At 43.4% G+C, this 141,639-nt stretch overlaps 2 protein-coding genes across 8 annotated transcripts; both read right to left on the bottom strand.

The window, feature by feature from the left end:
• Window positions 1-23,959: 23,959 nt before the first annotated feature.
• Window positions 23,960-26,040, bottom strand: LOC147905431 (EPIDERMAL PATTERNING FACTOR-like protein 1). 6 transcript variants are annotated; one of them, XM_087381516.1, is made up of 5 exons: window positions 25,385-26,040; window positions 25,097-25,226; window positions 24,785-24,963; window positions 24,624-24,661; window positions 23,960-24,508 (listed from the first exon to the last, which is right to left on the bottom strand). In XM_087381516.1, exons 3-5 carry the CDS (start codon window positions 24,864-24,866, stop codon window positions 24,236-24,238), a joined length of 393 nt encoding a protein of 130 aa, XP_087237642.1. In that variant the 5' UTR covers window positions 24,867-24,963; window positions 25,097-25,226; window positions 25,385-26,040; the 3' UTR covers window positions 23,960-24,235. The 6 variants fall into 6 exon arrangements, with proteins under 6 accessions (XP_087237642.1, XP_087237649.1, XP_087237634.1 ...); XM_087381523.1 differs by having other exon boundaries at window positions 25,097-25,468; window positions 25,656-26,040; XM_087381508.1 differs by having other exon boundaries at window positions 25,097-26,040.
• Window positions 26,041-62,980: 36,940 nt separating this feature from the next.
• Window positions 62,981-123,789, bottom strand: OVA1 (methionyl-tRNA synthetase / methionine-tRNA ligase / MetRS (cpMetRS)). Of its 2 annotated transcripts, XR_015540762.1 has the most exons (13): window positions 122,920-123,789; window positions 122,617-122,760; window positions 122,342-122,491; window positions 116,183-116,350; window positions 115,650-115,774; window positions 113,494-113,587; window positions 113,248-113,346; window positions 105,160-105,340; window positions 101,543-101,658; window positions 83,127-83,282; window positions 77,472-77,600; window positions 63,601-64,202; window positions 62,981-63,442 (listed from the first exon to the last, which is right to left on the bottom strand). XR_015540762.1 is itself a non-coding variant. In XM_087372498.1 (12 exons), exons 1-12 carry the CDS (start codon window positions 123,259-123,261, stop codon window positions 64,029-64,031), a joined length of 1,878 nt encoding a protein of 625 aa, XP_087228624.1. In that variant the 5' UTR covers window positions 123,262-123,789; the 3' UTR covers window positions 63,459-64,028. The 2 variants fall into 2 exon arrangements, 1 of the variants encoding a protein (XP_087228624.1); XM_087372498.1 differs by lacking the exon at window positions 62,981-63,442 and having other exon boundaries at window positions 63,459-64,202.
• Window positions 123,790-141,639: the final 17,850 nt, after the last annotated feature.

Genomic DNA, 141,639 nt, shown 5'->3' with positions numbered 1-141,639 from the left:
TCCCATATGCACCTCCCCCAAACAAACCTACAAGTCATTCAAGAGGTGGTGGGCCCTTCTAGGCAAAATTTCCCCCCCTCTCAGCTTGTTATAGGCCTGCCCCCTCCTCTTCTCTGGTCTAGCTCCATTCTCCCTCCATTTTTCAAATGTGGGAATGCATTTGGCATCTTCTCTGCCCCCTCCTGCTCTGGTCCACTATGTTTCTCCCTCTTCAGCACCTCCTGTAGCAGTTGCTCATTCTCTCTCCACTCCTAGCTATAGCACCTCCTACAGTAGCAGCTGCTCATCCCCCTTTACTCTTTCTTCCTCCATTCCTAGCTATAGTACCTCCTGTAGTTCCTGCTCATCCCCCTCTACACTTTCTCCCTCTATTCCTAGCTACAACACCTCCTGGAGCAGCTGCTCATCCCCCTCTACTCTTTCTCCCTCCATTCCTAGCTACAGCACCTCTTGGAGCTTCTCTCAAGCTTCAGTTGCACCCTCTATACCTTCTCCCTCTCTCTCTCCCTCTATTAGAGCTGCTCTCTCCCTCCAAGCTACACTTTCTAGTCCACTATTGCTGTTGTGACCTCTGTACAAGCATGGTGAGGAGACCATACAGGTACTATGTGTCCCACAGGAGCAAAAACGCATTGGGTGAATGGGTGCCTTGCACCTATAGCTTGAATGATTGGATAGTCATGAGAGGATCTGCCAAGGGTCCACATAAGCTTCCCAAGAGCAAAAGAGGTGATCTTTTGCATGAATGGAAGGGCCGCATCATGAAGTTCAAGCTTGGGAAGAAAGGATTGCTTGCAAAGGTGCAACACATCTACATGGGGAAGGACATGTGCCTTCCTCCGTCAAGCAATCAATCGACAATACCATCACATTGTAAGTCTGCATTTTCTGTAAGATTTTGAAGTGTAATGAGTCAGCTTGAAATTGTATTTTGAAATAGAACTAGTGTAATGAGTCAGTTTGAAATTGTATTTTGAAATAGCACTTGTGCATAGCAGATGTATTTCCTTCAGACTTTGAGGAGTGGGAACCAGTCAAGTGCTTCTTAGGTAAGTTTACTGCCATTCATGAGGATTTAGTTACTTTAGTTTCAAAGTTTCACTATCATAGCCATAGTTCTCCTAGCCACCAAACTACCATGGATTTTGCTAGGTCTGCCTTCCACGATTTCATCTCCCCTACTCCATTAATTGATAGAGAGGAGGAGTTATTTCTAGTCTTTGATAAGAGCATAGATGTCCTAGGCACCTACTTGGGAGCCTGAGATGATTTTGAAGACCTCATCAAGTACATGCAAGACTACATTGCGAGTTTTGCATATCAACTTGATGAGTCTACAAAAAGATGGGTCCCAATTGATTATTTGTAGTACTTGTTCAATCAAGAACCTAGGTTTGTGAAGCGTTTAGATCGCTTTCGAGCCTAGCTCACACCCTTAGGGTTTAGGGAGGTGGACACTGATGACCTCCTAGCATATGGAGTCATCGGAAACACATGAAATAGGTTCCTATCCTAGGAAATGACCTTTATTTTCCTTCTCCAGAAGGGACAAATGGAAGAGGAGGCCTCGACCTCAAGCCCTGCTGACCCTGGCCCTGCCCTTTCCGTTCCTCTTATTTGTGTAGATGAGCCCAACATCTATAATGAAGAGCCCATAGATGAAGAAGCCGAGGAGCGGAAAGCTGCATTGGCCCTGGAAGTGCTCCAGCGACCTCCTGAACCCCATTCTACTTCTCAAATTCCATCCACCTTGGGCACCACCTCTGTTGACCCCGCAACAATGATATGGTTTCTTGCTCCCCTTCTTGTCGATGGAGAACAATACCTCTTTCTCCATGACATAGAGTTTATAATTGGTCTCCGGGAGGATGAAGCTCTTGGTATCTTGTGTGGATACGAGGTGGACACGACTATGCAAGAACCTGAGTTTTTGGGAGCAGATGATTCAATAGAAGAGGTTCTTGCTTTAACACTGGACCAAATCAAAGATGCAAAGACATCAATATACTCCGACCTACCTGATGTTCCAGAAGAAGCCTCCACATCTCACTCCAGATAGCAGGAGGCCTCTAGATCCATCCTCATTGACAAAGAGGAAGGGATTGAGCATGATGACTCCATAGTGGTAAGAAACTATGAGCTTTGAATTTCTCCTCTCTTGGTATACTTTTGCTTTAATGTAATTCTAATGTAATGTTGGACTGTTGCAGGAGGCATTTGAGGTCGACCTATTCTCATCTCGGCAACGCCTTGTTCGCAGTAGCTTCGACCGAGATCACTCTCACTGGCACATTACCTTGGCCAAGCAAAAGGGCGCTTTGTGGTTATCCACAAAAGTTTTCTACACATGGCACTGATGACCTCCTGAAGTGCAAGGCCTTGTCAAGAGTGATTGGTCATGCTGACATCAATCGCAATGCTGACAAGGTCATTTTGGTGAACCGCATGGCTTTCCTCAATGCCTTTGGAACCAATTTTCAAGGTATGGCATTGACGGTAGCAACCATGTCCGTGGCCAGCAACGACAATAGCAATGACTCTCTATTGACTAGGTTTAGAGCTAGGAGTGTATTTGGGAATTCAAAGCCCAATGTTCTTAGTGTTTTAGAGAAGAGAGAAAGGCTCTGAAGCCTTTTGTATAGAAATTTTATTTTATATGAATATAGCTATACTTTTTATACAGTGCCCCATTTTGTGTTCTTTTGCAAAATTTATTTTATACTATCATTGTATTTTGTAACTCTAATTGTTGTTGGCATTAATATTTTCATTCACTATTTTGTTCAAAAGCATGCGATCAGATAAATATTTGCGCTATAATGGTCATTTCTGAGCAATCCAGTAAGAATCTCACTGCGCGGCAGAAGGGAAATGTGTTCGGCATCGCGCGGGGAGCCCAAAAATGGCAAAACCCGCTATGGTGCATATGGGGCCATTTTTGGGCTCATCGCGCGTCAAACAGGCCCCATATGCGACATAGCAGGTTTTGCCATTTTTGGGCTCCCCGCACGATGCCGAACACATTTGCCTTCTGTCGTGTGGTGAAAAAACATCATTTGACCACTCAAATTCACACTGAACTTGCATAAACTGATGGAAAGCATCACATAACATGTATAATAACATGGGAACAGTAATAGAACTGGCCTCAAAGGGCAGAGATTTACAAAATGATTCATGTTACACCAAATGAACCTAAACAACATCTAGGGCCTAAGGGAGGGATCAGAGCGGATGCGCTTGGCGAGTGCAAGGTCCTTGTCCATCACTGTTACTCTTTTGGCATGGATAGCACATAAGTTCGCATCTTCAAAAAGACCTAGTGTCATCTTCTCTGTTGCCTCCTGAATTGCTCCCATAGCGCCTGAAGTGAAACACACATCACTCTTGTAATGCTATGCTATTTCATGTACAACACGCTAGAAGGGTGCATGGGGAATGAGATCGTCCACAATGGTTTGGAACTTGCAGATCTCTTGAAGTGCCTTCACTCCTGATTTTTTGCGCCTCTTAATCTGTGGGGACCCTGCACTGGCCTTTGGACATGGCTCCATGGCCGCTTGTTTGCTTTGAACTTCTTTCGCCTCTCCTCCCTTACAACCACCTCTTCAGACTCCTCTTCCTGTGTCTGCTGGGTTATTCGAGGTGGCCTCTCATGCCTAGGGGTCTGCTTTGTCCTTGGTCTCTTTTCCTTTTCACGAGGCTGTGAGACAGCAAGCTGAGGCTCTTGCTCAGCTCATACTAGAGGCTCCTCATATCTGATCATCTCGAGGCACAGAGGGTTGATGGTGCTCTTCCGTGCGGTCTGCTTGGTTGGAGGATTGGGGCCAAGGTTCAAGATATCTACGAGCTCGCCAAATACTTCCTCTTCTTGTGGCCCTTGTAATCTCTCCATCTCCTCTCTTTGCCTTTCTTTCTCCCCTTGTTGGTCTAGATGCTCCACGCCAGGACCCCACGGAGGAGGGAGGGGCAGTTGATCAGGATTGAGTGGACTATTTTGCCCCTCTCGGGAGACCTCTCTACTTCCACCATTAGTTGTGTGGAAGGACTGAGAGGACCCCTCATCGTGCTTGGATCCTTCATCGTGTTGGGATTCCTCATGGTGCTGAGATCCCCCCATGAGAGTCGGATGGTGGGGACTCGCATTGCTTGGACTCATGATGAGGAGAATCGCCTTCAGATCCTTGGTGATCATTGCCCTCTTGGCCACTAGGGCTTGCAGTATGTTCGGAGGCCATGGCGTTGTGAGGAGGACAACGGATAGCGTCTAAACGACGTCCAGTGGGTCTAGCAATTTGTTTAACTCGTGCCATAGAAATGAGGGATTTTAGGGTTTTGAAGTGCTTTATATAGTCTTTTTTAAAGCACTTTAGGGTGTTTCTTTTAAATTAGGGTTTTTTGAGTGCACCTCCTCCCCCCCTAGTCTTTTGTCGCCAATTCAGTAATACTTAATCTTCACCACCCTCCCTCCCAACCCACTCACCCCTCTGCCCTGCCATGTCGCACATGCAATTTTGGAATTTCCAAACAAATTTGTGAATTTTGGAATCTATAATTGACTCAAAATAGTGTTAACTTTATTCATCAAACATTTTACATTTGGGGCTCTCTTAGGACCCAACGCCTCCCCTGTCTGACTCTACATTGCAACCAAAGCACAACCCCTCCCTTGGCTCCCTATTGAGGACTTCCAAGCAGCACATCTCCTTGTCTTCTTGACATGTTGAACTGCATTTGCAAGACTTGAGACCTCTACCTTATCGCGCTTGAGAGTCCTGGCCTCTAGACATCTATAAAACCAATCGAACATTTTGTGTAGTGCATTGCTTCATGCGATATCACCCCCATGCCTTGTATTCTTGAAGTATGCTGCCTTTGCTCCTTGAGTATTCCAAATGGATAGAGGGCCCCATTGCTCCACAAACCATGGTGCATGTGCGTAAAGAATATGTTGTAAAGAAAAACATTGTATTAGAAACATAAACTGACTCAAGTTTAAAGCACAAAATTAGTGAGAGTAGTTCTTCAGCTTTTGCAATGCATTGTGCAGATACTTGATGTGGCCTCAAATTCCAAGCATAAACTAGATGGAGATAGAGTAACTTATCAAGTATACGCAGTTCAGCATACAAAGTACACACGTGTACCTGCGCCAATGGAATTGGTAGAATGGTGTCCCACTTAGGATCCTTTTTGTGACGATCAGGGGCTGCACTTTGGTTGCAAGAAAGGATGCCATTTTCCCACTGTAGGCTTCCCTTTTGCATCTTCTGAGAGTGGGTGCAATACAAGCATGTCCATTTTGCATCTGCACCTATATCATAACCATACAAGCACTTGAGGGTCTTCAAATCACCTGCTAGATGCCATTCAACTTGAAGCGTTCCATGTCCATCCACAATTAATGTTTGCCTTGCCTCTTGTCTTCAAATAATCGACGGGATGCTGGTTCTCTCCAAAACCCACTTTAATGTCTCATGGCACTCCTTTGGGGTCTCAAAGGCTGCAAGCCACCATATGTCTTCCTCAGATTGGACTGAGAAACCCTGCTCAACTTCCTCATCCCCTTGAGCAAAACGCAAGGCGTCATTCATAATACAAATGCTCACCCTCTCTAGCTTATGCTCTTTTTCCAACTGAGCTTCATCCATTTTTATAACAAATACTAGCTTGCCATCTGTACAATAAAAGAGAAATTCAGTAAGGATATAGAAATCAAAAGAAATAAAGTTGAATGTGAAGAGGGAATTTCTCTTACCTTCTTGTCTCATCCCATAGAATTTGACCATGGCTCTCTGCAAATTCTCTACATCCACGTAACATTATTGAAAGCATTCATCTCAAACATTTGGATGCCAGATTTCTTTTTACTCTTCCAAGTCATTGTGCCACTTACACAATGGTATCCTCCAAGCTTTTCTCTAGCACATTGGTTTGTTTCTTGATGTGTGCAAGCCTTATAGACCACGGTATTGGCAATGGCATTGTAGATATCTTATACTTTTCCTCCATAGTAGACTTGAAAATTTTAAAATCAGAGTTGTAAGCTTCACGACTTACACCAGTAGCATCACAAGCTCCAAGCACCTCCTTTGCTTGGACGGGGCCCTTGAAATCCTTCATTACCTCTCTAGCAACTTGTTTACATAGCCCTTTTTGTCTAGGGTCCTTCAACACTTCCATGACATCACTTGGCTTTATTAAACTTCTTAGAACATATGAAGGATCACTATCATCCATTTCCATTGTTCCCATCACATCCTCCATGAAATTCCTAAAGTAGAGTACAAATGAGTCTTAGTGGAAAGAATGCAACACCACAAATATTTTGGGGTAAGAAATTTCATTGAAAATTTGGGGAACTAACCTTGTAGCCCGTATTCTCCTCTTTCGGGCACCACTATTGGTTGACAATGCATCCATAGATTGCAATTGTCTTTTCCTCTCCTTCAGTCCCAAAGGTGTTCCCTTCAACTTTTGTACTCGTTCTATCAACTTCTCTCGTTCCTTCTCCATAGCACGTTGAACTTGGCCATAGATAGACCTTTCCAAATCTTGTTTGCTTTCAGCAAGCTTCTGGATTGATTCTTCCAATTCATGTCGCTCCAAGTCTAGTGCATGTGCTTTGTCACTGAGTTCTTTGTTTTGCAATTGGAGATCCTGCATACTATTATGCATTGCCACAATAGTGATATTTCCCAAATGTGCAAGTTCTTCTACTTGGGCTCTCTGCACCTCGCTTGCTTGCATAGCCAATGTCTGAGAATGGTTCAATCGATTGTAATAATCGAGTAATCCAACATGTCCTTTGCCAACAAACCGAACAACATTATGCACTGTATGAAAAGGAGGACTCTTTTGTGTGGCAGGGTCTAAAGGATACAAGTTTCCATCCACCCAAAGGTCAAGATGCTTCTTCCCTTGCAATCGAAGACTGTGGAGCACACTTTGAGGAGTTCCACTATATCCAAAAGAGCGTGTGCTTGCATATTCTGCCTCCAGTTGTAGGTTCACATGGTACTTGTTGGATATGTCCTTGAATGGTGCCATGAGTACTCAAAGAGAGGTATCAGTGATGCAGGCTAAAATGTAGGGGAGAGCTGGTAAAGATGGAGCAATGAAAGGGAGAGAGAGTAGCAAGGAAGAGGGAGGAGGAGAAGCAGATGAGGGCAAGAGGAAGAGGAGGAGAAGAGTAGGGCAACAGGTGTAGAAGGGAGGGAAGGAGCTACTGTTAGAAGCGAGGAGGAGGGGAGAGATGCTACAGGAGGGAGGAGGAGGGGAGAGATTCTACAGGAGAGAGGAGCAGAGGAGAGGGATCCTGGGCAACTAGAGAAGGAGGGGAGAGGAAGGAGGGAGGAGGAGCCAGAAGGAGGAGGAGGGGAGAGGGAGGAGGGAGGAGGAGGAGCAAGATGGAGGAGGGGAGAGGAGGAGGGAGGGGGAGGGAGGGAGAGGGAGAGGGAGAGGGAGGAGGAGGAGGGAGGGAGGTAGGGAGGGAGGGAGAGAGAGGGAGGGAGGGAGAGAGAGAGAGAGAGGGAGGGAGGGAGGGAGGGAGATTCAAAAAATTCAAATTTCAAAAAGTGGCCCCCTCCCCTCATTGATGGGGGGAGAGGTGGGCTCAAATGTGGGCTTAACCCACCTAGGTTGGGCTGGTTAGGCCTCTTTGGGACCCTCCAAGCCCCTTGCATTAGCCCACTACGCATTCCCTAATCCATTCCTTATGAGGCCCTTTTGAGACCCCAATTCTCCCCTAATGGTGCTGGGCACAAACTCTCCTCCTCCGCATCACAGCTGTCATAGTACTCATTCAGGTCGACCATCATGGGTGTGGAGCTGGACATGGCATCGTCATCGAGCTTGGACTGCGAGGAGGGACGAGGTGATAGGAGGGAAACTTTCCCTCCACCTTTGCATGAACGTCATCTTCAAGCTTGGACTGGCAAGGAGGGAGGCGAGGAATGGAGACAGGGTGATGGGAGGGAAGCTTTCCCTCCACCTTTGCATGAACGTCGTCCTCGAGCTTGGACTGGCGAGGAGGGAGGTGAGGAATGGAGACGAGGTGGCAGGAGGGAAGCCTTCCCTCCACCTTTGCATTCATGCATGGCAAGGAGCTTGTGGCTCTCGTTGCCATGCAATGAAGCCCATTGACGAGCAGAAGGCGGCGATGGTCACCATGCATCTGGAGTCTCCTGATAGCGCGATAGCGACAACTTGTTGCCACATTGACACTGTCTTTGAATGGGAGGTCTGGGGGTACTCCTACCCACCCCCTACCCCATCGTCATTGGCTGGTGCATCTACCCTATCGACAACGCATGGGGACCACCCACGCTAATGTAGATGGTGCATGGGGATGGCCTCTTAGTGCACGCGGTGCTGAAAATGCACAGATGATGGTGCTCACATAGAAATCGAGATGAACTTGAAGCACCTCTGGTATTCAAATTTTTTGAGCGTCCCGTTTCTCGCACCAGAGCAAGATTTCCTCATCAGCTAATAAAAAGAAGCTGCCTGGCACTGCATTGCTTTGAAATGCCTGCAATGCTCCCAAATTAGTACATACATTGATACGCGAACTGATGAAAGTCACACACGCAATGTACTCCAGTGTTGGTTAAATACCCAAACCAGCAGGCTGAGTGATTAAATAATGTGAACAAAATGATGACCATCTCACAACTGCGCATTTGGTGCTCATGCGCACGAAGCCTTAGTGCTCCCTGTACTATTCCCTTGTGTGCTTGCATTTATCATTCTCTTGCTTACAATTCTACGCCTTTGGTTTGGTTGAATGGAGTACTTGGTTGGCGTGGTGTGATAACGTGCTAGCAGGGCTTACGAACTTCCTGGCCTTGGGTCTTGATTTTCATATGAATTCATTGCCATGGTCCTGTATCACTCAGGCTCATTGCAATCCATTCTTACTGCACTAGTAACAAAGGCATGAAGATTGACCATTGTTCCTATCACTTGTGCAGGTATATGAGTATGTGCTGGGTTCATGGGTGGTCGACTCCTTCCTATTTTCTCTTCATGCTGGTCTATGTGATTGCTGGCTAACGCGGCCATCTAGGTTGCATCTACGTTGCTGTGATAGCTTGATTTTCATCATAGCCTTCTTTGCTAGTCATGAACTTACCGTGATGCCTCCTCACCCCTTGCTACGATGATATGGTCATCCAGTTTGAGGATGATGAGATGAAGTCTCTTGATGCTTCCCCTTCTACTTCTCATACTTCAGATGGCTTGCCACATGTTGAGGATGGCTCTCCCTTAAATGTTTCAGATTTGCAGCCAATTAATGAGAATAGATAGCCTCATGTTTGGAGGCATTATCAATGTCATGAGGCCACTAAAGATGTTGATGCAGCTCCGAGTGATACAACAGAGAAATCTATTCCACGTTGGGCAAGGTTGACCATTAAAGATGCTAAGGATCAGCCTACTTTGGGGAAAACCAGAGCCAAAGGGGTGCCATCATATGGTGGCAAGTCTGCACTAGCAGGCTGCATGCACTCATTCTCAGCAAAGAGAACATCTCTGCTGATTATTACCTTCCTGGTAGCGGGATTATAAAGCCTAAATCCCTTGCCTTTAGTGCTATATCCCACGAAAATGCATTTGACACTCTTGTCATCAAGCTTTATTCGATGTGCATCTGGAACCAAAGCATATGCCACTGAGCCAAAAACTCTGAAATGACTAACCTTTGGCTTAAATCCATACAAAGCCTCAAATGGAGTCACATTAACCAAAGCTTTGGTAGGACATTTGTTCTGAATGTAAGTGGCTGTGCACAACTGCTTCTCCCCAAAAAGCCTTTGAGACTCTCTTGAATTTCTGCATGCATCTCGTCATCTCCATGAGAGTACAATTCTTCCTCTTAGAGAGTGGATTATGCTATGGTGTGTAAGGGCATGTCAAGTGATGTTTAATCCCATGTTGCTTGGAATGCATGTGACAAGTACTCTCCCCCTCTATCTGAGTTGAGTGTTCTAATTCTAGAATTGGTTTGGTTCTCAACCATAGCTTTGAACTCTTGAAACCAATAGAACACCTCAGATTTTTCCTTCATGAGAAAAAGCCATGTGAACCTGGAGAAGTCATCTATAAAGGTCACAAAGTACCTTGCTCCTCTATGCACGGGTATAGTCATGGGGCCACATACATCACTGTGTACTATCAATAACACTTTGTTGAGGCATGACGCAGGGTCTGTTAGGACCCGATGCTCCCTGCAAATGTCAGGGGTGGTGATTTTTTATTGACTTGGCCATATTGTTTGTCCATCTTGGGAGTTGAAGCCCAACAAATACATGAATAAGGCAACTCACAAGAGCTCATAACTGATCCTCATTGTAATATTGTCACATGGACTAGAATCATATGAATAAAGCGTCCATATCTTTCAATCTTGCATCTAGCTTGGATGTCCTTGGTCCCTCACATCGAAAACATGCATCAAAAGAGAGGAATGTTGTAAGAATTCAGATTGAAAAGAAGCAATTTTGAATGGACCATTAATTCAAAATATTTGTATGATAATATATAATATATAATATATAATTATTATAACCACACATAGTGTGGGCGGGGAGGCAGCGCGCTTCCTTCCCCAAAGAGTTATAATCCGAGGGAATGGGCCCTTCATCGTGCGTCGAGAATATAAGTACCAATAATATAAATGCCGACCCTGGAACCTCTTCTAAACTTTGGAACCTCTCTCTAAATCCTGGAACCTCCTTCAAAACCTTGGAACCTCCTTCTAACCCTAGAACCTCTTCTAAACTCTGGGACCTCTCTCTAAACCCTGGAACCTCCTTCTAAACCCTGGAACTTCCTTCTAACCTTGGAACCTCCTTCTAACCCTTAAAGTCCTTCTAAACCCTGCAACCCCCAATGAAGGCAAAAGCCTTCATTACCTCAATCATGATGATACACGTTCCTTTTACACATGCATGCACTTTGTTTACTTACCACACTTAAGCCTACGTCTCTCACCGGAACACGATTCGAGGTCCTAAGCTACACGTATACTACAAACGACAACCCCAATATATCTGTAGGTGACAAAAAGCCCCGGAACCCTGCATACTAAGATGACCCTACTCTTCCTGCGGAAGCCGTGGGAAAGAGCCAACACATTGTCAACTGGCCATTGTTGTAGTGGCACTATGGGTGGATTCACAATGTTCTTGTTTAGATGCCACATATGAGTCACATCGTCAAGACAAAACCACATGAATTGCATTGTCTCACCCTCCACTATAATCCCACCTTCCAAAGAATCCTGGGGCCTTAATGTTCTCCATTACCTTACCCAAGGTGACAGCCTTCCCAATTTTTTTCTTGCCACTGCTTATGCCCATGCATATGACTTTACTACCACTAGGAATGTACCTAATTTCCTAAAATGTTTTGTGAATCTTATTTTTCACCATAGACTATACCAACTAGACATGATTCCTTGGCATTGCAGATCTCCGAGTATGCCAATGTCCAATTCTAGTGTCCTTTTCATGTTTACATACTCAAAGTCTGGTTTGTGTGACATGTTTGGAGAAGCCTTAAGGCAATCTTTCATTGGTCCTTTTCTCCCTATTGTGATTTCATCCTCATCCAAGTCCTTTTGTTTTGGCACCGAAGAAAGCTTTGTCAACAACATCATGAACAATATTTACAAAATTGATCTTTGTTCTATAATTGCTTTAGGTTTTTTAGAGACAACTCACCTTACAAGTTTTTGCAAGCTTAGTCCCATCCCAATATGCCTACCCTTTATGTAAGATGCATAATGGGAACTTTGTAGAATTGAACCAATGATCTCACCAACACAAGCTTTGTATAGTGCTATCTAAGCATGGTTTGACACAATAGCCAACCAACTCCCATGTTTGGATTCAGACATGTTTATAGTAGGCATGTTTGCATGCTCTTCTTCTCCCAGGGCCTATAAGCAAAAATAAATTCCCATGTTTGGTCAAAGAAAAATTTGCATGGTAACTAATTTCAAACCCAGCTAAGCTTCAATATGTGTAGTGCTTGAGTTGATACTGATAGCATTCAAGTATAATCCCTAATGAGAATATCTCACATGCCACCATGATAGCCAGCTATCCAAGGTAGGCAATTGTTGGGGGTATGCGCCACCACTTTGCCAGAAGGATTTGATAATATTATATTTTGCATTTGCATCTTTTTCATGTTCTTCATTTCTCCATGCTTTGGTGCAATTGCCAACATGCATTAAAAGACTCTACTGCTCCAATTTTATCCCCCCTTCCAGAAACATAGTTCTATATGCCTATCTTTGTATACATTGTTTGGTATGCTTTATCAAAGTACCTTTTTAAAATGAAACAAGCAGCTTATTTCCCTACCCACCAGTGGTGGAGATTGATCTTTTCCATTAACTTGCCATATTGCATTCCAATTTGCCATGGCCTCATCTTCCATGAAGCCATGGAACTAAACATCCATCACACACTGATTGCTTATCACAAGATTTAATGTCTCCTAAAAATTTTGTTTATACTATTGCATTCCTACTTTCATTTCACAAATGGCTACTATTTGTACACTTTGAATAATGTAGCAATAAGAAGTAAATAGTTAATATTCAAATGAAAGAAGGGTGTTTTTGTATACCTTGGGTCATACACATGTGCTGCCATTGTAGAAGACCAACCATGCACCCTTCACACATGATCAAAGCACACCCATGAATGTTGCAAATCCCCTTCTTTTTGCATCCTCCTCACCAAATTTACACCCAAAGACATTTTAAAAATACATCTCTCATTGGCAATATCCATTAGCTGCCCAAGAAATAGGGAAGCATGGAAGTATCCATATTGACACTTTTCTTTTAGCTTCAAAATAGAGTCAGCTAGATTTGAAGAATGTCTCTATCCATGTCTGAAATCTACATGTCAAAGAAAATTGCTATCAAGATAATGAAATGTTGCAAGGAGATGAAAGACCCACATACCTACTTTGATTATTCAAGGGCTCCAAATGTGATAGCCATTGTCCATCAACTTTGTGGCATTGTCACCCACAGATATTATGCTATTGAATATTATATCCCTAGCCACCTCTTTCTCAACCCTTTTTTCTCTTGCTCCAAGGACTTGCATCGTATTTGTTGCATATTGTGCATGACATTACTCTAGAGATGTAACATGTCTATGTTTCATTTCATTTTATGTCTTACTTGTAGAGACATGCTATTTTGGAATTAGATTTTGGAGTGCATAGCACTCATTTATGGGATTTCATTAATTAGCTTCACACTAGTAGCAAGTCACTGAATATATGGATTAGGTTGGCTAAGTTAGGGCTTTTGTTTTTTTCTCTAGTATAAAATTTAGATGATCTTATGGCATTGTTTTTTGGGATACATCATTGTGTTATGGTTCATCGAGATGCCAATAATTGGATTTCCTGGGAGAAAATTTATGCTCTTAGCTATTCATTTGAAATAGGTTTTTGCAATTTGGTGAGATGATTGCATGGGAAGTAGATATTTGTTTTGGGATTGCATGTTACACATAGATAGCCACTAGCTATGTTGATTGTGGTTGTATTTTGTTGAAAAACTCATGAAACTCGTGAAACTCGTAGAAAATAAACTCACAAAATGTCAAAACCCCCCAAGGGTTAAGGTTTACAAAATGGGATAGACCCCCCCCCCCAAATGGTTATTTCCCTTGCATGTACAAGGATTAATCTTAGGCCTTTGTGTGGACCTAGTTTCTCATGTTTGCAAGAGGTACCATGGAGGCAAACACATATCACATGGCCTACATCATATGGTGACCAAAGGTGATTTACAAAAGACAAAACACATAACGTCTTTTTTGGAGTACTACTCTAGGTAGAGAACCTCAAATTGCTACATGACCAAGTGATGATAAAAGCTCAAAAGATTAAGTCTTTATTTTCTTCTACCACAAAGTTTGTGACTTTTTTTGCTGATTTCTTCTATGCATACTCATACTTGAAGCCTCGAGGAGTGCACTACTTAGAAACCCTATATATCACGTGTGTTCAAGGGGTATTTTAAAAACCCCTTAACTAAAAAACTTCCCCCAATAAAAACACCCCTCTTTACTTATGAACTAAGTGATTTTTGAATTAAAGAACCCCTCCTATTATTGTAAACCTGCTAAATTTTCCAAAAAGTTAAATTAAAATACCCCTCCTTTTGAATGCACGTGGTACACTAAAATTTTATGAGGTAAAGCCCCCGAGCTTGAAGCTTAATGGTACACTAAAATTTTATGAGGTAAAGCCCCCGAGCTTGAAGCTTAAGTCCTTCATCCTTGCCTTAGATTGAGTGTTGTATTGCTTGTAGAATACCAATGATTGATAGTGCTTTACTTTTATCCATGGTTTCTTGGCAAAATGTGAAGTGAAATCCATCTTGGTATGATCTTCTTGTTGGTCCTTACACACTTCTTTCACATGACTTGATGCATCCATTAGAGTAGGTCTTACCATTGGTATGTGGCAATGTATATACTCTTACAACTAGTATCTCTCAACACAAATCACCAATCTAAAAAATAATGACTATCCCTTCACAAATGGCACTCACACATAGACAATGTAAACATCATCACCATAAATGACAAGTACCATGACACTTATGGAGTCTATTTTGGAGTCACTACTTAGTCAAATAGAGATCTATTAGTGCAGCCAACTAAAACAAGTATAGAACAAAATTTTTGACTGGTCAAACTTTGACAAGATTTTGACTATTTCACCCAAATCAAAAAATCAGAAGGTGGAGGCTGAAATTTGAGTTGAAGGAAGTAGTTCCAAGAGGTTTTTCTTTACAAAAATGAAGCTTGTATACCAGAGAGCATCCCCACAAAAGGAATTGCAAAATGTCATGTTGTGTTGCCATGGAGCAATGCGCCTACTTTGACTATATTTTTGCTAATTGCTCCTCAGATATTGATCAATTCAAGCTCAAAATACATCAATAGATAGGTCTTAGCATTGCCTAGCTTGGTCTATGAGAGATTTGGGAATGGTTAAGCACATGACCCAAATTTTGAAGCGGCATGCTAGGAAGAAAAATGGCGAATGTGTACTTGGAACAATTTCATCAATCCCTCCAATGAGGACACGTGCCTTGGAGTGGGGAAGAGGCTTGAGAAATGGTGAAGCGGATGGTGTGAATTGTATCCTCTAAGAATCAGCTCAAAAGAGGGCAAAGTGGAAAGATGAGAAATAGGTGAGAAGAAGATGAAAGAATCTTGGAATGTAGGTTGCTAGGGGATAGGCTAGGCTCATGGAGGGTGAACTTGCTTTGATACCACATGTTGGGGAGTGAGAGAGAAGGAGGACATCATGGAAGAGAGTGTAGGAACCAAAGGGGAAAATGCTCCATTAGATTGAGAGGAAATCCTCTCTTTTATAGAGTGGGAGAGAAGCTAATAGGCACCTCTCCTACATCATAGGACTCCTAAATCTAAGGCATCTCCCCAAGTGGGGGCCTTTGCATTACATCATCACTTATGTCATGGTCTAGACACATCATAGCACTTAGTCACACACACACACACACATGATCATAAAGCAAGCCCTTGATCACACAACTCCCAACAAATGGACAATGGGTGGATGGCTAGGTCATCGCAGCCCCAGAAGGGATCAAAGAAAACTTGACGATGAGGACGGCATTCGATGGAGAAAGGATAGGGTCTTGCATAGGGCTCATAATTTGGAAGAGGATGGAGACTAGATGTGGAAGAAGAAGAATGAGGGGGTGGGGAGGACTTTTATAAGAATGGAGGTGGGAGGGGTTTAAGGTTAAAGTTAAACCCTACAACTTTCCCATGCCCATAACTTTCCATGGTCATCTCAAATCGCTTTTCTATAAAAAGGAGAAACGTTCAAACTTTTGAGCTCTACACATTGGTCTCTATTAGATTGTTTGATTTTTTCTTTTAGTGGTGTTGCTTAAGAGATATAAAATTTATTAAGCTAGTAGCCAAAGCTTTTTGCTTGGGATTCTTAATTTTGGCAAGAGTTGGAAATTTGTTTTACTTTCCTAACCCTTGAGTGATATCTCCATGATTGTTCGTGGTGGTTTGTTTTTCAAACATACTTGCTAATGTCTACTTTTTACTAAAGATGCTAGTCTCCTCGGCAACAGCATGAAATGTAAGCTCTATCCCACATCTTTCATAGGATGAACAGGGTGTGCTGGGTTGCCAGGCTTTTTGTCACCTAATATATCGGTGTCATTATTTTTAGTATAAGTATAGCTTAGGACCTCGGGTTGTATTCTGGTGAGAGACGTAGGATACAATGTGGGAAGCAAACACTTTTCATGCTTGTGTGAAAGAAACACTCATCAACATGAATGGGGTAATGAAGACTTTCACCTCCATTGTGGGTTTTAAGGTTTAGGAAGAGTTTTAGGGTTCAAAAGGAGGTTCCAAGGCTTACAAGGGGTTTCAAGGTTCAAAAGGAGGCTCCATGGTTTAGAAGGGGCTTGAGGGTTTAAAATGAGGTTCAAGGTTAGAAGGGGGATCTAGGGTTCAGAGTAGAGTACATGGTGGAGAGCTCATTGCCCTCATAGGTCTTGGAGGTCAAGGGTTGTGGAACTAAGGTAAAACTACTCTAAGAGGGTACACTCTTAGGGGAAGCATAGGTAAGAGCATGGAGGTGGAGGAGAGAGAGGACAAGGGAGGAGAAGAGTGAGGGGTGGAGCTGTAAGGTTTTAGGAGAGGGGAGAAGGAGGCAAGGTTAGGGACATGCTTTTTGGATGTGGAGTGCAAGGGAGCACAAACACTTGGAGACAATTGCATAGAACAGCAAAATAGAACTCAACACAATGCCCCAAAGAGTGTGGGCTTCATTCCATCATGGGATATTTATAGAAGTTAGAGAAGCTCTCTCTGCATGTAGGAATTGTAGGACTTTCTCTCTCTACATGTAAAACTTTCATCTAGGATGTGCATGCAGAATTTGCATGTAGGAGTTGCATGTAGGAATTGAATCTAGAAACTAAACATAGAACATGCATGTAGGAGTTGCATGTAGAAACTTCATTTAGAACACGCATGTAGGAATTAGATATAGAAACTGCATGTATAACATGCATGTACGAACTGCATGTAGAACATGCACGTAGGAATTGCATTGGTAGGACTTGCATGTAGGAATCATATATAGAACTTGCATGTAGAAGATGCATGTAGGAGTTCCATGTAGGAATTGCATGTAGAACATGCATGCTGGATTCCTAAGAGAGGTTATTCCTAGCCTTATGCAAGTAAAAGCGAATTTATATAAACATGAAGCTTTGTTGCTACTCCACACACACATTTCGTGCTACCTGAGTCCATGTCGACACAAAGTTAACAATCTCCCAATGTAAACCTACCTACAGGACTTTTCAATTATCCCTAAAAGTGTCCACCACATGGGCTCAAGTGAGCTTCTTGCAAAACTATAGCTCACTCATGTGGTAGAACCCACTACTGTACACACATTTCATGCTACCTGAGTCCATGTCGACACAAAGTTAACAATCTCCCAATGTAAACCTACCTATAGGACTTGTCAATTATCCCTGAAAGCATCCACCACATGGGCTCAAGTGAGCTTTGTGCAAAACTATAGCTCATCATGTGGTAGAACCCACTACTGTAGAATGCAATCTCCACATTGGAAGTAGACATGTCCACTAATTAAAGTAGATTTCCATGACTTCAAGGCTAATTGCCTATGCTTGTCTCACTGCATACTATTAGGAAATGTGTTATTAGATAAATAGCCCATCAACTCGGCATACTCATGCTCCTAATAATCAATAGCAAAGAGCTTGTCATTTGGAAGCTCAATAATGACCCCTACATTCAATCCTTTGGCAAGAGCTACAAAGGGCAGCAGTAGGGTGGAAAGTGCACATCCTTTTGATTTAGCAGCATATGTTCTCAGCATTATACATTAGACGAAAACACCACCTCCTCCCGGGGAGACACTCGGAGATGTGGTCCCCTGTAGTAGGACAGAGTGGAGGGGTCTACATCTCGGTCTCACAGACAGTGGCTCCAAAGGTTTATGATAAAGGCAAGCTTATCCCAGGATGGGCAATTTGGATGGGAGTTAGGATCGGAGAGTCTAGGATTGGGATCCTAAATGTGTATGCCCCAGCGTGCAGATAGCGCCATCCGACTTTTTAGAGGAGGCTGACAGAGTGTCTTCCGAATGTAGACTCCTGGATTGTTGGAGAGGACTTCAACAACCTGGAGTTTGGGGAGGACAAGATGGGCGGTGCCTCCTTCTCTAAGATTCTAGCAGGTAGAGCGGAGCACTTGGGAGCAGTTCATCTCCATGATCACTGGTGGTGGCAGAGACCTGTGGTGGCAAGAGCCAGAGTTTAGCAGAATACCTGGCAGCCTCCTCTTCTCTTTCGAATGGAGGAGACATGATGGACTGCTTAAGAGGCTAGACCGCTTCTACGTTGGGGACTGAACAGAGGTGGCTCTACTGGGATTCTAGAAGGCACCACAGTGTCATACCACTCTCTAGTAGTACTCCACTTAGAGTAGCCCCACTGAGGTCTTTCCCAAAAGGGGGACCGCATCCACAAGACCTCCTACAGGACGGGGAGGTTCAATAAGTCATGACAGAGATTTGGCAACAGTTAGAGACGGCACCTTGCAAGGTCTAGGATTTGTGGGTGGCCAATGCAATCTAGAGGAGCAGTGAGGAGTTGTAGGCTCATGACCTTAGACAGAGGAGGGCCCTTCAGGACCATGAGTGAGCACTATAAAGAGACCTCACCTCCATAGAGAGGCTCAGGGAGCAGGACCTAGGATCCCAGTGGCTTAGTGGCAGGCTTGAGAGCGCACGCCTTAAGCTTTAGGACAAGAAGATTCGATAGGCTCAGTTCTCCTATCACTCCTCTTGAGCTTCGTGGGTACAGCAAGGGGACAGGATGACGAAGTAGTTCTTTCAGACCACTAGGCCTCGATCGACAGGCACACAATTGTTGCAGCATTCACGGGATCTGTAGGGTACCAAATCCGTAGGAGATTTTAGACCTGACCACAAGTTTTTACAACTAGCTCTTTCAAACAAAGAGGATGACTCCAACTTATCTTGTGACTCGTGAGTTAGTTTGGGATCACGTTCCGATGGTAGTCTCGCAAGATTTGTGAAGGAGTCTAGAGGATCCTTTCACAGATGAGGAGCTTTGGAAAGCCCTCAAGGATCTCCTGACCCAGAAGTGTCCTACTGAGGATGGATTAACTCCAGCCTTCTTCCAGAACTTGTGGGAGATCATCTCCACCCCGTGAGGCATAGCCTGCTAGGAGATCTTCGACATGAACTCCCTTTCTCTGTCCCTGAGCAAGGGGTGGATTTGTTTGATCCCAAAAGGGGGAGATAGGTCATACATCCGGTAGTGTGGATCGATCACTTTGCTTGATACTACATACAATATCCTCTCCAAGGTCTTGAGTTTGCGGTTACAGCCCCATCTTACTAACATCATCCATGACACACAAACAAGGTTCGTGCTGGAGCGCAGCATCCTAGACATCATCTTCACATTTTGTGAGGCATTGGATTGGTCTAGGGAGGAGTCACAGCCATTAGATTTTTTTATCTTGGATTTTGAGAAGGCTTACGACAAGGTGGAGTGGTCTTTCTTGGAGGGTACTATGCTGAGATTGGGATTCTCAGACAGATGGATCAGAGGAGTTGTTGTGCTTTATGTGAGGAGCTCTAGTCAGATGCTTATTAGTGGACATAGAGGCAAGGCCCTCACTCTCGCTTGGTCTGCTAGGGCTACCCCCTTGATCCCTTCCTCTTCTTGTTTGTGGCAGAGGCTTTGGGCTACTACTTGAGATCATTGGTGGTGGGCCTCACAGGGTTGAGGCTCCCAATCAGACAGGAGGAGGAGCTGCTAGACTTTAATGTAGATGACATGTCCTTATATGTAGAGGGCACCACCACGAGCTTGGAGAGAGTCAAGGGAGCCCTGGCTATCTATTGTGAGTCCTTGGGTGTGTGGATCAACTAGACAAAATCCATAGGTTTCTTCACAAGATTTGAGGAGACACGGGAGATTCAAGAGTGGGGGAGTGACTTTGGCTTCCGCTAGATACTGCAGGGCCAAACAGCGAGATACCTCGGATGCTAGGTGGGTATCGATATTACGGCAGAGCAACACATCACCCCGGTCCTCGAGAGTGTTTGGTGCAAGCTTCTCTACTAGAGCTCAGCCAAACTCTCCCTAGCGGGCCATGCCTTAGTGGCAAACCAGGTCCTTCTTGCCACGGTCTGGTATATCGCCTCTTGCTAGTGTTTTCACAGAGGGTGCATTGGGCAGCTCTGACGGTTGATTGGTTCAAAACTTCCTTTGGGTAGGAACAGATGGCACGAGGAATACTAGAGCCCGGGTCGCTTAGCAGACGATGATCATGCCACATACATTGGGAGGTTTGGGTATCATTGATCCGGAGATGTAGACAAGAGCCCTCTTGAGCAAGTTGGTTGTCTGTAGTCTCACCCTAGGTGTAGAGCCTTGGAAGCTCCTCTTACAGCAACGAGGGTTTCTCAGGAACACTACACGCACTGGGGGCAGTGGTAGCATTCACACAAATGGATCATCTCATAGGCCTCCCTTAAGGGAAAGGGTTTCCCCTTGATGAGGATCCTCCATAGGGTTAGGTAGATATTAGCAAGGGGCCTCATTCATGCTCAAACTGTAGAGAGGAGTTCAAGCATCAAGCCCTTATTTGGCACTCGAAGATCAGGGATTAGGATGGGCGTATGCTCGGGCAGCAGAATCACATTGGTTGGGCACAGTTGGAAATTGGACCGGCCGGATCCTTTGGCAGATGGAGAAGATTACCCATGGAGGTAGAGGCAAGGCTTGGCACCTTAGCACATTTGCAAGGGGCAGGGTAGCAAATGAGAGAGATTGGCCTAGCCATCCCTGAGTCCTAGTGGGAGGGACTTCGCGTGTGGATGGGCAACAAATGGTTGACTTAGTTTTCTCGGACTGGTGTCCCCTTGAGGATAGTGATGCAGTGAGGCAGCACGCGGCCTAGTTTTTTCGATGTAGGACTTGGAGGCCTACTCCAGGCACTCACTGCGAGAGACCCAGAGATGGATGGGATTCATTGGTAGATAATCAGAGTGGTGGGACGTTTGTGGAAGTAGTGGCACATTGATCCTCCCAGTATCCTAGAGTAGGATGCCCCAAGATGGTGCCTCTGGCTTTGGGGGTCCCTTGAGGGAGGTCCAGTGGGATCGGAGAGAGTGGTTCTGGCCTTCCAGGGGCGGCCTTGCTGAGTAGGTGGACAAGGTGCCCTTCTTCTCCTACACCACACACATTGGCAGGAGGCTATAGATGGACTCTTTGACTTGGACCCCTCTGAGGGAGAGGCATTGGGTGGCCCAGAGATCGCCCCAAGAGGTCCGTTCTAGGTTTTGGATGTGGTTATCATCATCGAGCTACATGGAGGACTGCGTTACGCTCCCTCTGCTGCTAAAGAAGATATCCTACTTCTTTTGGCTGGCCGCCCATGTAGGCTTGCCCATTAGCCTATGGCTGGAGTAGATGCAGGTGGAGGGGCAGTGTCATTGTTGCTCTGCAGGTTTTTTGGAGATGATCCCTCACTACCTCTAGAGCTGTCATAGCACAACGAGGATTTGGATGGGAGCCCTCAGGATTATGACCCGTATGCAAAGCCTTCAGAGGGACTACATGGTGGCCTTGTTGACTAAGGGAGGACACACGTTCTGGATTGATGAGGTCTCCCTAGCTTACCGGTGGATACAGGGTAAGAGCATTCAGAGGATAGAGTTCCATGAGGCGGTCCCTCCTGATAGCCTCATTCCTCATTCTCCTCCGGAGGACAATGTATGGGAGGTAGTAGCCAGTATCACAGTGTGGAACATTTGGGTTGCTTGCTACAGCCTGGTAATGGGTGAGCATTTGGCTCCACTCTCGATTACCTTGGTTGCCATCGAACAGGATATCATCTACATCCTCCACTCCACCTAAAAGCGTGAGACCCCATGCTCTAGGGAATTTGTCGCAAGCATGCTCGATTCTGCAAGGCTTAGACTACAGGAGAGTTTTACATATTCACTTCGTGAGGGATTTGCTAGGTGTATAGTCCCCCCACTTGGCCGTTAGCCCTCGTACTAAAGATAGTGAGCTAAGTTTGTCTGGAATAGGCTGGTTTTTTCTTTCAGACTTTTTCCAGTTCTTTCCATACTCAGCACCTTCGGGGCTGCTGTTTTGTGTGGTCTTTCAAGCATTAATAGAAGGTTCTTTTCTTTGCCAAAAAAAAAAAGTACACTGGATAATCCAACCAACCATCTGGTTGAGCTAATATAGTGCCAAATGCATATTTAGAAGCATCAACATGCACATGGAAAATGACATCCCATCTAGGCTGCCATGAAATGGGTGTAGTTGTAGCTCAGCTTTCAAGTCATGGAAGACAATAGATAACTAAGAATTCCATACAAACTTGGCATTCGTTCTAGTTCATTCAGATAATGGAGCTACAATCTTGGAAAAATCCTTGATAAAACGCCTGTAAAAACTGATAAAGCCCACAAAAGAACACAATTGAGTTAGATTCTTAGGATCTAGCATTTGTAAATAGCATGAATTTTTCTTGTCTCAGTGCGAACCATCTTGTGCAATGACAACTCAGACACAGAATACACTCTTGGCGAGGTTTAGGAAAATGCATGCTTGCCTACATCTCTGAAAGACTTTTTTGAGAAAGTCAAGATGATTAGTGTGTGTAGAATACACACAAAAATCATCCAAATAAATGGCTATGAGCAGGGTAGAAAAGTTGCCCTCTTTCTCGTACATGACTTGCATCGACCGTCATCTTTAGCTAGAGATAGCTGAGAGGTTGCTGCTTCGGCACTCAGAGAGCGCTACTAGGTCGAGCAAGAGGTTCCTCAAGAGGTCATCTCTCGGTTCTGGCCTCGTCTTTGGTCTAGCATGAGACCACGGAAGATCTCCTATTTCTTTTGGTTGTTGGCCCATGGGGGACTGCCTATCAGCCCTCGGTTCGAGCAGATGCATGTACATGGTAGATGCTTTTGCTGCAGAGAGGAAGTCTTCTCCATTGCCTATGAGGATGTCCTATACCTCAAAGGATTTGGTTGGCGGCCTTTCACACGCACGGAAACAACAAGACTTTACTTGGGGGATGGTCTCATGGTTCACGGAGGGAGGGCGTGCCTTCTCGATTGACTTAGTCTTGCCAGTATACATGGTCCATGGCCAGCAAATCTTCTGGATAGAGACTGATGATGCATTGCCACCTCTCCATGTACGGGGCCCGCCCAATGCCCTCACCAGACGATAGTTTTGGGAGACAATATCCAGCCTCATTGCCTGGAACATATGGGTCACAGGGTGTAGTTAGGTGATGAGAGGTCAACAGATCACCCTTGTTGCCATCTAGTAGGACATTATCTTTACCTTGCGTGCCATTTGGGAGTGCGGTACCCAAGATCAAGAGTGAATGTCAAAAGATGGGAGCGATTATGCAAGCTTGGCCTAGAGGGGTATATCTTCTACACCGTGTGTGGGGTATATCTGGTGGATATATAGAAGACCATCTTGGTTGTTAGTCCAAAGTTCCGAAGATTCCCTAGTGGGTTCTTCGTGAGACAAGCTGAGTTCTGTATATGCGAGTTGTTTCTCTTGTACTTACCTTTGGAAGCTTTTTCAAGCATTAATAGGGGGGGAAATTTTGTCTTTCTGTTCTCTCTCCATAGATACATAGATACAGATCGTTCTCTCTCTCTCTCACCGCGGGAGCGATTCATTCGCGTGGTGAATTTCCACGGGCTTGCAATTATTACTGTAGAACGAAATACATGCAGCTGGCATCGAGGAGCTGACAAGTTATGCACGGATACGAAGAGAGTCAATCGATGAGTAGAGATAAATATATACTGCGCAACAAAGCGTCGATTAAAATTGTCCTGCCTTCGAATCGCAACCCACATATTACGTGACTAAGTGGTGAACGTATCAGTAACGTCAGCCGGAGTTTATTTCACATGACTTTGCACCTCCCAATATATATATTCTCTGTGTTATGCTTATATACAGCGAGCATGCTGCACAGCGCATCGATTGTCATCTTTGCGGGTCGTAGAACCTATTCCTTGCTCTGGTAGTTTCTGCCAATCTTACCGCCGCGGCTGATCAGGGATTATAATACTTGCCCTTGCACTGGCATCTCCAGGCTAAACTCTTGTAAGGCGCATCATTCAGTGAGCTTCTGGTCGTGCGACTGCTGTCTGGAGATGAGACGACTTTCACCTTTCCTTTTCCTGGTGGCACAGTAATTTCAATAGGTTTGCAAGGAATGCAACCTTCACATCTACTGTGACAAGCAGGTGGTTTCGATCCAATCTTCGACGCCTCGAGCGCTCTGAAGCCTCCTTGTGCACTGACTCTATATTCGTAAGCTTTAAACTGAAAGACATGTTGATACGCTAGGCAGGCTTAGCACAGCACTACTGGGACATACAGAAAACAGGCGTCATCCTATTATCAATCGCTACATTGAGCAGAAAGTTATGAGACTTACGTTGATCGGCGCAAAAGAGATGTCGGGAGGACCATCTTCTGTATGAATGAAATCCACAACTAAGTGAACAATTACCTTCCATATAACTAAAATTCGCATGAAAGCGTGTAAAATGATCGCCAGGGATTGAAGTTTGAGGGCAATATAAGGTCGGCGCTTACCTGAAGGTGAAAACGCGATGATACCATTTACTTTAGCAGCTACTCCCCACAATAACAGAAGGACACAGAATCGTATTCCCATCCTAAACTGCAGAGTCCGAATTTTCCAAAAAATATGTATTGCTGCGATCCGAATTTGAAGGGACCGCTTCACGTAGAATGTGATGAAAAATTTGCACCTACAAAACCCGCAAGGCTTATTAGCACAACATGGTTCTACCGCGCATTTAGGAAACTCGGGCTGTAACATTAAGTCCCGCGCATTTAGTCATTGAAGACTTGTATGGCAGGAATTTGATGAAGTTTATATACCCCAAGATGCGCAGACAGTAGCACGAGACCCCCAGCGCAGTTTCACCGATTCGTACATATAGAATAGCTTGGCAAATCTAATCCTCGCTCTTCCGGATGGAGGCGACGCATGCATTAATATGGATGAAGGCTGGAAAACGAATGTAAATTGTGATCGATGCTGACAATTTGTCTAGTTTCTAGGAGCGCGTGGCCTACAATGAGTAGAGGATACATAATTCTGCACTAGATTGCTACCAACTAGCGATGCAGTTCGAAGATCGACACAATGATGTTTTGAATGCTTACGAAGATACTATTCAGCGACAGTCGATATAGGTCAGGTCCCAGTTCACATTGCTTTCCATTACATCACATATCAAGCAGAAGCGCCTTAGTTGAAGTGGAAACAGGAACTGCGATCGTCAGGACTAAAGTTTTGTGAATGTGCATCAAATTCAGAACAAACAGAAGGAGCAATTCCCTAGAACTTGTATAGAGCTCGATAGTGCTGGGAGCCTGGATTCTGGAGGAATCTAACTGCCTTATGGAGAGTTTTCTGGTTCCTCTAATTGTGTACCTGTATGGAACAGGAATGCAGCCTAGGAGTTTGAGTGGCTAGTGATGCGAAGCTTCTTGGGTTCCTCTCAATGTATGTGTATATAGGTGAACACTGAGATTCTGGGAAATGAGGTGGAAAAATCAACAATGCAATATAAAATGTTTGGAGGAGGGGTCCGAGGGGAAACTAAAGTCCGGGGAATGGAAGCTGTGGAAAGGGGTTCTTGTAAACACAAGTGCAGAATCAAGAGACGAAGGGTATAAGAATGGTAAAGTCTGAACTCGGGGACCATTCCTGGCGGTGTGTGCGTGCATATCAGCTGTGAGTATAGTCATAACTCCGAGGGTACAATGTTGGGAGAAGGGCCAAGTAGATTCGAGGGGTGCCTTTCAAATGCTTCTGGGTTTTCAGCAGTGCAATGTAGGATTGCCTCTCGGAACGGTGTTGGGGATGGGCCAAATAAAACTCTGGGCACGAGTTTAACCATTCATTTTTTGTCAACTGAAGTACATACTAATTAGTCATGCCATTATTGAGCCATATTTATCCAAACTTACCGACTGCCGTACACTGTACTGGGCCAATTATCAGAAAGATCTAGAAAGAGGGTTTAACCATCCACCGTTGAAGTGAAATCTAATTCCATTCTCAGCTTTGACAACGCCATGTATGGAAGTCTTGATCAGGCGAGGGTTTAAACAATCCACAGTTGATGTCAAAGTGATGTATAATTCAATTCCAAGCTCCTAATCTTGACTAAGCCATTCATAGGGGATAACAATAAGTAGTGCACTGTTACTCGGTATTTAAATTGAGTAAAAGCCATGCAGATGTTGATGCTCTCTCTTAAATCCTCCATTCATTGAGTAGGGGCACATAATGGGACAGTCGATGGGATGGTTGATCTCTCTTTGTTTTTCTTTTTGCGGGAACTCAACAAAATTGGTACTAGGAGAAAAAGATAAGAGCCTCCTTAAAGGTAGGCAGATTCAGCAAAAAGACCAAACGCAAGAACATCATAGTCCAAATGGACTGGTCTTCACAATAGCTGTGTAGAGTTCAACGACAGCTAAGTTCTCAGACTGATCTATCTTTGTCGAGTAAGGGCACATAATGGGACAGTAGGTTGTCTAACACTGAATTGTGCCTTACATACATGCATGATCAATTATTGGCAACTTTGAGGGAGGGGGCAGGATAGAGGCATGACTAATTATTGGCGATAAAGGATAGAGACATGACCAATTATTCCATGAGATGTATGGTATGTACTGTTTGTGCCTATACCGGCTATCAAAACGAAACGAAACAAATCATTAGAGACTTTTGATGGGGAGAGTATAACACTTAAGAAATCTGATTAGCAAAGTGAAAAAACATGTCAGGAGGGCAGTGCCTGCCATGAGCATTTTAGTCAAGCCAGGGGACTGCGATGTCAGATGATTGCAATGCTGTCTAGTAGACTACTGGGCAAACATGAGCATGGACAATGAAGCAAAAGCTTGTTGAGCTGCCCCAGCGGTCGGATTTGAGACTGGCAAAGCTCTCATCACAGCACAATTGCAAACTATTTCTATGATTCTATGAGCTCTCATCCTGACAAAGCTTGACAACCTAACCCTTCCTTTTCCATTGTCCCCTTCCGATGCAGCTTCGTCGTTATCATCATCCCCCATTTTCTTCCGTCTCTCAGGCTTTCAAAGAAAAGCAATTGCTCGCGTGCTTCTACTTCCACGCAACCCCTATAGATCATCTCTCATCCAACGACCTCTCACTCGCCCGCCCCATATTTTTTTCTCTTCCCATCGTCGTCGTCATTATCACAATGGCTCCCTCAGTGACATGGATTAGTGGAGACCGAAACGTGGTTCGGTGCATGCAGCAGTGCTCACCGCTCAGAGCACCTTTTCTCTCTGCTTTTCACCTTCACCAACTTCCACCATCGCTATCGCTGATCATTATCACAGCAGCGAAAAGGATGAACAAAATCTGTACAAGTGATCGCCCAAAACATCATCCGTTCTGCAAAAGTCTCTCTTTTTCTGCTGAGTCTGGCGTCTCTCTGTTCGTGTTTCGCTTCTTCCTTTTCTTTCTCTCTCTCTCTCCCAAGTTTTTATCGCGAAAACTCTCATAAAAGTCACTACTGCCCAAACGCGAGTAAAAGCTGTCAATGGCATTGCTGATAGTTACCTCTACGTTAAGATTCGTCTTCTTTGGCTGATAGCAGAGTTTTGCAGTCCCTTTTAATTATTTTCGCGTGGAGGTGTGGAAACAAGCTAGTATGCTGGAGTGCAGTGCAAAGATGCGTCACGTCGACCTTTGTTTCCTTGTAAGGTGGTAACGTTTAGAGTACTGTGTACAATTTCAAGGCTGCCGGTCGTGTTCCCCATAGAGCTTACAAGGGAGGGAGGGCACTCACGTGGGCCGTTTACTGTGGAAGTGTTAGATTCACTGCGATCTGTTGTCCTGCCGTGATGGAGAAGCCCACTAGTCCAGTGACCAGTCCTGGTAGGAGTGCTCAGTGGGGTTTGGGCTCATCGCCAAAAACCGTCATCATGCAAACGCAGAGATGCATGAACTTTGAGGCTCACCAAAATCCATCCACGTTATACGACATCTTAGGGAACCCCCCCTTCCTTCCCTCCTGACTCGCCCCGAGTCACTTTGGGACCAGTCACTTTAGGGAATCCGCTTGGGGACGTGTTTTCAAGGGAGGAAACTTGAAGCTGGGAGCTTGGAGCTGATTTCACTAGTTTTTGACCTGTGAACACCGATCGCTGCTGATTTTTGACCACCGATGGCAAGGGGAGACATGGCAAAAATCGGATGGCGACGGAATGCCATGTGTTCAATGTCGATGGGTTATGTGGCGACGTGTAGGTGCATGGGAGGTTGGCGGCATCGTTGAGGCGTTAGATCTATGGAAGATCTAACGGCCTACAAACAGCGATGTTCGTGGGCCGTTAGATCTTCTTTAAATCTAATGGCAACGGTTCGTGCATTTAATGTGGGGTGTCCCATTGTAATGTGGGGTATCTCGATGGGAAAGAAATCAATAGCTAAGATTAAGTGTATCGCGATGGATTTGTAGAGTGCTTGGAATTGAGCCGTTCAAAGACCGAAGCATGTTTTCTATTATGAAAGCTACCCGAGATCGACAGCTAGGAAAAAGGATCCGTCAAACCCCACTGTTGATGGGACTCAGAATCTCCACCTCTCAATAGCCAAATCTCTCTTGAGCTCTCACTCATTCTTGGAAATGGCAATGGGGTTGCCCATCACACAAGAACGGCTCGAGCAAGTATAACCCGCGCATTACTGTGGAATGTGAACGACATTTGTATGTAAAAGAAATTACCTTATTATTAAAGCCCATATTCTATTATTTTTTAAAAATACGATACTTTATAATAGGCAACTCATGCATTGTTGTAGCAAAACATGATACATGATACATGTGTTGTTGCTCACAATTTTTGCTCACGATTGATACTTCTAGAGTTGCGTTGATGTATGTTTTTGCCTCAAACATCGATCCCCCTAATGAAATTGGAACTTGAAGGTCTCCTTTGCCCACATCTCTACTACCATATGTGTATTGAGCCTCTTAGAGTGGATATGTTTGTGGAAAAAGCTAGACGTTTTGCTCAAACATTCTAGAGCATTCTTTAAAATCAAACATTCTCTAGCATTCTTTAAAGATGTAAAATGCCCCCCCTCTCTAGCCTTGGGCATTTGCACTCTTAAAGCCACCATAACATTCTCTAGCATTCTCTAAAGATGTGATAATGTCCCCCATGTGTACCCTTGGGCATGTGCACTCTTAAGGCCACCATAACATCATTTAAAAAATTTCACCTTTCATGAACAAAGTATCAAACCTTTATATTGGGCTTTGCCTCTAGTGTACCAAGTAGGTTTTGCGAGGATCCTTGCGTAAAACACACTACCTACTATTCGAAGTTCGAACTTGAAGGTCTGAACCTAAATCCGGCACATATCATGCCCTTCTAACTCCAAAGAGCATTGATCTTTCTACCCATATGCTTGCCACCGATCTGAATCCACCATGACCCCTTCGATCTCCCTTCGATTTGGAAGCCAACGCTCTGCAGCAACTCGACTACAATTTAGAACCAACACAAAGAAGGCTGAGCCGGCACCTCGACCTCTCCATCGGTTTTGCATTCTATGAATCATGATACATCACTTGTTGCATCGCTCTATCAGTGGCAAAGGTTCAATGTCTCCTCAAGCACACAAATCAGATTGTTTGACTTTTTTGCGGTTGGGCTACGGCAATCCTATGTTTGTGGCAGGATGCAAGATGGTGATTTGGCAAGGTTGGGGTGCAAAATTCATGGGACTGTTGCAAAAAAGAAGTTTAGTAAGTGGCTTCATTTTGCAGAGACTCGTGATTTTAAGGCTGTGACAGAGTCTCAAGATCGGCCAGAAATTGATTGTTTCAAAGTATCACGCAAGTTATATTGCCATGACTAGAATCTGCAATTAGCTTTGATTGTTTTAGCAATAACATCTCCATTGTAGTGCATAGTAGACAACTTCCCAACAATCCGGATCCAAATGCATAGCTTGCAATTCATGAAAGCGTCACACATCCAGACCTTGCTCACTTGCTTGGATGGTTTCGAGTTTGAAACATGCAAGTCCACAAATGAAGTTTTCAAACTTGCAATACATGATACTTTCTTAGTAAAAGCGGAACGGATTTGAACACGGGATTCGAACAAACATTCTATTCTAACTTCAGGATTAAATGGGATGGGGCTGACCACCGTGGTGGAGTTGGCTTGCGACTCTCTTTCGTTTGCCTCCCTTCTTCCTCCTCCCATTTTCTCTCTGTCCGCATTTGGAACAGGTGTGTAGCATAATCAATCTCTTAGGCTCTTGTATAAACATTGCTAAGTATAGCTTGTAGATCCATTGATTGAATCGATCGTTCAATTTAATTTAAATGATAGACTCCTCAATCTTGACTCAGGCCCTTGCAATAAATTGATTGCTGATGATCTCTTGTAAACCGAACTGATCAAGTAGATCGTAGCAGGTGCAATGCTTCCTATCTGCCTTTGGAGCTCTCAAACGCTTCATCTTTCATGACGTCGCGAGTGCTCCACGAGTGATGGTAGCAATGGTGGTTTGATTTTCCTTCAATTTCCAAATCGTGATAGAGTGTATTATGGTTTGGAGAGCAAGGTCCTAATGAATACATGATACTTGAGAAACAACCCACACTCTTGGGAAAATTAAAGACGGAGGAGTTCAAGCCAAAGAGGCTCTTGGGCAAGGAAAAGATAGATGCAGAATGGGAAAGATTTCAGGTTTCTACCATTCGGGGTGGGGAGGAGGAGTTGTGTGTGCTCTTTCTCCGATTGCTGGCTATGGGTTCCCTTTTTGTCCAATAGTAGCAACTTCGTTCGTCTTTCCTTCTCATGGTTTAGTGCCTCTTTCCTTCTCATGGTTTAGTGCCTATACATCCCAAGTACTTTGCTAAAATGTTGTTGGTGATGGGAGGTTGGTGTAGTTGCTTCCGGGTAGAGCAAATTGGATGCAATGGAGAATGCAGGGCAGTTTACACTAGTGATCACAAGCCACTCCACAGTCGTTTGCAACCCCATACTCTTAAGGCAATACTTTCCTAGCTATTTTTTGCATGTGAACGACCAATCATTCCATTTCTACGCTACTTCCTCTATTGATCTCAAAACCTACACCCAACCCGCACCTATGTTCATCAACTCGTCGTCCTCAAACCCACCGTAGAATCTCAGCTAGGTTTTCCATCCTCCTCAACCCCTCGACTTCAATCTTTTCAAACTCATCTCCTCTAAATCTAGTTCCTCCAAACAATGGAACTCTCTAGCTCGAGTAGCCTATGAATGCATACCTACACCTACTTGAGAAATTCAAGCCCCTCGAGCCCGTATAGATTTGAAACATTTCAAAAATCATTTTGAAAGGTCTCTCGTCTTTAAACTATCTCGGGCGAACCTTTACTTAACACGTGGCTATTTCCTTGTCCTCCAAGATGGCATGTGAAAACCTTGTGTCCATGATTAATATGTAGTAAAGTAGAAGCTTAAAATTAGTGTGTTATTTGAACCTCTATTGCCCCCTCATGACTTTGATGCAACCCCAACTTTAAAAGAAAGAAACTAAAAAAAGAAAGAAGGATGAGGAACAAACTCAAATCACAATTGCCCTTGCAAATATAGTGGGCTAAGCATTCAATTTATTATACGGTGTTGGATGCCAAGTTTTGGTTGTGTTGAACTCGAGAAATAATCTAATACGATGGATAACTGCCACACTAAAAACTTAGAAATTTCAATTAACAATCTAAGCTTCCAATTCCAAAGGCATGTCCTACCAAAGACAAACATTGCTACCATATAGTCCTTTTTTACAGTAATATACGATGCTTATTTTATGGTAATGATGGGCATTGATATAAGCGTTACCAAAGCTTAAGAAGAAAGCATCGATATAGTTGTTAATATAAGTATGAATACTTTACATATTAAAACAAGGGTGCATGTATGCACGGAAGCACTGTCTCCAGCTTGTGAGTTATGCGGGTCTCCAGATACTATTAATTGTTTAGTAAGAAATAGGAAAATAGAAATGGTTTGAGTGCTAGCAAGATTCATTATGTTCTGTAGTTTTAAGCAAATTGACTAGAGAATTTAAAAGCAAGTTTTTTGTTTCTGGGCTAGTAAAATCAATGCTTTAAAAAAAAACAAAAATGGAAATTTAAAATTTAAAAGGCAAGTGGGCACTATTTTGCTATGAACATTGGCAACCATGCTGGGAATTGGTATGCAATGTAGATGGGGTCATGATTAGTTTAGTATGCTTGCATTGTTGCAAAGAAACTACTCGTCACAGGTGCATTTGTCCAAATGTGGTCGATTTGAGAACCATAAATTATTGTAGAGGTTTTGTTCACTAATTATAGATGATTTTCTTCCATGAAATTTTGTACATGCAATTGCTTAAATTGTAGCATATTAATGTTGAAATCCCCTGGCGCAAAAGTTGGATGGATCGATGGCCTTTATTGTAGCACGTGTGCAGCTTGTTCTCAACTTGTTCGAGGAAACTTTGGAGGTTGCATGCTTCAATATAGTATATTGCAAGTATAAACAGTGCTTGCCTTGGATTCAGTCAAAAGTGCGCCATGATCATTTCAAGGCCGGTCATTGTAAATGTGAGTGTTGTCTTGCCAGTTCTAGCTCCTCTAGTTAAGAATATGTAAATTGGCTCATCTCGTCTATTTTTTTTCCACATTATGTCATCAAACACACGCCTTTGTTCTACATTTAATAGTCATCATACTTGGGAGCAACATTTGCTCTTCAGTGGAGATTAATCATGTTGATGGATGTAGGTATTGGTAATTGTCAAGTCCCTTCTCTTTTTTTGGCATGCGCTCGTATGTCTATGGAATTGTGCTGCTTGCAATGACTCGAGAAGCAATGCCAGATCACATGACATGTATTGATCTACAAAGCATGCTACCGACTCACTTGATTTACCATCAAAAATAGGAGGATCCTCCACCCAAAGTAGGGCATGATTATGCTCGCTACCACGGTTTTGAAATTCGGTCGCAAAGTAGAAATCCATGATCTTCTCGAAGAACTATGAAGCAATCTTTAAAAGATTTCTCCAGGCTTTTATGCACTAATCATACTACCATGCGTAAATGATGGGGTCATCATGGACCAGTTGGTGCATTGGAAGGTCGTTTTTATCAGTGTTGCACTCAGTAGGCCACAACTCTCTCATTTCGTCCAACAATGTTGTCCCCACTTATAAACGTCATGAAGAATGTTAGTGGGCCTAGTTGGCAAACCATTGCAAATAGCCTTTTTCAATGGCGCTACAAGTAGTACAGAGATGTTTGGATGATTTCACGTTCTTGGTAACCAATATCTGATTGCAAGAGTGCATCTAAGTTGGGTTTGTTTTTGACATCCTTAGCAGTTGTAACCCTACCATTTAGCTATGTCTTTCGCATATGAATCTATACCAAACTGGCAGCGAAGTGTATTAATATCTTTACTACTTTGAAGAAAAGGATTTGTATGTGTGTTGCAAAGTAACGGTCCTTGTGCAAGATCTCTCCCACTGAGCAAATTTTTGGTAACAGAGGATATTGAGCATATGCTCATACCTTAGCTGACCGAAAAATAGGTTGGACAGTTTAGCTCCTTCGCAATGTATGTCTTTATATATACCCATTGGATTTTGGTTTTTACTTGAAGTGATTGCTATGATGGTTGAGATTGCATCAAAAATCTAAGTTATACCCATGCACTAGTGTGTCTATGAATGGGTCCTTGCTATGATGGTTGAGATTGCATCGAAAATCTTAGTTGTATCAACATACCCATGCACTAGTGTGTCTGTGAATGGGTCAATCTCTTATTCTAGAGCCATACTTTCCTTTGTGAAGCGCCCATTTGTGGTGTTGCTATTTCATTATGCATTCATTCTAAGCTAGAAATGTGGAAGCCACAGCTGTGAGATCGAGAAACCTTCTTGCTTGTACAATGGTGTTTCAACCGTTTTAATACTTTCATCCACTATATTTGGGCAAACATATTTACCAAGGGGATGACCATTTTTCGATCGAAATCTTTTGAGCGTTCGAGCGAAGCCTGGAAAAAAAGGGCTTCCAACTATGTTCTAAGAGGGATTCGATTCATTGCTGAGAGAGAGAGAGAGAGAGAGAGAGAGAGAGAGAGAGAGAGAGAGAGAGAGAGAGATTTTCCATCCCCATTCTTCTTGTGAGAAAAAGATAGTGAGAGAAGATTATTTCTTGGGCCTCCATAGCTCTACAACTAAGCACAGGCCAGCCTTCCATTGAACAGCAACAAAGCAAGAAACGCACTGCAGAGCTGTAGCTCCAAAGCTCGACTCAGCCATCTCCTGCAACACAACCTTTGTAGACAATAGCTCCAAAGCTCAAGGTGGCTCTATAACGACTTAGTCAGCTAGCTCCAACACTCAACCTTCTATCTAAGGCTCCAAGCAAAGCCTCACGAGCTTCAGCCTTGACTCCTATGCAGTGGTAAACACCCACTCCGAGCTCTGGCCACTAGCTCATGTAACTTTGAGCCGCAACGACCTCCTACTACAAGCCTTGCAGCTACAAGTCCGAACGACCGCCTACTACATTTGACGGCACTCCAGAAAGGAAAATCGATCGATTTTTTGTACTCTATGTGCTTGTCACATCAGACACATTTCAACACATGTATCACTCACTTTTGAGCTTCGTCGGACAAATCCACTTCCTGCATGCACATCAGCCTCTACATCGACGCATCTGACCCAACACATAAAACGAAGCAAAGAAAAGAAATTATTTGTTGTAATTTCATCGATTGACGGTTGGTATAGATCTAGATCAGACTAGACTAGATTGCCATAGAGGGGATGCTTTGAATTTTCCCAAGTTGCCAATCTAAGCCATGCCCAAAATTCCCGACTAGTACCTACTCAGAGTCAATTTCTATGCTCACATACGGTTTCACATCATCACATTACCTGAAATCGGACGTTCATCAGTTTAGTGAGCAGACTTCAAAGTGTTCAGAGGCATTGCCAATTGTTCAATGGGCAGATAGCACATGATTTGATTTCACACACACATGCCATCATTGTAAAGCCTATTTGGCTATTTCATGGCATTGTGCAAATCACTTCAGCCTTGTAAACCTCTTGGCTATTCCCGACATCATTTGCCACAAGCCTTGTAATTCAGATTGGATTATATATTGTAGTTCTACCCTCACCCACTGTTCAGATTTCACTTGCCATAGTCAGTGTTTTGCAGTTGATTCAGACAGTGATTTTCACGACACTTTGAGTACATTTCTTGCACCATATCTACGACTAGCAACCTCAATATGGAGGGATCTGCTAAGCTAGACAACTCCAATTATGACACATGGAAATATCGAATGGATACCATTCTTGTACTTCAGGACAAATGGGAGTATGTCGATAGATCTACACCTAGACCATTGGATGATCCAGCCAGCAGTAGCTCTACTCCACCTGTTGTCACAGCACCAGCAGCTGGATCTATAGCAGGATCTCCAGCTACACAAACAGTTTCCACACCTATAGCAGATCTTGCCATTGGCCCAGCATAGGCAGAATGGGATAAGAAAGATAAGTACGCATATCATCTAATTAAGCAGAATGTGCAAGATGTCATGCTAGGACAGCTCAACACCATCAAGACATCCAAAGAAGCATGGGATATGTTTGCAGCTCTCTACGAGCCCAAGAACACTTCCAAGAATATTCTCACACTAAGAAACCAAATCAACCAGAGTTTCTGCAACAGCAGCGAAACCGGTCATGCTTATATACTCAGGATCAAAGACTACAACAATCAACTCGCAACAGTAGGAGAGACTATAACACACTATTCAAAATTTTTGGACTTGTGTAAAGTCCAATTTGAGAAATGGACTAAAAAATAGTCCAAAAATTTTGAATATACTAGTAATGTTGTTTTTTGAACTAGATTTGCCAACTCAAAACAAAAGATTGATGATTAAGTACTAAGAATATTAATGCATAACCAAATCTCTTACAAAGGTGGTCTACATAAACATCTTCATAACTTCACAAAAATCTCTTACAAAGTGGTCTACATAAACATCTTCATAACTTCTTGTGAATTGAGCTACTATCACCTAAGAACATCAATAGATGACCAATTCTCTTAGAAAGGTGGTGTAAATAAATACCTTTATGTATAACTGGTGTGCACACACCTTTATGACCATTTCTTTTAGAAAGGTGGTGTACATAAAGCCCTTAGAAAGGTAGTGTAGATAAATCCTTTTATGTGTAAGTGGTGTACATATACACCACACTTGGTATTAAAAAACACCCTTATGTATAAAAATACATCTGACATAAAGTTTAAAATACACCATTAAGTATAAAATGGCCCTCATAAAAAATCTTTATACACAATAATGAGAGTAAAGAAATAAAAAAAGTAGTAAAATTTTTATTAGATATTCGCTTTACATAGAAGTTCAAAACTTGTGATTACAAAGCCGTCAGCCATCATGTTACTCAGTACCAATGTCCTCAATGCTAGGCCCTTGACTACCAAGGTCCTGACTAATAGGCTGCTCTAAGACTGGAGTCTCAATAGCAAGGTCCTCAGTAGTTTGCTCTTCAGTTCCAAGCACCTGATTAGTAGGCTGCTCTAGAGTCTCATGACCAAGTTCTTGGTGAGTAGGGACTGGCTACTAGGTTCCTGACTAGTAGGCTGCTCTAGAGTCTGTAAGGTCATGGTTGAAGAACCATCTATGCCTCCTGGTAACTCCTCCTGGTCATGCTTTGCCTCGTCCATACCTTCTTTGAGTAAGGCTTCCTTGCTTGATCCACTTGCCTGTCCTTCACCCAAGATCAAGGGTGCCTTCCTCACTTTTAATTTCAAGGGAAGTGCTTCCACCTCTTTAGCCTTACCTTTTCCTATGACATGCTATACCACTGAAACTTCTTGCTACCGTGAGCCTTTCCGTATGATGAGTGGAACCTCCTTGACTCTAGTTGACAATTGATCACCCTTATTCTTTGTGCGGATTTCTTCTTACTGTAAGTCATCGGATGCAGAGCTTTCATCCTCATCATCACTTGAGATAGAATCATCACCCTCAGACTCACTACCCTCTTCTTTGACATTTTCCTCTTCAAAGAAGGTAGTGCAACTGTAATATGTGTCAAAGAACTCAATTTGATGGGGGGTATCAATGACATTTACATTTCTACCTTGGCGTAGCAATTTCTCAGTAGCAAAACCCATTCGATACAATGCTACTTCCCACCCATAATTCAATAAATTCTTTGTCATCTCTAGTATCACATCAGGATCCATCGGCTTTCTGTAATCCACCATTGCTGCATCAAGCTTAACCTTATTGTCCTCAAAGTAATGAAGCTCGAGAGTCCTTAAAGGAATTTGGATTAGATTGCCACCACCCCTAGATAAGAAGCACATCAAGAAAGGCTGCAAGACTTGAATGGCAGTGCCTTCCAAGACAGTCATATGATTATGTAGGACTATACCATGGTATACTTTTGAAAGTAAATACCCAAATGCAGATGTCAAACTCGCATACAAGGCATCCCTTTGTGATTCTGTCATGAACAGGACCAATGTTGATCTTTTCTTATCTGCCGTAGGACCTTCTACGATAAACCGCACAAGTTCAACTATCCGTGACACTGCAAGGTCTTGCAATTCATCTATGAAAAATATGCATGTCTTCTCCCAAGCATGACCGCTCATTGTTATGAAATGCTCTGTATCAATGCCATTGATGTGTGCAAATTTTGTATTATTCTCTGATAGCAGGATATCATAGGAGAAGCTGAATGGAGAACCATCATCTAAACCACCAATTGCTCTACCTTGGGTAGTGGACTGCAAGGCCTTTTTCTTGATGTCCATATATTCTGTCTCAACAACCTTTGGCATTTTAGCTCTTAGATCCTTTGTTGGTGTGGCATCTGCATCCATTGAAGCCAACCACTTTCTAGCCCGTCTTATCAAGAAGTTGACCTAGGCTAAGTGCTTTCTTCTTATCCACATCAATTGACTTGCCAGCTAACTCATCGTCAGATTTCAATAAAAATAATAGTACCGAGAGAGCAGCCTCACTTTGAATCATTCGGGTGACCACTTCATCCAAGTTGCTATGCTTGCTCTTCTTTCCAAAGAAGCAGTCACCACTTAGGATCTTCTTGCATACTTCTTCTGTTATTGCATCTCTGGAACAAACCTTAATGCTCTCCACCAAACAATAGACATCGGTTTCTTTATTTCTTTCCTTTGAGTTGCAATATGCTCTAGTGCCTCAAAGGATATCTTCCCTGTTTCATATTCTTGGCAAACATCCACGATGCTCTGAAACACTGAGTCCTTGTGAAAGACAATGCAAGTAACATCCCTGTATCTTACAACGGTGGTGTTCAAATCCTTTGCCTCAACCTTATTACTTGGTATGCCTTGCGTATTGCTTACAACACCTTTCAAGCATCTATAGAACCGAGTCCTCTTTGCCATGTACTCAGATGTAGGTCTCCTGCCCTTCACTATTTGTGGCTTTCCATAGCCCATCCATAACTCCCTTGCCTTTATCAAGATCTCAGAAAGAGAAGAGCATTTTTTCAACCTAAATGGAGTAGAATTCAGCCTTTCTGATTCTAGAATATACTTCGAGTCATCGTTAAATATGCATATATGACAAATGACTTGTTGAAACTTTTCCATCCACTCAATCTGTGGCAAGTTTCCTTTTCTTCCCTCATCAAGGGCGATCCTGCAAGCTTCACAAAAGTGTTGCCCATCAATGGGCTCAAACTTGTATCTTTCCAAGAATCTATTCTTTGCCAGCATTTATCTCTTCTCGATGTCAGTCCCATATCGGCTTTGGTATAAAGCCTCTCCATGAACAAAGTCACTCCTTCTAAAGTTCTCAAAAGCATCAAGAAAGTCCACGCGCTTTTGAAATGTGACATCAGGCAATGTAGGATCATCTTCTTGAAGTCTCTTAAATGCCATAGGACGAAGAGTGATATTAGTGGCAACTGGAGTTCTTGTTTTCCTCGTATCTTCATACAATTTGCATGCAAATGTCTTATCTAGCTTTCTTTGATTTGTGAACAACGAAGCTCGATCAATAACCATTGTGGCCATGCTGAATTGTGAAAATCCCCAAATGTATCCCTCATCCTCTGGAGGATGTAAGTCTGCCACAAGTCTTATAGAAAAGTCTTCGAGACTTGTATCTTCTTCTTGCGGATCCTCCTCTTCATCGTTATCCAATTTTTTGCCTGGTTTTAAATAACCTGCACTTGAACGATCTGCACGTGGAGTAGGAGTTATTTTTGCTCTCTTTCTAGGAATAGCTGTAGAACTTGAATCTGCTCCATAATCACTCCTTCTTGTTCCTGTAGTTGCAGTAGTCGATGGTGTAGGTACAGTTGGAGATGTTGTAGTTACACTTGCCGGAGTTGCCGTAGTTATCTCCACAGATATTGGCGGTACTTGAGGGTTATATGTTATAGATGGCGTACTTACTGTTGCACTTACTACTGCTAAAGGTACAACACCACCACTTGAAAATGCATCCCACATTTTCTTCAATGCTTCTAAGGCACTAAGTAATTCTTGAGATGCCTCAATTGAATCTGGTAAGGGCTTCAAAAAGTGCTTGTGAGTAACTCTAACTTGTAAACCACCTTGTCATTCTTTCCTTTGCACACAACTTCTATCAAATTGTTTTCTTTAATGTTGATGTTTGAGACCATGCCACCATTTCTTACTACCTCTGTAGAATATTTCACGCTTGATATATTCTCTGTAGTAATTACCAAAAAATACTTTGATTTGCGCTCCATAAAATACCAAGCATGTTCAAGGTATTTGAAAGACATCTTAGAACCAAAACTGGAAGCCATAGTTTTCTGAAAAACAATCAAAAATAAAAAATGAGAATTACAATGAATTTCAAACTCAAAATATTAAATAAAATTTTAATTAAATATTATTTTAAGTTTTATTTATTTTTAATTTTTAAAATAAAATAAAATAATTTATTTTTTTCTTTTTTAATTATTTTATTTTAATTAATTAGTTTGTTTTTATATTTAAAATTTAATTTAATTTTTTAAAGTTTTATTTATTTTAACTCTTTTTCCCCTTCCTTGCGCCCCTCCCCTTCCCCTCCCCTCCCCGCCCCCCTTCCCCCTGTTGTGTGCGCAACAAGTGGGGGGTTAACCCCCCTCCCCTCCCTCGTCCCCGCCCCTTCCCCTGCCCCTCCCCTTCCCAACCCCCAACCTCCCCTCCCCTCCCCCAACCTCCCTGCCCTCGCCCCTTCCCCTCTCGCTCCCGCGCCTCCCCCTGTTGCGTGTGCAACAAGTGGGTGGGGGGAATTTCCCCCTTAACCCCCCTCCCCTCCCTTCCCCCTCCCGCCTTCCCCGCCCCTTACCCTCCCGCGCCCTCGCCCCCCCCCCTCCAATTGGGGGTCCCCCCACCTGTTGCATGCGCAACAGGTGGGTGGGGGGGTTAACCCCCCACCCCGGCCGCTCCCCCTCCCCCATGCCCTTGACCCCCCTCCCTTCCACCTCCCCGTGCCCCTCGCCCTCCCCCCTGTTGCAAGTGGGGAGGGCCCCCCTCCCCACCTCCTCTCCCCCTCCCCTCCCCCCCCTCCCCGCCGACTCCCCCTCCCCCGGGGTGAGAGGGAGGGAAAGGGGTGGGGGGAGGGGGAGGGCGTGGGGAGTGGGAGGGGGCGGGGGGGGAAGGGGAGGGGGAGGGGGGGCCCCCCCCCTCCCCCTCCCCTCCCCCACCCCGCCCCCTCCCCCTCCCCTCGCCGCCGCCCCCGCCCCCTCTCCCTGCCCCTCTCGACAGGGAGGGGGGGGAAGGGGGTGGGGGAGGGGGGGTAGGGCGAGGGCTGCAGGGGAGGGGCACGGGGGAGGGAAAGGGGTGGGGAGAGGGGGAGGGTGCGGGGAGTAGGAGGGGGCGGGGCGGGGCGGGGAGGGGGAGGGGGGCCCCCCTGTTGCGCACGCAACAGGTGGGGGGGATCCCCCCACCCATCTCCCCTCCCCCTCCCCTTGCCCTCACCCCGCCCCCGCCCCCTCCCCTTCCCCTTCCCCTGCCCCCTTCCCTTGCCGCTGCCCCTCCCCTCCCCTCCCCCGCCCCCGCCCCGCCCCCGTGCCCCTCCCCTCCCCCCCCTCCCCGTCGAGCTAACGGGGAGGGGGGGCCCCCTGTTGTGCATGCAACAGGTGGGGGGGGGATCCTCCCCTGCCCCGCCCCCTGCCCCCACCCTGCCCCCTCCCCCTCCCCTCGCCCCCACCCTGCCCCCGCCCCCTCCCCTTCCCCTGCCCTCGCCCCCTCCCCTTCCCCTACTGCTGCCCCTCCCCTCCCCCGCCCCTCCCCCTCCCCCTCCCCTCACCCTTGCCTCGCCCTCGCCCCCTCCCCTCCCCCCCCCTCCCTGTCGGCTCGACGGGGAGGGGGGGAAGGGGGAGGGGGAGGGGGAGGGGGGGCGCGGGGGAGGGGAAGGGGGCGGGGCGTGGCAGGGGAGGGGAAGGGGGCAGGGTGGGGTGGGGGAGGGGGGGCCGGGGAAGGGGACGGGTGTCGGGCGAGGGCGAGGGAGGGGGGGGAAGGGAGGGACAGTGGGGGAGGGGGAGGGGCTGTGGGGAGGGGGGGGAAGGGAGGGGCCTGCAGGGAGGCGTAGGGAGAGGAAGGGAGGGGGAAGGGCCAGTGGGGAGGGAGAGGAGGGGAAGGGAAGGCAGGGAGGAGAGGGGAGAGGGGAAGGGGAGAGGGGAAGGGAGGGGAGGAGAGGAAGCCGGAGGAGGGAGGGGAGAAGCAGGAGGAGAGGGGAAGGGAGGGGGAGAGAGGAAGCAGGAGAAGAAGGGGAAGGAGAGGGGAAGGGAGGGGGAGGGGAGGGCAAGGGAGGGGAGGGAGGAGAGGGGAAGGGAGGGGAGAGAGGAAGCAGGAGAAGAGGGGATGAGAGGGACGAGAGGGAGGGAGGGAGGGAGTACCTGGGTGGAGAGGTGGTGGAGCTCCAGGAAAGTTGTGAGAGAGAATGAGGAGAGTTGTGAGAGAGAATGAGGAGAAGTAGAGTTTTATAGGAAATGGGTAGCTTTTAGGTCAAGTCAGCTTTTTTTAGTTTTTAAGGTTTTTTTAGTTCTTTTAGGTTCACTATAAGTAGAACATTCTTCATTCTCTCTTTCATTCAAAGATCATTCGTTTACACTCCACGCTTCTCTCCTCTCATCAACCTATTGCAGGATTCTCAAAAATTTTCAAAATGTTGCAAGAGGAGTTCATTTCTAACCTATTGCGTACGCAAGAACTTCTAAGAATCAAGTTTTTATAAATTCGATTTTTTTTTCAAATCCGATCCTTTTCTCAAAAACTTGTGTGTACGCAACAACTTAGAAAACCATTTTTGCATTAAATCTTTTTTCCCATAAATTTTCCTCTTTACCTCAAACTCTCACAACCTATTTTCAGAAATTTCTCTCCTTACTTATTCTATTACAAATTTCTCTCTCAACCTCAAAACCACTCAAACCTCCCTACCTATTGCGTACGCAACAACTTCAAAACAAAATTTAATCATAAATCTCTCCAAAAAACTCCTCCAAAAAAAAAAAACAATCTATTACAAATTTCTCTCTCAACCTCAAAACCACTCAAACCCTACCTATTGCGTACGCAACAACTTCGAAACAAAATTTAATCATAAATCTCTCAAAAAAACTCATCAACAAAAAAAAACAATCTATTACAAATTTCTCTCTCAACCTCAAAACCACTCGAACCTCCCTACCTATTGCGTACGCAATAACTTCAAAACAAAATTTAATCATAAATCTCTCCAAAAAACTCCTTTTAAAAAAAACAATCTATTACACATTTCTCTCTCAACCTCAAAACCACTCAAACCTCCCTACCTATTGCGTACGCAACAACTTCAAGACAAAAATTAATCATAAATCTCTCCAAAAAACTCTTCTCATGACACTTTATTACAAATTTCTCTCTCAACCTCAAAACCACTCAAACGTCCCTACGACTCAAACGTCCCTACCTATTGCGTACGCAACAACTTCAAAATAAAATTTAATCATAAATCTTTCCAAAAAACTCTTCTCACGACACTTTATTAATATAAGAAATCCATTTATAATATTTTTACTCCATAATATAATAAATTTTTATTAACTATTGTTAAAATATAATTTTGATAAAAATATATATTATTAATCTATAAATTAATATAAATATTATATAAATAAATATATAAATACATTAATTTAAAAAATATAACTTGAAAGGGAGGTCTTCTAGCATATGTGCTTTATATAATACTTACTCTTAAAACAATGAAGAATTAGTGAATATATTGCTATTCTATACATTATTAACTTAAAAACTAATATAAATATAAATTAATTATTATATAAATTTAAATAAATATATAAATAATTAATATTATACATTAATAACATTTAAAATTATGTAGATTATATACTAATAATCTTTCAATTTTTAAAGTAGTCAATAAGAGAATTGAATTAATTTAAAAAATAAGAAAATATTAAATTTTACACACTTACTTTTAGCATGTATGCTTTTATTCCATGTGTATAATACTTGTTAGTTAGTCAAAGAATGAAAAATTAGATAATGTATCTGTAAGGTAGGTATTTAAAACCATAAAATCTAGAAGACTATAGTATCATTGCATCCATATCATTTTTTTACTTTAGCAACCACCAGATATCCATGGTATCCATGATATGGGCTTGTCCCTAATCAGTAGGATAGTTTGACTAGGTAGACTCATAACTACTTAAAGTAAAGCATTTGCAAAGGATCATACCTTCTGATACACCATGCAGCATGAATGTAAGAAAATATGAATCGGTGTGCTTTTAGCCTATGTGCTTATCCCTAATCAGTAGGATACTTTGACTAGGTAGACTTATACTTACTTAAAGTAAAGCCTTTGCAATGGATCATACCTATAAACAAAACACTTTGGAAAGCATATAACATATAGTCTATATATATCTAAACTAAATACTTTAGAATGCATATTTTATATAGTCTATATATCTTAAATCTTACACCCTAAATCTTAAATCCTAAAGTTCCCTAAATCTTAGGTTATATAATCTAAGCTCTTAAACTTATATAGCAGTTATAATCCCTAAACCTTTAACCCTAACCCCTATAACTTAAATTCTAAAACCTAATTTTCAATCCTAAACCTTAGGAGTTTAGGATTTAGGGTTTAGGAATTAAATGTTTAAAGTTTAGGATTTATGGTGGTTAAGATGTTTTGGTATTAATTATTTAAAGTTTAGGATGTAGGGTTTAGGTTTAATGCCTTCTCTGCTAGTTTTGATATAGAAGTTATTAAGTAATAATAAGCTCAATGATTATTTATTATGTTCATTTCGAGTTGCTAATGTATTTTTGTACATAAAACAGGTATTCACCCTAACAGAGGGTATGGATGTGGTATTATATAAGAAGAATGAAATGGTGGCTTTTAGATGAATTCATAGTCTTGATCCTATGAATGTGTGTCATTTCCAACGCTGTGGTGAGAGAAGATGTGTAGTGATAATCACCAACGTTGTAAATCCTGAAGTACATTTAAAATATCCATATGGAGACTTTGAAACATTGGGAGATATCTTACAGTGTGACATATTTGATATGCAAGCACACAAAACACTCTGGGACCAAGACGAAATTGTTCCAAAGATATACTTTCAAGATATCAAGAAAACTTATTTTGAGGGAGAAAAAGTAGAGATGTTATCTTACTCCGGAGAAGTTTTAGCAATTGGCAACTTTAAGGGCTATGCTCAGAGTTTTCTCTGTATAATGGAGATAATTGAAAAAAAAGAGTTTGTTGAATTCAATATATAAGTGGTGTATAGATGCACCCTTTTTTTGAAAAACAAACCATACAATAAATTGTCTTATTGGTGGTGTATAGATACACTGTTTGTATGGAAAAAAGCATACAAAACATTATCTTATGCATCTGAATCTCATTCAGAGTCATCAGATTCATGTAATGTATTTGCGCTTGATGGGTCAAGTCTTGCCAAATGATGTTTAATATGAACACGACTTGGATCAGGGATTGTGATACATTTTTCAACATTGTATTCATGCTTCTTTTTAAAACTTCGTGTCCTCGATTTCCAGCAATGAATAATGCTACTGACTTCCACCTCTGTTAATCCCTCATTATTTGGAACCCATTCACGTTTCTTTTGCAAGCATCCCTCATAGAGTTGTTTTATTGTATATCTTCTCGGGAGATTTTTAAATGGCTTTGGTTCATACCATAAAGCTGTAAATGTTATAGGAGTTCCCTTGTCATCCCTTTCTATCTTAGCAACCTTTGCAACCCAAATTGGGTCACCTTGGTCATCCAACTCTGAACCTGGATCAGATGCCCAAACTGCAACAAATAGACCCTCTTCAATCTCATTAGATGGTATAAACTCTGGTAAGGGTTTGTCTCCCTTCCTGCCACAATATTTTCGAGGTAAAAGGCATTCCTCTGCTTCCTCCATATCTACTAACATATTTATATCCAAAGGAAAACTTGGTGACCTAGCTTGTTCCGGCCAAAAGGATTCACAGTATTCAATGCTCATTAAGTTTTCTTGTCTTTCTAAAGATTGGATAAGTGCTTCAGTTGATTTAATTGTCTCCAAATTCTTAGTTGATTGCTCAAGATATTTCTACATCATACTTTGACGATGTTTAATGAAGGCTTTCAAGCCTTTCATTTCATCTATGTCAAGTGATTTGTTTTTTGCAAGAATAAATCTAGTTTCTCCAATGGAATTATTCGTTGTAATAAAGCATATGACTCACTCCATAAATGATCTCCATCTACTGAGTAGTGCTTCCATTGCATCACTGGAATATTGTTATGCATGTGAAACGGAAAGTAGTGTGGATTTGTGTGTCCTATTAGGGCATCATCTCCTGTTTGTAAATGTGGCTCTATGAATGCTCTCCAATCTACCATCCTCTCTAAGATAGCCACTTCTGATTCTTCCTTGCGAGAACCTCCAATTTTTTTCCCAATTCGAAATAGCATATCCTCCATTGTCAAAACATCCATTGCCTTCAACTCACTAGAGATAACACTGAAGATTTGATCTATGTCTTCATTTGTATGGCTGACAAGAAGAAAGCCAACTTCCACTTCTTCAAATATTTTCAAACCAACCAGCATAGAGCATAAAGCAAATATATATTTATTCTTGTTCTCTCTCCAACAATTATCAGCTTGTATTCGCAATGCGTTAGGCAAACATTTGTGAGCATCTCTAACCTTTCTTATTGCTTTCATGATTGATGTAACAACCTGGTTACTATCATGGTCATGCAAACTATCAATCCATACATCACAAAAGATTCGATATCCATGTACTAATACTCCACACAAGTGTGTTTTTAGTCCACGTTTGCCCTCCAATGCCGGTGGGATACGTCTATATCGTGGCAAAGTGGTTGTATTCTAGTCCATGCCATCAATGGTAATGCACATGGACTTATCGACATGTGAAATAGCTTCCTCTCTCCAAGAAGCATACAACTTTCGAGCATCTTGCACATGACGTAAATGGATTGATTGCCATTTAATATATCTTCCTCACTACTGCTCACATTTACTATGTTCAATGGCATTTTTTAATTCATCACATGTCTTACATTTTGACATCCTTTGCTTTGATGGTGTCTTGACATGGCAAAAATATCTATGCCAAATTTTGTACAAGGTTGATCGTGAAATCATGCTCTCATCTCTTTCTTGTAAAGTTTTATTGACAGTTTCTAGGACGACCTTCTTTGTCATTCCCAAAGGAAGATGTTGTTGGCATTCGACACATCCATCTAGCATTGTTTGTTGAAGATGAGTCTACGGTAATGCACGGTCTTCGAGAACTTGCTTTAATGTTGCGGTTGCATTTATAGTGCTCCCATGGCATTTAAGCTTGTAGGTATTTCCATGAATTGTATGAATAACTTTTTCTTTCACCTCTGCCCAGATGGTCCAGTATGTGCCATGTGATAGTCCAGTTAACCATTAATATCCTCAATTGCAAATGGGTCTCCCATTAACCATGGGTTTCAATCTAGGTTTACAGTGTCTTGTGCTCAAATCTTGATTAGTGCCTTGATGAAGAAAGCATGAAAACTCTTGAAGAAGATAGTTATGTCTATTAGGCACTGCCTTACTCCAAATACCAAGGCGTATGGCTACACAATCTTCTTTCCCATCTTTTCTAATGCAAAGTCTCTTGCAACAAACTCGCATAAGCATCCTTTCCATATTCTCCTCGGATAGCATCACATGTTTCTTTGGTTATGGAATTGATGCCATGATTCTTCGCCTCTTCACACTCACATACTTTCTTTTTGTAAATAGTGTCTTGCGTTTTCTAGTTGTAAGACCATCACACCTCGAATCCATTTCCCTTAAATCTTCAGCTTTATAATCAAATGCTGTGTGGGCTTGAGAATTATTTGATACCTTATAATATCTTGGAAATGGCAATCTGGTAGAAATGTTCATTGATGTCAATTTTTTGCCAATGCCTCTTGAATTTTGTGGTTGAACTGTTTCTCCTTCGTAACTCAAGATTCTCCCATCTATATTCTCTGGCATGCTAGCAACAATATTACGAACAACATGACAAGTCTCAGATTCTCTGCCCCTTTTGCCTTGTGTTCAAGTGGTAACATCATGATCATTGTCACCAATATCATCAATTCATGTTATTGCATCACTTATCCCATCGATCTTTGCGTGTATTTTTCTTTGTGGTCCCATCTTATTATTCTCAACACAAGACAAGTCTTCTATATCAATAAGCATGTTTGAGTCACTTGCAACACAAGACAAGTCTTCTATACCAGTGAGCCTGTTCGAGTCACTTGCAACACAGGACAAGTCTTCTATACCAGTGAGCCTGTTCGAGTCACTTGCAACACATGACAAGTCTTCTATACCAGTGACCCTGTTCGAGTCACTTGCAACACAAGACAAGTCTTCTATACCAGTGAGTATATTTGAGTCACTTGCAACACAAGAAACCTTTTCTACATGAACATCTGTTACTATAATGTCCTCAATACCTGTGAGCATGCCACTATGATACTCTTGATTACTACTATAGCTTCTTATCAATTTGGATCCCATTTGTGTTATAGTCTTTTTCTTCTGATAATATTCCATTGTGTCTTCCATGACATTGAAGGAAACTGTCTTGGGCAAACTTGATTTCAAGAAAGCTAACCCCCATTTACAAGTACTATGAACTTGTAGTTAAGACATAATATTATGGATATCTAATTGTGAAGTACTATCCATTGCATTTTGAATGACACCTGCACTAGTCAACTTAAAATGGTGTATCTATATACCACTTATATGTTGAATTCAACAAACTCTTTTCATATGGTGTCATATTTTCACTTCATAGTGTTAAAATTGAACTTGAGTTAGGAGACTACTATTATTATTGTTATAGTTATTGCATGGGGGCACCATGCACGAGTTTGGGAATTATAGCTTCACTGAGCCATTTTTTTTAAAATTAGAGGTCACCACTTGACTTTTTAGCTTAATAAGGCCATATTTATATATAAGTGACCCATTTAGTGCTCTAAAAAACCCAATTTTTTAGCTCACTAAGTGAAGTTGAGTGGAGAGGATACGCTCCAAAAAAAAGTCCAAACCAAGAGAGAAAGTCCAAAAATTTTGAATAGTGTGTTCTATGAACCCCGTAGAAATGGTTCAAGTCATCCTGAATGGACTAGGAGAGGGATACAAGAATCTAGTCCAGAGTATTGCCATCCAACGGCAAATTCCAACACTGGAAGCAGGCCTTCAGTCTTACTTGGTGAAGAACTCGGGATGCAAGCCATTCATGCACGCAAAGATCATTCTAATGATCAGGCATTTTTAGCCTCAGATAGAAGCAGAGGAAGAGGATGAGGCAGAGGTAGATCATTCCAGAAAAGTGATCATCATCAACAACAAAATCAACATCAAAGTTAAAATCAGCATCAGCATCATCCTCAGCAACATCAGAATCAGCAAAGAGGAAATCATTCCAATCGAGGAAGATTACAAGGACGAGGGAATGCATCCACCAATGTGTCAAACATTCAGTGCAACTACTATCATAAGTTTGGACACTATGAAAAAGATGGCTGCAAGAAGCAGTACGACCAAGGTGATTAATCCGGTAGCAATCGAAGGAATTTCTGTGGAAGAGGAAATCATCATGGTGGATATTCTATCACTCTTCCATGCAGGTGGCAAACCAAGTATCCCAAACTAAATCCATACACAGGTTCTAGTAAACATGAATTCATAGAAAAGGTTAAAGGGTACAATGTGCAGAATACGCTAGAATCTAATGAGATAGTTATATGAAATCACAAGTAAGTTATGTATTTGAAGGAAAGTATCCAGGGTTACAAAGTCTTATGCAAAGCAAGAATAGAACTTGAAGGTACAATGTATTAGCAATACGAACTCTAGAATACTCCAAGGTTAGGACATGTTACCTGCATCCATCCACTACATAAAGTACATGTTAGAATAATGAGTTTTGTGTCCGTGGGACTACAGGTGTCGTGAGTTCCAACCACCTATTATCATGGTCAAGAGTAAACCTAAGTCAAATGCTGAATAGAGAGAAACGTATAAAATTTTGCATGTAAGATACAATGTAGGGGTAAGAGAACAAGGATGCTCCTTGTGTACTGAGATTAGTGCAATTATATGTTAAACCACTTGCATGGAGCAATCCATAAAAATTTGATGAGCAACGTGTTGAGAGTTCACGCTCAACATCAATTGATCATGTGTGCATAGCACCATCACGTGATCATATGTGCATAGCATTTTATAAAGTGCTATAAAGGAAAGGGTTAGATCCCCTAACCCTAACCCTAAATGGGCTTGTATATATTCTATTTTTTTAACTAAATCTAGTGTACAGTTAGTCATTTGTGGTGTGCTCTCTAGCTGTGCCCTCTCTCCTCATCTCCACTCTTCTCCTCTCCCCTCTTCATATTTTATCATGGTATCAGAGCTTCCTTGCCTTCCGCTGAGGCATTGTGATTCTTGAGAGTGTGAGAGAGATTGTGAGATTGAGATTCTCTTGAGTGTTCTCTGTGAGAGTCCACTTTTGGTGAGAGATCTTCATCCATCAATTTGAGAGAAAATTTCCGTCATTCCTTAAGAAATTTCCGTTCATTTCCTGAGATTTCTTTGTGAGGATTTCAATTCATTTTGTGAGACATGCTTATTGTGAAAAAGAGAGAAAGTTTCTCTTCTTTGAGAGCCATTGAGTGAGAGAATTTTGGAAAAGAGAGAGTTCATTTGAGTGCTTCTTGAGTTGTGAGAGAGATCCTATTGTTTGAGAGAGAGCACTTGAAGCTCTACTGATTTTGAGAGAAAGAGAGAGAGGAATTTTTGCTACTCTCTACCCTTTGCCAAGCTTCAACAATGAAGTTGGGACTATTGTAACTTGCTGTTGCAAGCCCAGTCGCCTTCATCAACTCAGACTCCTGTAGCAACTCCATGCATTGCGACTCTAGTAGTGACGTTCACAGTCAACCTACATCTCCATCCGAATGTCTAAGCCACAAGCTTCATGGTGGCTTCTCTCTACCTACGCTCCAGCTCGCTCCAGCACCTGCTCTATCTCCAAGTATCTTTACAGCTAGCCCACGCACGGGCAACGATCAACTCCCGATGGACCTCCAACAGCTAGCCCTCTTGCAACTGTCTCCAGCACCGCCCTGCCTTCACCATCAACCATCTCTCCAACAAGCGCTTCTATCAATCCATGGACTCCCGAGTAGCAACGAAGAATGGCGCAGTGCCTCGACTGGCAAACTTCAATAGCCACCATCGACTCATGCGCAGCACTCCAATAGCCGTTGTGTCGACCTACGCCACTGAGCCTCCAGCAAGCTTTCTCAATTGACGGCTCTTGCAGCTCCACTACGAGTCTAGCAATGGCCACTGCTAGCTACTACACAGAGCTCCTTTGCCAAGCCAGCTTCTCTAAGCAAAACTTTTCCGCCTCCTTCAAGCACCTAGGCAACCTTCTCCAAACGGGCTCTTGGCTCCTACCAGCACCTAAACGGCATCCTATAGCAGCCAACAATATGAAGCACATGCAGCGGCGAGCTCCCATGCTAGCAACGATCGACTAATGAGCAGCAGCATCAGTGACTCTCCAGCGACAGCTCCGTCTCATCAGCACAACCCACTGACAGCTCACGTGCCAAGCATCTCCAGGTGACCTCAGCCAACGATAACCTCTACACGACACTGATGAAATCCCAGGAGGATGAAATTGGCATCTTAGTCGGAATCTTAAAGATTTCGGTAGTCCTCCTTACGACACATGGCACGATAAGTTCACCCCTTAACACCACAGATTTTGTAACACATGGCAGTTACCCTAGTCACATTATCCTCAGGGTCACCACACCCCAGGGCTTGGTCAAGGACCAGCCACATGATGGCAGACCTTATCTGCCATGTCACCCCTACCAGCTCAGCAGGATACATCATCAAGACACGTCATCCTACCATGTCATCAACCACATCATCAACCACATCATCAGTGCCACCTCAATAGTGCCACATCAGTTGTCCAATCAGCAATGACCCTCTACAAGCACAGTCCCTTGTCAGGCACACTATGCACACAGTTGCCACCTCAACACACTACTTCACAGGCACACCTCTTGCTAGGCATAGTGCCACATCATCATTGCATGTGACTCACAGTGACACATCATCATTGAGCACATTTGCACTACATTTGCCCCTCCACCTGTGGGGGTTAAAGGTCACTGTGCCTTTACCTCGGTTATGTACAATACTCAAACACATATATAAATGAATGAAAAAGAAGATTAGGGTGTTCTGCACCCACCAAAACTTGTGGCTCTCTGTTTCTCTCTCTCCCTCTTCCGTTCTTGCTTTTGTTGAGAGCACTCTCAACTGGTATCAGAGTGGGTGATCTTGTTGAGTGTGCGTGAATGCCTAGAAGCTCAGCAGCTCTATGGGAGGAAGGAGAAGCTCTGTGGGCTAGGAAAGTGTGGGCTTATGCTATAGCTCGGAAGAGTGATGTGTTCCAGGTATTTCAGAAATGGCTGGCCTTGGTTGAGAATCAGTAAGGTAGAATGCTTAAATGCCTATGGACTGACAATGGTGGAGAGTATCTCTCTCATGACTTTCAGCATTTCTGTGATACATGTGGGATTAAGAGGGAGCTCACATCCCCTCATACTCTAGAGCAAAATCTAGTTGCAGAAAAGATGAACTGAACCATTCAAGAAAGGTTGCAATGCATGCTTTCCAATGCAAGTCTTTCTAGTGGTTTTTGGGTTGAGGCAATGAAGACTGCAGTGCATGTGATCAATAGATCACCTAGTAAGAGTTTGGATGGTGGTACTCCTGAAGAGGCATGGAGTGGCAAGAAGCCCTATTACTCTCATTTGCGTATATTTAGGTGTGAGGCATATGCACATGTGCCAAAAGAAGCTAGGAAATGCATCTTTCTGGGTTATGGTGAAAGTGGAGAGATGGGCTATCGTCTCTGGGATCCAGAAGCAAAGAAGATCATATGCAGCCATGATGTAGTCTTCAATGAAAAGAAGATGCATAAGACACCCATGAAGGATGTGGAATGAGGAGAATCACTTTCCAGGATGTGAATCCACCTTCATATGTTGATAGAAAGCAAGCTGTCCATGCACCAAATGTGCAAGAAATGGTACCACCAAGTACTCCCACAGGTATACAATCAAGGGTAGATGATGGATCATCTATTGATGGAAATGATGAGCCAAATGTGGCTGATATGCAGATGGGACAGCAAGCTGAAATTCCCTTGAGAAGATCATCTAGAGTGTCTAGACCGCCTAATAGGTTTGTTTAAGGGGTAGACTATGTGATGCTTACTGATTGCGGGGAGCCTTCTTGCTACAGAGAGGCTATGATGCACGAGGATCAATGCAATTGGGAGTATGCTATGCAATCAGAGATGAGTTCACTTATGAAGAATAAGACTTCGGACTTGCTTTCTTTTCCACATGGAAAGAAAGCATTGCCATGTAAATGGGTCTACAAAATGAAGGTCACAGGTGATGTCTACATTTGGACTAATCCTAAAACTCCTTCACAAATGGAAAGTTTATGAAAATGTTGTTCGAGCATGGCGCTTGGCCATATCATACATTAGTTTTGACAAGCCACCAAAACTCAGTCAATGCCTTATAACCTGCCATCCTTGCAACAGGATTGAATGTTTCTTCATAATCAATGCCATATGTCTGTGCATACCCCTTGACAACTAATCTTGCCTTGTATTTGTTCACAGAACCATCTGCATTGTGCTTCACCTTATAAACCCACTTACAGCCAATTGCATTCTTGTCTTTAGGCAAAGGCACCAATTCCCATGTAGCATTTGCTTCCAAGGCATTCATTTCTTCATCCATGGCTTTCTCCCATTTTTCTTTTCCCATGGCTTGCTCAAAAGAAGTGGGTTCTGGTTCCTGTATCACTTTGACCATATATGCATAGTGAATGGCTGTAAATCCATCATATTTCTATTGAGATATCGAGCTCCACTCGTGATATGCCAGGGTGACCGTTGTGCATTTATGTCACCGACTTGTTAGCTGCACATGCGGTTGGTACACCACCCATGAATAATAGTTGGATGACAGCTATCCTTATCTACTCTAGTTCGTGGCTTAGTTAGTATGCCACGTTAGTTAGCTGAGTTTGGTTTGAGACCCACATATAGGGTTCTTCTATTTCTTTGTACTAGAGTTCTTTTGGCTTTCACAACTAAGAAGAGGAAAACTGTTTTCAGCCTCCACCTTTGTGTGTATTCCCCCATTGTGTATGTGAGAAAGTTGCAAGTGAGATTCCTTCCCTCTCTCCCACTATCTTCACATGGTATCAGAGCCTGGTTCGTGGTAAGGGGCTCAAGAAAGCAAACCAAGTTCGCGGTGTCCTGGTAAGAGGACCAGTGTTGCTTTCCTTTTTCGAGTTTGGGAGCACAGCTGGAAGTGCAAGAGTGCACTGTCTCAGATTGAGACGCCCTTCGCGGTGTGGCGAGAGGCCATTTCGGGGCCCGTTTTGAAGGCCATTTCTGATTCGAGGGCATTGTCATTTCCACATAATAAATTTCATAATATCTCTCTATAATGCTGCACTTAATAACAATTTAAATTAATAATTTAATAAAAAATAATAGTTTAATTACATTTAAATTAATAAAAGTAATTTAAATGTATGAAAAATTATATGTATGCATGCTTGTATGTATGTATGTATGTGTATGTATGTATGTATGTATGTATGCATGCATGTATATATGTATGTATGGCCCATGCATGACATTAATTTACCATAAGAGTCCTCTAAAATCTTCAAGATATCATAACAGTAGTAACAAACACCTTTTGAGAGTTTAAAAACTCTAAAATCTGGTAGATGTGGAGTCACACACGATGCTACACATGCATGCATGGAATATACATGTCCTTGGTTCATCAATGGAAGGCCATTGATACATATGGTGGGACTAGTGCACTGCACTTGTCCATGTGGCACATGTTGCGATGACTATTGATGGAGGCGAGGGAGGGGAAAAAAGAGAAAGAGAGGGAGGAAAAGGAAGGGGAATGGGGAAGGGAAGGGAAGGGAAGGGAAGGGAAGGGAAGGAGAAAGGGAAGGGATGGAGATGGGGAAGGGAAGGGAAGGGAAGAGGAGGGGGGGGAGAGAGAGAGAGAGAGAGAGAGAGAGGGGGGGGGGGGAGGAAGGGGGTAGGGGAGGGGAGGTGAAGGGGAAGGGAAGGGTCAGATAGGGTAAGGAAGGGGGAAGGGGAGAGGAGGGGAATGGAGGAAGGGAGAAGGGGAGGGGAGGTGAAGGGGAAGGGAAGGGAAGGGCAGGGTAAGGAAGGGGGAAGGGGAGAGGAGGGGGACGGAGGAAGGGGAGGAGAGAAAAGGGGAATGGGGATGGGGAGGGAAGGGAAAGGGAGAGGGGTGAGGAAGGGGGAAGGGGAGATGAGGGGGAGGGAGGAAGGGGAGGGGAGGGGAGGGGAATGGGGAGGGGATGGAAAGGGAGAGGGTTGAGGAAGGGGAGGGGAAGGGAAGGGGGAGGGGGAGGGGGAGGGGGAAGGGGAAGGGGAGGGGGAGGGGGAGGGGAGGGGAGGGGAGGGGAGGGGATGTGAAGATAGTGGGAGAGAGGGAAGGAGTCTCACTTGAGGCTTTCTCACAATCACAATGGGGGAATACACACAAAGGTGGAGGCTGAAAACAGTTTTCCTCTTCTTAGTTGTGAAAGCCAAAAGAACTCTAGTACAAAGAAATAGAAGAACCCTATATGTGGGTCTCAAACCAAACTCAACTAACTAAGGTGGCATACTAACTGAGCCACGAACTAGAGTAGATAAGGATAGCTGTCATCCAGCTATTATTCGTGGGCGGTGTACCAACCGCATCTCCAGCTAACAAGTCGGTGACATAAATACACAATGGTCACCCTGGCATATCGCGAGTGGAGCTCGATATCTCAACACTCCCCCTCGAGCTCAATCCCAATTCCTGCACACCAAGCAGGTCTCTGAACTTGCGCAGCTTCTCTGTGCCCAATGCTTTCGTGAATATGTCAGCTACCTGATCCTCTGTGCTGACATAAACTAGATCAATAAGACCTAGTAACACTTTCTCCCGCACATAGTGATAATGCACCTCAATGTGCTTTGTTCTAGCATGAAAGACTGGGTTCTTTGCCAAGTGTATACTGCTCATGTTGTCACAATAAATGACAACTGGCCCACTGTAGACTGATGCATATCATAGAGTAGCTTATGCAACCAAGCTACCTCACATGCAGCCATTACTGCACCCCTGTACTCAGCCTCTGTGCTCGACAAGGCAACTGTAGGCTGTTTCTTGCTGCTCCAAGTGACTACATCACTCCCAAAAGAGAACACATATCCACTGGTAGATCGTCTATCAGAAATACTACCAGCCCAATCAGCATCAGTGTATCCATGCAACTGTATCTGAACCCCAGCCTCATAAAATAGTCCATACTGCAATGTGGACTTCACATACCTGAGTATGCGTCTAGCCGCATCCAAATGCGGTATGGTACTCAAGATCTCATTTGTCCAACCTGCGCCTGTATAAACTCGGCCTGAGACTCTCTCATATAGTGCCATGATTGCCAGATGATCTCCTGATCAAATCCCAGTGTCTGTAGGCGTGTGATGAAACGAGCTCGAGGTACTGTGTCAAAGGCTTTGCGGAAATCCACAAAGCAGCAATATACGCGCTCCTTCCATGATCTGGCCTCCTCAATGACACTCCTGAGTGTGAGTATGTGATCCATAGTCCCACGGTCTCGCCTAAAACCGGCTTGACCCTCTACTCTGAGCCCTCTCATCTCTGCGAACAGGCTGACCGACGCATCCAATACGGCTGCATAGGTCTTGGACATCACATGTCCAATCATGATAGTCCTGTAGTTACTTGGGTCCATGGGATCCCCTACCTTGTGGATGGGGGTAATGGTTTTGAGTGTCCAAGTGCGGGGGAAGCCAAGGCAAACAACGTCATTGAATAGCTTTGCTAGGATCGGGGCTAACTTGTCGATCCCATATGCGATAAACTCAGTGCATAGCCCCTCATGATCCTTAGCTCAGCCATTGTGCAATTTCAATGTTGCATCCTTGACTCCCCCTCTGGTGAACAACGTGCAAGTGGTGGGGCGAGGTGTGTGTATGAGATATGGAGTGGGCTGGTGTGGGACATCATAAAGATGGTGTGCATACGTGTACCAGACTCTCATGTCGGTGAGGGGTGATGGAGACCTACGCTCAAGGAATCTCCGCCAAAAATCCTTAGAGTTGTTGCTGTACAAGATGTGCAGCAGCAGCTCCTCATTTCAACGAAGAAATGCCTGCTTCTTTCGACGTACGAGACGTTGGTACTTGCGTACCGTGTTTGGTGTGTTCGGGAGGTGACATCTGGTTTCAAGTCGGAGCTGTCGGCGATAAGCCTTGCACTCCGCATCGTACCAATTGTTGCAGGGTACAGAACCAAGAGGTGGTGGTCTAGTGGACCATGTGGTGTGGGGAAAGATTTGGAGGGCAGCCTCATGGAGTATGCGACTAATCAGGGCAGCACAGTCCTCTATGAGTGGTATGTGATCGATGTAGGTTAGGAGTCTGTTTAGGCGTCTAGAGTAGGCCGGTGAGAGGCTGTTATCAAAGTGTATGTCGTGGTAGTGCTTCCTATGTGGTGTGGCTAAGCATGGGGTGGCGATAATGAAGAATAGATATGTGTGATCAGCTCCTGGAGGGAGTGGTGCTACGGTGAAGTCGGTGATACATGAACTGAAGGTAGGGGATCCCATGATGTAATCTACTACACTAGTGCCCCCCCTGTGTGGGAAGCAAGTAAATCCACCTGAGGAGGGCCATAGGTCAAGCCCGTTGTAGATGATGAGATCATGCATCCTGCCCAGATCAAGGAGCGCGTGTCCATATGGTGTAACAGGCCCGTGTCGGTCCGATGAGGTCCTGGTCATACCTGCTCCATCTAGGTCCATGTCTGAAGCATGCCTTCATCAACGGGACTGGCATCCAGAGCAATTCAAAGTGGATGGCTTGTGGTCAAAAAACAATATTAGCTCGATACATTTAAGATGGATGGGTACAAAGACCTGCCGGGATCCCTTTAACAAAGGCCTTTCAAAGATCTGAAGGTGCTCAAAGGAAGAAATTTGACGGAAATAATTTCATCGACAGAATCTCCTTTTTTCTTGTCAACAAACTTGAATAGATAGTAATCTGTTTTAGGCCATTCTAGTATATTTTTTCAACAGACTTCAATATTGGAGGTCACTCTAAGCTTCATTGAAGGTATTCCATCTATTTTGAGTAGTCATAAGGCCACATTAGCCTTGCCTTATTTCCCTCTACCCTTGCCATTTGGAGGCACTTTTGTGCTTTTTTGACATCCACAAGTGCCTCGTAGTGAGGGCTTGTGAAGACATGCATTATTTGTGTGTATTTACTTAATCATCAAGAGCCAATCTCTTACAATTGCGCATCTTTGTTCATTAATTAGTTGATCCTCTGTTTTCATAGAAGAAGGACAATACACATTACCAGTTGTATTATGTGGGCCTTCTTTCACCCACTTGATCCTCATCATCAAGATTTACCCATGTAATCATCTAATATAATACCCTGTTATCCTCTCAGATACTCAGCATTTTTCATACTTCCCCTTTCTTCATGACTTGGGGCTTGGTGACATGGTTATCCCTAACTGGGCCCCAGGTGTTTTATGAGGATGAGCCTTCTTCTTGGGCACTCTCGATCCGCCGACAGGTGATAGAGCCCTGCTCTCTTCAGGATGTACCACATATTCCTTTCAGAGCTTCACATGTTTCAGTGGACACCTCTTGGGAGATTTCGGCTAGCATTTCCTCTTTGTGCTCTAGGAGCACTCAGATCCCGTCTTAGAGCTCAAGATGAGGGGAGCGAAGGAATGAACTATGCAAAGGAGGGTTCTGTGACTGAGGATGTGAAGGTGATAGATTTTCAAAGTGTTCATTGGGGTTCCAGGATCCGTTCACCTTGTTTCTAATGTGAGTCTGAAACTCCAACCAGCTCTTCGGGTAGCGTGAGGAGCTCTCGCTTTGATGTGTCATGCGGTTGGCTCTGAATTCCACCCTTGGGATGGTTTGTTGGTAGTCCTTGATGCCTCTGCTTTTGGCTTGCCATGCTGCCGCCAAGGCTGGGCAGGAAAGCTCCATTAAATTGCAAGCTTCCAGAGTAGTGGTCTGCTAGTACCCTGCTGTCATTAAGTCTCCGTAGGATCCTCCCTGTACCTATGGAGGGATTGGCATCCAGGCTGCAGCATTTGCTCCTTAATCCCTAAGTTGTTTTTGTTCCTATAAATTTTGTTTTTTTCGAACGTTCCCTCGTTTTAAAAAAATAGATATACCCATATATCCACATGCACATATGCATGTAGGAATTAACCAATGTGCTCCAGTGTATCCTTATGGGAACCAATTGGTAGATAGGAGTTTTCCTCTTCTTTCTTATCGTTGCTCCCCGATGTTCTCCTTCAAGGACATTATAGCCCTTGGGGGTTAAGGCTCCCTTCCTAGCTATATCTTTGTCTGGCCTTCAAATCCTCGTTTTCCCTCCACGAATGCTTTACCGAGGGGGAGGGCTCAGTGCCTTGTGCCTATGATGGCCTTAAAATGGCACATTAATAGGGAATTTACAATATTCAAGGGTATATTCTTGTAGCATGTCATGGATTAGGGTGTTCAATTGGCTACGTCCTAAAAATGGTTCCTTACCTACATCCCAAAAATGTTCCTATAGGATGCTTTTTGTAAGTAGAAGTATTCTCCTACTTCAGAACCCTACTCCCATATGAACCCCCTTGTTAAAACTTTAGCCTCATATCTAACCATAAGTTTTGTTACATAAACGAAATTTCCCATTTGGGAATATTGTCAAGCAAATGAAGCTTGACATGAGAGATAAGGATCGCCATGTTTTATAAAAAGAATCTCAACCATGCAGAACATAAGACACCACTTAAACAAGTATCTTTAATTTGTCAGCATTAGTAGTAATCTAATAAACATGTTTGCAAAGTAAATTTGTATCAAAGAATGCCTAGTAATACCAATATTAATATCTAGCCAAAAGTCTTTTTGGACATTGTCTTGAATACAAAGAGCACTCAATATACTTTTTGTGTCATGTGCATTAATCGTCCAAGCCAAAAAATTAAAAGTCCAATTCAAGAAGTACCCTTGACACAAATTTAATATTCTTATATTTGAGGGGAATTGGAGAAAGAGAATGCCTCATATATTTGTGTAAATATGTGTTAGTAACGATAGTCCCTTTGACCTTCCTATTTTATATCCTAGAGTTTAACGTCCTTGGGTGGTCTTCCATGTGCATGGTTTATATTGGATACCTTAATGCCTACATTAAGGGAAACATCGCCCATAAAATAAAATCAAATCAAAATAAAGATAATTAATTATGTAGATTGGACTCATAATGTTTTAAGAATACCCTTGCCAAACCTCTTCATATTATCGATCTTTGGTTTTGGTCAAAGAAAGTATTGCAATCCAATATTATGCTTCGAACGTTGTCTCATATTTTCTACTAGTGATAGTTAAAGGGCACTTTGTTGAACCCTTCTTCATGGTCAAAAAATCAACCACAAAGAATTACCCCAAACATATTACTATTAGTTGAAACATGGCTCTATTATTTGCAAAATCAAAATACTACGAATGAACAATGAATGTAGTTTCTAAGTAGTTTGTACATGATGAAGTTTAGGACTAGCTTGAATAAAATAGTCTACATCAAAAGTCTAGTTAAACATGAAAACTACAAATGTATTATGGATCATTGCATGCTAAGATTCAACAAGAGAGAGAGTCATGGCAAACAACATAAGGGGCCTAAACACAACACCATTATCAATGTTAAAAGAGGCCATCTAACTTTGTCTATCAAATAGAATAAAATTTTGGGCACATAGACTATAGCACCTTAAGCGGAGGAAAAATGGACATTGAGGTTACCTTCAAAGGCAAGCCAAAAAATGCATTCCTATGTGAGGGTCTCCAATGCCATGGTTGGGAAACTCCAAACTAGGTCATGCACATGACCTAAAAAGCAACCAACACAAGACACACTGAATGCTAGGAAGGAGAGCTCATGGCACCTATTTTCAAGGCAAGCTATGAAAACCAGTCACTCTAGATTCAATGATACAAATAAAGGAATAGCATAGATGGAAGCATTAGAATTTCAATGCTACTATGTCCATAAGGGCATTTGGGACATTGTGTTAATGAATCGTAAGGGGGAGGGGTGGGTAGGTCAACCGTACCTTCGGCCCTCTATTGGTCAAAGGACAAGCGACATTGACTGAAAGCCAATTTGGCATGGAGACATAAGTGTAATCTTTGTAACTATATACATAGATAAACGTCAATTTAGATGTTCAAGGATTGCATGCGTACACTCGATTTAGATGTTCAAGCATTGCACACGATACACAATAGGAATGATGTGTAGCTAGTCCTTGCTTTGTAAAATGATTGCATTGCTTGCCCTTTGTGGAGAACAAGTGGACTCTTCGTATATACATCACCTTAGAGGTTCAATTGTAAGATGCATAATGACCATCAAGAAATTGAATTCCAATTCCTTTCCATCATAACAAGAATTTTTTGTGGTTGCGACTAGACAACAAGGCCTTAGCAAACCATTGATATCATTGCAACTCCAAAAGGCAAGTGTAAGGGCAAGGGCAATGTTTTCCCTACATGACACATTGATCATGTATTATGTCTATCATTCCAAGAGAAGATGTGGTCAAACATTGTTATGCACCATATGCTTGGAAAAAGCACATTTGAAGTACAAAATTCGTGCAGCTATTTAAAAATCTAAGAAGATATTAAAGTTCAAAATCTCCTTTCCTTTTTAAACCATATCTTACAAGCTAGCTTTGAAAGAGGCCAATAAAGAGCTTGAATGCTATAAGATTTTTAGAACTTTGTGGTGGTGGCATGGTAGCTTACTTTGTATGCGGACCTCGACATACCATCTCAACCCTTGCTACAATAGATGTTCATGTTGTGCAACATTGCATTACGGAGCTTATGTGAACTACCTATCCTTCTCAAATGATGCATCCTAGTTTCATTGGTCATGTAAGTGATGGGGCCAAACATGCAAAGCTCTTTCTACACACTTTTTAACTTTGTTTGTGTCTCTTTTCTTTTCTTCCTAAATTGACAGTCATAGTGGAAGACTCTATGATCCCATTACAATCCCAAGTGTTGTACTCGCATTACATGTTTCATTTGATTTGACGCATGTAAAAATAGAAATATTGTAGGTAAAACTAACTTGATCTTTTCTGGCAGATAGAACCATGAGCCAACCCTTTCAAAGTCTATAAATAAGGAAGTTATATTGGTACAACTCTACAGTGTATCCCAAGTGGAAAAACAGGGAAAAACTACAATCAAGTACTAAGTGGGGAAGCAAACATGATAGTCATATACAGCATCACATACAGATTTTATTGACAATATATGAAAGTGTTGAGCACCACTAAATATTTGAGTTGGCAGGCTTTGAGAGTACACCCATGTGTTCAAGTTGCATTGGGACAATGATAGGTGACTATGTTAATGCGATTAATGGAAACTGGAAACTCAAATGTAGGCAGTTAGTACTGAAGTTGGCATCCATAAAGTAACCTTTGGCAAGTAGTCGGTGTGCATGTCCAAATGTCTGGGCACATGCATGTGTGCGCATGCAGAAGAGTACATATGCGTGCAGAAGTGCATGTCGCAATACTCCATGAAAAGATTTGGAGATCGCTCGCTCATTCAGGCTACTTATCTTACTTTATTCATTTATGCTTTACCCACATCCCTGCACCCCCTCTGAGATTTGCATATCAAACCATCATCTTGAGAAGGTTGAGATACCATAACAATAAAACAAGTTTTGTGTGGCACTGAGTTGTCAGTAATCAAATTGGTTCAAATCCAAATTAAAACTCTGCCCCTAAATCCTTCCAAAAAAGTTATTTTATTTTGTCACTATCTTTGTGTGTTTAAAAGGGAGCTGAGAACTCTCATCTCAAAACCATATCTTGCGTAGTTTCCTACACATGAAGCTATGAAAGACACACAATTTAGATGCAAATAGTGACAAATGGCTGTGTGAAGAAAAACAAATGGCAATGGTGCTTTTTTATTCTTTGAGAAGTAATGCATTCCCTGTCAGTAGGACACACTTCCTGCTACCCAATCTCATCGCTCGTTCCCCAGTCGTAAAGATACCTTCAAGTCTATCATGAGAGCACTATTCTTCTGGGAGATGAAGGGCGGACCAGAATCAGAAATATGATCCTACTGTTCAGCCATTCGTAAAGTAGACATTTGTCCCCAAGAGGTGTTTATTGAGAAGCTAAAAAGCATTTGCCAAAGGCCCAACTCCAGGAGGGAAACTTGGAGCCATAAACCTAAAAGCTGAAATACAAGGAGAAACAAGAGGATGGTCTAAGTATGTTATTTACAAGACATAAATAATTACAATCAATAATAAACAATCCAGTTTCTCCAAAATATTCTGTGAAGGAGACAGTCCTCCAACACATTGATCTTGTGCAATAAGTCAGAGACTGTACCTTAACTCTGATTACAGCCTCATCCGTGGCCTTGAGCAACATCATGATTGACTAGGATCGGAATCTATCCTCTTACATATTGACGCTCTACTTGGGAAGCTGTGAAAGGTATTGAGACCTCTATTCATCTTTTATGAACTAAGAATACATTGTTAGCTCTTTGGATAAGGACATATCACAGAAACAGTTGTCTGCATGCATGAACCCAAGAAGAGCTTCATGGTCCTGGAACCAAAATTTTCTGCTATTCCTTTCAGTCTTCACAAGCCTCCAAATATTGCAGCCATCTTTGACAGGCGTTATTGCCCTCTGCCACGGAGTATTCAGAGGCAACTAATGGAAGGCCATGTGCTTCAATATTTGAAAAAATTTCTTCCCACAGCAAAGGACTATAAATCCCCACACATCAAATTGACTGTCAGGCAGAATCATGAAGCAATCAATTTTGCCTCTTCTTTCGCTTTCTTTGTTTTCTTCTGTGGCACAACCTTGTGACTGGTCTTTGGAGCAGATCTTTCAGTTTCATCCTCGATTCTCCTGAATACAGGCTCAGCTTCTGCCATACGCTGCCCTGATTTCAATCCCCCCCACCTAGTGTCCTCCTGCATGATAAGTCAACGCTAGGAAACAGTGAAGTATGGTGCTTGAAAGAGAGAGCATAAGCATGCTATGGTCAGGGAGATAAAACAAAGAAACATCTAATCCAGACTGAATTGGTGCAAGGGTCCTACACAGGCAGAAAAGCTAATTTAAAAGCTGAAAATTGCCAAGAGTCTCAAGCTGATTATTTTACCGCCGGAGTGCAATGGTTCAAAAGATGTCAGCAAGGCACAACATTGACATTTCCACAAGGTGAGTAGCAGATAATTTCTTCTGATAATGCTCATGTATATGCTGCAATACTATGCCCATCAACTTTTTTGCAGGTCCCATGTATGACTTGAGGAATGTGTTGCCATGTCCAGGTTAACAAGAAGCTTTTCTTTGCCTTTTGCTAGTTTAGAGCTAAATCCCCAACTTACCGACACTTTTCTTTATTCCATTTATGGATCTTTATTATGATCATATGTTTATTGACCACACGTGTAAGTTTTGTTGCGAGTTCTTGTGACAGAACTAAATACAGTTTTGTTGTGAGTTCTTGTGACAGAACTAAATACCCGGCCTGGTTATCTTCTTAAAATCTTGTACACATGGTTGGTGTAGAGCTCTTACCATGGCTGATCACCATGTGCGCTATTTCAATATAGCTGGTCGTCTTCAGCATGACCACATTATTTACAATGCTAGCACAGGAGACCTTAAGTATGTCCATGACAACTTCAGCATGTCCATGCCATTTTCAGCGTGACATATGTCACCATTAGTATGACTCTATCACCTTCAGAGTGTCTATCACCTTCAGTGTGATTTTTCACCTTCAGTATGACTTTACCATCTTCAGTATGGTTTACTTTTGTTGTCTTCAGTACGGTCTTGTTTACACCATCTACAGTATGGTGTTGGATCTTCAGTATCCAGTATAGTCACATCAAGTGACAGGACGTTTGAAGCTAGTGCATGAGGTGGGCTTCACATCAATGAAGTTACAAGTCGTTTGACTATTTCCTACCAAATCACCACCTAATATTATATATACCTTTGTAAGACTAGAATATGTCCAGTCATACAAATTTAGATTTTTTGTTGTTCTAAAGTCCAACGATCTACACAGAAAATAAAAGAGAAAACGAAAGAGAATAAAAAAGAAGTAACAAAAACTTTTTTGAAAAACAAAAGGAAGACATACTTAGCAAGCAAAGCAACACTTATGTCATCATCAGTGCCCAAGCATAAGCAGCTATACTGCGTTTCTAAAGACCCACAGAGTCTTTTGGGCAACCCAATGCTTACTAAAATACCTCAAATAAACAAAAGAGAAAGAAAACAAGAAATAAAGAAGAAAGGAAGAAGGCGACTAAGCAAAAATAAACAAGAAAATCAAGAAACAAAATCTTCCAAAAAACAGGAATATAAACTCTCTCTCTCTCTCTCTCTCTCTCTCTCTCTCTCTCTCTCTTATTTAAAACATTAAAAACTAAATGGACCCCGTACACTTAAGTACCGCTTCCTACAAACATGCAAAACTACAATCCTAACCTAGAAAGCACATGCATACTCAATCAAACTCTGTTTTGAAACTAAGAGAAAAATGGGCTATTCAGCTCTCTGCTTTTGCTTATGCTCAATCATTCTAAACATGCCTAAGTCCAATACCTGAGACAGATATGATCTTTAGGACCCCTAATATTTGAGTGTTAGGTTTAGCAACTTGATCACTCACATGCACATTAGATAGGGCACATTGAGGTCTAAAGGATGGCTTCAATTTGGGTTGTCTAGGTCAAGGTGTGAGCTTAGCGAAACTAGAATTGCATTTGTTCTAGGTCTACTAATTCTACTGATTGTTTGCATGGGGAAAAATATGTTAAGAGACCTAATTAAAATATTAAAATAATCCCTAAGAACTATTCTGACCTAGAATAACAATTGTTTTTTCAGCCTACTTTTTCTGATTTCTCAACTTTCAGAAGTTTTCAGCTGTCACCCAAGGTCTATAAGAAAGATGTGGTCAATTCTAGGCACCCTAGTTGCTCTCTCTTGCCAATTTAGACACTGTTCCTGCTGCTCCCTTGCTCTCTCTTGCTGTTGCTTAATCCTTGCTTCTCAGCCTTTCCACTCGCTTCTAGGAGGCCCTACTTGATTTGCATTTCAAAGGGAAATCATTTCGCAGCAGAAAGTACCTCCTTCAGAAATTGCAATTGATTTTCTAGCATCTGTGGGCCATCTTCTGACACTGTGGAGTCATTCCTTCATGCGAGTTCAGTTCTAAATCTATTCCTACTACTCCTAGAATGATGAATTTTGCTGACTTACCAGACCCGGGACAAGTCATGAGGTAAGTGTAATTCACATATTCAGCCTTCTATTGAAATTGCAATTCAATTTCTCTGTTTTTCTTTGTTTCAGATTTCATTTTCACCTTTGATCACTTCTAGAAGTGAATTCAACTACTTCTAACCTACGCACCTTCAGTTGTAAGGACTCCAGTGATGTTTGGGTTGAAAGAGTGATTCCTATGGATTTTTAAACCTGAATTTCTAGCTCTAACTATTTCTAATGTAAATTCTATGTGTTTCAGAGTTTGAGAGATAGGTTGATGCTGATATAGTGATTACAGCACTCAGCCCTGACATATTGTTGAGATCGTGCTCTACTCAAAAGGGCTTTGGGTTTCTCTTGCCTGTTACATCGGGGCTGCCCGTGGTTACTTTCTACAGTTCAACAGTTTTCTGATTGAGTTTTTCCATTTTTCATTCATTAGGGAGATCATTGTACATATTTTGGACTTCATATTCATGTCCTAGGTCTTCTAGATTGCCTCCGGTTTTGTCCGAGATTTAAATTACTATGTAATTGAAGCTGAGCTGGGTTCTTCTCCTTTTCCCCTTTCTCTACTGTAACCCTTGTGTGAAACTTGAATGATATGTAAATGTCGGTTAATTCCTAATTACTGGCTATTTGAAATTCTAAGCTTATTGAGTAATTTAACTCGAAATCGTGCTTTTGTATAAGCAGGACTCTGACAAGTATCAGAGCATGGTTTCCTTTCCACTTGAAGAGCTTGATAATTGTCACATAATTACATTTATCACAAGAAATAAAGAGAAATATTTTGTCTCGAGTCCGGTCAAAGAGGTGAGACACCCACAGAGGACTAGGATTAGGCCAGAATATAAGAATGCATGCAATGCTAACCATTAATGGACAAAATGTATTGGATTTGTTTATTTGTGTCACGAGACTAGATAGTACTAAATTCCCCCACATTTTTAGGGGAAATCACCATTAAATGGGCGACCAACTTTAAAGAAGGGCCCACGGGTGGCCCACAGGTGGAAACGAAACTACAACGAATTTGAGTGCCTACTTTTGTAGGGGCAAGCTTATGCTTTTCAGTTCAACCTACTTTGGCTAGAAGCCCTAGCTTTTTGTAAAAAGAGCCAAAAAGCACCAGCCTCCTAGTCTATAAATTCAAGAGCCTTCATGCTCTTTTGTATGATTTGAGAACCTGCCAGTCCTATTGCTCCCTCATGAACCTTCTTTGTATCAAGCTATTTTCTTGTTGAAATAAAATCCTTCATGGGTGTCTAGCAGCCAATGAGGAGTCAACATCCAAGCATGTGGATGGAAGAGGACATGCAAATCGGCTCAAAAAGAAGGAAAGAAGACCAATCCCCTTAGTTTTATAGGTTGGAGAAAATGCTACAAGACTATAGGAGGAAGATGAGCGTCGGTTGTGAACCAACTTCTAGAGGATATGCTTTGTGCATATGTTTCCAAGAGGCAGTCTTCATGGGCAGAATATTTACCCATGGTTGAATTTTTATAATAGTGCAAAGCATTCAAATATTGGTTTGAGTCCTTTTATGCTTATGTATGGGTTTCAACCTAAGTCTCTAATAATGGTTGGATTCAAGGGAATCAAGAATGATGCTGCTAAGACTTTCTTGCAAAACATGCAAGTGATCATGCAGTTTGCCAAGTAGTCTATTAAAAGTGCCTAAGAGAGGGAAAGATTTTATGCTAATCGATATCATTCACCTAGGGAGTTCTCTATTGGAATGATGGTATATTTGCGTATTCCCAAGGAATCCAAGAGCCTAAGTACTGGACATGTTAGGAAATTATCACCAGATACTGTGGCCCTTTCAAGATTATTAAAAGAATTGGCCAAGTTGCATATGAACTAGAATTGCCTCCTAATGTAAGAATTCATCCATTCTTTCATGTCAGCAGACTGAAGGAAGTACTGGGCGCTGAGGATCAAGTCGTAACTCCTCAAGAACTTATAGTGGTTGAAGATTTGATACCGCACAAATTTGAAAGTATTCTTGAATTTCGAGAACGTCAAGTGAGAAATAGGACGATCACTCAATACACAATTGAGTGGAAGGATCATGTAGAGGAGATTTCCACATGGGAGACGTTGACTAACCATCAGAGAGAGTTTCTGAACTTTCTTATGAAGTCACGAGTGAGTTCTTAGAGAAAGGGGAGTATGTCATGTGCACGGCTGTATCTGACTTGTGCTTTACGCAAACAAGACTAGCTCAGTTAGCTTGGGAAGGCTGGGAGCTAGGCAGGCGATTCTCAGGTTGAGTTGCAGGGGCAACGGGACAAGTTAGGGGTTCTGCTATTTTTAGTAGCATTGGGCTGGAGCCTATATAAGGAGTACAGGGGTTCAGTTTTCAGTCACGCAAGTCAGAGCAAGCTTGGCTCTTCCTTGCTAGTCTAGATCCTGAATCATGTTGCGGACGCGCACCTTCTTTCTAGCATAGCTCGAGGCCCAGCAGTAGATCCAGGGCCCTTGTGGCGCCACCTGGTGGTATGGGACGCCAGGTTGGTTGGGATCTAGTTAGAAGAAGTGCCAGTGTGAGGAAATCCGAGTCCTAGATGTCATGGTTGGGTGGTGAGCATGCCTACAATTTACATTGTTATTCTATGGTTGCTTTTCTATGTTTGTTTGTAGGTCCAAGTTCTCAGGAGCGCTAGGGTTGTGTCATGGAGGCTCTCTGGTGAGCTGTGAATATATCTCGGATCTGCATCTGTTGGGTTGTCTCATGCAGTGGTGGGGGCGTGGTCTCCTCGATCTCTAAACAAGCTGAGCTATCTCCAGAGTGATTCCTTGTCTCTAGCAGTCTCCTCTGAGGAAAGTTGTGATAGGGCTGGATTCAATGGAGTGTGCTCTAGTCGCTCTCCGAGTCGTGAGTAGTCTCTTCGTCCCTCTCTCGGTGACACACCTCTACTAATCCAAACTGCCCTTGTATCAACTAGCTCCTCCTCCTCCACTCCACTATGCCCTGGAGCTAACTCAAATGCTCTACCTCTAGAGCTGTGCCTTGGAGCTCTACCTCTCACGCACTCATATAGCCTCATCACACCCCAATCAAAGTCTTTGGAATCTGCATCTCCTGTAATCTCCTGATCATGCGGGATCACGCGACAATGTCGAAGGCCTTCCGAAAGTCTACAAAGCAAGTGTAGACTTTCTAGCATCTAGAATTCACCTCCTCAATGATAAACCTCAAAGTGAAGATGTGATCTAGAGTGGAATGTTGCCTCCGAAATCCTACTTGTCCTAATGCCCGCTGTCCCCGAGCCTCTGTATGACTACTACTCTCCTTCTCTAGTACCGATCCATAAATCTTGGCCAATGTGTGGCCAATCATGAGGGAGCAGTTGTTCCCAGAATCCATGGGGTCCCCTGCTTTGTGTATCGGTAAAATAGTTGTAGTGCTCCAAGCAGTTGGGAAGCCATGGCACACAGCGTGGTTGAACATCAGTGCTATAAAACCGGAGCTAAGACCTCCTACCCATGCACAAAATGCTCAGTCCATAGGCCCTCATGATCCTATGCTTTTCGGTTGTGTAGCCGGCGGAGTGCAGCCCGTACATTCTATGTAGTGAACAAGTGACAAATAGTCGGCTTGGGCATAGAGGATATATCCGGTAGTGCCTGCATCGGGGCTTTATATAGAGAGCATGCATAAAGCCTGCCACACACCTGGATCAGTGACGGGAATAGACGGCTTCCCCTCCGATAGAAGCTCCCATCCAGTGGTCAGATCTCCTCCTCAAAATGAAGAGAGAAATTGAAGAGAGAGAGAGAGAGAAGAAGAAGAAGAAGAAGAATATATTATCGTCCTCTGAAGATCAAAAAATCGGCCTATGGGACCTGAGCAATACAAAATCCTTGTACACAAAGACTCCTCCCTTGGAGGGGAGGGTATTAAGAGAAACTACCTTTATGTCTTAGGTGAGTTCTTGTGCTTGAAAAGCTTATAGACAAACGTTCCTAAAGCTGGGGGTGACCCGCTATGTAGCATATCAGCCAGTCTGTTATGTCCCTCGAGAAAGAGCTAAATGCTTTCCGGATGTGAGTATAGTAAGGGCATATCATTACCATGTGTTCTTCAGTTTCTGCCATTCCCTGGTCACATAATTGGCATATTCTGCTCTCTTTTGGCATATCTTTCCATCCTCCTATTTCAATCTGCAACTGGTGTGATCGGGTGCGAAGTGAGAGAGAGAGAGAGAGAGAGAGAGAGAGAGAGAGAGTCTATTAATGTCCACGGGAGACGAAGAGGTCCATGGGAGAACGTGAAAACCAACTAGTACATCAGCTTAGGGAGGGCAGAGGATAGCTCCCAAGGAGTGCAAAGGCGGCTCCATTTTATTTAAAGTACCTACATGATAACCTAGATAAAACATACGTAGATATAGCTGGCCATACATAAGTTTAAGACTGAGAGTCTTTTGGTTCTGATTTAAACTCTTTAATGAGTGCTACTCCTTCACGATAGACTGCCCATTTACCGTCCTTCCTCGCAGCCCGAACCTTTGCTAATTCCTTTGCCTTATCCTTCAGTTGAGCTCTTGTGAGTTCTTTGGCTATCCATATCTTAGTCCCTTTCAACTTCTGAGATTGTCCTAGTACTTTTGTACATAGGTCTAGTGAGTTGAATGTAATGATAGCATGACCATTACGCCTACCTATCTGGACTGCTCGAGCTTCACCATCACCATCAGGATTATAAGGATAGTCATTTGCGTCAGCTGTCCAATCAATAGTAGGCATGCTTGCTTTGACATGTGCAAAGGTATCACTGAATGATTCCTCTTCTTTATACCATTCATCTGGAAGCCCCCCAATTCTGATTTTCAAAGCATTATCCTTATCTAGCTGCATGTTCTTTAATCTCTTCCTGAATAGCAACTTTGTTGACCTTTGCATCAAACTCCACAATCACTTCTTGCTTGGTTGTCTGCACTTCTGTTTGAACTAGATTCTTGATTGTAGAGACTAGTTGGGGGCTAGGGGGGGAAGCATTACATGACTTTACAACCTCGTCAATGACTTCCTTCTTACTAGGTCCTTCCAAAACTTGAATTCTAGTTATGGCATCCGCCACTTGCATCTTCAGCTCTCTCACTTGATCCTGTAGGAAGAAAATCTGTACATGATACCCAATAATGGGTCAGTCAAAAAGACCACCTCATTCATAGATATGCGCATACGGGGAAGGCATCCTAGCTGCAACTGTGGCGTATCGGAGTCTGCTATTGGAGGTTCTTGGAGTAGAGGGTGATTTTGAAGAGGATGGTAGGCTGGGCCATTCTTTGATGGCCATATCTCCTGTTACCCTATCATGTGCACGGATTGATATCTAACGTGTACTGGGTACACGAGACTAGCTCAGGTAGCCTGGGGAGGCTTAGAGTTAGGCTGGCTTGATTCTTGGGTTGAGTGACAAGGGTACGAACCAGTTAGAGGTCTTCGCTATTTTTGGCGCTTGGGGCCCGAGTCTATATAAGGGGCCCAGAGGTTCAGTATGCCCTTAAGGTTTGGAGACACTACTTGTATGGTTCGAAGTTTTTAATATTGACTGATCATCAGTCAATTAAGTATGTGTGTGATGGGTCTGAATTAAAGGGACGAAAAGCTAGATGGGCAAAATTAATGCAAGATTTTGATTTTGAAATACGTTATCGAAAAGGTTCGTTGAATAGTGTGGCAAATGCCTTAAGTCAAGTCAAGTTTGTAAATGCTATGTCATTTACGGAAATATCCTTAGACCTATTTCAATCCTTACGAGGGCTTTGCGCAACTGATAGTTATTTCAGTTCTTATTGGCAGAGAGTCCAGGATGGGAGCTCCATGGTTGACCAGGACTCAGGGATTGTGCCCCCTAGGTCAGTGGATGATTAGGAACGGCTTGCTGTTCCGGAATGGAAAGATTTGTGTGCTAGATGTTCTGGAACTTAGATCCAAGATTCTCTGGGAGTGTCATGATACTCCTAGTGCTGGACATCCGGGTATACATCGGACTCTGTCTCTTGTGTGCAGCATACAGTTTATTAGCCTAAAATGCGTGCATTGATTGAAAACTATGTGGTAGGTTGCCGGGTTTGTCAGGTTACTAAGGCAGAACGCCTTAGAAGCGTGGGTTTATTACAGCCATTGCAAATTCCACGTAATAAATGGGAAAGTATTTCCATGGATTTTATTATTGGTTTGCCTCCAACGCGCAAGGGTCATGACTCCATTTGGGTTATAGTCGACCGTCTGACAAAAATGGCTAGATTCTTACCTACCAGAACAACTATTTCAGCCGTTCAGCTGGCTCACGAGTTTGTGGACCACTTGTTTAAGCTGTATGGTTTACCCTCTGACATAGTCAATGACAGGGACTCAAAGTTTACAAGTAACTTTTGGACACTTGTTTTTGAGAAGCTAGAAACTACTCTAAGTATGAGTTCCTCAGATCATGCACAATCCGATGGCAATACAGAGAAGGTCAACCAATTGGTTGAAGATATGCTTCGCGCATATGTTTCTAAGAGACAGTCTTCATGGGAAGATTATCTACCTATGATAGAATTTGCTTATAACAGTGCAAAGCATTCGAGTACTGGTTACAGTTCTTTTATGCTAATGTACGGGTTTCAACCTAAGTCACCAGTTATGGTTGGGTTAAAGGGAATCCAAAATGATGCTGGAAAGACCTTCTTGCAAGACATGCAGGAGATGTTGCAGTTTGCCAAGGAGTCTATTAGAAGTGCCCAAGATTGGGATAGATTTTATGCTAATAGACATCGTTCACCTAGAGAGTTCTATGAAGGAACGATGGTATATTTGCGAATTCCCAAGGAATCCAAGAGCCTAAGTCCTGGTTTGGTTCCGAAATTATCCCCCAAATACTGTGGTCCATTCAAGGTTATTAAAAGAATTGGACCAGTTGCATATCGACTAGAATTGCCTCCTGATGTTAAAGTACATCCAATCTTTCATGTCAGTAGACTGAAAGAAGTATTGGGTGCCGATGATCAACTTGTTTCTCCTCAAGAAATAATAAAAGTTACACATTTGACTTTTATTTCACACGAACCTGAGTGTATTCTTGAATTTCGTGAAAGACAGATTCGTAATAGAACTATCACGGAATACAAGATCAAGTGGAAGGATCGTGTTGAGGAGGATGCAACATGGGAGACATTACAGAACCTCCAAAGAACATTCCCGGGTTTTTTAGCGAACTCAGGAGTGAGTTCTTAGAGGAGGGGAAGTATGTCATGTGCACGGATTGGTATCTGATGTGTACTGGGTACACGAGACTAGTTCAGGTAGCCTGGGGAGGCTTAGAGTTAGGCAGGCTTGATTCTTGGGTTGAGTGGCAAGGGTACGAACCAGTTAGAGGTCTTCGCTATTTTTGGCGCTTGGGGCCCGAGTCTATATAAGGGACCCAGATGGGAGCAAGTTTCGTTCCCAAGTGCTAGGTCTGATCCTGGATTCAGTCACGGACGCACGCACGCCTGCATCATAGCGTAGCCCAAGGCCCAGCAGCAGATCCCAGGCTTCACAGCGCCACCTGGTGGTATGGGACACCAGGCTAGTTAGGATCTGGCTGGGAGTTCGTGCCAGTAGCTCAGCTCATGGCTCAGAGGGGACATCTCCTGATTCAGGATCACATCCCGTAGATGTCATGGTTGGGTGGTGAGCAACCTGCTCAGTTTTCTCACGTTGTGTGTGTTCTTGTGTTTGCTTGCAGATCAAAGGTTTCAGGAGTGCTGGGGCGTGTCATACCCCCTGGCTGAGCTAACCCCCTAGTTAAGCTGGGGGTTCAACCCAACTAGGGGTTCTTAGTTGGTGAGGCTAGGTGGGAGTAGGCGGAGAGCTGGCAGAGCTAGGCGGGGGTAGGCTCAGGACAGGCGGGGCTAAGCGGACGGAGGCAGAGGCAGAGGCAGAGGCAAAGCAAGGGCGGAGGTGCTGCAGCGGGAAGTGGAGGAGAGGCAGGCGGAACAGAGGCCGGCAGAGCAAAAGGTGGGAGGCGGGAGGAGCCCAGGCAGGTGAGTAGAGGCGGCAGGCGGAGCACAGAGAGAGAGAGAGAGAGAGAGAGAGAGAGAGAGAGACGCAGGAGGCCTTGCAGACTAAATACACCAAATAGAATGGAAACTACAAGCCTCAAAGGGCTAATGCAAAGGGCGCACTAGGGCTCTTGCTAACTGCTATGCTAAACTAAGCTATAGAGCTCGAAACTCAGACAAAACTGAAATTAAGAGTCTGGAAGTGAAATCCAAAACGTAAATTTCAAAAATCGAAGCTTTTGCCTTTGCATGCTAAAGATTGGCATAGCTCTCTTTGTCTGGGGCAAATTGTTTTGCCCAATCAACTTGTTTGTCACCTTGGCTTTCCCTGGGATAGATGATCACTCGCCCATCAGCAAACGGATTGGGTGCTTGTAAAGCTCAAGAAGAAACTGGAATATTGGAAGTTAGCCAGTTGGCCTCTTCATGTTTGACTCCGATTGTACAACAATTTTGGTGGCCTATATTCAATTCTTCTTGCCTTTGATGATGTTTGATAAGAAAGAAATTATTTCTTTCACGTCCACTCTCATGGAGACTTTCTAGCACTCAAAGCATGGCCGTAAGAGTATCAACGTGCTCTCTATGGAGCATCTCTGTTCCCCAAAAATGCATGGTGACTTGAACATAGATATTTACATCCATATCTTGGCACATAAGGGGAAGATGGTGCTGAAACTTTTGTAGGGTGATCATCCTTAGGCCGCCATGATGCGTCATCTTCTTTTACAGTTGACTACTACTGCTTTTGGGCACTGGCATCCCACTCAATGGGACTTCATTCTGGGCTATATTGATGGCACAGTTAAAGCCTTCCCTTTTGCTTCTAAAATATTTTTGGCTTGGAAAGAAATTTTTTCTCATCTTAAATGGCATGGTTGCGACTCTCTGGATAGGAATTCCTTGCACGCTACTGGTCAAAGGTGTTTCATTGTCCCTTGCCTTGCAGGAACTTTCATCCAAAGAGATTAGTTTGGTGGGTGATGTGTTTCATGTTGATGGTACTTTACTATCTCTTCCTTTGGCAGCTAGACAATTTGGATTGGTGATGCATCATCAACCCCTTTGGCACTATCTCATTGCTTTTTACCCGTGCCTAAGTTGGAGCTTACATATCCTCTTACTAATTAGACCATACATCGACATGGTTTTGCTACTCATCGTAATGCCAAATTGTCACCATTTGGTGCCCCTCTCAAGAAATAAGAATAATCTTTATTAGATTTGACTTCGGTCAAAGAATGTAGACTTGATTAACTAAGAATAAGTTTTATTGTTTTGCATTGGTAAAAGAGAACTATGGGGGATGCCCACAAAGGACTAGGATTAGTCCAAGAAGTAGGAATGCATGCATTTCGCTAACCTTTAATGGGTTAAAGTGTTGGTGTTTGTGTAGGACTTGGAAGAGTGCAAAAAGGCTCACAAATGATGGAGCAAGTGCCAAACAGCGGGTCCCACAAGGCAAAAAGCACCAAGATAAAGAGCGCCATTAATGAGGGTCCCATGGGGTTCTAGAAAGGATAAAAAGTTGCCCCAAGGTGGGCAAAAGAAAGTAAGCTCAGCTTTTCTCAGGGCTCTCAAATTCATTCAAGAGTTGTACTCAGCTTCATGGTCTTCTCAAAGCCAGTTGTACAAAGTTATTTTCTATTGCAATAAAGACCTTTGGGTCGGCGCGCCCTCTCCCTTGTGTTGCGAATTCCTTCTGCTTCTCCCTCGCATCTCCTAGGCTGAATTGCGAATTATTCCAGCACCTAAATCTCTGCCCCATTTGCACATGTGAGGTCCAAAGAGAGAGAAAGCTTGCTGCGATTTGTTTTCCAGTCACCAGGAGGCCATTTCTTGCTGTGTTTCAGGCCTACTGTGAAGTGATCCAGGAGGCCAAGAATCTGTTGTGAATTGGGTTTTCAGCCCTCGAGAGTGACCCAGGTCTGCTGCGATTTGTTCCAGGGGGAGAAAACCCTTCTGCGATTTGTTCAGGAGCCCTCTAGGAGCTGCGAATTTATTGCAGGAAGAGTTCTTGAAACTTCCAGATTGGATTTCACAAATGGTGGCGGAAAAAATTGCAGCAGCTTTGGTCTTGTAACCTTCCTATTCTTCAATAGGTTTTTCTATGGCGAGTGATGCTTGGAATTATTCCTTTTGGACAACTTTTGGCACGTAGGCATCTTGCTCCCAGGGAATCCTTACTCCATCTTTTCTGGCATTGCCCTATCACCTGTGGCTTCCTACTTTTTCTTCGACAGTGCCTCCAGGCCCGCTTTCCTGCTGCTTGCTTTGGCGAGTTTTTTTTGGCTCTTCAGCATTAACCCACGGAGGCCCGAGTTTGATCTTTTTTTCACATGGGTTCGATATCGGGCACTCTGGACTCTGTGGAAAGACATGAATCACAAAGTCTTTGGAGAGCCTGCTTCTTCCATGTACTATTTGCACATGTCGCTTAGACAATCCTTTTATGATTGCCTGTTTGTTCGTCAGATAGATTACACTCTTTACTTGTCATTCATACAATGAAATCTTCTCATATTGTAATTGCTGGTCTCCAATTTGGGGATCACCTCTTGTAATATTGATTAATATAGATGGATTTCACCCCCCCCCCTCCCCCCCCAAAAAAAAAAAAACTGTGTGTGTGTGTGTGTGTGTGTGTGAGTCACTATTTTGGTGAGTGCACACACACACACACATTACATGTAGGCTTATGAGTATAGATTTAGAAGAAATTATCAATATCACTAGAGAACAGCAGTAAGACTTTATATATTAACTATAATCCATTCAAAAAATTTAGAGATAAGCCTAAAGTATGCAAAGCATATTAAATAAAATAATCACTGCAATCAATTGTCAGCAATATAAAGCAAAAAAATTGCGAGAGAAACAAGCAAAGCTTTGAAAAAACTGACCCAAGATAATGATTGGAAATCAGCTTCTGAATAACCAAGTTGCAAGTATATCTTCACACTCAGTTGCGGAGTTATTGGTGACAAAGCAACAGCTATAATTCGAACGCATTCCAATACTACAACCAAATCCTGTATCATTAAAAATCTTTACTGAGTGCTTGAAGTCATTAAAAATCTTTATTGAGTGCTTTAAGGTAATCTCACCTTCTTTCTCACAATGCAAATGAATACCAAATGGTTTGTCATGCGATCAATCTATAAACAGAAGACAACATGTTTAAAAATGAAGCTTCTAGAAATGTTTCGAACTGTGCTGCATGTTTCAAAACAGGTCTTTCACAAAGAAACATTTGGAGATTGTTGAAGATGAGATTAGGGATTTTCCAAAATCTTGTCAATTCATGTGCCTCGTGTCACTTTCTTGTCGATTCACGCGCCTCTGGAGTCTGAACCTACAAGGCGACATCGATGTGTTGATTCGTGTGCCCAAGCTATGGCTGGTGTTGATGTTCCTCTAGCCCTAAGCCACCAGCTCAGAAACTTTTGCAATCGCATGGCATGATGCTTCCTTCTGATGACCGCGTCGAAGACAATGTTCTTCCATTATGAAGTTGAAGACCAAGCTCTGCAAGTGTCCTTCCATTGAAGTCCACGGTCAGTGTACACTTTACTATCCACGAGCACTTCATGCCCAATATTGCATGATTGAGCAATGCTGAGATCTAAAATACTAATAATTGCTTCTAATGGCTCTGCAAATTCAAGAGTAACAATTCAGCCACTAAAAGATTCTTCTTAGTCAAATGTTTGAAGCTGAAACCTTTAGGATAGATTAATCATTTACAACCTTACAGCTACATTTACGAACCACCATCGTAACATGCACCTTTCCTAGCGTCTTCACCAGGTTTTGGTAAAAACTCTTACCACTTTGAAACACAAAGCCACGAGTATTAGTGTAGTCTGAAATTTCAATGATCGCCTTCTTCTTCTTTGCCTTGCTTTCAAGTTTCGTTCCCCAACAACTTCCAAAGTAAATCTCTGAACTCTAAAAGCTTGAATCATCATCAGTTCATCAAAACTGGCATTTGCACCCAAGACAAACCCACACCCATGCTTCTGAAACAGTCCCTCAAATCTCCTCCCAGAAGTCCCATATAGGTCTTCCATTGAGTGCTACATGTGGATCAACGCATGTGCTTTTGCCATCATCCACGGTCATGCCTACACAAGGTGTACCTACCTCTGATGCCTCTACTAGATATGTGTGTGCAGCCCTGTGCAGCCCCATTAAAGGCGCTAAGGTGGACAAGCACCACCACTAGGACAAGATTTTTACAGGCTGGTTGGGTCGCAGTTTTATTTAAAAATGCTCACAACAAGGCATGTCGCAGGTTCTCCTATAACTGTGAACTCCCTTTAATAGCGGTCATACGCCTGGAGTGGAGTCCGTACAAGCAACGGGAGATGCAAGTTGCTCATTCAAGTCTCTATCTTCAAAGACATTGCACACTCAAGACCTACATGTAGAGAACTTTGAGATGGAGAAAGAGCTTCATCCTATTAAGACAATATGGACTAGATATGGATGCTTTACCTTGTCTGATGGGTGGCTAGATACCAAGAGGAGGCCTCTGATTAAAATTCTTGTGTCATGTTGTATGTTTCTAATGTCTATTGATGCATCCAATAACTCTCATATAGGTGATTATATTTATACTCATATTAAGAAGGCTATTGAGGATGTGAGACCTCAAAATGTCGTGATGACTACCACTCACAATGCTAGTAGTTGTCAACACATGGTGCACTAATAGAGAGTGAGTATTGTTAGCTAAGCTCTGTTAGCACTTAGCCCTGGTATAGGCAGGTCAACTCATAAAGTTGACTTCACTAGTTAACCATATGGTTGACTTGGGGGCCATATAGGCCACCCCTTTGTAATTTCTCCTTATCCATTTGCAAATACTCACGTTTGCTTCAACTTGTTGTTTGCTCCCTTGCACTCCACTCCCATTCCATTGCTTCCCGCACCCAATAGCGGTATCATAGTAGGTTCTCTTGCTGCTACCTGCCTCCCCTCACACTCATTACTCAGCCCACCTTCCTATCAAGGAATCAAACGCGACGGATGAAGACTGGAGCCAGCCCGATGCGCGATGAGGTTTGGGTGGGAGTGGCTTCTGTTTGGATGCTTCAAGCATTAGTCCGAGGTATGGGCATTTTAGCAAACTAGAGCTTCACCATTTTGCTGCCCACCTACTCTCGCGAAACCGTGCAATACCACGCAGCTTCGGCTTAGGGTCGCAACGCCTGCCCACTTGCCATCCAGTTCCACGCAGCTCTAGTACCTTGGTTCAGATCCTCTTGTACACAGATGACGTGGTATTGATGTCCTCTTCTCTCGAGGAGCTCCAGAGACACTTAGACACATTGCATACCTTTTGTGAGTCACACGATTTGAAGGTCAACCTTGTTGAAGACTCCTCCTTAACAACTTCCTTTTTGCGGTTTCTGATGTTGTAGTGCACCTTATTATCATGCCAAATTTACTATGGGTGGACCCCTGTCCATCTTCCTGGTAGTAGGCCAGTAGCATTTGTCCTTGCCATTGTAATTTGAGTGGCTCGTAATATTGGATGGTTTGTAATAATCGTGGTGCATTCTGCAGTGCATCTCAGGTTTCACTCTTTCAAATTTAATTAATACAAATGTTGTCATGTGTCTCCTACATCTTGAACACATCTCGGGCAGCCATGCACAGGGAACAGCTCACATTCGGTGGGACGTTAGTTGAGATTGTCTCCTCATATACCTACTTGGGTATCACTTTCTCTGGCCCAATCTTCACGATGAGACTGGCGATGCAGGCCCGTTTGAGTAGGGGCTACACCTCAGTTGCACGACTGGAGAGACAGTGCTTCCACTCGCACTTTCGAGATCCTCGGAACAAGGCTCTTCTATTTGACTCCTTGGTTCGACCAGTAGGCATGTATGGCAGCCCTTGTTGGGGGCCAAACCTCTCAGAGCCAAATTTGTCTTGAGTAGGGAAACTACACATTCTCTTGCTCTCGCGGGTGATTCGGGCCAAGCCATTGGTGCCGCACCATATCATCCAGGCCGAGTTTGGTGCTTCCCTGTTGCAGCTAGATGCACCCTTCCAGACTATCACCTATCTACAAATCCTACACATCGGGGCGACGTAGGCTGCCATGGTTGGCTATGGCCTCATCCATGGGTCTCGCAGATGGAGGAGAGGAGAGAGGCTAGTATGCAAAGACACGTAATTGGTTTGAGAGATTGGGGCTCCACATTGATAGATTCCCTCCTTTTGAGTACATCCTTCCCACTTGGATACCACGAGGTGAACCAGGTCATTCAAGAGGATCTCTTATAGCTACACACTTTCAAGACATGGTTGGAGCCGAGGGAGCTTCCAGTGAAGCTCAGCTTCTACAGAGACCATTGCGTCCACATCTTGGAGAAGGGTTTCATTATCCCCCCAGAGTACAAGCGGATCCACCTACCACACTCACTGAGGATCGCCACTGGGCAGTTTTGAGTGTCATCACACCGACTCCGTATCAAGAGCGGTCGAGCTAAGGGGATACCTAGAGAGTGTCGCATATGCGTGCTATGTGATCGATAGGAGGTTGATTCGAAGAAGCACTTCGCATTCAAATGCCCCGTGTACTATAAGTTATGTGGTCGATATCACTGTCTCTTCAAAGATGGTTTTGGGGCCCTCTCCAGGATTATTTCATACCCAGACCAAGGGTGCCTTGCTGCTTTCCTTCATGAGGCACTTTGGCACAGAGAGCACCTACTCAGGGCACGGAGACAGGCCTCCAACACACAGTCCGATTCCTCCTACAGCAGGCTTATAGAGTTTTTCACTCAGACCATATGGATCACCCAGTCCCCCTGACGGGAGACGCAACAAAGACCCAGAGTTTGAGACACACCATACTCGGACGGACACGCAGATTACACTCGGCGACCTCCCATCCCTGTTCAGACCCGCAGCATGGCCCACACGAGTTATAGTAGCTCTGGTTAGGAGCAGGGTCATCGCCAGGAGATCGAGACGAACTGCACCCACAGAAAGCCACCAGCGCTCCATTACTAGCTATACATCCGCACGACCTCGCCTTCCCCCCAAGCTCCCTCTGACACCTACATCGTTATGACACCGTATTGTACTCATGAAGATGATGATGATGCCACTACTGATGATATATGATGATGCTCGCTTAGTAGCTCCACCCTTCTGCTTGTTGTATCAGGTTTTCTACCAGTCCCATAGACCCATCGGTCTTTCGTAGACTTTAATAAACTATCTTTCTATTCTTTCTTTCTTTTTGGCTCCATAGCGAAGAGGGGTTACAACTACCCGCTCCAAAACATTATTTTGCATAGACTAAAATTTAGTGGAACGTATCCCCCTCCGACTCTCAACTATGAGAGCATGTTTGGCAGATGGAAGCTGAAATAGTTACTTGTTTCACCGTAACAGCTATTCACAATGTCCCTCCTCCTGGCTGTACATATTTGTGAACTTTTTTATTCACATATCACACCTTGCCTTAAATCTCTTAAGGCAGAATTTATTTACTCTCTCTCCAAGTATTTCTCCACCAAGTTCCTACAATTCTTATGTCCCATGCGTGGTGAGGGATGGTGGATGAATCTCCACACGCTTACATGGATGCTGTAGAGTCCCACACGGCTCCTTCACCAACATCAATGTGCTTGGGACTCAGAACTAGTGGACCATGGGCCTGAAGTCGATGGGCTTGGCACTTGAAACTAGTGGAGGACACAAAACGAAGGACCCAAAACCACAAGAAGTGGATCAAGGAACTCATATCAGAAACAAGTGGACCCAAGGCACAAAACCCGGGATAGGTGGACCTAGGTCCCAAATTTTAGAACATGGAATATGCAACTCTAAGACCCACAATAAATATGGGACCCAAAATCTTAAAATCCATGAGGATACCTCATATAATTAGCACCTCAAATGGGATGATCAGATAAGTGCAGCCAAGGAGGCTAACTATGTTAACATAGAAGCCACAAGACATGCAGGTTGGTCAGCATCCTGGCCCACCTGGCCCTAGGCAGTCTGTCAAGGAGGAGGCACAGCCTTCTTATCATGCAGGCGGATTAGTTAGTAGCTCTGGCCGCTGGCCAGCGGTTTGAGTAAAGCATGTGCCGGAATGCAGCTATCACAGAAACCCTTAGTTGCTAACAGAAAGAATCTATTCATAGAAAGAGCATAATAACTGCTTTATAAGACTTTTCTGTTTTACGGCTAGGTCACTAAGAATCATATCTCAGAGCTGCTGGAATGCAATACATATGACACACAATATTTGCCTTATTAGATTTATTGTTTGAAGGCTAGGTCAATTAGAATCATATCTCGATTCTCAGAGCTGCTGGCATTGCAATACATATGACACACAATACAATCGATGACCAAAAGGTGAAGCAAGACCTTCCAGAATAGAGTACGTTGTAAATCTGCATTCAATGACATATCTCCAAATTCACAAATATATGACATAAATAAAAGGGAAGAGCAAAAACATCAACCCTATCTCTGGATTTACGCATTGCCAAGCTTAAGACTTATGGGTCATTACAAACCTGAGCAGCCAAAACTGCACTTGCACCCCCTTGCTTGAAAAGAGACCAAGGAGCACGCTCATTAAGGTATGCATTCCCAACATTTGCAATGGAAAGTATAGCTTCACATGCTGAAGAAAATCGAAGTGAAGAAAATTCCTCCTTCGCAGTCTTTACCTGCTCCACACACATCAAATCGTTTTTTAATAAATAAAGCAATTCTTCTCAAAAACAGCATATTTGTCATTGACAAATGTAGAAAGGCTTTGCATATATGTAGCAGATATGGAGATATAGCACATTCTACCCGTAGCAGCTTTCTATAGCAATGATATTAGCATCAGTTCTTTAAAAAGGCAAAGGACCATGGCCTCTTCTACTGTAATATAAAGAAATTGTGTTGCAACAAGGACCCCTATAAAATTTGCTAGTGCCCAAAACTGCAGTTTTGTACTGAAAGGCCATTTATCGCTAACACTCACAATGCATTCACTTCTGCATTCATTTAACCCTTGAAACACGATGCCAAGATGGTTCACATCTGCTACTGTATCTCCAGCTGAAACAGAAGAATGATTTCCATGCAAACCCTCCTTATCCACTATCTTACCCCTGACTGATAACATCTTTAGTCAGTGCAATACAATTGAAAAGTAAAACGCAATAATATATGTGAGAAAACACACAGGTCAGTAGCAAACAGACTTCTGTTGCACTACAAATGTAATGGTAAGACGGGCCAGCTTGTGAAACCAGATGCCATCAACAACTCCTAGTGTACGTAGCAAAAAGCCTGCCTAATCCCGCTGTAATCATAAAATTGGGTTGGTTATCTGCATTATTGACTAGTTTTAAAGATGGAAGAAAACAGTCCCTATAACAGGCTACTCCATGTTGAGGAGTATTAGGCAAAAAAAACATGAAATCATTATAAAAACCATTTTAATATAGTATGCAGTGTGCTGCAGCACAAAGCATTGCAGTCCAGAGAAGACATATTAGACATGAAACGCACTCCATTGTTTGATGTTTAGTGTGGTGTGAACACCCCTTGGGGAAATTTCTACATTCCCATTAGAGTTAGGTCTCTATGTTAGACATATATAACCTCAATTTGGTGTTGTACTATGTACCTTTCGATTATTTTGTACAAGCTCCTACATGTGCATCCACTTCTTCATTTCGTCTCGACCTGCTTGCTGAGCCATCGCTCACCAATACCTTGCCTGGCCTCAACATTTCCTGCATCCTGGCAACGAAGTTCAGATCTGTCTTTGCTTCTCAGTTCAGCTTGAATTACCACTCGAAGTTCAGCTCTAACTGTACTTAGTGCATAGATGCCATCTACATGAACTGCCGCAGGAGCACCATTGTTTCATTCAGCTTCTGTCTAGAGTGCGGCCACAATTCTATGCACCGCCGCAGAGACCAGAGCTGCTCCAGAGGCATCGCTCACCTGCTAAGCATTGTTTAGGTGCTCCAAGCATCGTTTGTCTTCTACTACAACTTGCACCAGAAGCACGCCTACGTGCATATGTCATCTGCTTCTAACTGTGTCACCATCTGTAAGAGCAACGCCATCCGTTTAGAACCTGATCATCGACTTACATCTGCTCAATCGCCCATTTCTGCCTGTTCCAGCCATCACCTGTCGGGATCAGGCTGGCATCTTGCGTTTCATCATACACCTATAGATGAGTGTAGGAACACGCCCAAACTCATCCTCTAAAAACACAACATAGTGCAGTTTCAATCTCACGATAGTCACTCATAAGGTTGAAAACCATAAACTCCATCACGCATAGCACAGATTAGCTACTATGACATCCCCACTGACATCATCAGCGCCCAACAGTGGTTGTAGGCCATAGTATAAACATATGCTCTCACACATACAAATTCACACACTCACACATAAACAATGCCTAGAGGCTGCTTAGATAAAGGAGAAACCACGAGAGACATGTTGTCAATCCACTGACCACCAACTTCCTGTTGTCAGCAACCTTCACTAAGGAATCTGAATGTGTTGCCTTCAAAGTTTTGACCTACACCCTCTCGTTTGACATGTGCTTGGAAGCCCCACAATCCTCTTTCCACCATCTGCAATCCAATCCTCTTTCCTTACCAAGTGAACCTCACAATGTTCCAACAAAGAAGATTATTCGCTGCCAGCATGACTAGTTATTTCTCCTCCTCCGTCTTGTCTTCCTCCTTTTTTCTTGCCTACCTTCTTTCTACAATTCCTCACATAATGTCTTGCCTTGACCCAGTAGACAATAGGTCTTTGCAAGCCTTTAAAAATGGTGGTTTAACATGTATCATAAACTACAGGCATGTGTATAGACTCCAGATTGCTCTAACCTGATAAGTTTGGCATAATGCCTATTAAACTTACATTTTAGTCTTGCAATAAAAGCCAGTACCATGACAAAAGTATCGATCTTTTATTTTTATAAAGGCATACAAACTTTCACAAGCCTTATAAAGTGTTGCATCACTTCATCTAAATTTGCTCTGCATGATTGTTTTATTTAGTATCCTAGTCACCGCAATCAAGGCCAAAGAAGAGCTGCTCTCCAATATCCATGAGGTTCTTGACATTTGCAAGAATCTGCTTTCAACTAGTGTTTTGAATAGTATAATATGATACAGATGCAAATTACTGGTTTGATGGAGTGACTTGCATTGTTAGAGACACTTCGTGCTAGACATGCATATAGGGCAAGCAACATTGGGATCCATTCTCCAAGGAGGTTATGATCAGGTCCAAGGTCCCACTAGAATTAGTAAATTTTAATATATATGGGAGCATAATGAACAAGAAACTTTAGCACAAGGAGACAAATCCTTTGATCCATATGTTGGAATACTGAAAGGAAAGAGTAGAGTTGACACAAATTCAGAATACTTGCTTATAGAATGAAGAAGAAAGAGGTCCTTAAGTAGGCACCTCATACAAGGTCACTGACATCACTGATGACCTCAAAGCTCCACAATCATCTCCTCAATCTGCTCCTAGATTCACTCAATCATCCTATGTGGCTTTTCCACTACCTAACTGTGCTTGTGGGCACCTAACTGTGCCTCTAGCACTCACACATAGAAACATAAGGTGTGCCTGAGGCATACACCTTGAGATATCCCAACAAACCCCCCCTCAAGGAAATGCCTCAGGCTAAGTCAAGGATACATCTAGTCTCATAGTTTCTCATGCCATCTCATGGTGGTCAAGGATTAATCTATGGCTAGGTTCTCATGCTAGCAAGGGTTTCCTTGGGTGTAAGGTAAACAGAAAGGGATACAAACAGACCTTCCAATGGTTATCTCTCCTACATATACATGCACGCAATGTCTGTAGGAGGTACCATGGAACAAACATACACATGGCCTACATCATAAGGTGACCAGAGGTGTTCACAAACACACACAACACAATAGTTTATTTTCATTCATTTTGGAGGACTATCCAGGCTGAGTACCTTGACATAAAAAGAGTGATCTGGAGCATACATAGAGATGATTTAAAATGCATAATCTTCATGGGATGCCTCATCTTGTGGAGGCAAATTCACTGTAAGTAGATTTGCATTTTCTGTCTTTGCTTTGTCTCTGCAGAACTTCTCACTATGGTTGTTTTTGCCACAGTGCTTACATGGATTAACTTTGAAGCAGTCCTTTGAAAGGTGATTTGTCTTTCCACAGTGATTGCAAGGAGAGTACTTGCCCTTCTGGAATTTCATAACATAAGCAGTGTCATTGCCTTTCCTTAACTCCATGTGTCTTTCTTCTTCTTGGAGAGCTGAGATAATGCCTTCAAGGTTTGGATTTGGAAGATTCTTCAAAGTGCTTACAATGTGATCAAAGCTTTCAGGCATACTCTTAAGTAGTACTGCCATAGCATCATCAGGGGTGATAGGAGAGTTGATAGAAGCTAACTGAGTCATAAGACTCCGCATATAGTTGACATGGGCAGCTAAAGTAGTATCACTTGCCATTTTTAATTCAAAGAAAGAGATTTTAAGTGATAGTTTAGAAATATGAGAGCTTGCACCAAAAATCAAATCTAGCTTCTGCCATGCTTCCGATGGAGACTCCAAGTCAGATATATGATGTATGTAATCATCACCCAAAGCTAAAGCAATTATACCATATGCTTTTTCTTCTCTTGCTGGATCCCTTGCCGGTCGTGTCGGAGCTGAAGATTCCCCAGCATTTGAGGCCGTAGAAGAAGCGGTAGGAGAAGGTTTGACAAGTCCCCATAAGTTCTCCCGCATTAATGCAAATTTTACCTTCATTTGCCATGTATGGAACCCCTTTCCATTGAACTTCTCAAGATTATATAAAGTAGCCATGAGAGGGTCTAACCCAGATATTGGGCAGTGTCTATCTCTCTTACAAGGCAAAAAGAACTGCAATACTTCCAAAGTATAGCCACTTGATGTAGCAAATAGTAGTGACTAGTTTTCAAACAATGATGCTACTTTTTATATGCTTCATAGAAGTGGATGAAATAACCACTTTCCAATCACAACCAGGTCTAGCAAGTCAAAAAAAAACTGAAGCAACACTTGTAGTGAAGTTATTAAAAACTTCAAAAGACCAGAAATGCTAGAGTAGCATTTTATGTAGCATCATTTTCAAAAGCATGTAAAAACTGTCAAAACTAGAGAGCTGAACTTGGAGGGCTCATAGCACACTCTTCAAAGCAAAAGAAAGAGGGCTTTCTGAGGCAAAAGAAAGCTGGTATACCACAGTAGATCCTCTGGGAAGAAGAGGCGAAAATATGCGTCAGGTTGCCTTCACCTTCATGAACAAAGTCGACTGATTTTTCTCTGTTTTCTCCTTCAATATGCAGCCATTGCTGCTCAGATTTCAGCACAAGGTAGCTCTAGGTATGGACTAACTCCCCCTGAAAGGAATTAGAGAAAGTCGAAGCAGGCGCAGAGAACTTGCAGCAGAGAACTTCGACGACTTTCGTACAATGGCGACCAGCAGCGCGGGTATTTCGTCGATTCCTTGCAGCCAGGAGTTCGCCCCATCTAGGTGGATCTTCAGCTGGAAGGGCGTGGGAGATGAGTGAGAAATGGAGGAGAACAAGCTTAAGCAAGTTTTTGGAAGAAGAGGGAGAGATGGTGAAGAAGAAGAAGAGGAAGAAGATGATGATGTGGCAAAAATGGGCTCAAGGGGGATCAAATGGCTCTGATACCATGTTGGAATACTGAAAGGAAAGAGTAGAGTTGACACAAATTCAGAATACTTGCTTATAGAATGAAGAAGAAAGAGGTCCTTAAGTAGGCACCTCATACAAGGTCACTGACATCACTGATGACCTCAAAGCTCCACAATCATCTCCTCAATCTGCTCCTAGATTCACTCAATCATCCTATGTGGCTTTTCCACCACCTAACTGTGCTTGTGGGCACCTAACTGTGCCTCTAGCACTCACACATAGAAACATAAGGTGTGCCTGAGGCATACACCTTGAGATATCCCAACACCATATAGATATAGTTACTAGTAAGATATTAGGTGAATCCTTTATGTCGCCAATCCAAAGAGTGGAAATGCCAAGAGGGATATGTGACTATATATGTGAAGGAAAGACCATGGTCCTACTCTCTAATGAAGGAAGCTCTCTTGGCCACTACAACACATTGTGGAGCCTTGAATCGTACTCCAAGTGGCCATGAGGGTGTGTATAAGATGCTAGATCACTGAAAGTGATCAAGAGATATAAGTTTGAGTTCCACGTAAAGCCTCTGTGCATTTCCATTTCCAAATCTTCCATGTAGTTAGACTAGCAGTGATCTGCCAAGACAAATCTATGCATGATACAAGACTAAGTTAATAAACCAAAGGAGGTATCAGAGCCAACATGGTATGAGAGCCATTTGATCCCCCTTGATCCATTTCTGCCACATCATCTTCTTCTTCTCCATCTTCTTCACCATCTTTTCCTCTTCTTCCCAAAATTTGCTTAAGCTTGTTCTCCTCCGTTTCTCTGCCATTCTCCACGCCCTTCCTGCTGGAGATCCACCTCGAAGGGGCGAATCCCTGGCTGCAAGGAATTGACGAACCTTCGCTTCTGCTCGTCGCCATTTCACGCAGTTCGTCGACCCTTCTTCCTGCGTTTTCTCTCAGCATGCTCCATGCTTCTCTAATTCCTTTCAGAGGGAGCTTGTCCATACCTAGAGCTATCCTGTGCTGAAATCTGAGCAGCAATGGCTGCATATTCAAGCTGAAAATAGAGAAAAACCAGTCAAAAATGGAGAGACAAGCTATGGCGCCCTGACGTGTTTTCTCGCCTTTTCTCCTTAGTGGACCTTCTGTGGTATATAAGCTCTCTTTTGCCTCAGAAACCCCCTTTTCCTTTGCTCTGAAGAGTGAGATACAAGCCCTCCAAGTTCAGTCTTTTGATTTTGACAGTTTTGACAAGTTTTTTAAGATGATGCTACATAAGATGCTATTCTAGCATTTCTGGTTTTTTGAAGCTTTCAATAACATCAGTACAACTGTGGCTTCAGCTTTGCTTTGAGTTGCTATACCTGGTTTTGATTGAAAAGCTTTCATTTTAGCCACCTCTATGAAGCATGTAAGAAAAAGCATCATTGATTGAATTTTAGTCACTAGTCTTTGCTACATTAAATGCTTATATTTGGAAGCCTTTCAGTTGTTATTCTAGCCTTGTAAGACAGTAGACACTGCCCAATACCTGGGTTAGACCCTCTCATGGCTACCCTATTGAATATAGATAAGTTCAATGGAAAGGGCTTCCACACATGGCAGATGAAGGTGAAATTTGCATTGATGAGGGAAAACCTCTGGGGACTTGTCAAACCGACTTCAACTTCTTCTTCTACAGCCTCCAATGCTGGAGAATCCTCAGCTCCGACACTCCCTGCAAGGGATCCCGCTAGAGAGGAGAAAGCATATGGTATCATTGCTCTTGCTTTAGGAGATGATTATATTCATCACATCTCTGACTTAGAGTCTCCTTCAGAAGCTTGGCAAAAGCTTGACATGATTTTTGGTGCTAGCTCTCACATCTCTAAATTATCACTTAAAATCTCTTTCTTTGAATTGAAGATGGTTAGTGGCACTGCTTTGGCAGCCCATGTCAATTACATGCGGAGTCTTATGACTCAACTTGCTTCCATTAACTCTCCTATCACTACAGATGATGCTATGGCAGTGTTGCTTAAGAGTATGCCTGAAGATTATGATCATATTGTTACCACTTTGAAAAATCTTCCTAATCCTAATCTTGAAGGTATTATCTCTGCTCTCCAAGAAGAAGAAAGGCACATGGAGCTCAGGAAAGGCAATGACACAGCTTATGCTGTAAAAATCCAGAAGGGCAAGTTTACACCTTGCAATCATTGTGGAAAGACAAATCACCTTTCAAAGGACTGCTTCAAAATCAATCCATGCAAACACTGTGGCAAAAACAATCATCATGAGAAGTTTTGCAAAGCCAAAGCAAAGACAGAAAATGCCAATCTACTTTCAGTTGATGTGCCTCCACAAGATGAGGCATCCTTTGAAGATTATGCATTTTAAATCATCTCTATGTATGCTCCAGATCTCTCTTTTTATGTTGAGTCAAGGTACTCAGCCTCGATAGTCCTCCAAAATGAATGAAATAAACTATTGTGTTTTGTGAGTTTTGTAAACACCTCTGGTCACCTTATGATGTAGGCCATGTGTATGTGTTTATGCTCCATGGTATCTCCTGCACACATTGTGTGCATGTACATGCAGGGGAGATAACCATTGGAAGGTCTTTTGTATCCCTTTTGTTTACCTTACACCCATGGGAACCCTTGCTAGCTTGAGATCCTAGCCATTGATAGATCCATGACCACCATGAGATGGCATGAGACACCTTGTGCTAGTTGTATCCTTGACATAGCCTGAGGCATTCCCTTGAGGGGGGGTTTGTTGGGATATCTCAAGGTGTATGCCTCAGGCACACCTTGGTTTCTATGTGTGAGTGCTAGAGGCACAGTTAGGTGCCCATAAGCACAGTTAGGTGGTGGAAAGCCACATAGGATGATTGAGAGAATCTAGGAGCAGATTGAGGAGATGATTGTGGAGCTCTGAAGTCATCAGTGATGTCAATGAGCATGTAAGAGGTGCCTACATAAGGACCTCACTCTTCTTCATTCTATATGCAAGTATTCTGAATTTGTGTCCACTCTTCTCTTTCCTTTCAGTTTACCAACATATCCTTTGTAGCTCGTCTAGCATTGCTGACTTAGAAGTCGAAGAAGAAGCATGTCCCATGGGAGACACTGCATCAATCCATCACCACGCTTGTTGATTCCCATGGTAGGTGCTAGAAGGGCATTTATCATAAAGCCAAAGACTCTATGGATTACCCATGATAAGATAGGGGTGAGGATCTATGTATTGGCCATCATTGAAGCCAACTAGCCTGATCATATGGAGTGTCTATTTGAATAGTCTCTAACCCTCTACCATCTCATAAAAACTCTCTCTCCTCTGTGGTTGCAGAGGATACAAATAATCTATAAGGTGCCTGACAAGATACCCAGCCACTGAATCTGTCTACTCTAAATATTATCTGCCCCCTAATGCCAAATCAAGGAGTATAGCTGTGTCAATGTGCAGAGTATGTCTATAAGTGCCTTGCAAGCATTGGTGATGAGTGGTGCTGAAGTGAGGGCAGCTTGTTGAAGACTCTCCACGTGTCCATGAGAATACTCAAGTATCTCAACGTAAATGCAGCTATAAGATCGCTTGCAAAAGGACAGCACTTTGAGTGGATACTATGATTTAGTATGAACTGGTGATTTGGAACAAAACAGTCCACTCAAATTATTGCTTTGTATTGGGGTCAAGGGCCATCGTGTGGCTTTGCAAGAAGAAACGTACCATCACTATTTCTTCGATAGAAGCTGAGTACAAAGCAGCTTGTATTTTACCTATGATTCAGAGGAGCATGTATTAAAGTAGTTATTTGTTGTTCTAGGAAAGATGTCAGTCTGTGTACTTGCGCACATTTTTTATGCAAGAGCACAGCTAGTTTGAAGTTCTTTTGTTCATCTACTTTCAGCTGCAAACCAGTAGTAGGTCTGTTGGCTAATATCTAACAATCGATGCATTTTGAAGTGACAATGAGGAAGAAGCCATCGCTTCCTTGAGCAATGTAACCCAAACTTCTAAATATACAATGAGATACTATAACAGTGTCTAGAAGTGAAATTGGTCCAGAAGCCAGCATCCCATTTATTAGACTTGAAAAGTTAGCTCAACTGGGAGGCTGTTGAGCTAAGCTAATCTCTACTTTATGAAGCTCAATTTGAGAAGAAACATCAAGACACATGCACACGCCTGCACACACACTCACCATTTGCTGTGAAGTCAGAATGGGAAAAAATAAAATCATTATTTGTGATGCAAAGAGTGGTTCCTTGGTGAATCCTTAGTGGGCCTGAAGTCATTAGTTGCCCTGACTACACATCATTTTAAGCCATTTTTTATTAAGGAGATACTTTCACATCAAATCTGCATCATGCAAAGAACTCATAAACCTTGTCTTGTATCTCAATTAACCACATGCTTCTAAATTCGAAGCTCTCTACTAGTTGAGATTCCTATCATGCATGCAAGCTATCCTCTCATATGTAGCATGTACGTTTAAAAGCAGGCTGCAGTGAGAATGGACGAGGGGAGTGGGAAGGAGCCAGGAGGAGTAGGAAGAGGGAGTGTAGGGTTAGACAAGGAGATAGGAAACATTCGAATTATTATTACAAATGATCATTACAGTATAGAGCTAGGGGGTGGGTAATGTATGTAGCATCTCTGTATCCAGATAAACCATTAGAAACTCAATTAGTGAAGGATAATGCCATGTGAATCTCATATAGGATAGCTATGCATTCAACATGTTTTTCCCATCTTATTATGATATGATAAATATACCTCTAAATTGATGGCTGGACAGCCCTTTCAAAGAGCTTTCGAACATATGCATATGGTGCATCCTCTGCAACATGTCCTCTTAGATGCATTTTAAATTAGAATTTTGTATTAACCTCATCTTGAAAGGCTTAAAGCGTATACATTGCCTCATTCTAGCATTTACTATTGTGAATTCAATTCATTTCACTTCTTGTTAAGATTGTCATTTTTTAGATTTTTGTAATGCTAACCTACCAAATTAGAGCCATGCCTCCCCACACTCATGAATCTTGCCAGGCTGTCCTCCTGCAAAAAAACTATGGTCAATAATCCTTCGCAAGCAATACTGTGAGGAGGAAAAAAGAACTATACTTTTCAATATACAAGAACACCTGCAGCCAATTTCAGCCATTTCCAGGCTGCAAAAAAAGCAAATCAGCATGAATTCAGGGATTTCTTATCAAGCTCGCATCCCAAGGCTTTGCATCAAGAGGCGGTTTGAACTAGATATCTTTTGCGAAGGGACAACAGCATCCGAGGCTGATTGCAGGAAACATCCCTAAATGGAAGATTCTCTCTTAACATTCAGCCCAAGGCAGGTGTCAGCCGCACGTTCAGCAAATTCGACATCAGAACAGCAGCAAATAGTAAGTGGCTGCATTGATTGCATTTGATAATTGGAAACAGCATTTATTGCTGTGCACAGATCCCACATTAGCAGCATCCTCTCACGTGTGAAGCTGTGAAGCTGTGCAGCTGTATGGAATAGGCACAGTTGTGCATACAAGATTTATTTGCAGGTAGCTTGAGGCAGAAGCTCAAAAAGTACTAGATTGGGGAAAACTGCATTGTTTGTCACATGTGTGCATCTTGCACACAAATTGGTCTAATTCTGAAGGCTGCACACAAATCAAGTGCAGTTTCTCCAGCAGCCCGTTATTTTGGAAGCCACCTAAAACACAGGGAAAGAAGGCATTTTGCAGCTCTTCTAAACTGTCACCTTTGGTAAACCATTCATACAAGCTGAATTCAAGATTGTGCTGTACTGATCAGAGCAAAGATGCATTTTGAATTACCGTTAGGTCTTGTGCCTCCTCTCTTGCATTTTATCTATATTTGCTACAGTGTTGGGGAATAGGTGCAGGACAGTGCACTCACAACAAGCAAGCCGCATGAGCTCTATTCAAGACTTTGTTGTACCTATCATAGCAACAGAGAAATTTTATAGCGAAGTTTTTTGGTTGCATTTCTCTGCAGTTGGTACAAGGTTGGGAGATAGATGCAAGACAAGTACTCCAAACCTTGAGCTAGAAAGCAAGAAATTTTTGTGTGTGTATAATTGTGGCTAAAATGTGTAAAGAATGGTAGAGGGCAAAGGATAAGAAGCTAGAGGTAGCAGAAAGGCAACAAAAGCAGATATTCAAAACCTTGAGAGAGGCAATAGAAAGATGGAGGAGCAATGATTATTATTGCTCTTTATGAGAAAATGAGTTTGAAGTCCAAATGCAGTAGTCTACTTAGGCATGCCTGGGAGATATTGCCTAATATATATGAAATGACAACCACTGCCAGATGTCTTTTTGAGATTCTCGTGGCATGGTTTAAGCATTTGTGAAGGAGACTATGTGGAACTTATATCAAAGCAAAGTAAAACAATATACAAAACAGCTTAACAACACTATGTTCTCAGTTCAACGCAACACTATCAAGAGCTTTAAGTAGTTATAGAGATACCAGTAGGCAAACCAGAACAGAAATAGTAGTCCATGACTTTTTCTGTTTGGCTGCAGATCAGTTTGAAATATTTGGTTTCACAAATTTGCATGAGAAGTCTGATGCAGGCTATGCCTTTTCAAAACAAAGGTAATCATCAAATTTTAGATGAATTTTACAAATCGCATAGCATCACACATCCAATTTTTACCAATGTTATGACCCTCGACCTCTAAAAGGCCAAATTTAGGGTGACTATTCTCCAATAACATGCATTCTGCCAAATAGGTATATGAAAGTTCATGCTTGAGACATATGCACTTCTTATTTTATTGGTGCTTAAAACAGTGTCAACTTGGGAATAGCCAACTTAAGGGAGAAGACTCGAAAATTATAGGAAAGTCATGGATAGCATCAATATTACAAGCATCACCTGCAATAAAGGATCCGGATGCAAAAATACAAACATTTACAATGGCCACCACATTACATTGTTTAACTTCCTGTGCACTTTCTCAGTAAATGACTGCAAAAGATACAACTGAACAAGGGCATGACATGCCACTGGTTTCCCAATAAAAACATTCTTGACTTGGGCTATTCTGTCCTTGTGATTCCCTGTGAGCACGAGATCATCCACATACACAATGATAACTAGCATCATCCCTCCCTCAATGAAGAAGTAGAGGTTGGGATCAAAAGGACTCCTCTCGAGCCCAATCCTATCAAAGAACTCATCTATCCACTGGAACCATGCTCTGGGGGCCTGTTTCAGCCCGTATAGTGCCTTCCTCAATCTGCAAACCTGTGATGTGGACCCTGGAACATGAAACCCTGGGGGTTGCTCAACATAAACCTCCTCCTCCAGGGTTCCATTAAGGAATGCAGATTTGACATCCATCTGAAAGATGGACCAACTGTGATGTGCAGCCAAAGCTATGACTGTTTGGATCGATGTCATCCGAGCAGTGGGGCAAAGGTCTTATCAAAGTCAAGACCCTCTGACTGAGCATATCCCTTCACCACCAATCTAGCTTTGTATTTGTCTAAGTTCCCGTCGGACTTGAACTTCTGCTTGTAGACCCATTTGGTTCCGATGACGTTCCTCTTGCGAGGTCGATCCACCAACTCCCATGTGTGGTTCTTCTGGATGGTGTCCATCTCTGTCTGAATGGCCGCCTGCCACTCTGGGATGTCCTTGGCCTCCTCAAAGGACGTAGGTTCTGTGACCTGAGTCACCAACGCATAGCAAGCAAATGAAGCCGAAGCATGCCGTTGGGACCTCCGAAGGCCAGAACTGCTCTCAGGTATATCTGTCACTCGGGACTCCTGTAAAGTCCTGAGATACCACTTTGGGAGTTTCCTCGCTGGCTAAGGATCCTCTAAAGTGGGTATTGGAGCTGGTTGCTCCTCCTCCTCGTCTTCGGCTTCTAGGGCCTCCTGGGGGACCTCCTCAATGACAACTTTGAGTGGGGGAGGGGGAAGAGCTTTGAATTCCTGATCATCATCAACTGTCTCTGGCAATGTCTCCTCAAACACCACATCTCAGCTGACAATGATCTACTTCTTCTTGGGGTCAAAGAGTCTGTATGCCATAGACTCTTCACTGTAGCCAACAAAGATGCAGTGCTGGCTTTTGGGATCAAGCTCCTTCCGTTCATCCTTGTGCACATGAACATAGGCGTTAGAACCAAAAATCCGTAAGTGAGAGATTGTTGGTTTCTTATCATAGTATGCCTCGTATGGAGTCATGTGTTCCACATCCTTTGTCCTCGTCCGGTTGAGAATATGAATTGCGGTTGCAAGGGCTTCACCCCAATAGGCTTTGACAAGATTCTTGCCTTGCAACATAGTCAATCCCATCTCAACTGAGGTCCTGTGTTTCCTTTCAGCTACACCATTTTGCTAAGAAGTCCTAGCTGTAGTCAATTGTTGCTTGATTCCATGTGTTTTGCAGAAGCTGTTGAATTCAGTTGATGTAAACTCGCCTCCCCAATCGGTACGGAAAGCCTTGACCTGCCTCCCTGTTTCTTTCTCCACCTTTTCCTTCCATTCCTTAAACTTTTCAAAGCTCTAAAATTTCTTCGCAAATACAGTAAACCCAAGTCATCTTGCTGAAGTCGTCAACAAATAAAAGAGAATACCTTGAACCTGCGAAGGAGTTTGTTGACATCGGTCCACATAAGTCGGAATGGACCAACTCTAGAGGGGCCTTAAACCTGGATGAAGCCTCCTGAGGAAACTTCTCTCAATGCTGCTTGCCCTCCAAGCAAGCTCGACAGACACCAACTTTGCCTGTGATTGGCGGAAGTCCATCCACCATTTTGGTCTTCTGCATGTCGGTCAAAGTGCCATAATTCACATGCCCGAACCATTCGTGCCAGAGTTTGGACCGGCCTTGATCTCCATGAACAAGTAGGGCATTGAGTGGATACAATGATCCTGTACTCCTCTAGCAACCACCTTTCCGTCCTTGGTCTTTACTGTGACTTGACCTTTGTTGAAGAGAACCGACATTTGATGCTAGTCCATCTCGCTCACAGAGAGAAGGTTTTTGCATAAGCCAAGAACATAAAGTACACCAGATATTACCTTCTCTTCGCCAGAGATCGTGACGAAAGGAATACTTCCAACACCTTTGACCGGGCACGTTCTGCTGTCCCCCACCATTACTTTAAAGCTTGGATGAGTAGACTCCATGGTGGTGAACCAATCCTTTTCGAAGGACATGTGTTTCAAGGCACCGCTGTCCACGAACCAGCCATTGTTGTTCTCTCCTACCAAGAGAGCATAGCATGTTTATGAGATCATGAAGAGCTTCTCTGTGGTAACATTTGCCACCTCCCCGCTTGACTCCTCCTTGTCCTTGTTCTGCTTCTTTCGCTTTAGGTCTGCCTTCTTCTTGCGGCATTCCTTCGCCATATGACCAGGCTTCTCACAATAGAGGCATTTCATGTTCTTGCGCTCCTAATCGTTAGTCGTGGAAGTCCTTGGACTTGCCCTTGCCGGACCTGTCCTTCAGAGTTAGGACTCTCTCGTCTGCCTGGGAGTACAAATCCTCTCTAGCCTCCTCCTGGATGAGAAGAGGGCAAAGCTCTTCAAAAGTCACGGGCTTTGTTCTTTGACCTGTTGTGACCATCGTCACGAAACCTTTGAAGCTCCTGGGTAGCTTATGTAGCACCATCAATGCCAACTGGCTTGAATCCACCTTTTGACCAACTGCCGCAAGTTGGTCTCTCACAACCTTCACCTTCGTCAGCCGGTCGTGTACTTTGTCTCCCTCACTCATATCCATGTTGTGAAGTTGATGCTGGAGAGTGAGGATGCAGGCCGTTTTGTCCGTCTCGTAGAGGTCTTTCAAAATTGCCCATGCCTCTACAGAAGTCTCTGCCATCTGGATATGTGGGATGACCGTGTCTGCCGTCGTCCCAATAAGCATGGCAAGAACTTGAGCATCTCGGTCTTCCCAATACTCGAGATCATCCGGATCCGCCAGGGTAACTATGTTTCCTTTGCTGTCCAAGGTGTCTACCAGCCTTGGATCACCTCCCGTGACGAGCCTCCATAGTTTCCGGGCCACAAGATGACTCCGGATCTTCACCTTCCATATCGGGTAGTTGGTACCATCGAGCTTCCTGCTTTCTCCAAAGTTGGGGATGAAGGAAGAAGGAAGATGAGAAGAAGAGGGAGAGGGGGCAATCGTGGATGAGGCTTTTGTCGACATGTTTGGAAGTAGAAATCTTCTTCCTTACTGTTCGGACAGCAAGGGCAGCAAGTAATACTTGAACCGGGACCGTCTTCGGCGAAGATTATCGCGTGTTAGTCCCTTCCTTCATGCTCCCAAGTGAGCCCTAGAACATGGGCTCTGATACCATGTTAGAAATCACGGTACAGCGGAAGCAAAAGAGATGAATACTTGCTAGAAAACAACTCAACAAAAGTGCAACAACAAAGTAACAAAGGAGATGGCAAAACTGAACAAGTTCCTCCTCCTAGAATGAACGGCAAAAGGCTGCAAGAGGAGTAGCTACAAAGAGCAGCAGTTGCTGCAATCTTCTTCCACCAACGGTGAGCTAGACAAGTCGCCTTCTCCCTACTAAGTGCGCGCTGCTGGATCAACTTCAGTGGTGAAAGGCTGAAGGCTTGAGTGCTATGTGATAGTGAGGGGGAAGGGGGCTTTATATAATAGAGGGGAGAGGCCGCAAAGGGGTGGTGGATTGACCACCGACCATTGACCTTGGCCACCGACCATTGACCTTGACCACCAACCATTGACCTTGGCCACCAGGCATTGACCTTGACCGGTCAGCGACCCCCTCTCAATCACTCCCCCTTCTAACCGCCTAAGCCCCTTGCCCTTCTCCTCATAAATGGGGGGGCAAAACATGTGGGGCATTAACCACGAATTCTAACACAAATGTAGTCATTCAACCACTCAAATTGAAAAAATGCTATTTGAGAACATTTATAGGGTTATATTTTACAAAATCTTGGATATATAGTCTTAAATATTACTTTTTAGGAATAGATATATGAGCCCAAGTTTAATATTTATTCATAGTAATTTTAACTTTTTTAGAAACAAATCCATAAATATCTTGCTATTTATGCTATAAATACACTAGGAATCTCTTGTCATATTGATATAAATGCGTTTAATAAGTAGTTATATATGTATAATATTATTACATTATGAGTGATTGTAAGGGATGTGAAATTCCTTTTTAACACCCTTGCTAGGTAATTATAAGGGTACAAAGGATGTCTATGAACAAGAGAATTTACTTATGTGGAAGTGAATGACTGACTATTCTATATATTCTTATGATAAAGGGATCTAGTTCTAGTGAAAGCAAAAACCATGTTTCCTAAAGAAATAATATTTTTAAGATCTCACACTCGGATAAGACTTGCTTAGAGGTTTTTGCTAGTACACATGATGCATTCGATTCAACTTTGCTTGTAAATCAGCCTCTGTTCTTGTTATTGAGCTAAAACATGTGCATTCGAGGCAGGGGTCTTTTTTACATTTTTGCTAACCCTCATTTTTTATAAATTTTCATACTTGTCCGCAGAAGCACAACTCAATTCCTAGCATGCATATTGTATGAATGACTGCAAACAAAACAACGGACCACAGGCATGACATGCCATCCAAAGAAATAAGCTCCCACCAGGTCAGCATCCATGTCTTATTTGCTAAGAAAATATTTATTTTTGGTGAGAGAGCACTATAGGAACCTTCTGACCAAGCGAAACATTTATATGGTGTTTTCCTTTGTAGGTCAGGATAGATCCTCCTCTTTAGATAAAATTTCAATCATGTGCACAAGCGATTTTCTGTAAAATGCCATTAAGAGCAGCCATTCTCTGTGAGTGCACACTACCATGGAGCCATCATGAGCCAGAGAACGTCAATGATGGTAGGGATCTCCTGTCAAGAGTCGTGCATAACATCTCTAAAGAATCCCCAGTGATGCAGCCACTGTACATATAATTTTTTGCAAGCAAAAAGACCACAGTAATGATCCAAACAGAGAACATCTGATTGCTGTTACCGCATCCATTCTCTGTGATTGCACACCACCATGAAGACATCATGAGCCAGAGAATGTCAATGACGGTAGGGAACTCCTGTCGAGTTGTGCATAACATTTGCAAGCAAAAAGACGATAGTAATGATCCGAACAGAGAACATCTGATTGCTGTTACCGCATCCATTGGAAAACTGGCTCAATGTGCCATCAAAAAATTTGTGACTGAGCCAATTTGGGGAGCATTTTCACCCTGGTGCCAAACATTGCTTCTTTTATTAACAAAGGTATCAACCCAGTCTTTGGGATGTCGCAGCAAATAGGCAAAGTGTAGGCTAGATTTAATGCCCTTATGGAATCAGGCCAACAGGATTGATTTGTAGGATGTGCAGGTCAAAGACATCAAAACCAGGAGCATTTTTGCATTGCAAGAGCTATGTTTGTTTAAGGATTAACCCAAAAGCCTTTACAACATGCTGTAGCATCCATCTAAATAGCTCAGGAGTTACACAAAGTAATCTAAGTTGCAGAAACAGACCTCAGAAGTTCATCTTACACTATATGGGTATAGGGATACACATCAGCTAGAACAGCAGTTTTTTTAGGACTACGTTGGCAATTTGTCAGTCAAACTTAAGCTGTCACACAAAAGTCTCCTGAGGACATCATTGATCAAATAGATGACAACAGCTAGTCCCATTGACCTAAAATCATATATATATACCTTTGTAAGACTCGAATATATCCAATCGTACAAATTTAGAATTCTTGTTGTTTTAAAATCTACCCCTTTTAATATAAATATGCAGAATTAAGACAAGTCAATGCTCATCATAAGCATGATGCCCACAAACTCACCATCATGCCAACTCACGACCACGCCAAAGGTGCTGCCCTGCCACCGTCACAGCAAGAGACTCAAGCTAAGGCTGCACTAATAGCCCCAAATGCCCCTTTTCAACTTAGAATCTCACAATTGGCTTCATTAACATAGGCCATGCCATTCTAGTGATAAATTTGATACTAGAATAGTACAGAGCACCAATCATAAGCATGACTCAAGGTCACAAAGTCACACTAGGTCGGAAGAAAAACAGAAAGACAGAAATTGCTCTCATACCCAGTCATCAAGACAAATGTCTAAGCGTTTAATGCCTGTCACACATTATTAGAGATTTGTCAAACATTTATTCAATCCCAGTACATTAAAAGAATCCAAATTGAAGCATAAATAGAATGTAATTCACATGGAAAACTTACTGCTTCAGCTGCCACTATGTTCACAGGGTTGTCATTAGGCAACGACACAGAATCCACACCAATAAGGGAGTTGCAATTTTTCTTGAGCAAGCCAAGTGTCCGATTGAGAAGATTACCTGAATCAAGAGTTCACATTGATTTTCATAATAATCAATTAATCCCAAAAATCTGTTGAAACCCTAACTGAAGCCTATCTTCTAATGTAAGGCACCAAACTCAAGAACAAGCAAGAGGTACATCTTTTTTAAAGTCACTCCTTTGCAAGCTGCCAGAATATGATACCATCTAGCGTTGAATCCAAAGCACTATTGCATAAGACCATAAAGACATGTATTCAATGCTACCATCTATTGCATTCAATCCAAAGCACTATTGCACAATACTGATGCTGCCGTGCAAGATCTGCTTTCCAACATGGCCACTGCATCACTAAGCTACACAGCCCCCTCTCGGGTCCAAACAAGTAGACTGACGCCAGATCGATGAACCGTTGTGCTCCAAAAACAATGGGCATCCAAATTACTCACTAAGATCAAACTGCGGTGTCTAGAATCCCGCACTAGCAATCAGCTGAACCATCCGGGTTTCCAACAGCTCATCATACAACAGTTGTAGAAAAACACTGAGGAAACCCCCTCTAGGTCTGCCAGGTCATAGCATCCAAACTAATACATATTGATATACAAATGGCCACCCGAGTCAGCGCGAACAACTCCATATGGCTTGAGGTCCTGCCTCAAAGCCAGCCTCGAACAAAAACAATCCGCCACTGCACCATCCAGCAGCCACACACAAGCAAGCAATCCTTCATCTGCAACCAAAATGCCTACTGGCGGCGCATCCTGCCGTGTGCTGCTAGAAGGCAGTGATAGCAGCAGAGTTAGCTTCCGTCTTCTCTAACCGTCGACCAGTCCTCTCACTTTTTCTCAGAGGACACTGCCACCAATAGTGACCCTTCTGGCCACAATGACTACACGTGCGTGAAGCCTTGAGAGCTTCCCTTTCTGCATTTCCCTTCTGCTCAGCTACCAAGGTCTCTAAGCTACTGCCCTGGAAGACTCTAAAATCTCTCCTTCTGGTCAAGCACCATGGGTACCAACTCCTCCTAGGTCCACGTATTCATCCTTCCATTGGTAATTAAGGACGAGTAAAAGGTAAAGTACAGGGAACACAAGTGGGACAGCAATGTAATGGCCACGTCCTTAGATGATGTCTCCTTCCCCACCTAAAGAATTTATTGCTGAAGCTCCTGGAGTTTGTTGGTGTGCTCCCGCATCAATGAAGACTTCGTGGGATCCAACAAGCTCATTTGACCTTCCAACACACCCTCTACAAGGACGCCAAGTGCTCCCAAATATTTTTTACTATCATAATGTGCTCTACATGATCATAACTTGAGGAGTACAGTTTAGGAAAATGAATGAACATACCCTCGCATTGACCCGAGTCTGACCCGAGTCCAGAGCTGAGACATGATCTCGGCCTCCTCCTGCTCCAGGATCCCTAGGAAGCTAGTCTGGGCACCCCCACAAAAATGAAATCTGCTAAATCATATGACTGCAAGATGGACTCCATCATAATCCACCATAAACCATAATTGAGCCCATCCAATTGATAGTCCAAGGGAAAGGGGAGTAATACGAGAATTTTCACCTTGCTCTCCACCATCTTAGCCAGGGTAGCCATGTCGGAGAAAAGCAAGAGTAGGACAAAGAAAGGACAGTGGATGAGGAGAGTAGAGAAGGGGATTGAAGGAGAAAGATAGGAGAGGGCTGGAGAAGACAATGAAGAGGCTCGAAGCCTAAGGCACCTTCATGCCTTCACTGTCCCATCCCTCGAAACACCTCCTTCTGGATCTGAAAACACCCTTCAAACACCACCCTTTGCTGGACACCTAAACAGTCCACACCTTTGCACACTCCTCTTCAGACACCTCCGAACAGCAGCACTAAACTCCAAGCAATTCGCTGGTTCCTAGTTCCCTTCCACGTCTCAGCTCTTCAGCCAAACCTTGGCCCTGATACCATATGAGAGTGCAGCCGAAACTGAACAAAAAGAAAGGAGAGAGCACACCACCACCAAACTGCAAATGGAGAGAGAGAGAGAGAGAGAGAGAGAGAGAGAGAGACTGCAAGGGATCTCAAGGAAAAGCCCTCGATCTGCTGGGAAAAACCTCCAACACAAGAGATGGTACATCAATGGGGGAAGGGGCCTATAAATAGGGGTCCCCCTCTCAGCCGACCTAGGCCAACCAGCTGACCAGGCTGGCTGACCCAGGGTGGCTGGTAACCTACAGGTCGGGTTTGCTGAATGGTTGAGGGCCCTGTTGGCCACCCCAACAAGGTGCCTATGTCAAGCCCATATGGCGACCACCTGGCAGCAGCACACAAGCCAAGGGCCGGCCCTAATCTGCCCTGCACCCTCCCGCAAACAGCCACAGCCAGGGCGACTCCAAGGCACAGCCTGCAAGCAGACCCTCAGGGCTCCAATCCGTGCCCTGGTCTGTGCCAAATCTGGCCCAGACTGGTCCGCTCCCCTCTTGGCACGTGCACAAGGCCCTAGCTCAGCCTCCAAACAGCCAGACCTGCACCAAAGGTGGCCAGATCCACCACAACGGCCTGGCAGACACACATGCCCAGGTATGCAGCCAACCCTATCCTATTCTATCCTCACATGGGGCAGGCACACCCTCAACAAAGGCCCTCACTCATGATCTACACATAGTACACTAGGAGATGCTCAACTCCAACATCATCTCGCACAAAACACGTTGAGATACACTATCCCTATGTCAAAGAGAGATTACATGCAGGAGAGATCAGTTTGATCTACTGTGCTACACATCAAAATGCTGTAGATATTTTCACCAAGGCTTTACCTAGAGAAAAGTTTGAAGCTTTTCGCAAAGCTTTGGACTTACTTCTGTTTGGTACACGAGATGACACCTTGTACATCAGAACATTATCACGGGGGAAAGGAGGGCAGGCAAGGGGGGGAGGGGGACAATGCCAATGTAATAATTAGTTAGAAGGGTTGGAGACACTTTTTGCCTTATCTAAAGTTTTTCCCCCTAACCACAGTTAATGGCTGTGTTTAGAAGGGTGTGAGTTTAATCCAAGTTTGGGTTGCCCTCATTCTCCATCCTTGCAACATCAGATCTTGTGTTGCTTCACTCCCATTCTCTCCACTCTCACTCCTAAAGGTGCGAAGCATTGAAAGTAGGTACTTGTGGGTAGCACGAATCAAATTTTCAATTCTGGGCGCAAAAGATTCCATTTTCCCACAGGTGGTTATTTTTTAAACAAGAAAAGAACTGCAACTCAAAAACAAGTAGACGCATAAGTCGTGACTTTTTCCACCTTTTGTCCCACATGCACCCCAATTCAATCATGTATTACTTGGCATACTAGCACCCCTAATTCACGTTTACCAACATTGATCAAACTTTCCAATTGAAATTGCTTTGTTCCCTATATAAAAATTGCACAGGGTCGCTGCAGTTACTAAGTTTTACAAATTTTTAGCTTACACAATTACGAAGTTCAATATGGACAACATTGTAGAAGTTACAATTAGTCTACTCCAACATTAATGCTGACCAAAGTGGATTCACTTACCAATTGTATTTGCAAGATGAGCATTGACAATATCGACAAAGTGCTCTTCAGCATAATCTCCATCCTTTCCAAACTCGATCTCTTTTAAAAAGTAGTAGCGAACTGCATCTGAACCAAACTTGCTAACAAGCTCTCTTGGTTCAATTGTATTTCCTAATGACTTCCCCATCTTCAAACCATCCTGCAAATAAACGAACCGTTCATAGCAAATGGGAAACAATTAAAAAAATTGTGCTAAAACCACTTTGATTTTAACTTTGAATTAATGAATACCCTTGAAAAATAAAATGCAATTCATATTAATATACATTAATTTTCTGTTATAGTAAAGTTAAAATCATTTCCATAACACTAACGTAAGTAGAAATCCATTAATTTTCCACAATACCAGAGACCCATATTTTAGATTCCACCACCTTGGTTTTTTCAAATTCGATTTCTACATTACTTCAACAAACATTTAGATTGAGTGGATTACTTTAACAAAGCTTTCAACCAAGTTATTGATCCATACACATGGGGTGAAGAAATATACGTGTTAAAGTCATAACCTTAGTTTGGGCAGGATCCGGGTGGACAGACAAGATCCTGAGCACCATCGGGGTCAAACAAGGGTGTCCTTTGTCGCCTACCTTGTTTGGCCTCTACATTGATGAGCTTGAGACACTGATGCAGACACAGGGGGGTGTAGATTGCTCTCTTGCGGGCACGCTGATCCAGATATTGCTCTACGTAGATGACGTGGCTCTCTTGTCTTCCTCGGCAGAGGGGCTCCAGAGACACCTAGATGCACTACAGTCCTTTTGTGAGTCTCATGATTTGAAGGTCAACCTAGGTAAAACCAAGGTCATGATCTTCAATACATCTCGAGCCATCATGCATCAGAAGCAGTTCACATTTGAGGGGTCGCCTGTTGAGATAGTTTCATCATACACTTATCTTGGGGTTATCTTTTTCGGACCCAGCTTCACTATGAGACCCACGATGCAGGCACGCTTGAGCAAAGGGTATGCTTCATTGGCCAGACTAGAAAGGCAATGCTTCCGCTCACACTTTCAAGATCCACGCACCAAGGGGTTGCTTTTTGACTCCTTGGTTCGCCCAGCGGGGACGTACGGCAGCCCTTGTTGGGGGCCAGACTTGTCGGATACAGAGTGGGCCCTTGTGGAGCGGCTATAGGTTCTCATGTTATCACGGATGATTCGTGGTAAGCCATCCATTCCTCACCAGATCATTCAGGCTAAGTTTGGGTCACCCCCTTTACAGCTAGATGCTGCATTTCAGGTCATCACGTATCTGTACCGAGTTAGGGAATATGGGGATTACACCTCGGGGCGTAGCAGGCTACCATGGATAGCTCTATCCTCTTCTATGGCACTTGCAACAGGAGGGGACCAGAGGTGCTGGAATGCACGTACAGAGAGATGGTTTGAGCGACTAGTCACACGAGGTCAACCAGGTTATCTGTGAGGATCTACTACAGCTACACACATTTCAAACCTAGTTGGGACCGAGTGAACTCCTAGTGAAGCTTAGCTTCTACAGAGATCACTTCTTACATATCACAACGGAGAGTTTCATTGACCCACCAAGATACACACAGATTCACCAACCCCACTCGCTGAGGATCTCTCTTGGGCAATTCCGGGTCTCTTCACACAGACTTTGCATCGAGAGCGGCAGAGTAGAGCGACTACCCAGGGAGAGGCGCATATGCACACTGTGTGACATGCAGGAGGTTGAGACAGAGGAGCATTTCATCTTCAGGTGTCCTGTTTACTATGAGATCCGAGGGCGTTTCCACTGCCTCTTCAAGGATAGTTATGGGATTTTGGCCCGTTTCCTCTCCTACCCTGGTAGGTTTCATTCATGAGGCACTTGAAATTGCTCCCCTTCCATCTCCATGTTCACCTGAATAATTGTCCAAGGAAAACAAGACTACGACGTAGACATGTTACCCTCCCTTGACCTAATTTCCCAATAGATGTTGTCAGTGCGCCAATCGTATACGAGTCTGGACATTCGCAAGAAGGGACTGCCTAGGATGGCTTCATGCCCCGGCTGTTGGATAAAGTCCATGACTACGAATCTAACGGGATACGTGAAGCAAAATACCTTATGTTAATACCGGTGAGGACTTCCAAGGGTTCAGCAGTTCCGCCATCGGCTAACTTCACTATCAGGTGGGTTTGCTCGAGAGTAGGTTTTCCCCACCTCTCCCAGCATTCCTTGGTACAAACACTCACACCCTCTCCCCCATCCAAGATGGCATCAAACTTTTGGTTCTGGTAGGTTATGGGGATAGCCACATTAGTATCATCGCCTTCAAAGTATTGGCCCAACTTATTGATGGGGACCTTGGGTAAGTTTTGACCTTCCTCTTGCGGTTGATCGAACCTGGGGTTACTAGGTACTAGGGGCAGGAATTGTCCGTCCATCCAGTTTGAGAGGTCTCCCCAGAGGGTAGGATTCCCTCTTAACAGGGAGAACAATGAGTTATAAAAAATGACAACAAAATCATGCAGACGACAACTCAACTCCATTTTGGAAAAAAACACCAAAAAGTGTATCTTTATTCAGAATTTTGGGATAAAAAAGACTTCCATGTGAAACATATTTTAAAAACCATTGTAGTTACCGAAAACAAACACATACATAGAACTAGGTGGCTGACAACTTGCATAGAGCTGCAACTCATAGGAAATAATGCTAGGTTGTATTTTCCTTGTCCATCCATATGAATTTAGAAACATGCCCAAACTTATCATGTAAAACTGAAATGATTGCTAGAGCTTTAACTATGCTTTGCAAAATTTATGAATCAATCATTCTTGATTGTTTTTAATGTGATTTTTGCATTACTTAATAAATGTCCGGATGTAGTATGATAATTCAACAACTCTTATGAATGGATCTTATTGAGCCATACACCTGTGGTGAAGACATTTATCTTTTGCAGTCTCTTTTTCATGAGCATTGTCGTAGTTGCTTGGAATTCATTGCATGTCTCTCAATGGGGATAAAGCTCGTTCAAAGCTTGTTCTCTCTCAAATTTATCTGCCTCCTTTCTTCATAGTTTAATTATTATTTAATTTCATCAAAAGCATCAATGCACAAATGCAAGAAAAAACTTGTAAATTTCTTACAAGATGGAGCCATACCTTTTCAGCACCACCAAAGTAACTTTAGGGGGTGTCTGCACTTTTATGGGCCTATGGTGGACCATGGGGAGAAAGTTCCTATAAGATCCAAGTGGATACGGATTCAATTTGATGCCATCATAGTTAGGATCCTCGCTCTTTATTCTACGACTCCCAAATTGGACTAGATCCACACATTGTTGCAATCTTCCTTAAAGTGGTCTCATTGCAGTTGAAGGTGGCAACCTCTTGCAAGACCCATTTGGAAATGCCACAATTGCTTCTAGGCCAAGGATTGGGCATTAGCACAAGATGAAAAGATAGAAATATAGATAGGCACATATTTTATAATTGCTTTCCAATTATTACAACACCTAGTGGAGCCAATGCATGACCCCTTTCCCAAAGTACTCTATGGATACGGGATGCCTTATATTGGCATGGCAACATATCTCGAGTGGTAGATGACATATTGCATCAAATCCCTTTCTCGCCTACCCATCTAGCTTAGATTTCTCATGTATTGCATCCGTGGTTGGGTGGTGAAGCAGATCCTCAACATTTGTTTTAGAACATAAGCATCTCTTGGATGATTTGGTAGCACCAAGCTCGTGACACTTTGATTCTTGCCCAGCATGCTCTAGCACATGGTCACTTACTATTAAAGAATAACTTTAGTCTTTTTCTACCATTCTCATTGTTAATTCCGACTTCAGCAAGGAGACGAAATGTGCAAGGAATTCTTCACATCTTTCATGACAATGTTTGAGCTTTGTTAGATGATCACATGGTCTCGCACATTCACCATGTTGGATCCAAGCATTATTTACAGATCTTCATCGAAGCCAGCAAAGAGGAAGTCCAATAGCATGTATCTGGTCTTGCAACCTATGATATGAGAAAGAAAGAAAAGAAAGAAAGTTTATTAAAGTCTTCGGAAGACCGATGGGTCTATGAGACTATGAAAAACCTAGTGGACCTACTAAATGAGCATCCACACCAATGCAGAATGCAAAAAAATGCAAAATGGCAGTACTAAATCCTAAGTACAACATAGTCATATCTCAACTGTATATATCAATCAATCAATCTCAGCATCATCGTCGACATCATCATCATCATCATTAGAAGCAAGACATCAGGATGGATGAGGCTGTGAAATTGGAGGCATGAGGTCAGCAATAGAGCGCTGTCGCCCCCCCAAGGGTGCAGTCCTGGTACGTCTCCTCGTCGTAGCTCTATATCTAACCAGGGCCACTGTGACCCCCGTCAATCGGGCTCGACCCTGAACAAGGAGGGGATGTCCCCAAGTATGATCTGTGAACCAACCCTCTATCTGAGCTGTCAGGTCACAGGCTCCGGGTCACGGTCATGTCGAGGTCTCGCCTCGTGGGGCTCTATGTGATCTGGCTGAAAGAACTCCGTGATAGAGCTCTAAGAGGTATCATTCGAGGGAGAAGTCTGCTCTTGTCTCCGTGCTCAGAGTATCCTATCGCAGTGTCTGAGCACCTCATGAATGAAACCAGCCAAACATCGTTGGTCTGGGTAGGAGAGGAAACGGGCCAAAACCCCATAACTATCCCTGAAGAGGCAGTAGAAACGCCCTCGGATCTCATGGTAAACAGGACATCTGAATATGAAATGCTCCTCTCCTACATGTCACACAGTGTGCATATGCGCCTCTCCCTGGGTAACCGCTCTGCTCTGCCGCTCTCGATACGAAGACTGTGAGAAGAGACCTGGAACTGCCCAAGAGAGATCCTCAGCAAGTGGGGTAGGTGAATCTTTGTGTATCCTGGTGGATCAATGAAACCCTCCGCTGTGATATGTAAGAAGTGATTACACCAACTTGGAAGAGCTTCCTTTTTGGTCCAAAGAAAAGAACATTTCTATTAAAAAAACTCCTTACCAAACGGACACCAAGGGAAAAACAACTCCCCATGACGGGTACAATATAAAAAAATACAAGGATATCCCCTTGGATGGCCAATCTATGAGGGATTAGCCACTGCAGTGGTTTATAATGCCATATTATACCACCATCTGTGAAATGAAGGATCAGCCTTGCTCCCATATACTAATTAAAGCCTCCCTCCTCCACCAAGCATGATCCAAGTCTCCCTAGAAGTCTATCCCATCTGCCCTTGAGAGTAAGAATGATATCTAGCCAAATGTCGGCCACTGTCTCTAAAACTGATGTGGTCTGTTGCTCTACGACATGCCTACATCTAGCTGTCCATATGTACCAAGCAATGATGGTCGCCACTAGCTCCCATCTATGACATTGTCCAAGTGTCCACACCGTCCCATGAAGTCCTAAGCATGGATAAAGGTCAACTCCTCCCCTACCATCATGAGCTTCCTATATTACTTCTGGATTTAAAATTCCAATGATCAAAGTGCACTATGATTTCAAAGAGAATCTCTAGTGATTGAAAATCTGTTGAATTTTAAATCAACTATGTTGCAACTAACACTATGGCTAGCAATAATGTACTTCAAAGAGCATGATGTAGTCACTATTTCACTTGACAAATCATCACGGCAAGGTTTTCTATCCTTTGGCTCACAACCTTTCCTTTTCATAGTAGAGGCTATAATTATTTTCTTTATGAGCCTGCTTTGTGTAGCCTTTGTTTTAGCATTTATAGATGGTTGTTTGGATACAGGTCACGCAAATTACTCAAGAACTTTCCTTGATGGCTTTGAAATATACATCGAACTGTTTCAGTGCTATGGTTCCTACTTTACGTTAGGTGTCAGGTGTCCTAATAAGCTAGCAAAAGTGGGTTTTTTTGGACTAAGTCTCTAGATGCTCCACAATAGGCCAACATGTTTAGTACAATTGGACTGTTTAGGGGCATTCTATATGTTACCTAGGACGTCAGCTGGTATTGAGATTTCTTCCAAAGCCACAATTTATGAACTTCCTTCATGTATCGGAAAATAACTTCTTTGAGTTTCACTTGTATGTTGCTTGTGCTAAGCGAGTATTACTATCAACCAAGTCTTATTGGCTATTGGCTACTATGTAATATATTACATCATATTGGTGTTCTTCTTGAGACTGCATGGATCAAACTTGGTGCCTTATTCATAGTTACATAGGATTGGGGTAGGATCCCCACTTTTAATATTGCTTGAAATAGTATCGCATGCCTATCTTCCAAGGCAAACTGGACCTTATATACCCAAAGACAAAAACTTTTGTTCTCCTCTATACATTATGTGCAATGAGTTCAAGGGATCAACCTTGGAAGTAGCTTTTCCATCATGCATAAAGCAAGTAACTCCACACCTACGCAGTTCTTGCCACCCTACTCTCCATTGATATTCCCTTCATGTTAGTCTATATCCACATTCTCTCCTCTCCTTTTAGATTCGCCTTTCGCATGTTTCTCCTTGCACACACGATGAGATAGAACATGAATCGATTCCTTTTCATGATCTCATCCACGACCATTTGTAATTTAACTTGGACATTGTTCTCAACTCCAAGAGGTACAGTTGGATAAGGACCGGTCAATTTGTAAGTGGTATCTCCGCTTTGAAGGATCGCGTGATGTACTACTAATCGTGGTCTACCGTTAATTGATGGCAACATGCACATGTCTACAAATCGCCCAAGGTAGGGACTGACGCACACTTGAACAGATGTCCTTGGGAATGTTGGGTGACTCTATGTTCCCTAGTCTCCTTTTGAAAATGTTCATTTTGGACCATCAAGGGGATGGTGATCTTGATACAAACAAGATTATTACTATATTGCCTAGAGAATTTGCCTATGGGAGCGGTCCAACCTTTCACACACAAGCAATGGTATCCCAAAGTGGGGCCTATCCTCCACATACTGCCGTTTCTAAGGCCACAAACTTGTTTTCTTAAACTAGAGCTTAGATCACCACGTACAACTTTGTCATTAGAGATCATAACTCACACACAATCTAGTTTAAGATTCCTGACACTGATTCATTGCACACAAATTTTGGCAGAAATTTTGTGATAGTAAGCACCCAATCATATCGTTGTCGGTTGCATGTGTAGCGGTTGCATGAAGTATGTGTAGTTGTCTATAAGATTGCACTTCCCTCCACTATGTTTGAAAGGATGTCAGTACCCTCCTTTCTCTTCACAACTTGCATATTTTAAATACGTGGTGTGTTGTGGCATGGTTACATATTTCCAAACATGTAACTTCCCTTTTCATGCAATCATGTACTTACCTCCTTTTCACAAAGTGCATATGCATACAAGGTGAAAGCTCATGTATAGCTTGGCTGCCTAGAACATCTGAAGGGCAGATGCTCATCTATTCTTTAGCATCGCATATCTACCTAGTTAGCCTGAGTTACACTAGCAAAATCGCACTTGAAATTTTGTTGTGTGGTTTTTCTAGTGGGTGGACAAAGCCTTTAGACGCTTCAGTTGGTATTTGTTCATTGTAAAATGCTGTCTCACAGCATAGGCCATTTTGCTCTTTTAAATTAACAAATTTGTCTTTTCTTCTTCATGAAACAAGGGTTCAGTGTCCCCATGAATCTCGAGCTGCATAAGATCAACATAAGGCATTCTTTTAGACTCGTCATGATCGCTTTTTATTTTTTGCACACAATCAAAGCTTCATTGGCTTTTATTCTGTTCCCCATGCTGTTTGTTTCCCTCTTTGTTTTTCTTTTGATGATTGGTTGGGTTGTTTGCCCTGTTTGCCATACAAGAAAGTAATTTTGTTCTTTCTTGTGGCCCACCTTGGGTTGTTTTGGATTCACTGCCAAGATTTGTACAACAAAGCTTTGGTTTTCTATAGTCACTTTCTAGACAAAAGCGGGGAAAAAATGAATAAGAAAAATGGCACTAGTCATACTTACAACCACCGAACTTGATCTCCCAAAAAAGGGAATAATAAAGTAACTCTATAACACTAAACAAGAGGAATAAGTGAGTAGATTGCCTTTGTTAGAAATCCATGCCCAAATACAGTGCCAGGAAATGGAAAACCTGCAGATTTGAGCATGGCTGGCCAATACACTGCATGAAACCTCAGAATATCCTGCAAGGAAGTATGTTAAAAACAACTAATCAATTTGGCTGTTGAGATTTTAATAAAGGATACTAGCAAAATGAGACAATCATCAATGCTGATCCAATCTTTGTATATACATGTCAAAAGCAACTTGGCCTTCATGAGATGTTTTACCTTCCCTATAATGTGCACAGAGGCTGGCCAGCCAGCATTTACGGCATTCTCCAAAGTAGGTTCCACACCCTCTTGCAACAGTGCAGAGATGTACCTGAAACCAAGGAAAATTTACTCAGACATCAGATTTACAGCCTTTCAGATGTAGTATGAATAAAGACACTTGTAAAAAGGAAAGCGTGATTCTAAAACTGTAATGGGGGTGCTTCAATTCCATGGCAAAAGGATGGGGTCAAATCATTTGCACAAAAAGAAAAAATAAGAGCACCAATACGACCACCTTTGCTCAAATAGGGCTGTACAAAACAGGCTAACAATCACAATTCGAGTAAGGGTCCAAACATGGTGAACCTGTCAAAGACCACAAGCACCCAAACAATGCGCATGGAAAGGTAAAGGGTGGATAAGGAACACCACACTTGGCAGCATCAACACCATGCATCCCAGAGAAACTGCTAGCAGATTTATTACTCAAGTCACCAAGGTTGGCAGACACAAAATGAAGATAACAAAGGAATAGTACGCAGCTCTGAAGGAAGAAAGTGAAAGAAAGGACAGAACCAACATAGTCAGATAAATAGTCAAGACAGGATGGGAGGGAGCTGATGCTAAAGTACATGCTTATGAAACAAATTTAAGCTATCAAATGCAGTAGTAAAGGGGCCAGGAGCGTCCGTAAAAGCAGAGAACAGAGAAGGGGGACAATGATAGCTGTGATGCTAGGAAATACAGCAGACTAGACAGAGATTTAAAGAAAAAGTCAGGGACTTCAACGGTTCAAGGTTCTTCATAGATGAAAGTCTCACCCTAAGGCAACACGAGGAAATGATTGCACCTATAGAGGCTACAAGACAGCAAATCCACAAACCAAACATAGGGAGACGGTCAATGGGACCAAGGCACAAAGGCACACATTAGCATCGATGTTTTGGAATTGCAAGGGGCATCCATGGGAAAAAGGAGCTACCTATCACATTATACCAGACTGTGATGTGAAATTCTTGGCCAAGACTTCAAAGCATGAGAATTGAAGGATTCCTAGACTTCGACATCTTCTCAATATGGAATAAGAAGTAAAACAGACACGGACAAGGAGAAGTAACATGCATGACCTGAAAACCTTGGAAGGAAAAGTTGCAAAGACAGATAAACACAAGATATATCTGCCTACAAGATAAGAATATACAGGATCGGCAGATTTGTTCATGGCACATTACAGGTCTCCCTTCTATGATACATTCCAGGAAGTGCAAGTCAAAAGGGAAGACCTGTTTGCAGACCTACAGCAGACACCATTCAATTCAAACAGGAGTGAAATTTCATGACAAGAGGAAATTGTAATCCAAGGAGCAAGGAGAAGTAACATGCCCACAAGAGGGTGGAGGAAAGAGAAACACCAACTGGCTATTGACCACATGTGGAGTAGCACAAGCATGCTTATTGCAAATCGAATGGTTACATTCAGAAACAAGGGCACCTGTACTTGTGAGACCAAACTGTTAGAAAAGACAGAGTGGCAGAGGTTGCTTGCTACAGCCAATGCTCCACGCAGCAGAAGATAGATAAAACAAGATAGTGCCCAGGAACTACACAGAGCTAATTTCAAACCCAACTTCTTTCCATGATGTGTACTAGTGTGGAGAGAGAGAGGTGCAGACAGTAAATGAACAATGTTGTAGAGAAAGAAAGAAAGAAAGATGTATTAATGTCACAAATTGCTGACTTTGTATTGTTTTCGTCAAATAGAATAAAAGGTTGCTTTCTCCGAGGGCAAAGGGGGCCCCATGTATGATATACTTGGTTGCACTTACATATGAGTCCAGCTCTTTGATTTGATGAACTCTCACAGTCAAACCTTAGATGCAAATTTTTTAATTATTGACATTAACAAAATCTAGATTTTGTTGTAATCTTCAATGTCATACTCTAAAAACAAAGTAGAACAGCACTGTAGAATTCAAAGCAAGAGTCAATAGAGAGGCTTTAAAGTTTGAAAACACTTATGTTTCAGCATGTACCCAATCAACTTTTGATGATTTACACCTTTTCTTGTCTTTAGCTTTCAACAAATTACCATACATGTGAAATTCACCAAATAACCCTATGTAAATTGGTAATCTCTTATGCATGAGGAGGATTGAGTGAATGGTCATTACCCCAGGAGAGCATCAAACCAGACATAAATAGTTTGCTTGTGGTCTGTGGGGACAGGAATACCCCAGCGAACTTCTGCACGAGAGATTGAAAAATCCCTTAAACCATCCTTGACCCAACCTTGCACCTGTATAAACATACATGCACATTTTATGGCTTTTTGTTCCTCTTCAAGGGAGGAAGCCGAGAGCAAAGCAGTTTTGTGTGTGTGTGTGTTGTGTGTGTGTGCACCATCTTTCTTCAGGCACTCTCTGCAGCAATCTTTCTATGATTGCTTGCAAACTAAGTACATAGATCCTGACGTGTATCTGTCTTATGCTGAGATCTTCTCGCAATGTATTTTTCCACATATAGTGATTCTGTAATATAAAGCAACAATATTTTCACCCCAAAAAAAGTGTGTGTGTGGTGTGTGTGTGGTGTGTGTGCGTGGAGAGAGAGAGAGAGAGAGAGAGAGAGAGCCATTTGTAGTAAAAGTCAAGCAGCCCAAGGATGACATGCACGGAAACAAATACATACATGTGCCAGGGCTTACCTCATTCAAGCGGAAACTGGGTTGCACAAACTGAGGATTTGAGGAAAGAAGATCTTCTAGGCTCTTTTGATAATTCCTAAGAGCAAAAAAATAGTTATCTTCTTTTCTGTGTTCGCATGGCTTCCGGTGAATTGGACAGCATTTCTCTTCAATCAAGTCCTTCTCATCCTATTAGCCAATAAAAGGATGAATCATACACCCAAACCCATATTTAATTTGATAATGCTACAAACATCCCATATTTAATTTGATAATGCTACAAACATCAATGCAATCAAATCCTGTAATTAGAACGACTCGATACGCTGTCATGATAAGCCTGAGTTATTGAGCTAGCATACAATTACCAGCATTTACATTAAAAACTGGACCTTCTAGAACAGCATTTAAGATGAGCTAAATTAAAGCTCACACAAGTGATTCGTCTTAAAGCACGCCCATGTCTTCTAGAATCTATCTCGACCACAACGTCTCACATGCTACAATAAGCAGCCTTGTACTCCGCCTCTCTAGAAGAAAGGCAACTCTTGGTTGTTTCTTGCTTAGCCATGAATGAACCCTGAAGCAAGAATGGAACAATAGCCAAAAGTAAAATCCGAGTATCCCAATCACCTGCCCAATCTGATTCACAAAAACCACCCAGCTTTCATCCGCCTTCTTCTTGCAGCTGTCTTTTGCCAAGCGTCCAGATTTCTCATAGTAGAAACACTTCTTGTCCCAGCTTCTTTTCTTCTTGTCTGCATCTCCTGGCTTATCACCCTTGGATTCATCTTTTGCCTTTACCTTGCTGGAATTGCATTTGTCCTTTGCTAGAAACACCTTGTCATTGTTGTTCTCATAGAGTTTCTCCCTAGCCTCCTCCTGCAGCCACAAGGGGCCAAGTTCCTCAAATGTCAAAGGCCTCGTCCTCTCTCCCATTGTCATGGCAGTCACAAAGCTTTTGAAACTCCTCGGAAGCATCCCAAGTACCAACAATGCTAGCTGGCTTGAGTCCACTGTCTGACCAACTGAAGCCAAACGATCTCTCGCCGCCTTCACCTTCGTGAGATGGTCATGTACTTGAACTACTTGCTCCATGTTCATGTTGTGTAACAATTGGTACTGGAGAGATAGGATCCTGGACGTTTTTCCATCTCGGTCAAATCCTTCAGAGCCACCCACGCCTCAGAAGTCTGAACATGTGGAATGACAAAGTCTGCAGTCGTTCCTATGATTAGTGCAAGGGCTTGGGCATCTTTGTCTTCCCATGCTTCGAGCTCATCTATATTACAGCCATCGTGATCTTTCCTGAAGCATCCTTGATGTCCCTGGGCATCGGATCCACCCCCGTTGTGATCTTCCTAGCCACCAAATGGCTATGGATCTTCACCTTCCAGATGGGTTAGTTTGTCCCATAAAGCTTTCCTACTTCTCTAAATTTTGGAATTGTCATAGGACTCAGGAGTGGTTGTGGAAGCAGTAGTAAACGAAGGAACGGAAGTGGGAGTAGACGTAGAAATCACTTTTGAAACCACAGAGAGATAACAAGAAACTTGCCATACCAACGAAACAGGCTCAGCAGGCACCTTACTTTGATCACTCAAGATGCACTCGCATAGAGATGGTCTCACTGCAGAAAGTAGACAGCAGATAGAAGAGAAGAAGAGAGGAAATAACTCAAACTCTATTCATCCACAAACAGCTCACAAAAGAGCACAAAGCTTCCAGCAAAGGGGCAGGGCACAAAACAGCAAGCCAAGTGATTGCACTGCTGAGAACTGTCCAAAATGCCCGTGACACTTTCCCCATATCTCTGTATCCATGGGTGAAGTGATAGTGTTATCTGTTAGAAGTCACTGACCCACTTGTGAGCCCCCAAATGAGGAGGACAGGGGGTCAGTAGACTGTAGGGGGTAAGGGGCTACCTGCAGCATAGGTTTGCGCAGCAGCCTGATCAGTTTGGAGCAGCAGGAACACTCAGAAACTGCTGTGATGGTACAGCACAGGTCTGTGGAGTAAAAGGTCTGTATAGCAGCCTGGAAGATGGACTGCCAGGGCCTATATATAGGCACCTATACCCGCTATCTAACCACGGTTGAACCAGGTACGGCTCTTGCTCCAAGCCTAGCCAAGCTATTTAATGAGGCCTTCTGCAAAGGCTCTCCAACTTCCTAGACCACTAATACCATCATACCCATTTACAAGGCAAGGAATCCCCTGGGTGTAGGTAGCTATCAGACTATCATGGTCGGTATTTGATGGCCAAGGTTACGGGTCAACTCTCGAGATATGCACACAGGGAGTACAAAGATGCGAGCAACTACCCAAGCATCAGACGAGATCGATCCACACTGGATCACATATTCACCCTAGAGGCATCATAGAGGAGACTCGACACCGAAAAGTGAGAGTAAACTACTGCTGTGTGGACTCTTCAAAAGGCCTTGATTCAGTACCACAGGCTCGCCTCATCACATGACTCCCAAGTTTTGGGTGTTGCACACGTCGTTATACGAACAATCAAGGCCTTGTATGAGAGAGTTACAAGCAGAGTGCCCACCTATAGGCCTGTCAGAAGAGGTGAGCAGCCTCTCCCCCAACCTCTTTGGCATGTACATTGATGAGCTGGCCTCTTTTATCGACACAACACGCAATCAAGAATCAACTCTGGCTCCCGCATGATCAAGAGCAAGCAATGTACCCCACATGACGATATCCTAGCACAATTTGCAATGAAACCCTTGACATAGATAACTCATTCCAAATCATCACCTAGCTTGACCAAGTCGAGCAGTTCGGCTAGACAAATGCAAGTCGAAAGAGACTACCTTGGATTTCCCTCTCATCATCTATGCAGTTGCAACCGAGGGAGACAAGCAGTGCTGGTGTGCACACATCAACTTCATAGAGATCTGAGGCTCAGTACTCATTGTAACACACAGGAGGTGAAGATAGAGAATCATGTCATGATGCAATGCCCTAGTTACTATGAGATTCATAGGGATATCACTGTCTCTTCACCAATGGATACACGGATTCGAGAAAAGTTATTCCTTCCCAAACCACAAATGCATTGTGCTATTTGCCAAATGGCCTACAAAAACTAGGGAACTAGCAAAGACCCTGAAAAGGCAAGCGAACAGCATCGAGTTAGACAGAAGAAAGAAAAGAGGAACTCCTTGGCTACTACAAAGCTATCATTTAGTAACTAGTCTCCCAATAGTCATCCTAAGCAGAACAACGTTGCCAAGTTCCATATGAAGCGAATGGCGTTCCCTAGTAACTATGAGGTAGAGCTCAACTGCACATGATAGATACGAGATACACAACACGCAACGTCACAGGATAGGAAAAACTCCAGTTTTCTTCTTGTTGTTCCTAGGCTCATCAATACTTTCTTTTGGAGGCGTGATAAACAGCTCTGCTTTCCCCCGGGGGGTACACTCATGTTGATCAGTTTCTTGTCTCATGGGTTTTTCGGCCCTCCCTTTCTTTCTTTGTTTCTTGCCCTTGCTCCCTTCCTGCCTCCTTCCTTCCCTCCGCAGGACTGTCCTTCCATCCCATTGGGACCCTCTACCCTTTCCCCCTCCGAACATGCACCCTAGCCTGCAGCACCTTTCCTCTAAGTTGGTAGGCTGACCACTATTTGCGGATGTCCATCTAGTGCCAATTGCTCCTGACTGTCCCTGGCAAAGCCAGCCACCATTAGCAGCCCGTTCGTGGATGGCCATTTGTGGATGTCCTCTCACTTGACGCTGCTTTGGGCAATATCTAGGCCGATCGCATTTGACTATTCGTGGATGTTTGTCTGGTGGTGGGTGCACTTGACTGTCCCTAGCAAAGTTGGTTGCCACCACTAGCAGCCCATTTGTGAAAAAAATTGTTTGGTTTGCATTTTCTCTGGCAGCATTGAGTGCCATAGTTCGCAGCTCTGTAAGATTAATTAAGGCAGCCCACAAGGCCCAAGAGGGCCAAATTGAGATAATGCTACCTATAGGGGCAGCGAGCCCCAACACAGCCTCTGTTGGAAAGGTCACCTCCCCATCTGTAAGCCCCCAAATGAGGAGAGCATGGGGGAGGGAGACCTAGGGCAAGGTATGCCCAGAGAAAGGGGCCAGCCACTGTACGGATCAGTACGGGCTGCTGCAGGGCAGTGTATGGAGGGTGTGCAGGGTGCGCCAAGGTCCGGACAAGGGCTGAACAGAGGCAGAACAGTAGCAGCATGGAGTCGCACTGTTGCAGCAGGTATTGGGCAGGTCTATGGCCTGCAAGCAGGGCTGGCAGGTGGCGGGGTAGGCAGTCCAAAGGGGCTGGGCCCTGCATGGAACAAAGGGCCAGCAAACGGCCCTAAATAGGGCTGGATAGGCAGCCAACCAGCCAACCAACTGGTCGGTTGGTTAGGGCTGCTACAGACCAGCCAGTCGGCCCAATTAGGGCTGGCTGGTCGGTTGGTTCAAGGGGGCCTTGAGCCCTATAAAAGGAGAGGCCCTGGGCCTCATTTCATAATACATATCCAACATTCAGCCAGAGCAGGAGCAGACAGGAGCAGCCAGAAGCCACTCCCTTGGGCCTCACACTGGGGGTGAAGGAGAGTGGAAGGTGAGCTGCAGACTGAGTTCCCTAGAGGCTGGACCTTGGCTGTCTTCTAGGGCAGCAAGGTGTTGTGATCATCATATTCTCTGGAGCAGCCAACCACCAGCAGATTGAAGCAGCAGGAGGACCTTCCTTGGGCCTACATCCAGGAGGTGAAGGAGGCACATAGAAGCTGCAGACAAAGCTGAGAAAGGGCTGCCTACCTAGGCTGATCTACAGGCAGTAAGGTAGAGAGAACCATTCTGGACAGAGAGTCTACAGACGCTTGAGGTGGAGCACGCGGGCTCGAGTCTAGAGATAGCCAGCAGTTAGGAGAAGTACCTTGTGGTAAGATCAGAGGACCTCACCATTGGTGGGACTCTGGATCTATCTCTTTTGTATTGTGTCCATAGCTTTGGATGGAAATATATTGTTTTGGTGGTTTCTCTATCTGGTTGGTTCATTGTCTATCGATGAGCCTGCACATCTATTCTATACACATACATTGAAGAAGTTTGTGATTCCACACCCCACACCACACTGTGTGAGCTCCTAGGCATTACTATCAGTCTTCCGCTGTGCGTACCCTCTATTGGGTCATTTCTAACAGCCTCGGACTGCTGCTACTACTCCACCCACTTTTCCCATTTTGCTACTACTACTGCTGCAACTCAACTAGCACCCCTCCTTCCTAGCTTCTAGGTCTACATAGGTAAACTGCAGTTTGCCCCAAATGCTGCACCCAACAAATTACATCCCTACTCCAATGCATTCCTCAAGCAGCCTTCCTTCAAAGTTCTAAGCACGTCAGCATGCCATCCAATTTTAAAATATGTAGGTTGCAGGAGATCAAGGTTCTTGTCCCATACATGGAATGGCTACTTCCTTGCATTCACTATTCAAATCCCCATAGTATTCATGACTTCATCTCTGATGTCCGATAGAGATGGCTATGTCACTAGTCTCTCCATAGGAAGCACAGATGTTGATAGACACACATTTTTCCACTTATCAAAATTCCCTTGGTCCAACTTTCTCTCAAGCAACCTCGTGGAAGAGAGAGAGTCTACATCCTTTCCCAGGTGAGCACCGAGCACATTACCATGAGCCTTTGAGGCCTGCCGCTTGACTCTTATTCTTAGCTTAGCAGGTTGTACTTGACTTTGTGAAAATACTAGGCCAATGTGGCCTATGCTTTTACGGGAGCTCATGACAGGAACTAGACTGGCCTATGCTTGTTTTGTTTTGTTTTGTTTTGTACGCAGAAGCTGGATGGACCAATGTTGTCCCATCATAGAGAGTTGGAGACTGTGGATAGCCATGTGACTCGTACTCGAGCTCATATAAGCACACGTATCAATATCTGCATGGCAACAGATTGCAGGATTCCTATTCCCTGCATAAGCGATACAATTAAAAGGGAACTGCATAATCTGTTGAAGCTCAAGAATTACTCAATGAATCAGGCAATCTGAATTGCAAGACAACAGTAAGCAGTACAACTACGACAATCTTACCACTTGTTCGACCCCATGAGGGTAAGCAGAAAGCTTTAAAACAGTTGTTTCTTTCAAAAGAAAGACCAGTATGTGTGGTTACGACAGGCACCTTAAACTCCTCACAATTGATACAGTAGAGACCTTCGTAGTCTGCTCGATAAATATCACCTTTTTCAGAGACCCTTCTGTAAAATTCAGCCACGATCTTTTCATGGCTAGGGTCTGTTGTCCGAATGAACCTATCATAAGCAATATCTAGCTGCAATGCCACAAACGTTAGGATGGGAAATTCCTCGGAAATAAACTATGAGAGCAATAAAAAGAGGAAAGCTGGGCTAAAACACTGCGATTATAATTATAGTTATAAATGGTCGAGCTCATTACATCTTTCCACAATGATCGATAGTCGGCTGCAATTAAATCACAATGCTCTTTGGGTTCACGACCACTGGCAGCTGCTGCAAGAGCAATTTTCTCTCCATGCTCGTCTGTTCCTGTCACGAAGACGACTTTCCGACCTTGCAGTCTCTGCAGGTTACGGACCCATAATCAAATTGAAGCGCTTTGCGGTTTCAGAAAGTGCGCATGGAAGCGTATGCACGAGCTACACAAGCTAGGCCAACATATATCAAGTGCACGGTGCTTACAACGGTGCGATTTCGTTAGCAATTTGGGCTGCGGCAAGACCTGAAACCTGCTAAGAGCATCCGCAGCAATGGTGGGATAGGCGCTGCCCATGTGCGGAGGCGCATTGACGTAATAGAGAGGGGTGGTAACGACAAACGGTCTGGCGGTTTCAGGCCTTTCTTCATCCGCTGCTGCTGCGGTGTGTGCGCCAGAGCTCTGCTGATTGACACAAAATGTCGTCGTTGATTTAGAGCGAGCTGGTTGGCGACTGCTGCTGCGAAGGCGCAATGGGTTGGAGAGGGTGGGAAAGGATGAGCAGGGGAGGGGGTAACAACGAGGGGAGGGGAGGAAAGGGAGCAAGGGAGGAGGAAGGAAGTGGATGGGGCTGGACCTGATGGCCATGGCGTTGTGGGTGCTCTTTGTTTACAATGAATCAATCAATCGCTCGGGCTATCAATCAATCTCTCCATGGGTGCTCTTTGTTTACAATGAATCAATCAATCTCTCTGTCTATCAATCAATCAATCGGTGCTCATTGTTTACAATGAATCTCTCTGGCTATCAATCAATTTCTCTGGCTCTCTCTCCGGTTGCAATCGTTCTGTCTAATCGTTGCTTTTCTTTACCAAATCTCGAGCTTAGAACTGCTCTATCGCCCTCGTTGCTTTTCTTTACCAAATCTCACCCTTTACTGCGACTCATCAGGGATCACTGCTCGACCTTGCAACTGGACTCCTAATCTCTTTCTGTTCCCGTTGGTGGTAACTATTTGTCTTCTCAAGCATGCAACTGTGGATAATCTCTAATAACCTTCGTCTGCTCACATGCTCGGGTCAACACAGGCCGCTCACCTACACTTGGTGCTCAGGTAAGTGAGTAGGCGGTTTGGGCCTTTTCTTTCTGGCTCCCCACTTTGGATCCCCTCGGAAAACACCTACCCTTCACAATTGGCCTCATGACAAATCCTTTTCTCTATGATTTCTTTCCCACATTTAATATGCAAAATGCTCTCCAATGGGGCAGCCATGTGCCCTCATTTCACATATAAGGGAGGAATCAGAAATTAGAATTCAGTCAATTTATCGGGAATCACAATAAACATGTATGTTAGGAGACTATGGGCCTTTTCCCACTAGCAATTAGGCTATGTTAGTGAGCTTAAACATAACTAGTTAAGTTAACCTTAAAATGGAAATTGCATTCCTATCGGTAACCCATTATGTTATGCAATGGTCTTAAATAAAACTTTCGGGGTATTTTTTATACAAAATGGTTTAGTTCATCGATCCAAAGTCAATTCTTTAAAGTTAAGGTCACAATGGATTCTTCTTTGCAAGACCTTTCAAACGAGAAGGGCACGCAAACCTTCTTCACACCTTCCATTTCTGAAATGGGCCACGTACAAGCTTGGACAAGGTTGGAGTGAGGGAGCTGGTTCGCACTAGTTGTGTAGAGTGTGGGAGAGCGGCTGAGGAGAGTGTGCGGGCAACGAAGTATGGTATATGAGTAAGCGGGCTGCAGTGGCAAGTGAACAAGCAGGTGTGCAACAAGCGAGAGAGAGAGTGTGTGTGTGTGTGTGTTAACCCTGTGGCAACAAGGGCTAGAAGTACACTCTAAGACAACTATGAGAGCATTGTGTGTGTAGAGTAGTGGGAAGCTCTGCTTGTAATATCTTGATCTTGAAAGATAGTATGATAAATCTTAAAGGATGAGGATAACCAAAATCCTCTCTAGAAAAGATCCAATCATACTTGCAAAATCAGGATCTAGAGAGAGAAATACTAAATCTAGAGAGAGAAACTAAAAGCCTACACTTTCAGAGGTTCTCCACTTTGTGTAGAGACCCAAAAGGTTCCCTCACTTTGTGTAGAGACCCAAAAGGTCCCTCTCAAAAGTGGAGAGACCAACATGTATAAATATCTCTCAAATGGAATGAAGCTCCCACTCTTTGGGATTCAGTGTTCAAGCTCACTATTGTGTTCATGCGATTGATTTCCATTGCATCCATGCTCTCTTACACTATTGTGTTCTAGCATGCCCTTACCCTTGCACTCTCTACCCTTGAACTCCCTCCTCCTACTCCTCCCTTCTCCTTCTTCTCCTCTTCCTCCCTCCCTTCCCCTCCTTCTTCCTCCCTCCCTTCCCCTCCCATCTCCTCCTTCCTCTCTCCCTTGAACTCCCTCCTCCTCCTCCCTTCTCCTCCATCTCCTCCTCCTCCCACCTCCTCCTCCTCCTTCCTCCTCCTCCTCCCTTCTCCTCCTCCTCCCTCCTCCCTTCTCCTCCTCTCTCCCTTCTCCTCAACCCTTACCCCTCAAATCTGCGAAGGAGACTAGCTCTCCACTCAATCTTGGACTCCTCCTAAGCCCTACAACCCCCTCTGAACCCTAGAACTCCTAGTTAACTATCTCAACCCTATCCCCACTTCTAACCCTGAAATCCCCTTCTAAAGCCTTGAACTCCCATGGAGGCGAGAGCCTCCATCAATCGTTATAATCAAGCCCTCTTTCTCATTCATGTACACATGAGATCTACTTTCCATGCTTACACCTCTCAATGGAACACGACCCAAGGACCTATGCCACACTTGTGAAAACCTATACTACAACGAGCAACAACACGACTGTAGGTGACCAACACCCTCGGAACCTGCACTTGGGTAAAACAGAGACAACATTTGGTGCCGTTGCCTGGGAGGTTAGCACGTGAAGTGAAAGCGAAGCACGTGCTTGCATGTGTGAAAAAAGAACCCCCTACGAAAAACCATACTAGATACATCCCTCAAGGCAAAGGAGTGAAAAAATGCTTCCAAAAAATGCAAAAGGATAATGTTAACTTACAAAATCACATTAATACACTAAACACCCAAAATTAACCCTTAATCCTCCCACATCCTATAAAAGCGACACCACCCCCCTCATTTCTTTCCCCACCCTTTTGCTAGCGACTTCCTTCTCCAAATTCCGTTAAGCTGCCATAATTTTCGTCTTTCTCTATTTTTCGTCCACCACCACCACCACCATTTTTTTGTGTCAATCCCCCCTCCACCACCACTTTTTTCGTCACCCCCCCTTCCATCTCCATCTCCACCTCCAATCATCTTCCTCCCCACCACCTCCACTTTTTCCGTCCATTCCCCATCTCCCCCACTCAAGGCAACCATCCTTTTTCCCTCCACCATCTCTCTACCTCTCTCTACAACCCATCTCCCCTTATTCCCCTCCCCCTCCATCTCCCATCTCCTCCACCACCCCCCAATCTCCACTATCTCTCTACTTATCTCTACATCCCATCTCCCCTTTTTCCCCTCCCCCTTCATCTCCCATCTCCTCCTCCACCCCCCATCTCCAACTCCCTCCACTCCACCATCTCTTTACCTCTCTCTACATCCCATCTTCCCTTTTTTCCCCTCCCCCTCCATCTCCCATCTCCTCCTCCACCCCCCATCTCCAACTTCCTCCACTCCACCATCTCTCTATCTCTCTCCATCCCCCACTTCCTTCACTCCATTATCTCTCTACCTCTCTCTACATCCCATCTCCCCTTTTTCCCCTCCCCCTCCATCTCCCATCTCCTCCTCCATCCCCCATCTCCAACTCCCTCCACTCCACCATCTCTCTATCTCTCTCTATCCCCCACTCCCTACACTCCATTATCTCTCTACCTCTCTCTATCCCCCTCCACCTCCACCCCCCTCCACCCCCACCTCCTTCCCCCCTTCTTCCCTTTTTCCCACCCATCTCCATCTCCACCTCCACGCCCCCTCTTTACCCCCTCCACCCCCCCCCCCCTTCTACCCTCTCCCCCCCATCTCCATCTCCACCTCCACCCCCCCCCCTTCTTCCCTCTTTCCCCCCCATCTCCATCTCCACCTCCACCCCCCTTCCCTCTTTCCCCCCATCTCCATCTCCACCTCCACCCCCCCCTTCTTCCCTCTTTCCCCTCCATCTCCATCTCCACCTCCACCCCCCCTTTACCCCCTCCACCCCACCCCCTCTCCTTTTTTTTTCCCCTCTTTCCCCCCCTTTTTTCCACCTCCACCCCCCTTCCCTCTTTCCCCCCCATCTCCATCTCCACCTCCACCCCCTTTTCTTTTCCTCCTTCCCCCCCATCTCCATCTCCATCTCCACCTCCACCCCCCCTTCCCTCTTTCCCCCAATCTCCACCTCCACCCCCCCCTTCACCCCCTCCACCCCTCCCTCCATCCCCCTCACCCCCCTCTCTTTTTTCCTCCACCCCTTCTCTCTCTCTCCCTCCCCCTTTCCCCCCCCCCTTCTCTCTCTCTCTCTCTCTCTCTCTCTCTCTCTCTCTCTCTCCCGCCCCCCCTACCCTCAAAGGCCATAAGGCCATAAGGCCTTGAAGGCGCCCGCCTAAGGTGGAGCCCGCCCACGCACCAACAACAGCGATGCTTGCACACAAGCAATGCCCACGCTATGCGATGGCGCCCGCTTGCATGCCACGTGGCAATAACGCACGCCAAGCCTTAGCCTTAAGAGGCTAAGGCTTTAGGCCTCCCCCCCCCCCCCTTCCCAAAAAAAAAAAAAGAGAGGGTAAAGAAACCTAAAAACTAATCATAGTTAGGTTAGTTCGCCTAGGTTAGGTTAAATAACCTAGGTTAGGTTAGATATACTCTAGTTAGGTTAGTAAAACCTCGGTTTAGTTAGCTAGGTTAGACTAAGTATATTTGAGTTGGTGGCTTGACTGCAGTTAGTTAGGATAGTTATTCTAACTACAAAGTTAGCTTAACTAGTAGATTAGCTTAACTTCCTTAGTTTAGTTAGTCCATCCTAGTTAAAGTTTAGGACCATTCACACCAAACTTAAGGGCAAGGACCCTCCCCACAAAAAAGGACCATTTTTACCCTTACTTTAACCCCTCGTAACTCATCCGTTTGGGACCCAGATTGAACCAGAATTTCACACACGAAAACACCACGCTACGAGATATTTTTCCAACCCATTGCACACCATTTCAACATCCCTAGTACTCCTCATTTGCGCCCTCGTGTAGGCCTCATTTCGCATAAATTTGCTCGTATCTTCACGTCGTGACCTTCGATTAACAATCCATCTGCACCGGCACAGTTCCCTTCACACGTAGGACAATCTTAGGCACATTATTAACACGATGGTCCCTACACAAACTAACCCTCCAAACAAAACTATACCAACACCCGCACTTATGACGGAGATACCGTTTGCAAATCTCGCCCAATCTGCATGCAGCTACATTCCGGCTAACGCTTTCGACTCCAACGCTTGCCAAATCTACATACAACTCCGCTGAAACCACCGCCCCCGACAATCCTCTAACCCGAATCCCCCCCTGAGATTCAATCACTCCCTTTAACAGCTGACATTTTCCTTAATCGAAGAAATAATAACACTCAAGGCAGGCACCCCTTAGAAAAACTGGAACTTCCCAAATATGATGGTAAGGGAGATCCAGCCCGATTCCTCTAGCATTTTGATGCCGCATGCCGAGCAGGCGGAGATCAATCCCATGAAACCAAGGTGGCTTGGTTTCCCATGGTCTTAACTGATGAAGCATTTGAATGGTACCTAGACCTTCCAGTGGAAGAGCGCGCCACACGGGACCTACTTCAAACAGAATTTAAACGACGCTTTCAAACGGAGAGGCTACAAGATGATCCCGCTCTCCAACTAAGCAAGATCGAATAAGGCCGTCGAGAAGATGTACGCATGTACCTGGGTAAAATGAAAAGATTAATTGCCAAATGTGACCCACGCCCCGATGCAAAGTACCTCACGGCCTGGTTCATTGCGGGACTAAGAAAGAAAATCTGAAATGATATGAAAAAGATAAACAGCTATGAAACATTCAGTGCTGCTCATGCGGCAGCCATTGACATCGAGGATGGCATGACTGACTTAGACACTAGCAGTAATGATGGTAGACCTAGTGCGCGAGATAAGCGCTTGAAAAAGGGCAAATCAAAGTCCACTGCTGAAACATCAAATGAAGATCGCCTAGAGGCCATGACCATGAAGTTGAAAGAAGACATGATGCAGGCCATGGAACAAAAACTTCACTTGTCTCAGCCACCAACTCAGACATATCCACGGCGAGAAAATGTCTGGTGCCCACATTGTATGGCCAACCATACAACCAATGAATGCTCGATCTTGAGGAATAGACTCAACCCACCAGAAGTGGCTCAACCCCCATGCTTATGGTGCCCCATTTGCAATGCTGCAGGGCATGATGTAAATACTTGCTTCTACAATATGAGGGTAGCACAACCCCGGCCCCAACAATACCAACAACCGTCGCAAATCCTAGTGTACAAACAACCGGGACTGGCACCTAATGCACAAGTGCCACATCTCAACCCACTCCCGGTGAGAACACAAGTGCCTCAACTAATGAGGAATCCCAATCCCCCGCAATATCCACGGGCTCCCAATCTTGCTCCAGTAGTTCTGGTGCAACAACTCTAAACTGAAGTGCAGGAACCTCATTATGAGTATGAAGCAGAATACCCTATGTACTACATGGATGGTGCTGAAGGACTCATCCCGGTGTATGCAAATCAAGTAAGACCCACCACATATTGAACACCCATCAAGTTTTTTGGTTGCGGAGAAAACCACCGCATAGCAGAATGCCCACACAAGGGTAACCCCACTTCATTCCAACCTGTGTGCAGGGAATGCAGAGTTGGGCATGCTTGCATGGATTGCCCACTAAGAACAAAGCCTCGGCTAACCACGAAAGTAAAACTTGAAGTACCCATGGGGATGATAAGTGTGGAAAATCACAGTGTGGCATCACAGCCAATCTTGATCATAACAAGACAACAGAAAGAAGCGGCACAGCAAAAACTCCTTTCAGCTCAAAAAGCAAAGAGCCCTCTGGCAAAACAAGCCATGCCAATCCCACAACACAGTGAGACCATGCCTAGCATATCCATGAAAAGTGCCACCCAAGGAGCCAAGGAAGCATACCCCAATGCTGAAACTAAAAAGACGCGCTAACAAGCCTTGAAGCAATGGGTTCAACAAGAGCAAGAAAAATTTGAGGCAGACAGAATGGCAGCAGCAGAGGACAGAGCACCATTAGCACCTAGCATTGACACAGTGATTGATCCCAACAACTTCCAAGAGGTAATAGAGCAACATGTAAAACATCCCCAATTGGATGGCATCGCACTAGCAAGCTTGATAAACTACCCAATCACGATGCCAATTGGGACCTTACTAAGAATTGCCCTACAATGTGGGAAAGCTTCAAGGGATGGATCGAATCTTCAACATACTTCCCCCCCACCTGAAGAAGAGGAAAAGACAATTTCGATAAAATTCGATGCTCGAGATGACATAAAAAATGTAATTATCTAGCTGGAGCATAAAGCCTTTGGTCAATACCCGACAATAGTGGATGGCGGAGCCGAAGTAAACATTCTGGCACGAGAGCTATATGAAAAATGGGGTCTACCTCCAATGCAGAAGGCCACATTTAACATCTACCTAGCTAACCACATGAAAATGAAGCCATTAGGTATCGTTGACAATGTGTCAACAAAAATTGCGGGAGTAAGATTCACACTCTAGTTTACTATATTGGATCTTCCCAAGAGTGCCACAACATACCAGTTATTGTTGGGAAGACCATGGCTTCGAGAAGCGTCGGTACTCCATGATTGGGGCACCAATAGGATCACTATCCAAAATAGAGAAATCGCTGTAAAGATAAATCTGGGAACAGGGGAAATCAAACCCACTATTCCTAGAAATGTTGAAGACACTTCTTCCACTACAACCACCAGTCATGCATCCCTTGAACCTACCAATGCACAAAAGCCCATACAAGGGGATACACAGAGTGACATCAACAATTGGATACAAATGTTGGCTACAATAGATAATTGTAAGACATGTTGCCAGATGTGGATGCCCAAATGATACAACTAGAAGCACCAATCTGGGACGATGAATTAGAAGTAGTGGAAATGCCAGTCTTCATGACAGGCATCGAATGGGACAGTGACCCTGAAGAGTCCATAATAGAAGGCTACGGTGCTAACATAGAGTGGGATCTGGAAATAGAAGTTGATAATGCATCGTTGGAAGGCCAAGTATTTGACAATGACTTGGCAATTCCTACAGGCACTCATGGCCATTGAATTCCCCAAGATTGACCCTCCATCACAATCCAAAGGCAACCGCGGTCTAGGAAAAAGAAGGAGGGTATACAGCGCCACAAGGCCAAGATAGAGCATTACAATGAATTTGAAAGAATGTAGACAATAGTGGTAGAATTGTACTTAACTAAGCCCACAAAAGCACCTGAGTCCCCAAATTTTAAATGGGATCTTGAAGGGCTTGAAGGTCTTTGTATGGCTGAAGAACCACTCCTTGGGAGTGCAACTCCTATTGAAAATCCATCACTGGTCTCACTAAGCAAAAAACTTAGAAAGTTCAAACCCAATGTGAGAATGAAGAGTGAAAAGGTCACCGGTAACAAAAAAGAAGAACAAGGGAACATAGGTGAATTGGACCAAACATATTCCAATGAAGCTAGCAGCCAAGCATTCACCTCACAGGGCCATGAAGGCCTAAGGGAAGTTCCCGATTACTTCAAAAACTACACTAGAGGAGAAGCAACAATGGCAATGCCTAGGCCAGTCAGGGAATCAGAGCTCAAAGAAACAGAGAATATTGAGAATACCCCAGTGTATGAAGGACCAGCCAAGACAAGGAAATTGAATCTTGCCTTGGATGGTGAAGAAGAAAAGCCATTATACATTGGTGAACAGCTCACTCTAGAAGAAGAAAATGAATCGAAAGCATTGCTATTGGAATATAGAGATTGTATGGCTTGGTCCTACAAAGAAATGAAAGGGATTTCCCTAGAAGTTGCAGTACATACCATACCAATAAGGGAAGGATCCAAACCAAAGGTACGTGGACCTTACAGGACAAATCCCAAGTATGGCACCCATGTCTATGAAGAACTAGAAAAACTATTGGAGGCTAGTTTCATTTATGAGATCGAGCGTACTGATTGGGTGTCACCAATTTGATTGTTCCTAAGAAAAACAAGAAGCTCTGAATATGTGTGAATCTCAAGAACGTCAATGCAACAACAATCAGAGATCATTATCCCCTACCATTTACTGAAACAGTTTTAGAAATGGTAGCAGGATTTGAAGTGTATAGCTTCTTGGATGGGTTCAGCGGGTACAACCAAGTACAAATTGCACCTCAAGATCAAGCAAAGATAACATTTGCCACAGAATGGGGTATTTTTGCATACAGAGTCATGCCATTTGGCTTATGCAATGCCCCATCTACTTTTTAAAGGGTAATGTACACCACCTTCAAGGAATTTCTCAACAAGTTCCTACAAGTCTTGCTCGACGACTTGTGTGTACACTCAAGAAAAAAGGATCACTTAAAATGCCTTGAAGAAGTGCTTAAAAAATGCAGGGAGTATGGAATCTCTTTGAATCCTCTAAAATGTCAATTCTTGGTCACACACGGAGTAGTCTTGGGACACATAGTCTCTTGACATGGGATTGTACAACTGACATGGACAAAATAAAGATCATCATGGAACTTGCTGGATACTATAGACGATTCATACTGAGGTATGCCATGATTGCAAGGTCCCTATACAATCAAATTCATTTGGACAGATGAATGCAAACAAGCATTCGAAACCCTCAAGTGGAGATTATTGATCACATCCCCTGTTCTAATGGCACCAAATTGGGACATAGACTTTCATGTACATACTGATGGTTCCACCCAGTATACTTTGCAAGCAGACAGCTAAATGATGCGGAGGTGAATTACACCACAACAGAAAGAGAAGCCTTGGCAATGATCTACAGCGTGAAGAAATTTTGACACTATCTATTGGCTACTGACTTTATCTTCTACACAAATCATCAAGCCTTATTATATCTTGTGAATCGGCCATGTACCACAGGTCGGATCACTCGATGGCTTCTATTGTTACAAGAATTCAATTTCAAAATTGTGGTGAGAAAAGGAGCTCAACATTTCATTGCCGATCACATGTCGCGATTGAGGATAGGAGAAGAGCCGAAAGGAATAGAAGATGATCTACCAGATGCCGCATTATTTCAAATAGACGCTGTGCCTGATTGGTGCGCAGACATCATTGGGTATTTAATGGCAGGAAGACCACCTCTTGAAATGAAAGTAGTGGATGCTAGGAAACTAATTCTAAAAGCTGCACCCTATCAACTCATTGCAGGACAATTATATAAGATGGGCAAGGACTAGGTTTTAAGGAGATGTGTGATGCCACATGAGATCATGCCAATCCTCAGTGAAGCACATGAAGGCATTGCAAGCAGACATTTCCAAGGGGAAGCATCAGCAAGAAAAGTCCTCATAGGATACTGGTGGCCAACACTTTGGTCAGATGCCTATGAATATGTCAAAAGCTGTGATGTACGCCAACGAACTTCTAAACCACAACACAAAGACTTCAATCCCCGAACAACAGTCGTTGCACAAAAACCCTTTGAGAAATGGGGGATTGATTTTGTGGGTCCCATCCATCCAGCAGCAAAAGGAACACAGGCACGCTTCATCATTGTGACCAAAGATTACTTTACTAAGTGGGTTAAAGCTAAAGCCATCAGAAAGGCAGATGCCAAAAGCATAGCAAGGTTTTTGTACGAGAATGTGATCACTTGATTTGGATGTCCCATTGAAATTGTGTCAGATAGAGGCACACATTTTGTCAATGAGGTCATCCAAGAACTCTTGTCTCACTTTATGGTGATCCATAGAAAGAGCACACCTTACTACCCGCAAGGGAATGGACAAGCCGAATCCACCAACTAAATTCTATGTATTGTCCTCACCAAGGTAGTAGAACCAAGACGTTCTAATTGGGTAGAGAAAGTAAATGCAGCCTTATGGGCATATAGAACCACACTCAAGGGCAGTACAGGAAATACACCTTTTCAATTATTGTACGGCCTTGAAGCTATGGTCCCAATGGAATTTGTAATACCTAGTCTACGCATAGTAGTACAGAACACATGGGAGATCATGAATCGCTAAAAGAAATACTCTACCAATTAGAGAAGCATACAGAGACCAGATTAGTTGACAACAGAAAAACGAAGAAGGCATGGTTTGATAGAAACCTCAAAGACAAAGACATCAAAGAAGGTGACCTGGTTTTGCTATACAATACCAAAGTCCATAAGGGCAAGCTCAAATTTCTAGGTCAAGGACCCTATAGAGTCAAAAAAATGAATCCCATCGGAGCTGCGCTGCTATAAACGAGAGCTGACTGAAGCGCTACTACATCAACATGCAAGCCATCCCTGACAATAATGAAGATTTGGGGTCCCAAGTCTTCCATAGTTAGGACCAGATTGTTCCACGAGCACTCACTAGCATATGTACACCTTCGCACATATAGGTAGTTTCAATCGATTTCAACCTAGGGCTCAGAGGTGATGACTGTGTCCTAGTTGCCCTATGATTCCCTTAGCAAATTAAGCATATAGGAGGAATGCCTACCTCACTAGTCATGCATAGCGCACCCACACATTTTGAGCACCACAAATAAATTACAAAAATAAAAGCCCCAAGAGATACTTGTTGTAAATCCACACACACAACACCCTCATCACAAAAAGAGTAAAATGCGTTAGCCACTCACAAAAGAAACATGCACTCTTGGCACATGATACTATATTGGCACTGTCAAACTAGAACCTGATTCATGTGTGCAATGCCAGGGTGAAGACAATCCAATAAGATGGGAAAAAGGTCTACAACGCCATCGACAAAGCAACACCATGCCAAACAGCCTAATCCTCAACCTCAACAGCCCTCCTTAAATCACCAACCTGAAGGACACGGTGCAAAGTCACCTACCCAGAGGTCAGCACCAAAATGACCACGACTAGTGGTTTTGGACAGTGATATTGATGAGCAAATAAATGCAACATGCCAAGAAGAAATGCCACAGAACCAAGGGATACTAGAGGTAGGAGAAATGGAGCCAGAGCAATTGACTATGCAAAATGCTGGTGCAAAACACCTTGAGGACCAGACCAACAAAGAGCTAGCAACAGATGGAACAATACAGCTTGTATGGCCACGAGTCTGAATGTTCGCCATGTCACCCAATGCTTACAACTTCTTGCAGTCAAAGAGATAGGTAGTCTTTTTAAGAAGCTAAAATCCTTCTCACCAACACCTGCTATGACCAAATACATTTGTCAATTCATAAGATCATATAAAAGCAGAGAGTTGGAGAAAGATAAGTATGGGACAGTAACATATAAAGAAAATACCTTATAGATCTACCTTAGTAGATCCACTATGCAGGAGTCTTTCTCATTTCCAGATGCACAAGAAGAATATTCAAAGAAACATTTGGATGCAAGATTCTCTGAAATTCAGGATTTATTCCCACCTAACACAAAGTCACAAAGCGGGGGAATATGCCATGAAATAATTTCGGACCCCATATGCAAAGAGGCAACTAAGTTTTTGGTTGACATTTTCAATCATTCAGGAGTGAGAAAAAACTATATGTCAGTAAAAACTCTTACACTCCTTGGTAGAGCAAAACTACAAGATTGGGCTCAACACATATCCTTGCTACTAACCAATTATGTATCCACTACCCATAATGGCAAAAGCTACATTGCTCATCTATTGGCCATAATAATTGGGTTTGCAATAGAGCAAGAGGATGACTCTACACCCTGCTCAACACAAGATATAGAGGACTTTGAAGCATTGATAATATCGCTAGAATGGGAATTAGACCCTCCACCTACTCTCAATGAGGACAGCATGGAAGGGCAACAATCCAAACAGACTCCAGAGGATGACAATGTGCAACTCTGCCAAAGAATACTGTAACTCAGTTCAGTCTTGCTCCTACAACAGAAGGACTCAAACATGGAAATCCAAGAGGATACCATTCCACATAATGACACTGCAAAAGAGCCAAATAACATACCTCTCCAGGAATCACAAGTCACCAATATTGACAACTCCATGACTCTAGAGTCACAACCTACAAATGTCTCTAGTGGCACCATACAACAGACTCTTGTTCAAGTCATAGATCAAAATTCCACATGGGCACATGGGAATCTACTGTATGACCAATACAAGCAAGGCCATAGCACATTCCAGATCATACAACATCATAGCCAACAGTTACAACAATGGTATCAATTATTTGCTACCATGGTGTCAGATGAGCAGGAAAGAGAAATGGAAAGACAGATGCTCCCATCACTCCAATCCAAAGTGCAAAGTGCAGAGACTGAAATTATGAAGCTTAAGGAAAGCATGGCAAAACAAATGCAGCAACAACTCCTTGCACACAATGCTCTAGCAGAAAGTAGAGAGGATGCCCTACAAGCCACGGTTTCTCTCCAAGATAAACACCTATAGCTATTTGAGGCCTTGAACGAAAAGGAAAAGGTCAAGTTATCCCTCTCCCGTATGCAAGCCACTTGTGATGATATCAAAAAGGAATTGATGCAATTAAATGAAAGATTATTACTTAAAAAGGATTAGCTCCATGCCACATTAGACATAAACAATGAGTTGCAAAATATCCTAAAAGAGGGTGAACATCAAATTCAAGCTCTAGAGAAGGAAGGCAGGGAATCAAGGGAGATACTTGTGCACACCAAGGCAGAACTAGACACTCAAGAACAAGAGATACTCCAATTCCGCATGCTTAATGATCAAGTTACAGGGCATCCAAAAGCAGCTCAACAATTCAATAGTCTAAAGCTTGCATACACCTCCACATTGGGTATGTATAAAGATAAGTGCATGGAGTGGCAAAATCAAAAAGCTATAATTTCCAAGTTGAAAATTCAACTACTAGGCCAAGCCGATGATGATGCGGAGGGGTCAGCACAAGATCTTTTGATACAAGGATCACTACATTATACCAAGAGCTTGTTGCAGTTCTCCAGCAAGAGGATCACCTTGAAGGAAGAATACACATACTCTGGAAACACTTGCAAATCAAAATGTTACATGCAGTATCTGGTCTTGATTGGACCAGACCAGTAAGCACAAAGAATCTTCGAGATCTATGCCAGCACATGGATGAAGATGAGAGGAATGTGTTCTGTCTCTTAGTACATGCAAATCTCATACAGGTAAAGGCTGATCCAATACTACATTATGAATGCTTGATGGGAAGCCCTCTTCGGATAATAGCTGGACTCCTACCTTTATTGCAACAATCACCACCAACTTGTTGAGATATGGTGCCATGAGCACATAGATTAAAGGCTAAGGTATGGTATAGGAAAGAATTAAAGTAGCCACCCTAGGATGTGGACTACATGATGTAGAGATGTGGATCAAGGATATCCACAAGGAGAGATGTGGATTAGAGGATCCCATAGATGTTGACTATTCTAAAGGCTCTCTCTATATAAGAAGCCTATCATGTATTGTTGAGTACACATTTGCAATAGATTGAGTGTTTGCTACCCTATGTCTCTCTTGTGGTGCTTTGATCCTCCTTGATCCCTCACTTCGTCATGGTATCAGAGCTCCCTTGTCTTCCATTGAGACATCGAGATCCTTGCGAGAGCATGAGAGAGTGATTGAGAGGTCAAAGGAGATCGAGTGTCGAGTGATTCCATATTTCATTCCGTTGATGAAAGAAAAATTCCGTTCAGTTCCGTTCATTGAGTATTCATTCTTTGAAAGATCTCTGCTCCTTTCGTGAGCATTTGAGAGAGATCAAGAACTTCAGCCGCCTCTATCTAACGACCAAGCGTAGGCCATCAACAAAAAAGGCTTCAAGTGCATCTATAGATAGCGGCCTGAAGCACGACCGATATTACCTTATAGCTATTTTTTCCCTGCATGTAGTCATCCGTTTGACTTGTTGCAATGTTAAGCTGCGAGTAGTCCAAGTCGACTTGAAGGGGAGAGAGGTGAGCTCCAAAATACTTTGAAGGGTTGCTATAGTCAATTTGCACGGTTCAGTCAACCGTAAGCATCTGAGAAGGCATGCCAGATGCGTCCGTCCCTTGTCCCATGTAGAGATTGTGGAAGATGACATTCTTCACAGAAATAGCAGGATGCCAAGGCTTGCAAATGAGCCAAAAGACAAGGATGAAGAGGCCGAGGAAGACGGCACAGGAGAGGAGGACTAGCAAGATCATGTAGATCTACGAGGCGGTGCTGCTTCTGCATGATTCTGGCTCTTCCTCGATAACAGAGCAGGTCGACTAGCCCACGAGGCCCTTCTCAGAGCGACCATTACTGAGGCTGGACTCTACGCGAGCCCGAGTGAGGTTTCCCTCTGAAGGCTGTTTGCAAGGAGATAGAGCATGCAGGAGGCTAGAAGCGCTATTGGTTGTTGAAGAGTGCCTGGAGCACTACTAGCATGGTGGGAGAGCTTGGAGAAGGACTCGATTACTGTTGTTAAGGAGCCATCAAAGTGCCCCTCTATGGAGCTCCCAACGATCTCTCCACGCTGCAAAACAACCTTGCCAGCATCCCGCTTCAAATGACTGCCCTCATTTGCTCTCGCTCCCTACAGTAGCCGCGCCTCCGTCAACGTCGCTCAGCATATGCTCTAGCTTCATCTACCCTCCTGCATTTCTAAGACTACAGACAGCTTCTCCAAACGCCTCATGTTAAGCAGCTCCATCCTCAACACCTACGCGTTGCTCCAGCCGTCGTTCACTACATCGCAGAAACTCCTCGCCGCGTTGCGTCGTCTCATAGAAGCCTCCTCACAGTTCTATTTTTCTTCTCTAACCTTAAGACACGTGGCAAAGATAGAAATTAACCATGGTTAAGTGACTTGGACCTTGGTTAAGTATGACCTTGGGTTAAGGGTTATGGTTAGTTTAACCTTACCATGGTTAAGTCTTTGTAAGTTTGGTTTAGTTAGTTGCCACATGGCATAGTACCACCTAAGCACATAGCCCTTGCTAAGCACAGTATGGAATTCTGCATGTGAATCCCTGTGCCACATTAGCAAAGGCCCCCTCTTCTCCACAAAATCTTCGACGAGGCATAACTCTCAATCCAGAAAGAATTTGCACACGATCCAAAAAGGGAAAATAACTAGTTTTTTGAGCTCTACGCACCTGTCAACTAAGATTTTTTGATTAGACACTGCCAAATTTGAAATTATCTTCAACTAGTAAGACATTTGCAATGGCAAATACGCACCCCAACTGTTGAGTTCACTGGAGAAGGATTCCACACGTGGTCTACACAAATGAGGTATCTCCTGATGCATCAAAAGCTTTGGAAGACTGTAAAAGAAGAAATACCCACTGCATAAAATGATGCCTGTAAGGAAAAAGATGAAGCGGCACTATCACTCATTGGTTTGCACTTGGGTCCAAACATAATTCATCATATAGACTCCATAGATCATGCCAAGGATGCATGGGATGAGTTGAACACAGTGTTTGGTGCAAATGCCAAAAACCAAGAAATCCATCTTAAGATTGAATTCTATGGTATGCACATGGGCTTCAATGAATCCATGGCACAATTTGTCAACAAAATCAAAAGCATTATGACCCAACTAGAGGGCATAAATGCAAAAGTAGGAGAGAAAGATGCACTTGCAATACTCCTTAAAAGCATGCCTACAAAGTACAGTGCACTGACAACCACTTTGAAGAATTTGCCAGATCCAAAGTTTGAGAAATGTGTATCCTCTCTTCTTGAAAAAGAAAGAGAGTTGAAGGCATCGACATCGACATCAACATCTACACACAATAGCTATAATGAAGAACAAGCACTATTCAGTAAAACATTAACAAAGTGCTACCATTGCAGAAGGATGGGTCACTATCAAAGTGACTGTAGACTGAAGAACAAACCAAAGTGTCACCATTGCAAGAAGCTGGGACATAAGGAAGAAGATTGCAAATTGAAGCACCAGCAAGTCAACTACATAGCATCATCATCAAGCCATGAGCCAAATGGTGACATCAATGGAATGTATTGAGAAACGAAAACCCTTGCCAACCTTGCCTATATTTTGTAAATCAAGCCTAACCACTTGAGAGTAGCTATGAAAGCACCCAGGGGAGGTATTGACATGTAGAAACAACACTTGACCACCTTAAGTAGCAATGCATGCACTAAGGGGAGGTGATGTAATGTAACTCACAGCTGACCACCTTGTAGTAGCCAAAAGATCATGGCACCAAGGGGAGGTGTTGAGATATGGTGCCATGAGCACATAAATTAAAGGCTAAGGTATGGTATCGGAAAGAATTAAAGTAGCCACCCTAGGATGTGGACTACATGATGTAGATATGTGGATCAAGGATATCCACAAGGAGAGATGTGGATCAGAGGATCCCACAGATGTTGACTATTCTAAAGGCTCTCTCTATATAAGAAGCCTATCATGTATTGTTGAGTATACATTTGCAATAGATTGAGTGTTTGCTACCCTATGTCTCTCTTGTGGTGCTTTGATCCTCCTTGATCCATCACTTTGTCATAACTTCCATGGGATACAACTCCCAAAAAAATCCAAAATTAAAGTTGTCAATGCCTACCAGAAGCGATAGGGATCTACCAAAGGAATATATGGTCTACCTTCAATCTAATCTCCCCTATCTTGCCACTCTCTCTTCTGATCTACTAACATCCCTACCTAACTCCAGTACTATCCTCCATACCTTTCCAAAAATCCATGCTAATCCATATTCCTTGCCATGCTCTCAACACTATCGCCTAATCCAAGAATCTAACTCCTATCATCCAGTTACACCTAACTTTTTCCCAACACTTGACAATCCATCCCTTGAGGATTATCAAGTTGCTAAGTCAATTTGTCCTGCTCTCCCTCCACTTTCCTCCAACATCCCTACTTCTAACTTCTCGAAATCACTACTTGCTTCGACCTCAAGCTTTTCCCCTATAACATCGTCCTCTCCCCCAAGACCACATGTCCCTTCAAGCTCCCTTGAGTTTTCTATGGAAGACACCATTAATGATTCCATCAATGAGCTTCAAGAATTGGATAATCCAATACGCACACCCACAAGAGAGTTGCAACAACATACAGATAGGATTCCCATGCATGGTAATCCCATTGGTGGTTTTTGGAGAAAATACCCAAACATACAGTCAAGAGGATGATGGGACCTCTCGGGAATTTCAATGAGTATCCGCCAAGCACAAATCACTCCAAACATCAGCATGAAATTGGAGCCACAGCTTGCTTGGCGTAGACCAAAGCTACTTAATGAAAAGTACCTCCTTGAATATATGCAAGCTCCATCTTCCTTTCGCACGCATCCCACATTTGATGTGGTGCCCCGTCGCTACCGGTGGAATGCCAATCATCATGATCTAGATAATGCAGATGCTCCTCGCAATTAGCCGTTAATCAATAGAAACTCTAAAATCAAATGGACAAGCCAGGAAACACTCATCAGAGCCTTGGATAGACATGCATCAATTATGCAAAGCAGTGATGACAAAACACTCAAGGAAAGTGCAAGATACAGTGAAGCCTTAGCAGCCATCCTGGAGGTGTCCCTCACCATTTATGACCATTTGCTCAACAATCCAAATCAACAGATAGATGCTCAAACAACAAGTCGCCTCTTTCAAAGGGCCATATCTCTTCAAGGGCATTATGTGTGTTTGTTTGAAGAAATGGTTGACATTGGCTTCTTAAAAACTGAGCAAGCAATCTACGGTGTTCGTGGATTACAAGGAAAAAATTGACACAAGAAGCTCGGTCCATCTATCACTACTGCCATCTTTA

The sequence above is a fragment of the Dipteris shenzhenensis genome, chromosome 1 (assembly GCF_047967505.1).
Source record: "Dipteris shenzhenensis isolate YYH24624 ecotype China chromosome 1, Dip_SZ_1.0, whole genome shotgun sequence".
Classification (NCBI taxonomy): domain Eukaryota; kingdom Viridiplantae; phylum Streptophyta; class Polypodiopsida; order Gleicheniales; family Dipteridaceae; genus Dipteris; species Dipteris shenzhenensis.
This window is presented reverse-complemented; position numbering and strand designations above follow the sequence as displayed.

Excerpts from the sequence above, each read along its gene's own strand:
- OVA1 (XM_087372498.1), bottom strand. The coding sequence starts at position 123,261 with ATGGCCATCAGGTCCAGCCCCATCCACTTCCTTCCTCCTCCCTTGCTC. Across the intron at positions 113,588-115,649 it reads TGGTTTGATGCTCTCCTGGG|GTACATCTCTGCACTGTTGC; the intron begins GTAATGACCATT and ends CCTTGGTTTCAG. Across the intron at positions 101,659-105,159 it reads TCATCTTGCAAATACAATTG|GTAATCTTCTCAATCGGACA; the intron begins GTAAGTGAATCC and ends CTCTTGATTCAG.
- LOC147905431 (XM_087381508.1), bottom strand. The coding sequence starts at position 24,866 with ATGGGAATACGATTCTGTGTCCTTCTGTTATTGTGGGGAGTAGCTGCT. Across the intron at positions 24,662-24,784 it reads CATCGCGTTTTCACCTTCAG|AAGATGGTCCTCCCGACATC; the intron begins GTAAGCGCCGAC and ends TCATTCATACAG. Across the intron at positions 24,509-24,623 it reads TCTCTTTTGCGCCGATCAAC|TTTAAAGCTTACGAATATAG; the intron begins GTAAGTCTCATA and ends CATGTCTTTCAG.